The 144,179-nt window shown below is 38.1% G+C and overlaps 1 long non-coding RNA gene across 1 annotated transcript; it reads right to left on the bottom strand.

Moving 5' to 3' along the window:
* Positions 1-59,374: 59,374 nt before the first annotated feature.
* LOC128655215 (uncharacterized) lies at positions 59,375-143,525 on the bottom strand. Its single transcript, XR_008401726.1, has 3 exons — positions 143,448-143,525; positions 100,615-100,846; positions 59,375-59,484 (listed from the first exon to the last, which is right to left on the bottom strand). It is a non-coding gene; the product is annotated as an uncharacterized LOC128655215 (long non-coding RNA).
* Positions 143,526-144,179: the final 654 nt, after the last annotated feature.

Raw genomic sequence — 144,179 nt, 5'->3', positions numbered from 1 at the left:
AGGAGTGGGAAAAGCCCGGCATACCTTTTGTTCCCCCCCCTATATTTAAGAAATTATTTCCTATGGTCGACCCCAGAAAGGACTTATGGCAGACAGTCCCTAAGGTCGAGGGGGCAGTTTCTACTCTAAACAAACGCACTACTATTCCTATCGAAGATAGTTGTGCTTTCAAAGATCCTATGGATAAAAAATTGGAGGGTTTGCTTAAAAAGATTTTTGTACAGCAAGGTTACCTTCTACAACCAATTTCGTGCATTGTTCCTGTCACTACAGCAGCGTGTTTCTGGTTCGAGGAACTAGAAAAGTCGCTCAGTAGAGAGACTCCATATGAGGAGGTTATGGACAGAGTTCACGCACTTAAATTGGCTAACTCTTTTATTTTAGATGCCGCTTTGCAATTAGCTAGATTAGCGGCGAAAAATTCAGGGTTTGCTATCGTGGCGCGCAGAGCGCTTTGGCTAAAGTCTTGGTCAGCGGATGTGTCATCCAAGACAAAATTGCTTAACATCCCTTTCAAAGGTAAAACTCTATTTGGACCAGAATTGAAAGAGATTATTTCAGACATCACTGGGGGAAAGGGCCACGCCCTTCCACAAGATAGGTCTTTCAAGGCTAAAAATAAGTCTAATTTTCGTCCCTTTCGTAATTTCAGGAACGGACCAGCCTCTAATTCTGCATCCTCTAAGCAAGAGGGTAATGCCTCACAACCCAAACCAGCCTGGAAACCGATGCAAGGCTGGAACAAGGGTAAGCAGGCCAAGAAGCCTGCCACTGCTAACAAAACAGCATGAAGGAGTAGCCCCCGATCCGGGACCGGATCTAGTGGGGGGCAGACTCTCTCTCTTTGCTCAGGCTTGGGCAAGAGATGTTCAGGATCCCTGGGCGCTAGAAATAGTTTCTCAGGGTTATCTCCTGTAATTCAAGGAACTACCCCCAAGGGGAAGGTTCCACATGTCTCACTTATCCTCAAACCAAATAAAGAGACAGGCATTCTTACATTGTGTAGAAGACCTGTTAAAGATGGGCGTGATACACCCAGTTCCAATAAAGGAACAAGGAATGGGATTTTATTCCAATCTGTTCGTAGTTCCCAAAAAAGAGGGAACTTTCAGACCAATTTTGGATTTGAAGATCCTAAACAAATTTCTCAGGGTACCATCGTTCAAGATGGAAACCATTCGAACGATTCTACCCACTATCCAGGAAAGTCAATTTATGACTACCGTGGATCTAAAGGATGCGTACCTACGTATTCCTATCCACAAAGAACACCATCAGTTCCTAAGGTTCGCTTTTCTGGACAAGCATTACCAGTTTGTGGCTCTCCCATTCGGGTTAGCCACTGCTCCAAGGATTTTCACAAAGGTGCTAGGGTCCCTTCTAGCGGTTCTAAGACCGAGGGGCATTGCAGTAGTACCTTACTTGGACGACATTCTAATACAAGCGGCGTCCCTGTCAAAAGCAAAGGCTCATACGGACATCGTTCTAGCCTTTCTCAGATCACACGGATGGAAAGTGAACATAGAAAAAAGTTCTCTGTCTCCGTCGACAAGAGTTACCTTCTTGGGAACAATAATAGATTCCTTAGAAATGAGGATTTTCTGACAGAGGTCAGAAAATCAAAACTTCTAAGCTCTTGTCAAGTGCTTCATTCTGTTCCTCGTCCTTCCATAGCGCAGTGCATGGAAGTAGTAGGGTTGATGGTTGCAACAATGGACATAGTTCCTTTTGCACGAATTCATCTAAGACCATTACAACTGTGCATGCTCAAACAGTGGAATGGGGATTATACAGACTTGTCTTCAATGATTCAAGTAGATCAAAAGACCAGAGATTCACTCCGTTGGTGGCTGACCCTGGACCATCTATACAATACCAAAAGCAAAAATGAGAGGATCAGTTACAAAAACAAAGTAGATGATGCAAAGAAACTTTTTTCCTTCATGCACCGCAGCAACTTAAACTGCAGTGTACCCAGAGCAAGTGTACATTTCAATCTTTATGTAGTAGAGATAATCAGAAAGATACAGTCTCACCTCTGCTGTCTTCCACCCGGGGAGCTTTTAACTTACAGCAGGATCCTTTGCAAGTAGAGCCGGCGTCATATACACCTCCACCCTGATCTGTATCTCCGTATCTCGTCCACCGCTACCCGGCACTTTTCCAGAGGCACCGTGCTTCCGCGCCCACCAGGGGGCGTGTCCAAGTTACAACAGATGATCCTCCAACCGGATAGCTAAACAAGTACCACGTGCGCCATCACTTCAAACGCCTCCACTCGGAATCCTCCAATCCTCAGGCTGCCTTTCGTTGCGCCTCTCTATACGGACCAATACTGGGGCTCCACTGGTATTTCAGCGTTCTGTGCTCAGTGTTCAGCGTAGTGGTATTTAGTGTATGCTCTGGGGATAATTTGCAGCATACAATGCAGGGACACTAGCGCTCTCAGGGCAAGGAAATCCACCACAAAAGAAAAACATGGAGCGCTAGCGTATGTAAAACATAACCTTTATTGTGGTTATTTAAAAACAGGACATATAGTCAATCAAAAAAGACAGAGATGGGATACCTCTGGCTGGCATAGTATGCTATGATTACGGCTTTGCCGAAACGCGTAAGCCTGCCAGCCAGAGGTATCCCATCTCTGTCTTTTTTGATTGACTATATGTCCTGTTTTTAAATAACCACAATAAAGGTTATGTTTTACATACGCTAGCGCTCCATGTTTTTCTTTTGTGGTGGATTTCCTGGACCATCTATCCCAGGGAATGAGCTTCTGCAGACCAGAGTGGGTCATTGTCACGACCGACGCCAGTCTAGTGGGCTGGGGCGCGGTCTGGGAATCCCTGAAAGCTCAGGGTCTATGGTCTCGGGAAGAGTCTCTTCTCCCGATAAACATTCTGGAACTGAGAGCGATATTCAATGCTCTCAGAGCTTGGCCTCAACTAGCAAAGGCCAGATTCATAAGGTTCCACTCAGACAACATGACGACCGTTGCATATATCAATCATCAGGGGGGAACAAGGAGTTCCCTGGCGATGAAAGAAGTGACCAAAATAATTCAATGGGCGGAGGATCACTCCTGCCACCTGTCTGCGATCCATATCCCAGGAGTGGAAAACTGGGAGGCGGATTTTCTGAGTCGTCAGACATTCCATCCGGGGGAGTGGGAACTCCATCCGGAGATCTTTGCCCAAATAATTCAATTATGGGGCATTCCAGACATGGATCTGATGGCGTCTCGTCAGAACTTCAAGGTTCCTTGCTACGGGTCCAGATCCAGGGATCCCAAGGCGATTCTAGTAGATGCACTAGTAGCACCTTGGACCTTCAACCTAGCTTATGTATTTCCACCGTTTCCTCTCATTCCCAGGATGGTAGCCAGGATCAATCAGGAGAGGGCCTCTGTGATCTTGATAGCTCCTGCGTGGCCACGCAGGACTTGGTATGCAGACCTGGTGAATATGTCATCGGCTCCACCATGGAAGCTACCTTTGAGACAGGACCTACTTGTTCAGGGTCCATTCGAACATCCAAATCTGATCTCCCTCCAGCTGACGGCTTGGAGATTGAACGCTTGATTCTAACGAAGCGTGGGTTTTCAGATTCTGTGATAGATACTCTGGTTCAGGCCAGAAAACCGGTAACTAGAAAGATTTACCATAAAATATGGAAAAAATATATCTGTTGGTGTGAATCCAAAGGATTCCCATGGAATAAGATAAAAATTCCTAAGATTCTATCCTTTCTACAAGAGGGTTTGGAGAAAGGATTATCTGCAAGTTCTCTAAAGGGACAGATCTCTGCTTTATCTGTCTTACTACACAAAAGACTGGCAGCTGTGCCAGATGTTCAAGCATTTGTTCAGGCTCTGGTTAGGATCAAGCCTGTTTACAAACCTTTGACTCCTCCCTGGAGTCTAAATCTAGTTCTTTCAGTTCTTCAAGGGGTTCCGTTTGAACCTTTACATTCCATAGATATTAAGTTACTATCTTGGAAAGTTTTGTTTTTGGTTGCAATTTCTTCTGCTAGAAGAGTTTCAGAGTTATCTGCTCTGCAGTGTTCTCCGCCCTATCTGGTGTTCCATGCAGATAAGGTGGTTTTGCGTACTAAGCCTGGTTTTCTTCCTAAGGTTGTTTCTAACAAAAATATTAACCAGGAGATAGTTGTACCTTCTTTGTGTCCGAATCCAGTTTCAAAGAAGGAACGTTTGTTACACAATTTGGACGTAGTCCGTGCTCTAAAATTCTATTTAGAGGCTACTAAAGATTTCAGACAAACATCTTCCTTGTTTGTTGTTTATTCTGGTAAAAGGAGAGGTCAAAAAGCGACTTCTACCTCTCTTTCCTTTTGGCTTAAAAGCATCATCCGATTGGCTTATGAGACTGCCAGACGGCAGCCTCCTGAAAGAATCACAGCTCACTCCACTAGGGCTGTGGCTTCCACATGGGCCTTCAAGAACGAGGCTTCTGTTGACCAGATATGTAAGGCAGCGACTTGGTCTTCACTGCACACCTTTGCCAAATTTTACAAATTTGATACTTTTGCTTCTTCGGAGGCTATTTTTGGGAGAAAGGTTTTGCAAGCTGTGGTGCCTTCCGTTTAGGTGACCTGATTTGCTCCCTCCCTTCATCCGTGTCCTAAAGCTTTGGTATTGGTTCCCACAAGTAAGGATGACGCCGTGGACCGGACACACCAATGTTGGAGAAAACAGAATTTATGCTTACCTGATAAATTACTTTCTCCAACGGTGTGTCCGGTCCACGGCCCGCCCTGGTTTTTTAATCAGGTCTGATGAATTATTTTCTCTAACTACAGTCACCACGGTACCATATGGTTTCTCCTATATATATTTCCTCCTGTCCGTCGGTCGAATGACTGGGGTGGGCGGAGCCTAGGAGGGACTATATGGCCAGCTTTTCTGGGACTCTTTGCCATTTCCTGTTGGGGAAGAGAATATCCCACAAGTAAGGATGACGCCGTGGACCGGACACACCGTTGGAGAAAGTAATTTATCAGGTAAGCATAAATTCTGTTTTTAATGTCGGGTTAGTGCACTTTTTTTGCTCCATTGAGTTCTATGGGGGAATACGTGAACGAGCATGCGATAATCTAACATTGACTTTTTGCGCACACTTAGACATAGTGCTTGTGCGAAAACATTTTACTTTCAACTTGTAATACGAGTGCTAACTGATGCACGCAAAAAGCTTACTTCTAGTGGAGTTAGCGCGCTGGGGGAGCGTTCAATATTGCTCCACTTGTAATCTGGCCCTAAGTGGCAAACAATTATACAGTGCACTTTCCCTTTCACAAAGAAAGAAAGAAATAACTTTTAGCAGGATTTAAAGATACTCTTTTTATTAGACTACAAATATTGTGGCAGCTCTGTGATCCTATAATGAGGTCATTTGTTTGGTTTAACCATGATACCTTGAACACAGTGACAAATTTGTCTAATTCTTTAGGTGCTGAGCTAGGATTAAGTATACATAGACAATTAAGGCTTATACAAGCATGCTGCATCATTCTGCTTATGGATCGTGCAAAGCATTGAACATTACCCAGAGCAGATAGTAAGAATGTTATTAAAACACTGTTGACTAAAAAAAAAGAGTAGCTTTTTGTTTTTTTGTAAAATGAATGTTTCAAAAAACATGTTTGGTTCTGTGCACATGGAAGTGTATCCCAGCCCATCAATAAAGCAGTGCAATTTATACTTAATAGCCAGTGAGCAATTCTTGCAAATTAAAGGGACAGTAAACATCTTAAGATTCCAATAAAACATATTTAGTTATGCATAGTAAAACCAATTTGCAGTATAATTTCATTATATACATTGCTACCTTTTAATGTAATTTATCTCTAAAAGCTGTGAATTTTGTAATTCTTAGACCCAGACTTATGAAGGCTAACCTTGATTGATATTTTATTCTATAGTAGCACAACAGGAATGTCTAGTAATTACAAGGTGTTTACAGTACTTTTAAGCTCAAACATGCGGTTTGTTCTAATATAAGTTTAAACTGGTTTAACATTTTGTGTAAATTTTTATATTTTATTGTTGCTCCCATATTTATGGCACAGCATATTATAAAATACAATGATAATTTGTTGTTAGTCAAAACATGTTGCAGTTTACAAAGCTCTTTTTATCAAGCTATGGACCCTTCGGAACACTGTTTCTTAACCTCTCCAGCACCATTAAAATGTCCCCAGACTGATCCAAAATTGGGTAATTAACATCATTTCTCACACACAATTATTTGCAAGAGAGCAGGGTGTGTCATTGCACAAGTGTCTCCTTGTTCATTGATAAATGCAGAATGTACTCCCGGATGAAAAAGTTCTGTGGAAACTCTGTGAAGTTGCCAGAAATTAATAGAAAGCACTTATTGGAGGCCAACTGACATATTGGGGGCAGGGCTACAATGGTAGGGGTGGGGGCAGCCTACCAGGGATGGGACCACAACAGGGGGAATGGGACAAGGTGTGCCGTGGCAAGCATGGGGGTGGCTGGCTGTGACTTTGGTGGGGTGGCTGGCTGTGACATTGGTGGGGTGGCTGGCTGTGACATTGGTGGGGTGGCTGGCTGTGACATGGGTGAGGTGGCTGGGTGTGACATGGGTAGGGTGGCTGACTGTGATGGTGATGTGAAAAGCAAGGGGGGTCATAGTTGAAGGAGTACACATGTGGGGCAGCTATTAATTTGGCGGGGCTATTGTCCCAGGCATCATCACTGTGGGAATCTTGTCTGTCCAGATAATGAAAAATGTGGTCCTAGTCTATTTATCATCTGAAACAGCAAACCTTCTCTCATACTATCTCTCTCTCTTTACTTATAGACGGCTGTTAAATACTTTTCTAACATTTTGCTTCTCTGTTTTTATTTCATATAATTCACCATATCTTGACAATATGCATTTATGTTGGAATAAGATTCTTTTTCTCAAAAAAGACAGGAATAAAACTCACTACAGCGAAATGCAAGTTCCCATATCTGAAAGATATTTTGTGTTTGACTAATGATATTATATTGATGTTTGCTGTATGGTAATTACACAAAAGCTGCTACACATTTTAAGATTAGGAAATTGTTGAGCGGTATTTTGCAGAGCGTTCTGATTAATACTAACATTAAACTAGACTGACACACGTTTCCTGTTTTATCTATTTTTATTTTTTTTATGGCAGAAAATGTAACTAGTAATAGGACTATATCATGATTGACTACATAGGTCAAGGGTGCTAAATTGTGTGCTCCCAGATACATATAATTATGTTATTTGCAGCTACAGCTGCTATGTGTGTACAGATAGCATCACTATATAGAGCAGCATGACTGGTATCTGTATACAACTACTTATGCTCATTATACATTGCAGTAGTGTATGGATGCGCAGCACAATTATCCTATGCAGCTCATTATAATTCCATTTAAAAGGAAGTTGAACATAAAATTGAAATCCCTGTAAAATGTTTGGTTCTGCTCAATTATATAAAAAAAAGGAACTTTGCAAGGGAGTTTTATCATTACTGTTTTTCCTGTAATTCAGGGAAGCTCATCATCGACTCATTAACAAATGAACTTACCTAATAGTTGCCCTCATCTATCTCCTCACTAATATCATTCTCCCCTTTGCAGTCCCCACCTCCTGTTTCCCATCCTCCCACCCATCTAGATTGTAAGTTCCCCCTATATTTGTTTGTAACATTTTGTCTTTTATTGTATTGTTTCTCTGTTGTACTTTTATCCTTGTACCCATGGGCAGCACTGCAGAATCTGTTGGTGCTTTATAAATAAATAATAATAATAATAATAATTCTGAAATTTGTATTGCTTCCCCTCCCCATGGAGAGGCTTGAGTGTATTCTTGGGAATGCAGAACCCTGACTCTCCTTTGTGCTGCACAGTGATTGGTTAATATGTGCAGGAGCTAGTCTGCATATGCGCCTAATTGGTCACAGGAAGTATGATAAACAACCACCAAAAGGATTTTCAAGGGGTGTGTTCCAAGGCTGCAAAACAATGTACATTTTTCCAACAAAATCACTGCTTTAAATGCTTATAAAACATTTATTTTGCATGTAGATATTTTGCAATGCACCAAATAATTGATGGTGTATAAATTAAAAATGAGATTAATGCCATTAAACTCAAAATGCAATTACCTCTATTTTGTTTAATTATGCATATTACAATAGCAATGCAATACACTTTCATTATTTATTTTGACTGCTTTCAATTTAAGTTTGTTCTGAAAATTGTGGTTTCTATTTTTACTGACACCAAAGAAGCTGAAGTAAATCTTGCCAAATTCAGATCCTTACTTCTGCAACATACTTCAAAGTGATTACTTAATCAGCACAGAAGCTCATTTAGTTATGTTCCAAACTGGATAAAGAAATAATATAAACATTTCAATAGATAGAGAGAGAGAGGGAGAGAGAGCAAGTGAGAGGAGACAGACAGAGAGAGAGAGAGAGAGAGAGAGAGAGAGAGACAGAGAGACAGAGAGAGGAGAGAGACAGAGAGAGAAACAGGAGGGAGTGAGAGAGAGAGAGAGAGAGAGAGAGAGAGAGAGAGAGACAGAGGAGGGAGAGAGAAAAATGGAGAGGGAAAGAGAGATAGAGATAGAGATATATAGATAGAGAGAGAGAGAGAGAGAGAGAGAGAGAGAGGAGAGAGGAGAGAGAGAGGAGACAGACAGAGAGAGCAGAGAGACAGAGGAGGGAGAGAGAGAAAGAGGAAGGAGAAAGAAAAAGGGAGAGGGAAAGAGAGAGATAGAGGAGAGAGAGGAGAGAGAGAGAGAGGAGACAGACAGACAGACAGAGAGAGTAGAGAGACAGAGAGGGACAGAGGAGGGAGAGAGAGAAAGAGGAAGGAGAAAGAAAAAGGGAGATGGAAAGAGAGAGAGAGAGAGAGAGAGAGAGAGAGAGAGAGAGATAGAGAGAGACAGAGAGAGGAGAGAGACAGAGAGAGACAGGAGAGAGAAAGAAAGAGGAGGGAGAAAGAAAAAAAGACAGGGAATGAGATAGTGATAGAGATAAAAAGATAGATAGAGAGATAGTGATATAGATAGAGAGATAGAGATAGAGATATTGAGATAGAGAGAGATAGAGAGAGAGAGAGAGAGCTATATAGATAGAATTAAAAAAAAAGAAATTGAATGTCATTATACCATTTAACAGCTGCCCATTCATATTTGCATAAAAGACATTTATGCATTGAATTGCCCTACAAGAAAGAAATACACCTATCCATGGACAGTATAGAGAGGCCATATGTGTGGGAGCATGTCGGTGACAGCAATATTACTCATTCTGAGCAGAAACTGTGATTAGAAAATTGTATCTACTAAAGTTAACCAAATAAAAGTTTCAAATAGTACAGATCAAATTCCCTTGTTGAAGCTGATTTATAATAAAAATGTTCCTGGCTTATATGAGAGAAAAAAACATTTCACTGCGAGCAAATCAAACCAAAAAATTGAAACATACACTAATTTCTGGCTTTATCCCTCTAGGCTCCGCTATATTAAACACAGTATGAGGGCTCTGCTCCCTGGTTTTAATAAGCGTTAGTACAAGTTCTTAATAAACACACACAGGGGCGTTTTTTTAACTTTATAACATCAATATACATTTTGACTAAGGAAAGTAAATACTATTAAACAAATGTATGTTCTCTGTATTAGTTTTTTTTTTGTATAATAAAAAATACATAAAAATAAAATTAAAAAAGGATACAATAAATGAAAAAATATTTCCATACATAATGAAATACAAAATAGCCAGTTGTCCGGAATACAGGGAGTGCAGAATTATTAGGCAAGTTGTATTTTTGAGGATTAATTTTATTATTGAACAACAACCATGTTCTCAATGAACCCAAAAAACTCATTAATATCAAAGCTGAATAGTTTTGGAAGTAGTTTTTAGTTTGTTTTTAGTTTTAGCTATTTTACGGGGATATCTGTGTGTGCAGGTGACTATTACTGTGCATAATTATTAGGCAACTTAACAAAAAACAAATATATACCCATTTCAATTATTTATTTTTACCAGTGAAACCAATATAACATCTCAACATTCACAAATATACATTTCTGACATTCAAAAACAAAACAAAAACAAATCAGTGACCAATATAGCCACCTTTCTTTGCAAGGACACTCAAAAGCCTGCCATCCATGGATTCTGTCAGTGTTTTGATCTGTTCACCATCAACATTGCGTGCAGCAGCAACCACAGCCTCCCAGACACTGTTCAGATAGGTGTACTGTTTTCCCTCCTTGTAAATCTCACATTTGATGATGGACCACAGGTTCTCAATGGGGTTCAGATCAGGTGAACAAGGAGGCCATGTCATTAGATTTTCTTCTTTTATACCCTTTCTTGCCAGCCACGCTGTGGAGTACTTGGACGCGTGTGATGGAGCATTGTCCTGCATAAAAATCAAGTTTTTCTTGAAGGATGCAGACTTCTTCCTGTACCACTGCTTGAAGAAGGTGTCTTCCAGAAACTGGCAGTAGGACTGGGTAAGAGCTTGACTCCATCCTCAACCCGAAAAGGCCCCACAAGCTCATCTTTGATGATACCAGCCCAAACAAGTACTCCACCTCCACCTTGCTGGCGTCTGAGTCGGACTGGAGCTCTCTGCCCTTTACCAATCCAGCCACGGGCCCATCTATCTGGCCCATCAAGACTCACTCTCATTTCATCAGTCCATAAAACCTTAGAAAAATCAGTCTTGAGATATTTCTTGACCCAGTCTTGACGTTTCAGCTTGTGTGTCTTGTTCAGCGGTGGTCGTCTTTCAGCCTTTCTTACCTTGACCATGTCTCTGAGTATTGCACACCTTGTGCTTTTGGGCACTCCAGTGATGTTGCAGCTCTGAAATATGGCCAAACTGGTGGCAAGTGGCATCTTGGTAGCTGCACGCTTGACTTTTCTCAGTTCATGGGCAGTTATTTTGCGCCTTGGTTTTTCCACACGCTTCTTGCGACCCTGTTGACTATTTTGAATGAAACGCTTGATTGTTCGATGATCACGCTTCAGAAGCTTTGCAATTTTAAGAGTGCTGCATCCCTCTGCAAGATATCTCACTATTTTTGACTTTTCTGAGCCTGTCAAGTCCTTCTTTTGACCCATTTTGCCAAAGGAAAGGAAGTTGCCTAATAATTATGCACACCTGATATAGGGTGTTGATGTCATTAGACCACACCCCTTCTCATTACAGAGATGCACATCACCTAATATGCTTAATTGGTAGTAGGCTTTCGAGCCTATACAGCTTGGAGTAAGACAAAATGCATAAAGAGGATGATGTGGTCAAAATACTCATTTGCCTAATAATTCTGCACTCCCTGTAGTTTACAAATAATCTATACTATAATCACGTTTGTAACACTTCCGTCGCCGTCGCCAGTTGCGCACGCATCCTCAAAGGAATGTTGGCAGCGCGAGGCAGTCAAAAGAATGTTAGCTGTGTGCGCAGTCAAAAGAATTCACCTAGATGCAGCAAAGCTGCATCAAGGTGGATTCTGAAAATGACAGGGCGGTTAGGTTTTTTTTTTAATACTTAGTGCGGGTTTTTTTTTTTTAATACTTATTGAGTGTGTTTAGGTTGGATTCTTTCACCACCTTGCCATTTTCGGAATCCACCGGGATGCAGCGAAGGCATTACAAAAAAAAACCCAACCGCCAGCAATAAGTGTTTAAAAAAACAAACTAACCGCTTACAATAAGTATTAATTAAATAAAAACCTAAACACACTCAATAAGTATTAAAAAAAAAAACCCGCACTAAGTATTAAAAAAAAAAACTAACCGCCCGTACGAAGTATTAAGAAAAAAATAATAATAACCACCCGCACAAAGTATTAAGAAAAAAAACAGAAAACAACTATTTAATAAAATTATTAACCCCTAAATCTGCCAACCCCAACATCGCAAACTACCTAATACATATATTAACCCCTAATTTGCCATTCCCCCACATCGCAAATTAAATAATTTATTAACCCCTAAATGGCCATCCACCACCAACGCAATAAAATTAATTAACATATTAACCCCTAATCTGCCAACCACCCACAACGCCTTAAACCTAATTTACCTATTTACTCCTAAACCGCCAACCCCCACAATGCAAATAACTAATTTAATGACTAAGACCTAATAACCTAACATCCCCTAAATTATCCCCTTAATTACATAAAATAATTAAATACTACATTACAATTAAAATAAAAAATCCTAACAGTACTTTAAGAAAAAAAAAACTAAATTAAAAAATCTAACATTACAGAAAATAATTATCCAAAAAAAAATAAAATAAATAATCCCTATGAAAATAAAAAAGCCCCCCCAAAATAAAAACACCCCCTATTCTAAAAATAAGCTACCAATAGCCCTTAAAAGGGCCTTTTGTAGGGCATTGCCCTAAAGAAATCAGTTATTTTCCTTAAAAAAAAAATACTGTGTCCCCCCTCTAACAGTAAAACCCCCCACCGACCAAACCCCCCAAAATAAAAAAAAACTAACACTAAAAAACCTAAACTACCCATTGCCCCTAAAGAGGCATTTGTATGGGCATTGCCCTTAAAAGGGCATTTAGCTATATTTCACTGCCCTTAAAAGGGCATTCAGCTCTTTATCAATTGCCCAAAAAAACATAATCTAAAAAAAAAAAAAAAAAAAAAAAAAAATATAAAAAAAAGCCTATCACTAAGGTCCCAAATAGGTACTCACGTTTTCTGAAGTCCGCCAGAGAAGGTTTTCTTCCAGGTGGGCCCATCATCTTCTATCTTCATCCACAGCGAAGGCGGCACGGAGCAGAGGTGCGGAGCGGTGTTCCCAGATGTGGAGATACTCGGCGGCAGTCCTTGGTGGCATGGAGGCTCTTCTTCATGCGATCATCCGACGCGCACTGAAAAGTGAATGCAAGGTACCCCATATTTATTGGGGTACCTTGCATTCCTATTGGCTGAAATTTTTTAAATCAGCCAATAGGATGAGAGCTACCAAAATCTTATTGACTGATTTGAACAGCCAATAGGATTTCAGTAGCTCTAATTCTATTTGCTGATTTAAACATTTCAGCCAATAGGAATGCAAGGTAACCCAAATTGATTGCGGTACCTTGCATTCAATCTTCGGTTTACGACAGACATCGGATTAAGAGGAGCCTTAATGCTGCCAAGCAACGCTGCCGCTGAGGGCCGCCACCGAAAATCGCCGCCAAGGACTGCCGCCATTGAGGACCGCCGCTGAGGATCAAGGCATCGGGAAAACAGCTCCTCACCTCTGCCCCATGCCAACTTCACTCCGGATGAAAATCAAAGATGATGAATCCATCTGGAAGAAGATCTTCTCCGTAGGACTTTAGGAACAGTGAGTACCTATTTGGGACTTAGGTTTAGGTTTTTTATTTTAATTTTTGGGGTGCTTTTTTTTAGATGTGTTTTTGGTCTAGAAAAAGAGCTGCTTGCCCTTTTAATTAGTAAAAAGGTAGTTTAGTTTTTTTTAGAGTTAGTTTTTTTTATTTTGGGTTTTTTTGGGGGGGTTTGGTGGGTGGGTTTTTTTTACTGTTAGGGGGGACTTAGTATTTTTAGAGGTAAAAGAGCTGTTTAACTTAGGGCAATGCTCTACAAAAGGCCCTTTTAAGAGCTATTGGTAGTTTAGTATTAGATTAGGTGGTGTTTTTATTTTGGGGGGGATTTTTTATTTATAGGGGGTATTAGTTTAGTTTTAAATTTTTTATTTTGGATAGCTTTGTTTATTTTTTTCTGTCATTTTACTTTTTTATTTTTTGTAAATTTAGCTTGGGGGTTTGTATTTTTTCAACATAGACTGCCCTCTGGGCAGGCTTATCACCTAGTGCTATATAAAAACAAAAACCATCACCTCAGGAAATGATTCAGATAGAGCATGCAAGCAACTTTCTATTTCACTCCTATTATCAATTTGTATTCATTCTCTTGCTATCTTTATTTGAAAAAGCAGGAATGTAAACTCAGGAGCAGTTCCCATTTTTGGTTCAGAACCTGGGTAACACTTGCTGATTGGTGACTATCACCTAGATTACGAGTTTTGAGCGCTATAGGGAAAGTAAAGAACGCCACAAAAGTTGTGTTATTTAACCCCTTATAGTGCTGCCATTACAAGTTTAAAAAAAAAACGGCTTGTGCGAGCGATATGGCTGCTTTGAGCTCCATACTGCACACAAAAGCAGCAGTGTTTTGACGTGCTCGTGCACGCTTCCCCCATAGACATCATTGGGGAGAGCCGGCAAAAAAAAAGTCTAACACCTGCGATCACGGAAACAAAAGCTCGGTAACACAGCCCTATTGATGTCTATGGGGAAAAAGAAAATACAGTTTAAACCTAACATAAACCCTACGTCCAAACATCCCTAATCTGCTGCCCCCGACATCGCAGACGCCTGCCTACAGTTATTAACCCCTAATCTGCAGCTCCCTATATTGCCGCCACCTAAATAAAATAATTAACCCCTAATCTGCCGCTCCTGATATCGCCGCCAGTATACTAAAGTTATTAACCTCTATTCTGCCGCACCCCAACATTGTTGCAACTATATTAAAGTTATTAACCACTATTTCGCTGCTCCTGATATCGCCGCCACCAAAATAAAGCTATTAACCCCTAATCCTCTGGCCTCCCAAATCACTAACACTAAATAAACCTATTAACCACTAAACCGCCAGCCCCCCACATCGCAATAACCTAAATTAAACGTTAGGGTTACGTTAGGTTTAGGGGTTAATATTTAAATTTAGATATAGATAAGATACAGGAGCCAAATACACATTACGTATATACATATGCAAGATCATCTGTACTATATCAAAACTCATAGGATTACTGGGCATGTAAACCGCATATATAGGAAAAATATGTAAAAAACGCACACTCAGTTCCTTTAGGCTACAGCATGATCCGATCAACCGAATCGCAAACAAGTAATGAATAGCAGCCACGGAGTGCATCTGGAAGCACCCACATCCTACAGTCCGGTACGTGGTCACGTGCCTCCTGAAACCAATCAGGTAACGGCATCATGGTAGCCATGGTGATGTAAGTGTTGCGAGCACAGCGATGGGGACAAGAATACTGCAAAGGAATCAAACTATACACAGTCAAAGACTGTACATATTTAAGCTATCACATACCAAAATGGGGCTATCCTAAACAGTGATAAGATCCTATGGGCCAAATTAGCACATAACGCAGCAAATAGGTAAAGAGGGGCGTGTACAGTAAATGCACTACAAACAATATATATATATATACAGGGAGTGCAGAATTATTAGGCAAGTTGTATTTTTGAGGATTAATTTTTTTATTGAACAACAACCATGTTCTCAATGAACCCAAAAAACTCATTAATATCAAAGCTGAATATTTTTGGAAGTAGTTTTTAGTTTGTTTTTAGTTTTAGCTATTTTAGGAGGATATCTGTGTGTGCAGGTGACTATTACTGTGCATAATTATTAGGCAACTTAACAAAAAACAAATATATATCCATTTCAATTATTTATTTTTACCAGTGAAACCAATATAACATCTCAACATTCACAAATATACATTTCTGACATTCAAAAACAAAACAAAAACAAATCAGTGACCAATATAGCCACCTTTCTTTGCAAGGACACTCAAAAGCCTGCCATCCATGGATTCTGTCAGTATTTTTATCTGTTCACCATCAACATTGCGTGCAGCAGCAACCACAGCCTCCCAGACACTGTTCAGAGAGGTGTACTGTTTTCCCTCCTTGTAAATCTCACATTTGATGATGGACCACAGGTTCTCAATGGGGTTCAGATCAGGTGAACAAGGAGGCCATGTCATTAGATTTTCTTCTTTTATACCCTTTCTTGCCAGCCACGCTGTGGAGTACTTGGACGCGTGTGATGGAGCATTGTCCTGCATGAAAATCATGTTTTTCTTGAAGGATGCAGACTTCTTCCTGTACCACTGCTTGAAGAAGGTGTCTTCCAGAAACTGGCAGTAGGACTGAGAGTTGAGCTTGACTCCATCCTCAACCCGAAAAGGCCCCACAAGCTCATCTTTGATGATACCAGCCCAAACCAGTACTCCACCTCCACCTTGCTGGTGTCTGAGTCGGACTGGAGCTCTCTGCCCTTTACCAATCCAGCCATGGGCCCATCCATCTGGCCCATCAAGACTCACTCTCATTTCATCAGTCCATAAAACCTTAGAAAAATCAGTCTTGAGATATTTCTTGGCCCAGTCTTGACGTTTCAGCTTGTGTGTCTTGTTCAGTGGTGGTCGTCTTTCAGCCTTTCTTACCTTGGCCATGTCTCTGAGTATTGCACACCTTGTGCTTTTGGGCACCCCAGTGATGTTGCAGCTCTGAAATATGGCCAAACTGGTGGCAAGTGGCATCTTGGCAGCTGCACGCTTGACTTTTCTCAGTTCATGGGCAGTTATTTTGCCCCTTGGTTTTTCCACACGCTTCTTGCGACCCTGTTGACTATTTTGAATGAAACGCTTGATTGTTCGATGATCATGCTTCAGAAGCTTTGCAATTTTAAGAGTGCTGCATCCCTCTGCAAGATATCTCACTATTTTTGACTTTTCTGAGCCTGTCAAGTCCTTCTTTTGACCCATTTTGCCAAAGGAAAGGAAGTTGCCTAATAATTATGCACACCTGATATAGGGTGTTGATGTCATTAGACCACACCCCTTCTCATTACAGAGATGCACATCACCTAATATGCTTAATTGGTAGTAGGCTTTCGAGCCTATACAGCTTGGAGTAAGACAACATGCATAAAGAGGATGATGTGGTCAAAATACTAATTTGCCTAATAATTCTGCACTCCCTGTATATATATATATATATATATATATATATATATATATATATATATATATATATATATAATAAAAAGAAAGCAAAAAACAGCTATACCTTTAACCAGCACTAGCTCTTTAAGCAAATATAAAGTGTGGAAGGCAAAGGCCAATAAGACCGTTCCAGAGACTGAGTATAAGTTTTATAAACCTCCTTTAATTTCCAATATTCAAATTACAAAAGAAATAAAGGCACTGTACACAAACAAAATTATATTAGTAATGTATAACTTCCTCACCATTGAGGACAATGGACCAAAATAAAACCTGTGAAAAAACACACAGATAAAGTCCTGCTAAGGTAGCTACCCAAGCATGTCAGTCGAAGAGGGGTTAATCAGCTGCAGTTTTAAGCCAGACAATGTTAGCAATATATTAAGCAGGTCTTGATTAGTATGCAGGTTAATATAGCAGTCCCCAAAATAACAAGGAAAAACCTTTTCCAAATACGGCATTGATCTTAATGAAGTGACTTCCACATGATTGACGATGCTGTAACCAAATGCAGGATAATTATAAACCAGGTCAGTATACACCGGACGCTAGTGGCTAAACGGTAGTTCTTATATGAGGTTATAGTTCGTACAGAGTCGTTATGGAGGGCTGTCAGGGATACGGAATAAACTGCTGTCAGGTACCTTACTTGCGTGAGTGATGTCTCACTACCACCGCAATACCGTGTTCTCAGCCGGATTCACCTTGGTAATCTTCCAGTGTATTCACCCTCTCGACTCACGAAAATCCGTTCTGCCTTACCGAGAAGCCAAACAGCGCGTCCAAACACTTCCACACTCACGGAGCTCCAGTGGGCGTGGACAACAAAACAGCTACACATGTCTCACCCAAACTAGTGTTCTGATTGGGCTTCCTCAGGCTTGTCATGCCTTGTTACGTCAGGTTAGCCTTTTATTAAGACGGATCCCAGGTGAATTAACTCATTCAGTGCCTTAACAAATTCAGCAAAAAAGTTTTCTCTGTGGTCAACCCATATAATCTTTATTAAATGGAGGAATATTAGATAGAGTGGCGGCGATGGCAATCTAATACAAACTATTATTTAATACAGAATTGTTTTTCATACATAGTTTATCAAAGATGAGTATGAAACAATATGAAGCAGAATAACTTAATAGTTATTGTACAATATTGTGATGTCTGTTATTTTGTGATATGTATAAAGGTTCAACAAAGATTCATTTAACATAGATCATCAGCAAATCAAGCTCATTATGATTTGCACGATTCAATTCATAAAGAATTATAATAATTTTTACAGTATGCAAGAAAACATAGGACAGTATTCAATCTCAAATATCAACAGATACTTCAATTTATTCAAATGCAACATTTCCCTAAATTGGATTTGCCATTGTGTATAGGGAGCACTTGTTAAAATAATATTATACAGAGGAGGAGAGGGGAAGAAAAACATAGTTAGAAAGCAAGCGGGTACTCAAAGTAGAAATGGAGCATAATTCAGTTCTTCATTTAACCCTCCTGGCTGGACTGTGTCCAAATTGAATATCCACTTGCACTCTGCCTTTAACAACAGATTATCCCAAACCCACCTCTTTCACCAATACCAATATATTCAGCTCCTATAAATTTCAAGCATTCATCACTGCTATTATGACAATCAGCAAAATGTTGTGCTATGCCACTCGTCTTTTTTGTTAACAATGTCACGTCTATGTTCCTTTATCCTTTCCTAGAACTCTCTATAAGATTTCCCTACATACTGTTTGAGACATGAACATGACAAAACATAGACCACCCCAAAAGTTTTACAAGTAATAAAACCTTTTGTCTTGTGTATTTTGCATTTCCTATCTTCAATTATGTTACCTGTGATCATGAATTTGCACATTTTGCATTTATTGCAATTGTAACTACCATTTTTTGGCTTCATGTTCCCTAACCACATTTTAGAGTCATGATTAATATAGTGGCTATGTACTAGAATGTCTTTCAAAGACTGAGCCTTTCAGGCTGTTAATAGTGGGTAGTCCCCCACCAAGTTGTGTATGTCTCTGTCTCAGGTAATCAAATGCCAGTGTCTTGAAAGGATGGCCTTCACATCAGACCATTGATTATTATATGTGGTGATCATTCTTATCAGCTGTTCTCCACTTTTTTCATTTGGTTGATAGAGTAAGTTTTTTCTATCTGTTTGGGATGCTCTTTGAAATCCCTTTTTTTATCCAATTTTTGCTATAACCTCTCTCTAAAAATCGAGATTTTAAATCATTTGCATGTTTCTTAACAAGGGTTTCATCAGAGCAATTTCTTTTGTGTCGTAAATATTGACCTATGGGAATGCCCTTGATTTGTGTTGTGGGATGGTGACTAGTTGCCTCCAGTAGGGTATTAGCAGCTGTTGGTTTTCGATAACTTTCAGTAAAGTAAATAGTTTTTTTCTAAGACAACTTTTAACAGATTAGTTACAAAAGTGGTGTGATCCTTGTATCTGTACCCTCTCTGTTGAAGGTAGAAGTGTGAGGCCTCGATGCCCAGATCATGGGGTATTGAGGAATATAATGCCTATACATCAATGGTAACAAGTACTGTTTCATCAGAGAGGGTCAGACCATCAAGTTTGGTTAGTACATCAGTTGTATCCTTTAGATAAGAAGGTAAAGTTGTTAAAAAGGGTTGCAGGTTCCAGTCTACATATTTAGCTATATTCTCCAAGAGGCCCCCCTGACCTGATACTATGGGGTGGCCTGGTGGTAGATATTTGTTTTTATGAAGTTTGGGGATTGTGTAGAACGTTGGTATAGTGGGATATTTAACACTAAGGAATTCAAATTCCTTATTATTAATTAAACCATTTTGGAAGGCTTCCCTTAGTATAATTTCTAAGTCATCTTTGTATTGTGAAGTTGGATTTCCCTTGCCACCCTTGTCAGATGGTTTAATTGTAATAGAATGGTCCATTACAAGTTCCCTTAGTGCTTTTTGCTGTATCATAGTCATGTTTCCTGTTACCTGTGATATGTTTAAAGCTTTTAAATCATTTTCTACAACTTTTACAAAGTTAGATACATTTGAAACTGTAGATAGAGCCGGCATGTATTTGGATTTGGCTTTAATGGGGCTAAATCCTATATGAGGATTTTCAGTGACAACATCTATAGGGTCACTTTCCTGAAATAGTTCAATTAAACTTTGTAAGGTTTGTCTCTCTTGCATGTCTAAATCATTACTTGGAGGTTTGTTCATATAAGTTTTTTTTAGGATAATCTTTCGGGCAAAAAGGTTAAGATCTTTCATTATGGTGAATCTGTCCAAATTATTCGTTGGACAAAAATTAAGTCCTTTTGATAGCACCTCAATATGAGAATTATTTAAAGGTTTATTGGACAGGTTCACCACTTTGAAATCAATTTTCTCACTGACTATGTCTATGTGCTCTGTTGGCTGCTTAGTGGATAGCTTTTCTTGGTTTTGTCTTCTTATACTCAGTCTACTTATACTTATGTCTACTTATACTCAGTCTCTGGAACTGTCTTATTGGCCTTTGCCTTCCACACTTTATATTTGCTTAAAGAGCTAGTGCTGGTTAAAGGTATAGCTGTTTTTTGCTTTCTTTTTATTCTTATTTACATTTTTCTTACCTCCGTGCACCGGATGAAAGCTTTACTTTTGTTTCATCCATGCTCAGCAATTAATTACATAGTGTCAAATCTGGTATAACCCTATTACATTTAATACTAGACTTTAATGTCTTTTCTTTAATACCGTGCTTGACAGGATATAATTTGGAGACCTTGACCGGTTTTTCAGTATCAGAGACTGACTTGGGTTGTGGCGGCGATGGCAAGCTTTAGTGATAGCGAATGGGAGTATGATTTGAATGAAACATTTTCTTTGCAAACGGATACACAAATATTACTTAAAAATGACAATATTTTTCATGATTTTAAATTTTTATAAACAACAATCAATTAAACATTTGAAATTAAAATTGGAAATCAGTAGTGTACGTAGATATCTAGACAATAAAATGATTTCAAGAGGCTTACGTCTCCATAAAAAAGCAGGTACAAATCTAGTTGACCCTCTACTTCCCAATTTTAAAACTGAATGGGAAAAATGTCTGACCGACTGTTCATTTGGTTTAATGAGATTAATAATCAAAGAAAATGAACTTAGAATGGAGAATGCACAGAAGACCTTAGATGAATATACTTTAAATATTGAAAAATGGACAACACATCAGGAATTTAATAAATTAAAAGATCAAGCTAATTCTGAATTTAGGAAGTTACAGGAAGAGATACAATCTAGAAAGAGGAGAAAGTTCCTTAGGGACCATCTAGACTATATTGAGGGAAAAATCTATGATTACAAATATGATTCAGCTACATCTGATTCAGATAAAAAAAAGTCAAGATAGGGACAATACCCAACAAGGTAGATCTAGATTTAGAAGGAGAGGGTGTTTTTTAGAGAAAAAGAAGGTAGAAAAAAGCAAAGAAGAGGAGGCAGAAAACACAGAAAAGGAAGACAAAACCAAGAAAAGCTATCCACTACGCATCCAACAGAGCACCAAGACATAGTCAGTGAGAAAATTGATTTCAAAGTGGTGAACCTGTCCAATAAACCTTTAAATAATTCTCATATTGAGGTGCTATCAAAAGGACTTACTTTTTGTCCAACGAATAATTTGAACAGATTCACCATAATGAAAAATCTTAACCTTTTTGCCCAAAAAATTATCCTAAAAAACCCCATATATGAACAAACCTCCAAGTGATGATTTAGACATGCAAGAGAGACAAACCTTACAAAGTTTAATCGAACTATTTCAGGAAAGTGACCCTATAGATGTTGTCACTGAAAATCCTCATATAGGATTTAGCCCCTTTAAAGCCAAATCCAAATACATGCCGGCTCTATCTACAGTTTCAAATGTATCTAACTTATTAAAAGTTGTAGAAAATGATTTAAAATCTTTAAATATATCACAGGTAACAGGAAACATGACTATGATACAGCAAAAAGCACTAAGGGAACTTGTAATGGACCATTCTATTACAATTAAACCATCTGACAAGGGTGGCAATGTAGTGATACTTAACACTACTATGTGACAGAATGCCATAGACAACTATCTTGTAAGATTCAATATGAAAGACTTCCTGGAAATCCAACTTCACAATACAAAGAATACTTAGAAATTATACTAAGGGAAGCCTTCCAAAATGGTTTAATTAATAATAAGGAATTTGAATTCCTTAGTGTTAAATAACCCTCTATACCAACGTTCTACACAATCCCCAAACTTCATAAAAACAAATATCTACCACCAGGCCACCCCATAGTATCAGGTCAGGGGGGCCTCTTGGAGAATATAGCTAAATATGTAGACTGGAACCTGCGACCCTTTTAAACAACTTTACCTTCTTATCTAAAGGATACGACTGATGTACTAACCAAACTTGATGGTCTGACCCTCTCTGATGAAACAGTACTTGTTACCATTGATGTAGAGGCATTATATTCCTCAATACCCCATGATTTGGGCATCGAGGACTCACACTTCTACCTTCAACAGAGAGGGTACAGATACAAGGATCACACCACTTTTGTAACTAATCTGTTAAAAGTTGTCTTAGAAAAAAACTATTTTAAGTTTTATTCAAAATTTTATAGACAAATTTTGGGGACAGCCATGGGGGCAAGCTGCACCCCCACTTATGCCTGTCTCTTTGGGCAAATGGGAATTATAAAACAATTTTAAATATACCAGAGTGCTTTGAAAATATGGTACTTCTTTGGACAAGATTAATTGACGATGTCTTGATGCTCTGGGAGGGCTCGATGGATCAACTTCATGACTTTTTGAAATATTTGAATACTAATACCAAAAATTTGAAATTTACCTATGAATATAGTTTTCTTTAAATTTCCTTCCTTGATCTAAAACTGTTGAAATTAGGTAACACAATTGTTACTGAAAGTTATCGAAAACCAACAGCTGCTAATACCCTACTGGAGGCAACTAGTCACCATCCCACAACACAAATCAAGGGCATTCCCATAGGTCAATATTTACGACACAAAAGAAATTGCTCTGATGAAACCCTTTTTAAGAAACATGCAAATGATTTAAAATCTCAATTTTTAGAGAGAGGTTATAGCAAAAATTGGATAAAAAAGGGATTTCAAAGAGCATCCCAAACAGATACAAAAACCTTACTGATCTTATACTGATACTGATAAGAATGATCACCACATATAATAATCAATGGTCTGATGTGAAGGCCATCCTTTCAAGACACTGGCATTTGCTTACCTGAGACAAAGACATACACAACTTGGTGGGGGACTACCCACTATTAACAGCCAGGAAGGCTCAGTCTTTGAAAGACATTCTAGTACATAGCCACTATATTAATCATGACTAGGGAGCATGAAGCCAAAAAATGGTAGTTACCCTTGCAATAAATGCAAAATGTGCAAATTCATGATCACAGGTAACATAATTGAAGATAGGAAATGCAAAATACACAAGGCAAAAGGTTTTATTACTTGCAAAACTTTTGGGGTGGTCTATGTTTTGTCATGTTCATGTCCCAAACAGTATGTAGGGAAATCTTATAAAGAGTTCTAGGAAAGGATAAAGGAACATAGACGTGACATTGTTAACAAAAAAGACGGGTGGCATAGCACAACATTTTGCTGATTGTCATAATAGCAGTGATGAATGCTTGACATTTATAGGAGCTGAATATATTGGTATTGGTGAAAGAGGTGGGTTTGGGATAATCTGTTGTTAAAGGCAGAGTGCAAGTGGATATTCAATTTGGACACAGTCCAGCCAGGAGGGTTAAATGAAGAACTGAATCATGCTCCATTTCTACTTTGAGTACCCGCTTGCTTTCTAACTATGTTTTTCTTCCCCTCTCCTCCTCTGTATAATATTATTTTAACAAATGCTCCCTATACACAATGGCAAATCCAATTTAGGGAAAGGTTGCATTTGAATAAATTGAAGTATCTGTTGATATTTGAGATTGAATACTGTCCTATGTTTTCTTGCATACTGTAAAAATTATTATAATTCTTTATGAATTGAATCGTGCAAATCATAATGAGCTTGATTTGCTGATGATCTATGTTAAATGAATCTTTGTTGAACTTTTATACATATCACAAAATAACAGACATCACAATATTGTACAATAACTATTAAGTTATTCTGCTTCATATTGTTTCATTCTCATCTTTGATAAACTATGTATGAAAAACAATTCTGTATTAAATAATAGTTTGTATAAGATTGCCATCGCCGCCACTCTATCTAATATTCCTCCATTTAATAAAGATTATATGGGTTGACCAAAGAGAAAACTTTTTGCTGAATTTGATAAGGCACTGAATTAGTTAATTCACCTGGGATCCCTCTTAATAAAAGGCTAAACTGACATAACAAGGCATTACAAGCCTGAGGAAGCCCAATCAGAACACTAGTTTGGGTGAAACACATGTAGCTGTTTTGTTGTCCACGCCAACTGGAGCTCCGTGAGTGTGGAAGTGTTTGGACGCGCTGTTTGGCTTCTCGGTAAGGCAGAACGGATTTTCTTGAGTTGAGAGGGTGAATACAGTGGAAGATTACTAAGGTGAATCCAGCTGAGAACACGGTATTGCGGTGGTAGTGAGACGTCACTCCCGCAAGTAAGGTACCTGACAGCAGTTTATTCCGTATCCCTGACAGCCCTCCATAACGACTCTGTGCGAACTATAACATCATATAAGACCTACCGTTTAGCCACTAGCGTCTGGTGTATACCGACCTGGTTTATCATTATCCTGCATTTGGTTACAGCATCGTCAATCATGTGGAAGTCACTTCATTAACATCAATGCCATATTTGGAAAAGGTTTTTCCTTGTTATTTTGGGGACTGCTATATTAACCTGCATACTAAACAAGACCTGCTTAATATATTGCTAACATTGTCTGGCTTAAAACTGCAGCTGATTAACCCCTCTTCGACTGACATGCTTGGGTAGCTACCTTAGCAGGACTTTATCTGTGTGTTTTTTCACAGGTTTTATTTTGGTCCATTGTCCTCAATGGTGAGGAAGTTATACATTACTAATATAATTTTGTTTGTGTACAGTGCCTTTATTTCTTTTGTAATTTGAATATTGGAAATTAAAGGAGGTTTATAAAACTTATACTCAGTCTCTGGAACGGTCTTATTGGCCTTTGCCTTCCACACTTTATATTTGCTTAAAGAGCTAGTGCTGGTTAAAGGTATAGCTGTTTTTTGCTTTCTTTTTATTCTTATTTAAATTTTTCTTACCTCCGTGCACCGGATGAAAGCTTTACTTTTGTTTCGTCTGTGCTCAGCAATTAATTACATTGTGTCAAAGCTGGTATAACCCTATTATATATATATATATATATATATATATATATATATATATATATATATATATATATATATATATATATAACATGTCCCAAAAAAACTGTGCATATAGCACCTATACAACGACATAATATACAGAGTAACCAGGACATTTAGAACACGGCATGTTGTAAATATAGTGCCAATGTAGAGGTGGATTTAAACCAAAATGCAGGACACAACAGCACAAGGACCATATCTAGGAGTTCAAAAATGAGACGGTCATTATTATTGACTCTCATCTTAGGACCATTATAGTCCATTTGTGTATCAAGATATGTAGAGCCTTGTGAACAAAAACATTCTACAGGAAGCAATGCCAATCAAACATAGTATTTAATCCACTGGGCTGTAAGGTGTTGAGTCGGTGGATCCATCTCGCCTCTACCTGTAATAGTGTCCTATTTCTATCCCCACCACGTTTCAAGGGGGGGACATGATCAATCAGGACAAAGTGAAGATCATTTACACCATGTCCAGCCTCCAAAAAGTGTCTCGCCACTGGCTGGTCACTTTTTCAGTTCTTTATAGCACTCCTAATGGCAAACCTGTGATTGGCAAAGTGCACCCTGGCATCGTCTGAGGTCTTGCCCACTAGAACCAACCACACCTACAGTTCAACATAAATGCTACATGTGTGGTAGTGCAGGTCATGAAATGTCTGATAGTTCACCGGTACACAGTCACTTACATCACTATAGCTACCATGATGCCGTTACCTGACTGGTTTCAGGAGGCAAGTGACCATGATGTGTCTGTAGGATGCAGTGTCTCCCGACTGTAGGATGCAGTGTCTCCCGTTGCATGCTGCGGCTCCTATGCATTACTTGTTTGCGATTCGGTTGATCGGATCATGCTTTAGCCTTAAGGAAGTGAATGTGCGTTTCTTACATATGTTTCTTATATATGCCGCTTACATGCCCAGTCATCCTATGAGCTTTGATTATAGTACAGATGATCTTGCATATTTATATACATAATGTGTATTTGGCTCCTGTATCTTATCTATATCTGTGTTCTGTGTTATTCTCTCCTTCTTTCTTTAAATAGTCACTGTTCACAATAGATCACTGATTGATGATAGGCTCAGACAGCTCTCATTATAAATCACATGAAGGTTTTGTTTATTCTGTGACTAAGTGGTCACCATAGCGTCCGTTTGGCGGTCTTTTTGTCCAAATTGGGGGGTGGGGTTTATTTTAAGAATTGCTATAAGTTTGTATCACTTTGTGCATTCTGTGTCTGAGGAAGGGGATACTTTGTCCCTGAAACGTCACTTTTCACAGTAAAAATTTTACTTGATTGGAAAGACCAGTGAGTGCAAGTTTTTGTTTGTTGCTATAAAAATATAGATATATGTTTATATGTGTATTTATATGTGTATATATGTATTTACAGACATATATACACATAAATACATATGAACACATATATAGACATATACAGAAGTGCATTGGAGCCCTTTGCAGATAAGAAGATGAAAACATGTAAAAGCATATGTATGCAATATTCATTTTTAATAAAGTGTTATATTGTGCATTTACTGTAAACATTTTACATTCCTATGTTCTGCAGATAGCAGAATATGTTCTATGTATTTTAAAATAGATATTCCTATATATAGCTATATATAGCTGTATATATCTATACCTGTATATATTCATGTATAGATTTAGATCTAAATATATATTTGTGTGGAGGGGGGTCATATATATATATATAGAAATATGTATTTATGAATAAATAGAACATTTTTTTGCTCCATTGACTTGTATACATGAATATTCTAAGTTCAGTCTTTTTACGTTCGTTGGAGTGCAAGCGAAAACATTTTACTTTCAACTTATAATACGCGTACAACCCAGTGAGTGCAAAAAGCTTAGTTCAAGCTCAGTTAATGCTTGAGTGGGAGCGTTAAATAATAAATAATGAGACCCTTTATATGTCAGAGATTGTGGACTAATAAAAAAATAAGAAAACACAAACCAATAAACGACTCCCAAATGATCACTCAATTGAGTAGAATAATGACAACACAGCTCACATGAGTTACATAAGTGCAGTAAAGAATAAGAAGCCATAAAACTCAACATTGAAATGCTCTTGAATTTATTTTACTTTAGAAAATAAGCTTTTCTTTAGAATACACATGGTTTGAGTAAGGTCTACAGGGCATATGTACATATGCTCTGTGCACAGTAGAATCCATCACTGAATCATTCATAACTTTTATTAGAAGCATATTTCCTAATTCATATGTATTGAAATAAAAATGTTTTTATTCAAAATTGAAATGCATCCATCCATATGCATTTCAATTTTATGTCATTTTGAAGATAAATCTTTATTAGTAAATGTATTAAGATGTTATACAGAGACCAGTTTAATAAACAGCTAAGTGCAATGAAACATCTGGAGCTAGATTACAAGTGGAACGCTAAATTATTGCGCACCCGCAAAAGGGCAAATCTGCCCATTTGCGGGTGTACGATAATATTTTGCATATGGGGGATAATTAATCAGCCATTATAAGTGGCTAGTTATTGCTAAATGTGCTCCAAATAACCCCAAAATACTGTGTAGTGTATTTTATTAAAAAATAAAGATAGTAGCATCTTTATTTTTTAATAAAATAACTGCACTAGGTAGTATTTGGGGGGTAAAGTGTTATATATATATATATATATATCAGAAGAGAGAGAACTTTTGTTCTATCTCAGGACTGCTGTTCTCTCTCTTCTGATATATATTTATATATATGAATATGCTTATATACATAAGTATTAATGTGTTAATATGTGTGTATATACACATATTAATACATAGATATATATGTATATAAGCAAACACATATATATTTAAATTTGCTGCTATTGCTGCGCTACTTAACCCCTTCGCTGCGCTTAGGTTCCCTTTGGAGCCTATGGAAGCACGGTCTCGTGAGTGCAATGCTTCCCACCAATGCGAACACGAGCTTGCGTTCACATTGCTGACAACTTGTAATACATTAGCGTACGCTGGTATTCCACAGTGGAGTGCAAAGATCACTTTCATGAAAGCGATCTTTAGACCTCCACTTGTAATCTGGCCCCTAATGTTTTTATTAATCTTACAGGGATGAAGCGTCAGCTGTATCTGAAGTACTGTGCATTTCAAATACCACTGAGAACATTTTAGCACATTGGCCAAACATTACATCAGCTGCCCCCCTCTGCCAGTTCCTACGCCGGCTCTCTATACACTGTAGAATGCAATTCAAAATATTAACCCTAACCTAACAACCTCACTCCCAAATATATTTCCCCACCTCCAAAGACTCCCTGGCCCACCCTCCTCGATCAACCTCTGACCTACATCTCTGCACTCCAATTATTTCTTCCCTCTCTCACCTTCAAAACTTCTCACGTGCTGCTCCTGTCCTCTGGAACTCCCTATCCTGTCTCAAACCTTGTACAGATTCAGACAACTCTCCTAGAACTGATTTCCATCCTAACCAAAGTAAAACCTTAAAGGTCTTGCCTCGTTGCTGCAATTACAATCTAGGTGATGTTACCTCAAACCTTATGTCTCTGCTTCATCAACCTGCAGATTGTAAGCTCTTCAGAGCAGGGCCCTCTTTATCCAGTACTTGCTATGTATTTGCATCTTATCACTAATCTTTGTCATTATATACCCTACTATTGTACTGCTGAATTTTGCTGAGCGATATACATAATAATAATAGGACACTTGCATGTGCATTTGTCTTAAAGGTGCAAGAAACCTTTTTTTTCATGATTCTGATAAAGCGTACAATTTTAAACAACTTTTTAATTTACTTCTATTATCTAATTTGCTTTGTTCTATTTGTATCCTTTGTTGAAAGGCATACCTAGGTAGGCTCAAGAGCTAGATACTGATTGGTGGCTGAACATATATGCCTCTTGTCATTGGCTTACCAAAGTGTTCAGCTAGTTCCCAGTATTGCATTGTTGCCCCTTCAACTATGGATACCAAGAGAATGAAGCAAAATTGATAACAGAAGTAAATTGAAATGTTGTGTAAAATTGCTCTAGCTGATTCATGAAAGAAACAAATTGTGTTTCATGTCCCTTTTAATGAATGCTTTGGTTTCTCTGTTGATTTTACACATGATGTCAAAAGCAGTAGAAAGCAAACAAATGTAGCTGCACATGGTCAGTGACCATATTGGCAGTGGAGGATTAAAGGGACAGTAAATGGGATACTAAACCCAAATTTTATATTAAATACCTCTTTAAATATAATTTAAAACACATTATTTCAAAATTAATTTACCTCTGTATTTTCTCTATTACATCAGCCCCTGTTCCAACACCCCTCCCCCAATTGCAGAAGCTTTTCTTCATATAATCAGCAGCAAGTGGTTCAGCCAACCCAAAGACAAATATTTGCCTCAATTGGTTTCCTTAAAGGGATACTGAACCCAAATTTTTTCTTTCATGATTCGGATAGAGCATGCAATTTTAAGAAACTTTCTAATTTACTTCTGTTATCAATTTTTCTTCGTTCTCTTGATATCGTTATTTGAAAAAGAAGGCATCTAAGCTAAGGAGCCAGCAAATTTGTGGCTCAGAACCATGGACAGCATTTGTTTATTGGTGCTGTCCAATCAGCAAGGACAACCCAGGTTGTTCACCAAAAATGGGCCGGCATCAAAACTTAAATTCTTGCTTTTCAAATAAACATACCAAGAGATGAAGAAAATTTGATAATAGGAGTACATTAGAAAGTTGCTTAAAATTGCATGTTCTGGGGCGTGTCCTAGCAGCGGCCATGACAGGTCACATTATCTGAAGCTCGTTAAAGATCTGCAATAATTTGCCAAATTACATCAGCTGAGGACATAATCTACAGCACAAGCTCTTCTTAAAAGACGCATGAGCTCAGGACAAGCCGAAGAAATCTATTCTATGCTTAATTAAGTGCATCTCTACTCGATTCCGGACAACTGCGGCCTACCTGTATGAGCGTGGCACTTCCCCCCCCCGACCATCTGGGTTAAGTGGTCACTTACAGAGACTAAAAGGAAGCTTTAAGATACAATCCCATATTATTCCGCTGTCGATCTCATACTAGCCCTGAGGGACGGGTATGGAATGGGTAACTGGAGTGACATGGAGGGCCTTGGAGGAACTATTAAAGGACCATTTACGCCAGATTGGAGAACCGCATAGACTCAATAATTCGGAGTTGCAACCTCTCGGAAGGAGCGCACGTTGAGAGCTGTGGCTCTGTAGAAGCAGTCTCCCATTCTAGGGCAAACGCTTTGCTCCCCACTGATGTCACAGAGGAACGGCTGATTGTTCAGGCCATAGCGCACACTGGGCAAGCCCACAGCAAGGCGATATTCCTGTCACGCAGGGTAACTGGCGTCTCAGTTGCAGCGGGACCCGTTCAACAAGCAGAGCATCACAGATTTACAAATTGGTCGGATCAAGAGAAACCTCAGAGACCTACGACAAAAAGTGGACCCTGGGGACCGTCTATCTCTATGCTCCAGTGGCAGCTGAAGTCACTATACCCGTGGTATTTCATTGATCTGCATTGCTCACAAAATTGCATGAGGGCCCTACTCCCAAAGAGAGGTTGGATTGTTAAACTGGTCGCAGACATTGTGAAAACTGGAGTTGACTGAGTATGTGAACTGTGTGGGGGCATATATGACACACTATCAAGTGACTGTGGCTGCTCTCATATAATGTGAAATAACACAATTTATTGTGCTCCACTGTTTTTCCTTGGACTATCTCGTAGATGGACACAAAATATGTTCTCCCACTAAACATATTACACCTCGCCCTTATTCTGCTATATGGCGACTCTTTTGTCTGATGGGACATTCCCCTATGTGCTAATGAGGAAAAATTATTTACGATGTGAACCCCTGAGATTTTGACCAGCTGTTGTTTTCCCTTACCAATTATTCCCTAAAGTCTCCCAATGTTTTTTATCTTGTGTGCATCATATAGGGAAGCCAATGTATAAGTTAACTAAACATTCTAAGCTTTGGCTTACCTATTTGTATGGGGGATATATAAATATATAAATGTATATAGCGAACTGTGAACCCTATAACCTCTCGCAGTGATTCAGTGGCTTATTTATGGTGTCAGGGAAAGTAGCATAGATTAAGTTAATTCTTGGGGATTACAGTTCACAGATAAGCAGATTGCAGACACCTATATTTATGTTTACTTATTACTATTAGCCTAGAGGCACTACTGATATAAATGGTGCTTGGGGGCATTTACAGTACGTTAGTATCATTACCCACAATATGCAAGATGATACCTTATGAAGGCTTGAAAAAGTCATATATGTGTATGTACAGCATGTGCTTAAGCTAGTTCATTGCTAATTCTGTACCGAGAATTTTTGAATATTTATTTTCACTATTCATGTGCTCCCCTAGAAAACTGAGTGTGTATGTATGTGTATGTAGATCCCTTAAAGTGTCATTATATACTGAGTTCTGAACCTTATGTCTCTTAAGAGGTTACTTCCTGTAGGTGCTCTTTGGAAGCAGCTATTTCTCTAATCTAATATAAAAATAGGAGTAAATGTTTTAGAAATGGTGTTTGAGACTATAATTGGGAGACCATGTATATAGAATCTTACTAGCTACTTCTGATATGAGAATAGATAACCACTGATCCCAGTACCCTTAAAACCTCTATTATGGATCCTTTGTAAATTATCAGCCCTGGATTCGCCCCCCTCTTTCCCTCTTCACCCCCCCTCTCTCCCTCTTCCCCCCCCCTCCCCCTTCTCCCCCCTCTTTTTCCCCTCTCTCCCTCCCCCCTCTCCCTCTTCCCCCCTCTCTCTCTCTTTTCCCCTCTCCCTCTCCCCCCCTCCCCCACCTACCCCCCTCTTTCCCTCCCCCCCCCCTTTTTTTTTTTTTCTCCCCCTCTCCCCCACCTCTATCTCTTCCCCCCTCTCCCTCTTTTTTCCCCCCTCTCCCAAGTATGTGGTAAGGGATAAATATCTTATCCTCCACATTCCCATTTGGCAGAGTTGTATTGTCTCTGCCCTACCCGTGGAGCCTTGTTCGAGTGTGTCCCGGCATGATTGTAAGAATGGCTCTTCGGCAATTTACTATGGCCTAGATTTGGAGTTTTGTCGGTAACGACCCGCGTAGCTAACGCCGGCTTTTTTCTGGCCGCACCATAAAAATAACTCTGGTATTGAGAGTCCACAAAAAGGCTGCGTTAGGCTCCAAAAAAGGAGCGTAGAGCATTTTTAACGCAGCTTCAACTCTCGATACCAGAGTTGCTTACGCAAGCGGCCAGCCTCAAAAACGTGCTCGTGCACGATTCCCCCATAGGAAACAATGGGGCTGTTTGAGCTGGAAAAAAAACTAACACCTGCAAAAAAGCCGCGTTCAGCTCTTAACGCAGCCCCATTGTTTGCTATGGGGAAACACTTCCTACGTCTGCACCTAACACCCTAACATGTACCCCGAGTCTAAACACCCCTAACCTTACACTTATTAACCCCTAATCTGCCGCCCCCGCTATCGCTGACCCCTGCATATTATTTTTAACCCCTAATCTGCCGCTCCGTAAACCGCCGCTACTTACATTATCCTTATGTACCCCTAATCTGCTGCCCCTAACACCGCCGACCCCTATATTATATTTATTAACCCCTAATCTGCCCCCCACAACGTCGCCTCCACTTAACTACACTTATTAACCCCTAATCTGCCGAGCGGACCTGAGCGCTACTATAATAAATGCATTAACCCCTAAAGCTAAGTCTAACCCTAACACTAACACCCCCCTAAGTTAAATATAATTTTTATCTAATGAAATTAATTAACTCTTATTAAATAAATTATTCCTATTTAAAGCTAAATACTTACCTGTAAAATAAATCCTAATATAGCTACAATATAAATTATAATTACATTGTAGCTATTTTAGGATTAATATTTATTTTACAGGCAACTTTGTAATTATTTTAACCAGGTACAATAGCTATTAAATAGTTAAGAACTATTTAATAGTTACCTAGTTAAAATAATTACAAAATTACCTGTAAAATAAATCCTAACCTAAGTTACAATTAAACCTAACACTATACTATCATTAAATTAATTAAATAAAATACCTACAATTACCTACAATTAAACCTAACACTACACTATCAATAAATAAATGAAATACAATTCCTACAAATAACTACAATGAAATAAACTAACTAAAGTACAAAAAATAAAAAAGAACTAAGTTACAAAAAATAAAAAAATATTTACAAACATAAGAAAAATATTACAACAATTTTAAACTAATTACACCTACTCTAAGCCCCCTAATAAAATAACAAAGACCCCCAAAATAACAAAATGCCCTACCCTATTCTAAATTACTGAAGTTCAAAGCTCTTTTACCTTACCAGCCCTGAACAGGGCCCTTTGCGGGGCATGCCCCAAGAAATTCAGCTCTTTTGCCTGTAAAAAAAAACATACAATACCCCCCCCCCAACATTACAACCCACCACCCACATACCCCTAATCTAACCCAAACCCCCCTTAAATAAACCTAACACTAAGCCCCTGAAGATCTTCCTACCTTGTCTTCACCCTACCAGGTTCACCGATCCGTCCTGAAGAGCTCCTCCGATGTCCTGATCCAAGCCCAAGCGGGGGGCTGAAGAGGTCCATGATCCGGCTGAAGTCTTCATCCAAGCGGGAGCTGAAGAGGTCCATGATCCGGATGAAGTCTTCTATCAACGGCATCTTCAATCTTCTTTCTTCCGGATCCATCTTGCAGACCTCCGACGCGGAACATCCTCTTCTCCCAACGCCTACTAGCCGAATGACGGTTCCTTTAAGGGACGTCATCCAAGATGGCGTCCCTCGAATTCCGATTGGCTGATAGAATTCTATCAGCCAATCGGAATTAAGGTAGGAATATTCTGATTGGCTGATGGAATCAGCCAATCAGAATCAAGTTCAATCCGATTGGCTGATTCGATCGGCCAATCAGATTGAGCTTGCATTCTATTGGCTGTTCCGATCAGCCAATAGAATGCAAGCTCAATCTGATTGGCTGATTGGATCAGCCAATCGGATTGATCTTGATTCTGATTGGCTGATTCCATCAGCCAATCAGAATATTCCTAAATTAATTCCGGATCATGGACCTCTTCAGCTCCCGCTTGGATGAAGACTTCAGCCGGATCATGGACCTCTTCAGCCCCCCGCTTGGGCTTGGATCAGGACATCGGAGGAGCTCTTCAGGACGGATCGGTGAACCTGGTAGGGTGAAGACAAGGTAGGAAGATCTTCAGGGGCTTAGTGTTAGGTTTATTTAAGGGGGGTTTGGGTTAGATTAGGGGTATGTGGGTGGTGGGTTGTAATGTTGGGGGGGGGTATTGTATGTTTTTTTTTACAGGCAAAAGAGCTGAATTTCTTGGGGCATGCCCCGCAAAGGGCCCTGTTCAGGGCTGGTAAGGTAAAAGAGCTTTGAACTTTAGTAATTTAGAATAGGGTAGGGCATTTTGTTATTTTGGGGGGCTTTGTTATTTTATTAGGGGGCTTAGAGTAGGTGTAATTAGTTTAAAATTGTTGTAATATTTTTCTTATGTTTGTAAATATTTTTTTATTTTTTGTAACTTAGTTCTTTTTTATTTTTTGTACTTTAGTTAGTTTATTTCATTGTAGTTATTTGTAGGAATTGTATTTAATTTATTTATTGATAGTGTAGCGTTAGGTTTAATTGTAGGTAATTGTAGGTATTTTATTTAATTAATGTAATGATAGTATAGTGTTAGGTTTAATTGTAACTTAGGTTAGGATTTATTTTACAGGTAATTTTGTAATTATTTTAACTAGGTAACTATTAAATAGTTCTTAAATATTTAATAGCTATTGTACCTGGTTAAAATAATTACAAAGTTGCCTGTAAAATAAATATTAATCCTAAAATAGCTACAATGTAATTATAATTTATATTGTAGCTATATTAGGATTTATTTTACAGGTAAGTATTTAGCTTTAAATAGGAATAATTTATTTAATAAGAGTTAATTAATTTCATTAGATAAAAATTATATTTAACTTAGGGGGGTGTTAGTGTTAGGGTTAGACTTAGCTTTAGGGGTTAATACATTTATTAGAATAGCGGTGAGCTCCGGTCGGCAGATTAGGGGTTAATGTTTGAAGTTAGGTGTTGGCGATGTTAGGGAGGGCAGATTAGGGGTTAATACTATTTATTATAGGGTTAGTGAGGCGGATTAGGGGTTAATAACTTTATTATAGTAGTGGTGCGGTCCGCTCGGCAGATTAGGGGTTAATAAGTGTAGGCAGGTGGAGGCGACGTTGTGAGGGGCAGATTAGGGGTTAATAAATATAATATAGGGGTCGGCGGTGTTAGGGGCAGCAGATTAGGGGTACATAAGTATAACGTAGGTGGCGGTCGGCAGATTAGGGGTTAAAAAAATGTAATCGAGTGGCGGCGATGTGGGGGGGCCTCAGTTTAGGGGTACATAGGTAGTTTATGGGTGTTAGTGTACTTTAGAGTACAGTAGTTAAGAGCTTTATGAACCGGCGTTAGCCCAGAAAGCTCTTAACTACTGACTTTTTTCCTGCGGCTGGAGTTTTGTCGTTAGATGTCTAACGCTCACTTCAGCCACGACTCTAAATACCGGAGTTAGAAAGATCCCATTGAAAAGATAGGATACGCAATTTTAGTAAGGGGATCTGCGGTATGGAAAAGTCGCGGCTGAAAAGTGAGCGTTAGACCCTATTTTGAGTGACTCCAAATACCGGAGTTAGCCTTAAACCAGCGTTAGGAGCCTCTCACGCTGGTTTTCACGGCTAACGTCAAACTCCAAATCTAGGCCTATGTTTGTTACCCTGTGTTCAATACCTATAGACTCTTTATCACTTTCATTTTAATATAAGGGATAGCTCACTTATGTATCTAATATATGTGATAGAACTACTGGCGTGATGCAAAAGGTCTAGAGATTTTATATTTCTTGCTAGATTATAAACCTTTTTGAACCTACAACTTTTAGATTCACACTCGCATTGACCTCCTGACAGCTGTTTTAATGCGAACAGTTACACGCTTGTACCTATTAAGGTTTAAGTTTAAATATAAAACAGTCCCTGTAGTTTATTTCCCTGAAGTAGTGTAAGGTATTTGCATCTATATTGTTATTCTTAATTTTTCTTTCATCTCCTTCAAATTTATTGTTAGTTTTTTGGACCTAACCATGGTCCCAGTGGCTATAGGAAGGAGGATATATAGTGTAGGCCTTGATTGGGCCTGTATTAACCAAAAGCCCTCTGAGTAGTACATTTACTTTAATGAGGTCCAAAAGTGGCCTCGGCTACCATTGGGGGAAAAGGGGGTGATTTAAGGTTGGCTCTGTCATGTTATGTATATCCCAATCTGCGAGTTTTCTATGCTTGTTATGATACGAGATCTATTCCTGAATATGTTATTAAGCACTTGTATATGTCCACGAAACCTGTCTTGTCATATATCGTATGCCATATGTTTGTCTGAGCAAACTGATTCTTGTTTTGTTAATGTTATTCCCTCAATAAAAAAAACATATTTAAAAAAAAAAAATAAAAAAAAAATTGCATGTTCTATCTGAATCACAAAAGAAAAAATTTGGGTACAGTGTCCCTTTAATCTCAGGGATTTTCAAACCTATCCTCAGAACTCCCCAACAGATCAGATTTTCAGGATTACCTTGGGTGAGAGAATAGCAATGTTTACTAATCATCTGATTATTTCACCTGTGCTCCAGTTCAGATTAACATTCTCTCACCTAAGGTAATCCTCAAAATCTGGCTTGCTAGGGAGGCCTGAGGTTTTAAAACCCCTGGTGTAGCTAAAGTTGCTCCTGTAAGAGCTGGCAGAGCCTTCTGTGTGGCTGTACCACCTGCTTCTGATTTTATTTATTTTTTAAAAAGCGGCAATGATGAATATTTGGAGGCAAATTAAATATAAAATAACGTGATTATAAATTCTATTTTAAGAGGTATTATATATTTCATGTGCAAAATAATATATTTGAGTGAACTTGTATATACCCTTTTTAGTTTCTTAAGTTTTGCAAACTATTGCAAAATTGTAACTAAAAATATTACAAATGCACTGCTGTGCATTGCAAATAATTCTGTTATGTCCTTTTACATTTTTAAATGGAAATGGGGAAAAAAACTTTCTTAAAGGGACACTAAACCCAGAAAAAAGTTATGTTCAATAGCCATATCAGTATATGAAATATCTTTTTGTAATTAGCATTGCACTTCTTTGTTTTACCCTTTCGGAGAATTCGTCTTGTGAAAATGTATTGAGTTTCGAACTCGCCACCGACAATAATTTGGCATCCTCCAATCGAGAGTAATAACCCAGGTTATCAACATGGTGGTTTTTCGCCGCTATGAGCATGCACGATTTGCACTAATCGTCATACCATATGTCACTGAAAGTAGATCTGCAAACTCGATTGTCCTGCGCTTGCATAATACCCATACCATTGTATGGGTAAATGTGGAGTCCTTGAAATGATATGCACATGTGAGGCTAGACTAATTGTTATGGGCATGCGCATAGTAACAACATCACAAGTTAATGATATGCACTGATCGTAAATGCTATTGGTCCATTTTTTTGGAACGTGAAACTCCCATATTTGAGGGTTGGCTGATATGACGTCAACACCGAAAATAAAAATAAATTTTTCTAAAGTTCAGAAACTTTGTTGGAGACAACAAATATGTATGTGATGATATGTAAACAGGTACTATATCATATTGATGGTCAGTTGGTCTCAAAAATATGAAAGTTTTGGAATCCTTTAATTCAGATAGAGCATACAATTTTAAAAAGTTATATATACATATTAATTATACATTTTGTTTTGTTCTCATGATAGCCTCTCTTGAAGGAGCAGCGCAGCAAAGCAGTACTGGGAGTTAGCTGAACACATCAAGGACCTAATGTACGAAACCTCTCCGCTCAGGTCGGATAATCTAAAATGATCGTCCAGCACTGCCAGATCTCTAGTGACATTTTCTAAGGTCAGATTTTGCAATACTTCTCCAGGGGGAGGTCCCTGCATTGCTATATGTGAAGGAGAGACAAGCACAGTGCAGTATAACACTGTATGACATGAGTTCTGCTTTATTTTATATCTAACTAGTTCTAAAGCCCGTGTACACTGCCATTTTCTGCAGTGCAGCGGTCCCGTCCGGCCCTGGCCCTGCCCACGCCCCACACGCCTGCATCTGCCCCCGCCATGCCCGCTCCCCGCCACTCACCCAGCGGTCATTGCTGATCCTACCTTACGGCCAGGTATGTTTGTCTTGCGCTGCAGTCTCTACTGCGCATGACTGCATTGGACAAACTTACGCGCCCTTTTATATAATATGGGATGACCACTGCTTCTTATATTGCAGTAAGCAGGCTCAGTTCCGGAGAAGCTTACGCTGCTTAGTACATGGCGCCCTAAAAGTAAATTGATTTTTTTTTCTTTTTTAAATTGTAATCTCTATATGAATCATCAAAGTTTTATTGTGACTTCCAGCACAAGTGCTTAGATGAATATCAAACATACTTGACACCACAATGCTGCTAGATGTTTAGCTCTAATTATCAAAGGCATGTTTACAGATTCCTTTAAGTCACATATGTTGCTGAAGATTTCAGAAATTAGATAAATTATGCATATCAGTTAAAGGGACATGAAACCCACATTTTTTCTTTCATGATTTGGAAAGAGCATGCAATTTTAAACAACTTTCTAATTAACTTCTATTATCTAATTTGCTTCATTATCTTGATATCCTATGCTGAAAAACATATCTAGATAGGCTCAGTAGCTGCTGATTGGTGGCTGCACATAGATGTCTTGTGTGATTGGCTCACCCGTGTGCATTGCTATTTCTTCAGCAAAGGATATCTAAAGAATTAATCAAATTAAATAATAGAAGTAAACTAGAATGTTGTTTAAAATTGTATTCTCTACCTGAATCATGAAAGATATTTTCGGGGTTTAGTGTCCCTTTAAGCCAATTTTCCATGAAATACCTGAAAGTAGGTTATGAAGCATTACATAATTAACTAAACAATATATATAATTTTTATATGTATGATAAAAGAACCTATGGCATTTTGTCTAAATCCTGGTAGAAAAGACACCACATTTCCCTTGTGGATATATAACTACTGGTTTCCTTCTCACATCAGAATCATGACTAGAGCATAATTTAATATATAATGAGTCGTGACTTGAGAAAGATTTCTGACAACCTGTAAAAAAATGATAATTCAAAGTCAAATGCGCTCTCACCATTGTCAGGGTAAATGGATGATTTTCCAATGCTGATATCCTTGGACACTGCAGAACAATGTACTGAAAATAAATCACATAGACAACAGAATTTGTAGATGAAGCTGTAAAATCAAACATTTTCTTTTTTAAATATATATATATATATATATATATATTTTTTTTTTTTTTTTTTTTTTTTTTTTTTAAACATGTTCAATAATGGTACAAAACAAGTAACTGAGTGTTGGCAAAAGGCAGCCATTAAATATAATAATAATAATAATAATAATAATAATAATAATAATAAAAATAAAAAAGCATTTAAAGGGATGCTATAATGACACTTAAAAGGGACACAAGTCAAAATTAAACTTTCATGATTAAGACAGAGCAGCAATTTTAAACAACTTTCCAATTTACTTCTATTAACAAAACGTTCACAGTCTTTTTATATTTACACTTTTTGAGCTCCTACTGAGCATGTGCAAGAATAACACAGAATTTATGTTTATGCATTTGTGATTGGCTGATAGCTGTCACATGGTACAGGGGGAGTTGCACATTGTCAGAAAACAATCTACTACTCATTTGAAGTTCAGACTAAGTGGTATTGCATTGTCTTGTTATCATGCATTTTTTGATTATGCAAATCTACTGTATTTACTGGTACTTTAAATAAAAGGGACTTTAAACTCAATATGTCATTTTCCATATAACAATAATAATAATAATATAAACTTTTTATATATCAAGATGTTTTGCAATGCAGTGTTTAGTCTGATATATACTGTACATATATAAAAGAACATCTTTTTATCTATCGGTATCAGCAATTAAACGCTGCATTGAAAAATTCTGCATACAAAAACATGTTTTAAAAGTATTTAACCCTTTCCTGCCAGGGTTAAAGTGTCTACATCGGAACAACTGTTCCGATGTAGACAAATTGAAATCACACGATCGCGAGATTTCAATTATTGGATCGGGTTTGGGGGGCGTCCCTATAACCTTAGGAACCCTCCGGAGTGCAATCAAATCCAGGAAGCGCAGAAGGCTTCAGGACAGCCGTTGGCTATGACGTTATATTCTGTCACAACGGCTCTAAAGCCCAGTGTAATTATGACGGAATAGAACGGCATTAAAAGGTTAATGATATCAACATTTGCATATTTTGCTTTATTCCAGGGACACACCTTTTGAAAAGCATTTTATCTTATAAAGCCAATTAGATAGTAATAAGCTGTGTTGAATATAGCTTGCTGAACATACTTCCAGTTCTCATAGGAATCTGAGTTATATTGCAGGAAAATAAATAAATAATAAAAAAATATTGCACAAAATAATTATACATTTTTTATGGAATCCAAAATGCTTTTCAAGCCCCTCTATTAAGACATTAAACACTTCTTGCTTGTCCCCCAATACCTAGAGAGACCAAAATTCCAATTTTGGATGCTGCAAATTCTTAAAAACAGAATTTATGCTTACCTGATAAATTACTTTCTCCAACGGTGTGTCCGGTCCACGGCGTCATCCTTACTTGTGGGATATTCTCTTCCCCAACAGGAAATGGCAAAGAGCCCAGCAAAGCTGGTCACATGATCCCTCCTAGGCTCCGCCTACCCCAGTCATTCGACCGACGTACAGGAGGAAATATGCATAGGAGAAACCATATGATACCGTGGTGACTGTAGTTAGAGAAAATAATTCATCAGACCTGATTAAAAAAACCAGGGCGGGCCGTGGACCGGACACACCGTTGGAGAAAGTAATTTATCAGGTAAGCATACATTCTGTTTTCTCCAACATAGGTGTGTCCGGTCCACGGCGTCATCCTTACTTGTGGGAACCAATACCAAAGCTTTAGGACACGGATGAAGGGAGGGAGCAAATCAGGTCACCTAAATGGAAGGCACCACGGCTTGCAAAACCTTTCTCCCAAAAATAGCCTCTGAAGAAGCAAAAGTATCAAATTTGTAAAATTTGGCAAAAGTGTGCAGTGAAGACCAAGTCGCTGCCTTACATATCTGGTCAACAGAAGCCTCGTTCTTGAAGGCCCATGTGGAAGCCACAGCCCTAGTGGAATGAGCTGTGATTCTTTCAGGAGGCTGCCGTCCGGCAGTCTCATAAGCCAATTGGATAATGCTTTTAAGCCAAAAAGAAAGAGAGGTAGAAGTTGCTTTTTGACCTCTCCTTTTACCAGAATAAACAACAAACAAAGAAGATGTTTGTCTGAAATCTTTAGTGGCCTCTAAATAGAATTTTAGAGCACGGACTACGTCCAAATTGTGTAACAAACGTTCCTTCTTTGAAACTGGATTCGGACACAAAGAAGGTACAACTATCTCCTGGTTAATATTTTTGTTGGAAACCACTTTCGGAAGAAAACCAGGCTTAGTACGCAAAACCACCTTATCTGCATGGAACACCAGATAGGGCGGAGAACACTGCAGAGCAGATAACTCAGAAACTCTTCTAGCAGAAGAAATAGCAACCAAAAACAAAACTTTCCAAGATAATAACTTAATATCTACGGAATGTAAGGGTTCAAACGGAACCCCTTGAAGAACTGAAAGAACTAGATTAAGACTCCAGGGAGGAGTCAAAGGTCTGTAAACAGGCTTGATTCTAACCAGAGCCTGAACAAACGCTTGAACGTCTGGCACAGCTGCCAGCCTTTTGTGAAGTAAAACAGATAAAGCAGAGATCTGTCCCTTCAGAGAACTTGCAGATAATCCTTTCTCCAAACCTTCTTGTAGAAAGGATAGAATCTTAGGAATTAAAGGGATGCTATAATGACACTTAAAAGGGACACAAGTCAAAATTAAACTTTCATGATTAAGACAGAGCAGCAATTATAAACAACTTTCCAATTTACTTCTATTAACAAAACGTTCACAGTCTTTTTATATTTACACTTTTTGAGCTCCTACTGAGCATGTGCAAGAATAACACAGAATTTATGTTTATGCATTTGTGATTGGCTGATAGCTGTCACATGGTACAGGGGGAGTTGCACATTGTCAGAAAACAATCTACTACTCATTTGAAGTTCAGACTAAGTGGTATTGCATTGTCTTGTTATCATGCATTTTTTGATTATGCAAATCTACTGTATTTACTGGTACTTTAAATAAAAGGGACTTTAAACTCAATATGTCATTTTCCATATAACAATAATAATAATAATATAAACTTTTTATATATCAAGATGTTTTGCAATGCAGTGTTTAGTCTGATATATACTGTACATATATAAAAGAACATCTTTTTATCTATCGGTATCAGCAATTAAACGCTGCATTGAAAAATTCTGCATACAAAAACATGTTTTAAAAGTATTTAACCCTTTCCTGCCAGGGTTAAAGTGTCTACATCGGAACAACTGTTCCGATGTAGACAAATTGAAATCACACGATCGCGAGATTTCAATTATTGGATCGGGTTTGGGGGGCGTCCCTATAACCTTAGGAACCCTCCGGAGTGCAATCAAATCCAGGAAGCGCAGAAGGCTTCAGGACAGCCGTTGGCTATGACGTTATATTCTGTCACAACGGCTCTAAAGCCCAGTGTAATTATGACGGAATAGAACGGCATTAAAAGGTTAATGATATCAACATTTGCATATTTTGCTTTATTCCAGGGACACACCTTTTGAAAAGCATTTTATCTTATAAAGCCAATTAGATAGTAATAAGCTGTGTTGAATATAGCTTGCTGAACATACTTCCAGTTCTCATAGGAATCTGAGTTATATTGCAGGAAAATAAATAAATAATAAAAAAATATTGCACAAAATAATTATACATTTTTTATGGAATCCAAAATGCTTTTCAAGCCCCTCTATTAAGACATTAAACACTTCTTGCTTGTCCCCCAATACCTAGAGAGACCAAAATTCCAATTTTGGATGCTGCAAATTCTTAAAAACAGAATTTATGCTTACCTGATAAATTACTTTCTCCAACGGTGTGTCCGGTCCACGGCGTCATCCTTACTTGTGGGATATTCTCTTCCCCAACAGGAAATGGCAAAGAGCCCAGCAAAGCTGGTCACATGATCCCTCCTAGGCTCCGCCTACCCCAGTCATTCGACCGACGTACAGGAGGAAATATGCATAGGAGAAACCATATGATACCGTGGTGACTGTAGTTAGAGAAAATAATTCATCAGACCTGATTAAAAAAACCAGGGCGGGCCGTGGACCGGACACACCGTTGGAGAAAGTAATTTATCAGGTAAGCATACATTCTGTTTTCTCCAACATAGGTGTGTCCGGTCCACGGCGTCATCCTTACTTGTGGGAACCAATACCAAAGCTTTAGGACACGGATGAAGGGAGGGAGCAAATCAGGTCACCTAAATGGAAGGCACCACGGCTTGCAAAACCTTTCTCCCAAAAATAGCCTCTGAAGAAGCAAAAGTATCAAATTTGTAAAATTTGGCAAAAGTGTGCAGTGAAGACCAAGTCGCTGCCTTACATATCTGGTCAACAGAAGCCTCGTTCTTGAAGGCCCATGTGGAAGCCACAGCCCTAGTGGAATGAGCTGTGATTCTTTCAGGAGGCTGCCGTCCGGCAGTCTCATAAGCCAATTGGATAATGCTTTTAAGCCAAAAAGAAAGAGAGGTAGAAGTTGCTTTTTGACCTCTCCTTTTACCAGAATAAACAACAAACAAAGAAGATGTTTGTCTGAAATCTTTAGTGGCCTCTAAATAGAATTTTAGAGCACGGACTACGTCCAAATTGTGTAACAAACGTTCCTTCTTTGAAACTGGATTCGGACACAAAGAAGGTACAACTATCTCCTGGTTAATATTTTTGTTGGAAACCACTTTCGGAAGAAAACCAGGCTTAGTACGCAAAACCACCTTATCTGCATGGAACACCAGATAGGGCGGAGAACACTGCAGAGCAGATAACTCAGAAACTCTTCTAGCAGAAGAAATAGCAACCAAAAACAAAACTTTCCAAGATAATAACTTAATATCTACGGAATGTAAGGGTTCAAACGGAACCCCTTGAAGAACTGAAAGAACTAGATTAAGACTCCAGGGAGGAGTCAAAGGTCTGTAAACAGGCTTGATTCTAACCAGAGCCTGAACAAACGCTTGAACGTCTGGCACAGCTGCCAGCCTTTTGTGAAGTAAAACAGATAAAGCAGAGATCTGTCCCTTCAGAGAACTTGCAGATAATCCTTTCTCCAAACCTTCTTGTAGAAAGGATAGAATCTTAGGAATTTTTATCTTGTTCCATGGGAATCCTTTAGATTCACACCAACAGATATATTTTTTCCATATCTTATGGTAAATCTTTCTAGTTACAGGCTTTCTAGCCTGAATAAGAGTATCTATTACGGAATCTGAAAACCCACGCTTTGATAAAATCAAGCGTTCAATCTCCAAGCAGTCAGTTGGAGGGAAACCAGATTCGGATGTTCGAATGGACCTTGAACAAGAAGGTCCTGTCTCAAAGGTAGCTTCCATGGTGGAGCCGATGACATATTCACCAGGTCTGCATACCAAGTCCTGCGTGGCCACGCAGGAGCTATCAAGATCACCGAAGCCCTCTCCTGATTGATCCTGGCTACCAGCCTGGGAATGAGAGGAAACGGTGGGAATACATAAGCTAGGTTGAAGGTCCAAGTTGCTACTAGTGCATCTACTAGAGTCGCCTTGGGATCCCTGGATCTGGACCCGTAACAAGGAACCTTGAAGTTCTGACGAGAGGCCATCAGATCCATGTCTGGAATGCCCCATAATCGAGTTATTTGGGCAAAGATTTCCGGATGGAGTTCCCACTCCCCCGGATGGAATGTCTGACGACTCAGAAAATCCGCTTCCCAATTTTCCACTCTGGGATGTGGATTGCAGACAAGTGGCAGGAGTGATCCTCCGCCCATTGAATTATCTTGGTCACTTCCTCCATCGCCAGGGAACTCCTTGTTCCCCCCTGATGGTTGATATATGCAACTGTCGTCATGTTGTCTGATTGAAACCTTATGAATTTGGCCTTTGCTAGATGAGGCCAAGCTTTGAGAGCATTGAATATCGCTCTCAGTTCCAGAATGTTTATCGGGAGAAGAGATTCTTCCCGAGACCATAGACCCTGAGCTTTCAGGGGTTCCCAGACCGCGCCCCAGCCCACCAGACTGGCGTCGGTCGTGACAATGACCCACTCTGGTCTGCGGAAGCTCATTCCCTGTGACAGGTTGTCCAGGATCAGCCACCAACGGAGTGAATCTCTGGTCCTTTGATCTACTTGAATCGTCGGAGACAAGTCTGTATAATCCCCATTCCACTGTCTGAGCATGCACAGTTGTAATGGTCTTAGATGAATTCGTGCAAAAGGAACTATGTCCATTGCTGCAACCATCAATCCTATTACTTCCATGCACTGCGCTATGGAAGGACGAAGAACAGAATGAAGTACTTGACAAGAGCTTAGAAGTTTTGATTTTCTGACCTCTGTCAGAAAAATCCTCATTTCTAAGGAGTCTATTATTGTTCCCAAGAAGGGAACTCTTGTTGACGGGGACAGAGAACTTTTTTCTATGTTCACTTTCCATCCGTGAGATCTGAGAAAGGCTAGGACGATGTCCGTATGAGCCTTTGCTTTTGACAGAGACGACGCTTGAATCAGGATGTCGTCCAAGTACGGTACTACTGCAATGCCCCTTGGTATTAGAACCGCTAGAAGGGACCCTAGTACCTTTGTGAAAATTCTCGGAGCAGTGGCTAATCCGAATGGAAGTGCCACAAACTGGTAATGCTTGTCCAGAAAAGCGAACCTTAGGAACTGATGATGTTCCTTGTGGATAGGAATATGTAGGTACGCATCCTTTAAATCCACCGTGGTCATAAATTGACCTTCCTGGATGGTAGGAAGGATCGTTCGAATGGTTTCCATTTTGAACGATGGAACCCTGAGAAATTTGTTTAGGATCTTGAGATCTAAAATTGGTCTGAATGTTCCCTCTTTTTTGGGAACTATGAACAGGTTGGAGTAAAACCCCATCCCTTGTTCTCCTATAGGAACTGGATGAATTACTCCCATCTTTAACAGGTCTTCTACACAATGTAAGAATGCCTGTCTTTTTATTTGGTTTGAAGATAATTGAGACCTGTGGAACCTTCCCCTTGGGGGTAGTTCCTTGAATTCCAGGAGATAACCCTGAGAAACTATTTCTAGTGCCCAAGGATCCTGAACATCTCTTGCCCAGGCCTGAGCAAAGAGAGAAAGTCTGCCCCCCACCAGATCCGGTCCCGGATCGGGGGCCATCCCTTCATGCTGTTTTGGTAGCAGTGGCAGGCTTCTTGGCCTGCTTACCCTTGTTCCAGCCTTGCATCGGTCTCCAGGCTGGTTTGGGTTGAGAAGTATTACCCTCTTGCTTAGAGGATGTAGAATTAGAGGCTGGTCCGTTTCTGCGAAAGGGACGAAAATTAGGCTTATTTTTAGCCTTAAAAGACCTATCCTGAGGAAGGGCGTGGCCCTTTCCCCCGGTGATGTCTGAAATAATCTCTTTCAAATCAGGACCAAACAATGTTTTACCCTTGAAAGGGATGTTAAGCAATTTTGTCTTGGAAGACACATCCGCTGACCAAGACTTTAGCCAAAGCGCTCTGCGCGCCACGATAGCAAACCCTGAATTTTTCGCCGCTAATCTAGCTAATTGCAAAGCGGCATCTAAAATAAAAGAGTTAGCCAATTTAAGTGCTTGAACTCTGTCCATAACCTCCTCATACGAAGATTCTTTATTGAGCGACTTTTCTAGTTCTTCGAACCAGAAACACGCTGCCGTAGTGACAGGAACAATGCATGAAATTGGTTGTAGAAGGTAACCTTGCTGAACAAACATCTTTTTAAGCAAACCCTCTAATTTTTTATCCATAGGATCTTTGAAAGCACAACTATCTTCTATGGGAATAGTAGTGCGTTTGTTTAGAGTAGAGACCGCCCCCTCGACCTTGGGGACTGTCTGCCATAAGTCCTTTCTGGGGTCGACTATAGGAAATAATTTCTTAAATATAGGGGGAGGAACAAAAGGTATGCCGGGCCTTTCCCACTCCTTATTTACTATGTCCGCCACCCGCTTGGGTATAGGAAAAGCATTGGGGGGCACCGGAACCTCTAGGAACTTGTCCATCTTACATAATTTCTCTGGAATGACCAAATTGTCACAATCATCCAGAGTAGATAATACCTCCTTAAGCAGTGCGCGGAGATGTTCTAATTTAAATTTAAATGTTACAACATCAGATTCAGCTTGTTGAGAAATTTTTCCTGAATCTGAAATTTCTCCCTCAGACAAAACCTCCCTCCTGGCCCCTTCAGATTGGTGTGAGGGTATGTCAGAACCGTTATCATCAGCGTCCTCTTGCTCTTCAGTGTTTAAAACAGAGCAATCGCGCTTTCTCTGATAAGTAGGCATTTTAGATAAAATGTTTGCAATAGAATTATCCATAACAGCCGTTAATTGTTGCATGGTAATAAGTATTGGCGCACTAGATGTACTAGGGGCCTCTTGTGTGGGCAAAACTGGTGTAGACACAGAAGGGGATGATGCAGTACCATGCTTACTCCCCTCATTTGAGGAATCATCTTGGGCAATATTATTATCTGTGGCATCATTGTCCCTACTTTGTTTGGACACTATGTCACAATTATCACATATATTTAAATGGGGAGAAACCTTGGCTTTCATACATATAGAACATCGCTTATCTGATGGTTCAGACATGTTAAACAGGCTTAAACTTGTCAACAAAGCACAAAAAACGTTTTAAAATAAAACCGTTACTGTCACTTTAAATTTTAAACAGAACACACTTTATTACTGAATATGCGAAAAAGCATGAAGGAATTGTTCAAAATTCACCAAAATTTCACCACAGTGTCTTAAAGCCTTAAAAGTATTGCACACCAAATTTGAAAGCTTTAACCCTTAAAATAACGGAACCGGAGCCGTTTTTACATTTAACCCCTATACAGTCCCAGGTATCTGCTTTGCTGAGACCCAACCAAGCCCAGAGGGGAATACGATACCAAATGACGCCTTCTATAAGCTTTTTCAGTGGTTCTTAGCTCCTCACACATGCATCTGCATGCCTTGCTTTCCAAAAACAACTGCGCATTAGTGGCGCGAAAATGAGGCTCTGCCTATGACTAGAAAAGGCCCCCATCTAAAAAAGGTGTCCATACAGTGCCTGCCGTTTTTTAACAACAATCCCCAAGATTATAATAACTATTAAGAGTTATAATCTGCCAAATATGCTTAGCAAAGTAATCGTTTTAGCCCAGAAAAATGTCTACCAGTTTTTTAAGCCCTTATAAAGCCCTTTATTCTTTTACTTAATCTAAGAAAATGGCTTACCGGTCCCCATAGGGGAAATGACAGCCTTCCAGCATTACAAAGTCTTGTTAGAAATGTGGCCAGTCATACCTCAGGCAGAAAAGTCTGCCAACTGCTTCCCCCAACAGAAGTTACTTCATCTCAACAGTCCTGTGTGGAAACAGCAATCGATTTTAGTAACGTTTGCTAAAATCATCTTCCACTTACAAACAGAATTCTTCATCTCTTTTCTGTTTCAGAGTAAATAGTACATACCAGCACTATTTTAAAATAACAAACACTTGATTGAAGGATAAAAACTACATTTAAACACCAAAAAACTCTTAGCCATCTCCGTGGAGATGTTGCCTGTGCAACGGCAAAGAGAATGACTGGGGTAGGCGGAGCCTAGGAGGGATCATGTGACCAGCTTTGCTGGGCTCTTTGCCATTTCCTGTTGGGGAAGAGAATATCCCACAAGTAAGGATGACGCCGTGGACCGGACACACCTATGTTGGAGAAATCAAATATCTGGTTTAGCAATTTGCAGCACTTTAAAAGCCTAGATTACAGAATTTGCTTTATGGCATCTCCAGGGAATGTGGCAAAAAGAACATTTATTTTTTTACATTAAAACAAGGGGTGTTCATCAATATCCCTTTAATATTTCTGTAACATTTTCTCAGCAATTTAGTGTATTCCGTATGTTCAATAGATGCAAAAGTCCCTATGTTATAAACTTGATTTTAAAGACGGTTATTTTTTGAGGATAATTGCTGGAGGCAGCTGTGCTTTTCACAAGAGTAAGTAAAACAGCCTGTTCTGAAAAAAAAGTAATGATCTTTAAATGCCAGTTTAATAATATGGGACTTTTCGACTCCATTAACAAACATACACTTCGTGTATGTAGCTACACTTTCAGCTGGGATTGCCAGGTGTCCAATATTCATCTGGACAGTCAAGTATATCAGTTCAGTAAAATATATGCAAAAATACTGGTCACTTAAAGGGACAATAAAGTTAAAAAAAAAAAACTTTCATGATTTAAATAGGATATGCCATTTTACACAACTTTCCAATTTACTTTTATCACCAATTTTGCTTTGTTCTCTTGGCATTCTTAGTTGACAGCTAAACCTAGGAGGTTCATATGCTAATATTTTAGACCTTGAAGACCAACTAGAGGGTGTTAGTTCATGTGTTTCATATAGATAACATTGAGCTCACGCACGTGAAGCTCCTAGGAGTGAGCACTGATTGGCTAAAATGCAAGTCTGTAAAAAAAAAAAACTGAAATAAGGGGGCAGTTTGCAGAGGCATAGATGCAAGGTAATTAAAGAGGTAAAATGTGTATTATTATAACTGTTGGTTATGCAAAACTGGGAAATTGGTAATTAAGGGATTATCTACCTTTTTAAACAACAAAAATTCTGGTGTTGACTGTCCTTTTAAAGGGATACTAAACCCATTTTTTTTCTTCCACGATTCAGATAGAGCCTGCAGTTTTAAGCAACTTTCTAATTTACTCCTATTATCAATTTTCTTCGTTCTCTTGCTATCTTTATTTGAAAAAGCAGGAATGCAAAGTTAGAAGCAGGGCCATTTTTGGTTCAGCACCTGGGTATGCTTGCTGATTGGTTACTAAACTTAGCCAACAATCAGCAAGCGCTTCCTAGGTGCTGAACCAAAAATGGGCTGGCTCTTAAGCTTACATTCCTGCTTTTTCAAATGAAGATCGCAATACAATGAAGAATAATTGATAATAGGAGTAAATTAGAAAGTTGTTTAAAATTGCATGCTCTATCTGAATCATGAAAGAAAAAAAATGGGTTTAGTATCCCTTTAACTATCCAGATTTCCACAGTTCCCTGAGCGGCTGCTAAATTTTCAAGCCACTTTTGCCTCTATATGCATTGAAAACATGACCCAAAAGGAAGTATCACTGCGCATGCAATACTTTGTGTTACTGGAAGTTATGAGGTTGTTTATAAAATTCTACACTGTGTGTTGTATGTAGCTAGTGAGGTAACACTTCTGCTTTTTCTATGCTACACAGGCAATCAAGGAAAGGTGAGATCACTGCTGTGTGTGTTACTGGCAGTAAACGAAGTAAAATGATTGATTTATATGTTACCGACATTCAAGGGGATAACATCATTGTTTAATTGTGAAGAATATGTATAGGTGGGTCAAGGGTGTGGAGTAAAGTAGAACTAGCAACTGTATTTTCAGCTGTTTAATTAAACGATAGCAACATAATGACCCTTGCACTCTATGGCAGGTTTTGCAGTGATAGGTAGGTATGAGGGTGTGCATAAAAATGTTACCCCAAAGTCATATATCAGGTGTGAAAGGTGGTACCAGTGATTATTTGTGTGTATGGAGCAGAGGAGTGCAATTTTTTTATTACATATTGTTGTTTTGGTTATTAAAATTTCATTTATTTTCTTCCCTTGCTACCTCTCTTACTGTACTGAGAAGAGCACAGGACATGTAAAATATATGTCATTACAAGATTGTCCTGCTAAATGTGGGACAGATAGGACATGTGTTTCCTTCCCCCCTTACCAAAGGTATTTGCAAAGAAAAATGATGGAAAGTAAGTCAAAGCAAAACTATTTAGAGTACGAGTGGCGTGTTAATTGTAGTGTGCGAGCAATATGGCTCATTGTGAGCGACGGAAATAGCATGCGTATTATGAGTTGAAAGTAAAGGCGTTCTCTCAAGCACAATCAAATTTAATGCACCGTGGGTTAGCACAACTTTAGAGCTCTGGGTAACTGTTCCATGAGACAAAACAATTGCACAAAACACACCTAAAACAAAATGTATGCTTACCTGATAAATGTCTTTCTTTCCAGAGATGGAGAGTCCACAACGTCATTCAATTACTAGTGGGAATATCATTCCTGGCCAGCAGGAGGAGGCAAAGAGCACCACAGCAAAGCTACTAAGTGTCACTCCCCTGCCCATAATCCCCAGTCATTCGACCGAAGGGAAATGGAAAATGAATAACACAAAGGTGTAGAGGTGCCTGAGGTTTAGTATAAAATCAATGACTTAAAGGGACAGTTTACTCAAAATTTTTCTCCCCTTTAATTTGTTCCCAATGATCATCTTTACCTGCTGGAGTGTATTAAATTGTTTACAAGTATTTCCATAACCCTTATATTGGAATTTGAAATAGTTTATTTAGCCTGAGGTATCCCCACCCATCCTTAAAATGTCTGGACTTGAGGCCAAGATGTGTTAACACAGCCAGTAGAAGAAATTACACTCCCAGTGGGTTATAGAATAGATAAGGTAATACAATGTTCATTTTTAATTGTTTTCTCTAAGTATTGGTGATTGGTTCATGGATAGATATAAGATGAGGAAGCAGGTATATGTACACAATGTGATATAGTAATGACATCTCATTATACCTACAAGCTCAACCCATTTTATTAGGTTGTGACTTCAAAACACAAAATCAGCTAATTCATATAAACAAATAAGCCTTTAAAAAGCAAATCTGGTAAAAAAAGGGAAAACATTTTTAAAGTATACTGTCCCTTTAATAAAGGGTGTGGTTGTGCACTCTCCATATCCCTAAAGAAAGAAATGTATCAGGTAAGCATAAATATTGTTTTCTTTCCTAAGATATGGAGAGTCCACATCATCATTCAATTACTAGTGGGAACCAACACCCAAGCTAGAGGACACAGAATGAACAGGGAGGGAGAACAAGACAGGCAGACCTAAACAGAAGGCACCACCGCTTGAAGAACCTTTCTCCCAAAAGAGGCCTCAGCTGAGGCAAAAGTATCAAATTTGGAAAATTTGGAAAAAGTATGCAGAGAGGACTAAATTGCAGCCTTGCAAATCTGTTCCTCAGAAGCTTCATTTTTGAAAGCCCAAGAAGAGGAGACAGCCCTAGTGGAATGAGCTGTAATTCTCTCAGGAGGTTGCTGTCTAGCAGTCTCATAGGCAAAACGAATTATACTTCTCAACCAGAGGGAAAGAGAAGTAGCAGTAGCCTTTTGACCCTTATGCTTTCCTGAGAAACTAACAAACAGGGCAGAAGACTGGCAAAAATCATTAGTCGTCTGTAGATAGAATTTTAGAGCATGCACAACATCCAAGTTGTGCAGCAGACGTTCTTTATGAGAAGAAGGATTGGGACAGAGAGAAGGAACAACAATTTCCTAATTAGTATTTCTATCCAAAACCACGAAGAACCGCCCTATCCGCATGAAAGTCTAGGTAAGGCGAATCACACTGCGAAGCCGAGAGTTCCGAAACTCTTCGAGCAGAAGAGATAGCAATAAGAAACAAAACCTTCCAAGACAGCAACTTAATATCTATGGAATGCATAGGCTGAAACGGAGCCTGCTGCAAAACTTTAAGAACAAGATTAAGGTTCAGGAGGAGCAACAGGTTTTGTGTAGCAAAATAGATAATGCAGAAATCTGACCTTTCAGAGAACTGACTGACAACCCTTTCTCAAGACCTTCCTGGAGAAAAGACAAAATTCTAGGAATCCTGACCCTACTCCAAAAGTAGCCCTTAGATTCACACCAATAAAGGTATTTATGCCATACTGTATGGTAAATGTTAAGAGTAACAGGCTTGTGAGCCTGGATCATGGTCTCAATGACAGGACTCAGAAAATCCACACTTAGACAGAACTAAGCATTCAATCTCCAAGCAGTCAGCTTCAGAGAAAAGAGATTTGAATGGAGGAATGGACCCTGAATTAGAAGGTCCTCCTTAAGAAGAAACCTCCAAGGTGGCCGAGATGACATCTTCACTAGGTCTGCATACCAGATCCTGCAAGGCAATGCAGGAGCTATAAGAATTATCGACACTGTCTCTTGTTTCATACGAGCAATAACATGGAAGGAGTGCAAATGGAGGAAACAGTTATGCTAAGTCAAAATCCCAAAGAACCGCCAGAGATTTTTATCAGAGTGGCCTTAGGATCTCTTGACCTTGAACCGCACCTTGGAAGCTTGGCATTCTGCCGAGACGCCATCAGATCCAACTCCGGCAACCCCCATTTGAGGGTTAACCTGGAGAACACCTCCGGATGGAGAGCCCACTCCCCGGGATGAAATGTCTGTCTGCTCAGGAAATCCGCTTGCCAGTTGTCTACTCCAGGAATGTGGATGGCAGATAGACAACAATTGTGAGCTTCAGCCCACGGAATAATCTGTGTCACCTCCTTCATGGCTAAGGAACTCCGAGTTCCTCCCTGGTGGTTGATGTAAGCCACTGAGGTGATGTTGTCTGACTGAAACCTGATAATCCAGGCTAAGGACAATTGTGGCCAAGCCATCAGAGCAGACTCCTCCCTAGTCCATAGTCCCTGCACCTTTAATGATTCCCAGACTGCTCCCCAGCCTAGCAGGCTGGCGGCCGTGGTCACCATCACCCAGGAAGGTCTCCGGAAGCATGTGTCCTGAGACAAATGGTCCTGAGAAAGCCACCACGGGAGTGAGTCTCTTGTCGACTGGTCTAGATCTATCCTCTGAGACAGATCTGAATGGTCTCCGTTCCATTGTCTGAGCATGCATAATTGCAGAGCTCTCAAATGGAATTGAGCAAAGGGAATGATGTCCATGGAAGCAACCATCAGACCAATTACCTCCATACATTGAGCCACTGATGGCCGAACGGTAGACTGTAGAGAGAGACAATACGAGAGAATTCTGGATTTTCTGACCTCTGTCAGAAAAAAATTCATGGATAGGGAATCTAGTATGGTCCCTAAGAAAACCACCCTTGTAGCTGGAAAAAGGAAGCTCTTTTCCAGATTCACTTTCCAGCCATGGGAATGTAGAAAAGACAACAAGATCTCTGTATGAGAGTTTGCTTGTTGAAAAGATGGCACCTGAACCAATATGTCATCCAGATAGGGCGCCACTGCAATTCCCCGAGACCTGATCACTGCCAAAAGAGCCCCCAGAACCTGAAAGTGTTTGTCTAGAAAGGCGAATCTCAGGAATTTGCGATGATCCCTGTGGATAGAAACATGAAGATACACGTCCTTCAGGTCTATGGTTGTCATGAACTGACACTCTTGGACCAAAGGAAGAATGGAATGAATGGTTTCCATTTTAAAGGACGGTACCCTGAGAAACTTGTTGAGGCACTTTAGGTCTAAAATACTTTAGGTCTAAAATGGGTCGAAATGTTCCCTCTTTTTTGGGCACCACGAACAGATTTGAATAGAATCCTAGACCCTGTTCCCTTACTGGAAATGGAACAATCACTCCCAGGGAGGAAAGGTCCTGAACGCAGTTCAAGAATGTCTCTCTTTTTACCTGGTCTGCAGATAATCTTGAGAGGTGGAATCTGCCCCTGGGAGGGAAAGTCTTGAATTCTATTTTGTAACCCTTAGATACTATGTCTACAGCCCAAGGATCTGGGACATCTTGTCTCCACGCTTGACAAAACCCACTTGATCCGGCGCCGACCCTTTATGCTGACTTAGACTCAGCTGAGTGTTTCTTTGATTGCTGCCCCTTATTCCAAGACTGATTGGGCTTCCAAGAAGACTTGGACTGCTCCTGCTTGGAAGAGGAAGACTTTTGACCTTTGAAGTTACGAAAGGAACACAAACTACTTTGACATCCTTTGAGTCTGTTCTTCTTGTATTGCGGTATAGACCCTTTTCCACCCATAATATCAGAAATTATTTCTGCCAGACCAGGTCTAAACAAGGTCTTACCCTTGAAAAAAAGCACAATAAGCTTGGACTTAGAGGTAACATCATCTGACCAAGATTTTAGCCACAATGCCCTGCAGGCTAGGACAGTGAAGCCAGACATCTTGGCTCCCAGTCTAATAACTTGCATGTTAGCATCAAACATAAAGGAATTGGCTAGTTTAAGAGCCTTAATCCTATCTTGTATCTCCTCCAATGGAGTTTCTACTAAAATTGATTCAGACAATGCGTTGCACCAATAAGATTCTGCACTTGCTACTGTGGCAATACAAACTTCAGGTTTCCATTGAAGACCTTGATGAACATACATCTTCTTCAAACAAACTTCCAGCTTTTTGTTCATAGGATCCTTAAATGAGCAACTATCCTCTATAGGGATTGCAGTTCTCTTAGCCAGAGTAGAAATAGCCCCTTTTACTTTAGGCACCGTGGCCAAGAATCTTTAATAGAGTCAGGAATAGGAAACATCTTTTTAAATACGGGAGACAAAGAGAAAGGAATCTCTGGCTTCTCCCATTCCTGTGAAATAATCTCTGTCACATGGTATGGGACAGGAAAAACTTCCACAGAGGAAGGAACATCATAGTATTTATAAAGTTTACTAGACTTATTAGGGTTGACAACGACAGAAGTATCAAAATCGTCCAAAGTAACCAATACCTCCTTTAACAGTACACAAAGGTGTTCAAGCTTAAATCTCTTTACTTCTTCAGTATCAGATGAAGGAATAATACCGTCCAAATCTGAGATTTCACTCTCAGAGTCTACTGCTGTATCCTCCTCATCAGAAACCTTACTATCTGAATGTCTAATTTTCTTCTTGTGTTTTCCCAGCATAATAAAAGCAGATAATGCAGCAGATACCACAAAATATACCTGTGCAGCAAAATCTGTAGGCAAACAAACTCCTCCAGGAGACTGAGAGGAACAGCAGGACACTGTTTGTGATGCCATAGAAGCTTGGGATGTTTGAGGAGAAAGCTATGGCATTGCCTGAACAGCATAATCCTGAGAGACATTGGGCTCAGCGGGCAACAATTTATCTTTAAATTGAAGTGTTCTAGCTAAGCATGCAGCACAGAATTGCATAGGCAAAACAATTTGTGCCTCTAGGCATAACAAGCATTTTTTAAAAGACACTTGTCCATAATCCTAAATAAAACTTCCCCAAATTGTAGAAATTTTTTAAATACACTGTCACTTTATGAATTTTTAATACCACAGCCACTTAACGTTATGCAAACATTCTTTAAAACAATAAACCAATGAGGCCCCCTACACCTTAGAAAGGCTGAGGTGCCTTACCGTAACACTTATACACAATTTGGCTGCCAGAAGTCTCTAAGACGATTGTATAGTAGATCGACGCTGAAGAAACTGAAATTCAATGACGCCGCTCTGCTCCGTTATTATCCAACAGCAGAGAGAAGTCACATGACTGGCAGAGAGAGGAAACTACGCAGCAAGTAAAAGGCACTCATATCCCTCTGCCAACAACACCGGAGCTACATTTACACAAACGCTCAAGCAGTCTGTCAGTTAGCCTGTTCTAGCTAAGCAAGCAAAGCCAAATGTTAAGTTTATACATAAATCCCTGTATAAAACATAAGCCCCACACACTTACTAATAAAGTATTTCAACAAAATTAGCCCAAAGAGGAAACACGTCCCAATAAAAGGAAGATTAACCCCTAGTCTCAACATACATAATGTGCCTGTCCACTGCCAAAGAGAATCCTGTATAAAAGAATTTTAAAAATGTCCCCATCTATTGCATATGAAATATTCTTCTGAAATGCAAGTCTCCAAGACCTAGAAGACAAAAACACTTATCTGCAGTCTAGCTGTCCGGCCGGAAGACAGCTCACAAGGCGTGAAAGGACACATACTCCTTACAGAGACCTGTAGAAAAAGAAAGGTCAGAGTAACCAATTCTGGCTTTCTGTACCATGGGCAGCAATGTGTTAGGAAACAAAGCAAGGACTACCTCACAACTTCCTAACTGCTTAAAAGCCACCACTACTCTACTGAAAACATTGACGTGGACTCAGCTAAACCCAAACCCTTGCTTGCAGGGAAAAGTACCCGAAAAAGGAATTCATTTCTTCAGACACCAAACTTCACCTCCTCCATTGACAGAGGCAAATAGAATGACTGTGGATTATGGGTAGGGGAGTGACACTTAACAGCTTTGCTGTGGTGCTCTTTGCCTCCTCCTGCTGGCCAGTAGTGATATTCCCACTAGTAATTGAATGATGTTGTGGACTCTCCATATCATAGGAAAGTAATACATTTTACAGTAAGTACAATTACACTCATGATAACACTGTCTGATATATATATTTTTTTTTTGGTTATAAGAGCTCAAAGATATGATGTCTCATGTGTTACAAAAAAATGGGCAAAGGGTTTTAACATAGAGATACATACACACACACACACACACACATATATATATATATATATATATATATATATATATATATATATATATATACATACATACATACATACATACATATATAAATAAATATGTGTGTGTGTACATATGTATTTATGTGTTTGTATATGTATTTACAGACATACAGTATATACATATTAACACATACATACATATGTACACACATATATATTTGAAAACAATAGCTGAAAATATGAAAAAAATCATATGTATGCAGTATTCATATTTAATAAAGTGTTTAACTGTGTATGTACTGTAAATATTTCACATTCCAATGTTCTTCATATAGTTTCTAATTATTTTTAAATATATATTCCTATATATATCTGTATATATCTATTCCTATTTATAATTTTATATAGATATATATTTTACCAAAAAAAAAACAACCTAATAGAATATAAATATTCCTTTAACAATAAGTAGAACATATTCTTCTTTGTTAAGAACATTGTAATGTGAAATAGATATATTTCATGCCAGATTTAGCACACTTGAATAAAAGCAGTCGGGTTAGCGAGTGACTATGGGTGTTAGTTTTTTTTTGCGCTCCATTGAAGTCTATGGTAGAATACAATAGCGCTTTCTCAATATTCAAAGTTCAACATTTTGCATGCGTCAGGTTTCTGCTTGTGCTCACATTTTTTACTTTCAACATGTAATACGAGCGTAACCCGGGGAAAAAAGCCTCCGTCTAGAGATGTTAAAGCGCAAGCTCGTAATCTAGCCTATTATGTGGTATAAAGAAAGATAAAGTACACTGAAATCTTTAAATACAAGTGAGGGGGTGGTGTAGCTCCAGGAAAACTACTGTAGATCAAAGTATGCGACTGGTCACAAACAACATATTAAAGCAACTCCAAGAGATCCACAAGTGAAGACGTGAGGTGCAGGCCAAGAAAAAGGACTGAGTGTGTCCCAAATCTAAGCAGCAAAAGGCATGTCCTACACGCCCCATTTTTCCTCATGTACGTGTGTTTGTGTATTTTTTTTGTGAACGCTGGAATAAATTTCCGTTTTTTTTGGATATTGTGTGTGCTGCCTTTCTTTTGCTACACTGAAATCTTCTGTAAATGGAAATAAATTGAGCACCCCCTCTAATGCCTCTAAACATAATTATACTGGTTCTGTCTGTAAAATTTTGTAAATGTCTCACTCACCTGACCAGGCTTTGCTTTAAAGTTTTCTTTAATCATTCGAAGTTCAATTACGTCACATGGGTGATGTATCACTGAGGTAATTGTAACTGGTTTCCTGCTCCTTAACAGTCGGTATAATCTCTCAGCACAATATAAGCACAATGGACCAGAAACCCAAAGCCAAGTCTGTAATTATAAAAAAAAAAATTGTTGAGAGTTGATAAACTGCAGTGACCATCCTGTGACCAGGTAACTATAGTTTAAACTATGGTAATTGGATTAATGCTTAAGGGCTGAGACAATTACACAAAGCAGCTGTAAATATAAAGGTTTCCCCACAACCTTAAGAATAGCTAGGTAAGGATAATTACAATGTCTGCAGGATACTCCAGAGTAGTAATTTTAATGCAGTTGCGCTGACCAAAAGTAGCTTAATGTGTAAACAAATGGCTCATTTAAAAACCTCTATATAGGATGGAAGTATATAAAAACTTAATTTATTTTACAAAGTGTGTACAATCGAATAAAATTTGAAACAATAAAGTATAAAATGCTAAATTACAAAATACTGTGCACAGTATAAACACTGTCTAGTGATTAGGGATGGGTGAATGTTTTGCAACATTCGAAAAACGGCACAAATTTTAACACATTTGTTTTTTCGAATCAAATTTCGAATGTATACATAACATTCTAACATTCGATTTTTGAATGTTCGGTTTTCAAATTTTATGATTACATTCGAAAATATTCTTTTCGAAAAATTAGAATTTAGATTTGTAATAGTATTTCTAATGCTTTCTTTAAATGTAATATTCGAATTATGCAATATTCGAATTTGAAAAATTCGAATTTATATGTTTGTAATAGTATTTCTAATGCTTTCTTTAAATGTAATATTCGAATTATGCAATATTCTATATAGAAACATTTGAAATGATATATTTGTATCTATTATGTATCAATTTACTAGATTCCCTCCCTACCACATGAACTATTGAACTTCTGAATAGTATTTGTTAAATAGAATGTTAAATTCAAAATTTCGAATGTGGACATTTGATATAATTATAAACATTCGAATTCGAAAGTGACATTCGAAAACTGTAAATAGTATTCGATTATAGAATTTTTAAGAACATTCGTTCTTATCAACATTTGGATTTATAATTCGAATTTCGGTAATAACATTCGTTCTAACATCCGAAATTCGAAAATTTACACATTAGCCCATCCCTACTAGTGATCACATCAATATCACAAAGTTAAAAACATCAAGCATAAACCCATATCTATCTGGGCATTAAATGAAATTAGTGTAGTATCAATTAAAAACAGAAATAAAAATCCAATTGTTGAAAAGCACAAAAGCACAAAAGAGCAGTCTTTAGTTGATTAATTGTGCAACAGTCTTTGCTGATATTTACCAGACTTGTCTTTTGAAAGAAATATGCAGTAGTTATATGAAGCTGTAAAGCAGGCTTGTCTTTGGCAAACAATTTGCAGTGGTTAGTAGAAGCTGTAAAAGCTGCAACACATGGGGTAAAAGAAGGACAGGGATATCCTTTCCATTGAGCATCATGATAAAGAAAGAAACAAAGATCTTCCAGTCCCTAAGCATTTTGCAATATGCAATAATGCAAATCTTAAAAATTTCAATTTTATGGGAATAGCTAAGATCTCAAATCACTAGAGGGGAGGTGACCCACATATTGAAATATTGAAAGAGAAGGAAAATGGATTTTCCAACTAGGTACCCTGACCCCCCGAGGCCTTAATCTGGAATTAGATTTAAACTGTCATTTAAAATGAAATGATACTACCATACTATGTCCGAAATATCATTGTACATAGTTAGAATAGGGTTAAAGTTGAATCCCATAGGTACTGATTCAATAGAAGAAATAATCCCCCACTTATTATCTTCATGGTTCTAAAACATAATCATATTAAAATATGGGTAATTGCCTTTAACAAACTTAGGTTATACTCAAAATGGTCTAAAGATTTTTTTTTGAAGATCTATTTTACAGAATTCAAAATTTTGGATTCTGAATTTTGGAATTTTAAAGTTTTGGAATTTAAAAATTTTGAAATTCTGAGATTTCAAGATTGTAATCAAAATTAAAATTAAAATTCATATCTATAAGGTTATGCTTAAATATCCTCTCCAAGATCTGTAGAAATAAGACGAAAAATAAGACTAAAAAAAAAAAAAGCCTATCAATTGATCCTTATAATTGTAGGAATTAATTGAGTGTATATAAATATAATTATACTTAGATGAGAGTAAATATAAATAAATATAAATAAAAATAAATCAAATTAAATTCATTGAATCCTTGCATCCACAAACTCTGAAATTTCATGAATTATTCCTCAATAGAATTATGGAGATTCCCCTTCAAGTACAAATTATTTTGGCTTTTAAATACAAAAAATGTATATATAAAAAAACATTTATGTACAAAGGCTTATGTATTTATTTATTTATAAAATATCACAAAACATTGCATTGATACAATAGGGTACAATAAAATACAAAAACAATAATAAAAATACACATTATATGCAAACATTTAACATAGAGCAGGTATGAAATATTTAATCAACCATGACAGGAGCATTCTGTTTTGAGATATGTATAGAGGGATCTCTTAAAGGATTTTAGGCTTGGGGAAGTTTTTAAAGTGTGAGGGAGGTCATTCCATAATTGTGGCGCTCTGTAGGAAAAGGAGGATCGAGCTGCTTTTTGTATTGAGGCAAGCTAAATAATGTGCTGTTATTGGATCGGAGGTTATAGGAGGTGGGAATAGCAGGGGAGAGCATTCTGCTCAGGTAGGGTGGGAGCTTCCCAGAAAGGCTCTTAAAGACAAGGCAGGAAAGATGGAGGGTGTGTCTGGATTCCAGCGACAACCAGTTTAGTTCTTTTAGCATGTCACAATGGTGGGTCCTGTAGTTACATTGTAGCACAAAGCGGCAGAGCGAGTTATATAACGTATTTAGTTTATTAAGGTGAGTTTGCGGAGCAGGTGCATATACTATGTCCCCATAATCCAAGATAGGCATCAGCATTTGCTGTACAATCTTTTCCTTTACTGTAGGGCTGAGGTAAGATTTGTTTCTGTACAGGGCACCTAGTTTTGGATAAAGTTTAGAGGTAACTTTTTCTATGTGGAGTCCAAAAGATAGATTGGGGGCTAACAACATACCTAAGTATTTAAAAGAGTGGACTGCGGTCAGCGTGCAATTGGATTTTGTTTTGATGCGAAGATGGGAATTTTGTAATTAATGTATTTTAGGTCCCGTTCCAAAGATCATTGTGACCGTTTTGTCAGTGTTTAGGAAGAGTTTGTTTTTTGAGATCCACTTTTCTACCTCTGTGAACTGGTCTTGGAGCACTGTTTCAAGCTGCAGCAGATCAGATTTGTTTGCATAGATTACCGTGTCGTCTGCGTACATGTGTACAGTTGAGGATTTGCAGACATTAGGCAAATCATTTATAAATAATGTGAATAGTAGGGGGCCGAGAATGGAACCTTGGGGAACACCACACGTGACTGGGAGAGGGATGGAGTCACTGTTAGAGACAGAGACATATTGTGATCGATCCAATACATATGATTTAAACCAGGTTAACGGGTGATCAGCAATACCAGAGTTTTTTAGTTTGAGAAGTAGTAGGTCATGGTCCACTGTGTCAAAAGCCTTTGCAAAATCAAGGAAAATAGCTCCAGTTAGGTCTCCTTGTTCCATGGCAGTTTGGATGTCGTTGCAAACTTTTAGGAGGGCAGTTGTAGTGGAGTGATTTGGTCTGAAACCTGATTGATCAGGGGTCAGATAGTTAGAAAGTTGATAATACTCGCATAATTGCGTATGGACGCATTTTTCTAGGATTTTTGACAATACAGGGAGCAGTGATATAGGACGATAGTTAGAAACCAAGGTTAACTCCCCACTTTTATGAATAGGCACTACTCTTGCAGTTTTCCAGAGTTTGGGTATGTATCCAGACACCAAGGATTCGTTAATTAGGGTTGCAACAGGCTTAGCAATTGCCGGCGCACTGAGCTTCAACAGCATTGCTGGGATTTGATCAGGTCCTGACTGGTTTTTCATTTTTAGATTATCGAGGTGTTTCTTAATGACATTGAAGGGTACAGGTCTAAAATTGAACTTTCTATATTGGGTCTTTGCTGTTTTAGTGGGGCCTGATCCACATTTGTAGCTTCAGGATGTGTGCCATTTATTAGTTTGTCAATCAGGGTGGTGGAGCATCCTACAAAATAATTGTTAAAGGCATTTGCTACTTCTAAGGGGAGTTGCAAGTTTTGGTTATCCACATTTACAGTGGAGGGTTGGGAGTGGATTGGTGGATTTTGTAAGTTATTTATGAGTTTCCAAAACTTTCTAGGGTTACATATATAATTGTTCAGATTTTCACAGAAATATTGCGCCTTAGCCAATTTTGTTTGTTTAGTACATATATTTCGCCAATTTATATATACACAGTGATCATTCATAGAGCCAGTATGCTTGAACTTTGACCACAATGAATCCCGAAATTGGTACATTTGAATGAGGTCAGCTGTGATCCAATTCAAGTGTGCTCCTTTTACTCTCACCTTACGCAGCGGTGCATGTAAATTCCAAACTTGTAGGAGTTCAGACTGAAAGAATTCAACTGCAGAGTCTAGATCTGGGATTAGGTTTAATCTGTGCCAGGGGAGGTTCTTGATGTATTGGCTCTATATATTATATATTATACATATTAGGAGTGAATACTATTTATTGATTGTGATGGATTCACATATCAGGTTTGAATACATAGAAAGATTAGATCTGGTTCTATTATTATGCATCTATTTACTATAAAGTCTGTCTTCAAATGTGTATGCCGCTTTAAATCTGAGGTATATAAGCACAGTCTTTACACAACATCTACATTCAGCTTGACAAAGGCTGTGTTACAGCCGAAATGCGTTGCTCTATTTTTGAGATACTTGGGCTTCCGTAGGTGTAGCACATTGATGCTGTGAGAGTTCATTGAACTCACTTGTGAAGCGGCACCATTTGAAAGAAAGCTTCAAGCATAAGAAGGAAGATTTGGAGGTCCGGTTTAACCCCCAGGAGAACAGCAAACGGCAATCGGTGTAAGTATAAATGTGCACCTTGCCATTTTAAAATATATATGCCTATAAGGATATCCCTTTCCTTCTTTTCGCCCATGTGTTGCAGCTTTTACAGCTTCTACTAACCACTGCAAATTGTTTGCCAAAGACAAGCCTGCTTTACAGCTTCATCTAACTACTGCATATTTCTTTCAAAAGACACGTCTGGTAAATATCAGCAAAGACTGTTGCACAATTAATCAACTAAAGACTGCTCTTTTGTGCTTTTCAACAAATGGATTTTTATTTCTGTTTTTAATTGATGTTACACTAATTTTATTTAATGCCCAGATAGATATGGGTTTATGATTGATGTTTTTAACTTTGTGATATTGATGTGATCACTAGACAGTTTTTATACTGTGCACAGTATTTTGTAATTTAGCATTTTATACTTGTATTATTGTTTCAAATTTTATTTGATTGTACACACTTTGTAGAATAAATTAAGTTTTTATATACTTCCTATATAGAGGTTTTTACATAAGACATTTGTTTACACATTAAGCTACTTTTGGTCAGCACAACTATATTAAAATTACTAGTCTGGAGTATCCTGCAGACATTGTAATTATCCTTACCTAACTATAGTTTAAACACCTTGAGATTTTAATATAAAATGTTCAGTCATGCATAATGAAACAACGTTGCAATTTCTTGCTACCATTTTGTGTAATTTGCTTACTTCCCAAGGCTAAACTTTATTACATATATTTCCATAATTGGTTTTAAAGGGATACTAAACCCAAATTTTTGTCTTTCATGATTCAGATAGAGCGTGCAATTTTAAGCAACTTTCTAATTTACTCCTATTATCAATTTCTCTTCGCTCTCTTGTTATCTTTATTTGAAAAAGAAGGCATCTAAGCTAAGGAGCCAGCCATTTTTTGTTTCAGAACACTGGATAGCACTTGTTTATTGGTGTGTGCATTTATCCACCAATCAGCAAGCACAAGGTTGTGAACCAAAAATGGGTCGGCTTCTAAACTTACATTATTGCTTTTCAAATAAAGATAGCAAGAGAATTAAGAAAAATTGATAATAGGAGTAAATTAAAAAGCTGCTTAAAATTGGATGCTCTATCTAAATCATTAAAGAAAAAAATGGGGTTCAGTGTCCCTTTCAAAGAAGACAACTGCAAAACAATCCACTTTATACTAACAATATAACTGTGCCTAGTCTTGTCTGTAGACTCAGGCCTGGATAGGCCCCTCCAAAGAAGGCAAGTAGTGGGTAATATCTTGTAATATCAGCATAAATAAAAATTATCGCAAATGACCAGGAAAACCCTTGCAAAATTGTTTGTGCTCCACTTGTAATCTAGCCCAAAATGTGTATGCAAGTTATACAGGAATAAATCACATTAAATATGCGCATTATAAATTGAAATTCAAGTACACTGGATGTGCAAAAAATACAAATAAATGTAACTTATAGGTACAAAATACAAAGCGTAATTTGTTTTTTCCTAAAATGGGCTAAACACGGGTGTATATGAAATTGTCTCTCAAATACCTGTGTAATTCTGTAAACATTTTCGCCCTACAGATCTCAATTTTTTGCCCTTGCAAATTAAAAGGTGACGAAGTTGCAACAAAATACTCAAAAAGCGTAATGTGATTTATATTAGGTGTAATGTTAACAATGTTAAACAATTTTAAAGTTTAAACATATGCTGGGTTTTCCCTGTTTACTTCATCCTCCATTGCAAACTTTTTCCTAGCTGAGAACTCTCATTATTTTTATGGGTTACATCTTGCCACTCGCAGGAACATCCCCCCTTTTGTATACAGTTCCATAAGGGGTTCCCCAGCAAGTGCCAGTGTGGAATATCCTGTCTAGATTGGCAAATTTATTATAATCGGCTGCAAGGTGTTTACCTTGTTAGTTTATGTGAATGATCAATAATAAGCCTGATTTAACCCCTTAAGGACCAGGCATTTAAAGGGACAGTACACTGTAAAATTGTTTTTCCATAAATGTATTTTAAATGACTTGTTATACCAAATGCAGAGTATAAAATATTTGAGAAATTGCATTTTCGGGTTTATTTGTGTATCTGAAGTAGCTGGTTTTGTGCTTTGAAACCACAGCCTATTACAATGGGTTGAGCTTCAGGTAATATCAGATTTCATTATGTTATCACTTTCATGTACACAGACTTGCTTCCTTATCTTATATTTGTCTGGAACACCAAAGCTCAATACATAGAGAGAACAATGGAAAATTATCATTTTATTACTTAACTATCATGCCCCCACTGAGGGTGTAATCTCTTCTGCTGGCTGTGTTTACTTAGGCTTGTCAATAGCATATACGCCAGTATCAAAACTTTGAGTATAGGTTGGGAAACCACAAGCTAAATCAGCTATTTCAAATGCTGAAATATGAGTAAAGGAGCTACTTGCAACCAATTTAATACACTTTAGCAGGTAAAAAGGATCATTGGGAATAATTTAAAGGGGAGAAAGTTTTTGGGTGAACTGTCCCTTTAAGACAAAAACTTACCCAAAAGACCAGAGCATTTTTAGCATTTTTGCCATCACTACATTTAAACAGAAATAGAGCCTTTTTTATATTTACCTATCAAAACTATATATATATATATATTTTTAGTAGACAACCTAAAGTATTGATCTAGGCCCATTTTGATATCTTTCATGTGACCATTTCACTGCCAAATGCGATCAAATAATAAAAAAAATTGTTAATTTTTTCCACAAACTTTAGCTTTCTTACTGAAATTATTTACAAATATATTGTGCAATCATGGCACAAATGGTTGCAAAAGCTTCTCTGGGATCCTGTTTGTTCAGAAATAGCTTTGCCATTGCTTTTTGGTATTAGAAGGCTATTAATTGAAGCTGTGCACTACACATTTATTATTCCCAGCAGTGAAGGGGTTAATCAGGTAACTTGTAAGGTTAATTTTAGTTTTAATGTAGAGATTACCCTCCCACCTGAAACTTCCCACCCCCTGATCCCTACCAGACCCCTCTCAAACATCTCTCTTCCCTCCCCCACCCCCAAATGGTAACCTCCATTTTAAGTACGGGCACAAAATCTGCTAATATGAAAATATTAGGCTTTTTTTTAATAAAATATATATTTTTTCTATTTTCTGGAGTGTAGGGTCCCCCCTTACCCCCCAACCTCACTGATCCCCCCAAACAGCCCTCTAAACCTCCCTCCTCTAGCTATTAGACGCCATCCAGCGGTCTGCAAGTACCCAGTTTGCTATAATTTTTATTTCTTTTTTTTTTTTTTAAACTTTTTTTTCTGTAGTGTAGCTGACCCCCCTCTTTACTCTAACCCCTCCCAGATCACTTTCCCACCCTCGTATCCACTTTTCCAATATAGAAGACCCCTCTCCCTCCTCCCTCCTTCCCACTCACTGCGTCAGAACTTTTTTTCCATAGCAGCATAGCTGGCCCACCTGCTACCGCCCACTTCCTGTTCCCTCCAGCAATGGGCTGCCCATCCACATTCCTCCTTACCCCACCCACCAAAGATTGGCACCACCACTGTCCAATGGTGGCATCAGTAACTCTGTCTGTCTATTTCTGCACTGTCACACTCATGGGGCATGCAGAAATAGCACAACCGACCTACTTTTAGCAAGATCGCGGCAGAGAGAGGCACAGGACAGCAGCGGCGTACAAGGTACAACACTGTTTCTTAAGGGCATAACGATCAGCGTCGTAATGGGTACGCCGCTGGTCGTTAAGGGGTTAAAGGGATAGAAAGGTAAAAAATTAAATTGCATGGGTGCATTTCAGTGTGAAATAGAAGCATTTTTGCAATATACTTTCATTAGCAAAAAATGCTTCTAGTAAAATGTATTACTTGAGGCATATGCACATATTCTGTGAGGGTCCGTGCACCAGTACTGAAGACATAATTTGTGTCATACAAGCCACTGCAGTCTCTCTAAACAGGCATTGAATACTGGTGTACAGGCGCTCACAGGATATGCGAGTATGCCTCAGAAAAAAAACAGCAATAACTTTTACTAGACGCATTTTTGTACATGAAAATGTACCCATGCACATTTATTGTTTGACCTTTCAATCCCCTTTAATAGTATGACATTGTATTTCTATAGATTTTAAGCAGACCTGCTGGAGGAATAAAAAAAACACACATTTCTCTATATTCTTTGCATTTATTTCAAAACAAAAAACAAGTGGTCCCCTTAACAAATAAACAAAGAAAGGAACCAATGATAGTGAAGTAAAAAAAAATCAGCTCCTTCAATCATGCCATTAAAAGTATTAATATAAGGGTGAGAAAGGCTACTCTGCTTTACATGATTCAGGTGGGAAAGGTTTCAGAAGTTCAAATTTGCACTATTCAAAAATAAATACATTTAAAACATTGCTCTTTCTTGTGCAGGTTTGTTTAAACTGCTGTTCAGTTTCCCCAAAAGACATTACCATAGGAAATAAAGGGTTAACGCATTAACGTCAACAAACAAATAATATTGTCAAAATCCATATTAATTGAATGAGCCACTTGAACTAGTTTTGGACAAAACACTTTTTTTTCATGTTGAATGATTTATCCTAAACAAAAAATATTTGACTGTCAACATGTCTAATAGTAAGTTCTATTAAAATATTAAAATGTATTTATGTGTATGTTACAAAAAATAGATCATGCGTTATCTTTTTTTACCTAATATCATTATAAACTCTAGGGGCGAGATTACAAATGCGGCGTAGGTTTCAGCGTAACTGCTAAACCTGCGTCGCCCGTAAGTTCACTTCACACATCGGGTGAATCACATATACGGCGCCGTCAGATGATAAACTGCCATAAGTCGGATAAACTGCCGATGTTCAGAAATGTGCGGAAATAGACTTTTCTGGAGTCGCCAGTGATTTACGGCAGTATATAATCTGCCGACCCCTAAGTAATAAAACAAATAAAGTTAAAATCGCCCGTAAAAGTCTAACCCGTCTTCCAAAAATAAACCTGACACGTCAAAACCCCTATATCCGCCATCCCCCCACATCGCAACTAATAATAAAGTGTATTAACCTCTAAAACCTCATCCACCCATATCGCAACTACTAACAAAAGTATTAATTAACCCCTAATCTGCCAACCCCCCACATCGCAATCTACCTCATACAGTTATTAACCATTAAACCAATCTACCTAATAAATTGATTAACCCCTAATCCCCCATTCACCGACAACGCAAATAAGATAATTAAAATATTAACCCCTAAACCCCCAACAACGCCAACTACCTAATTACACTATTAACCCCTAAACAGCTAACCCCCACAACACAAAATATCACTCTTATCACTAAGCCCCCTAACCTAACACCCCCTAATTTAGGTAGATTGCAATGTGAATGGCGGATTAGGGGTTAATCACAATCACCTAGATTACGAGTTTTGTGTTGCGGCTCGTAATGCTGAAAATATGGCATTTTCAACGTTAAAACAGCACTGCAGCCATTACAAGTCTTGTCGGTATAGCTGTACCACACACCTTTTAGCCTGTAACGCAACATCAGTACCGCACTCGAAAAAATGACGTTTTATCATGGGAGATTCCCATAGCGCCGGTATTACAAGTTTTGCGTTCTGGCTAAAAAGCGAGTGTTACAGCCTAAAATGACAAGATCTGTAACGCCATCTATAGTCAGCAGTTATGAGTTTTACGCTACAAAGCTGTAGCATAAAACTCCTAACTAAAGTGATAAAAAGTACACTAACACCCATAAACTACCTATTAACCCCTAAACCGAGGCCCTCCCGGCATTGCAAACACTATAATACATTTATTAACCCTAATCTGCTGCTCCCAACATCACCGCCACTAATAAAATGTATTAACCCCTATTCCCCCACTCCCCGACATCATCGCCACTATAATAAACCTATTAACCCCTAAACCGCTGCCCTCCTGCATCGCAAACACTATCTAAATATTATTAACCCCTAAGCTGCCGTCCGCCCACACTGCCGCTATAATAAACCTATTAACCCCTAAACCGCAAGCCCCCCACAATGAAATAAACTAAAATAAACTATTAACCCCTAAACTGAAAGCCCCCACAACGGAATATACTAAAATGAACTATTACCCCTAAACCTAACAACCCCCTAACTTTATATTAAAATTACAATTTCCCTATCTTAAATTAAATTAAAACTTGTCTGTAAAATTTTAAAAAAAAATTAAACCAGCAATTAAACTATTATAATTATTAAACTAAAATTAAACTAACTACCAATTAAATAAAACTAAACTACACATTAACAAATCCTAACACTACTCCCCCCCCCAAATATAAAAAAAACCCCTAGCCTACAATAAACTACCAATGGCCCTTAAAAGGGCCTTTTGTGGGGCATTGCCCCAAAGATATCAGCTCTTTTACATGTAAAAAAAATACAAACACCCCCCAACAGTAAAACCCACGACCCAACCAACCCTCCTAAATAAAAAATGTATCTAAAATAACCTAAGCTAACCATTGCCCTGAAAAGGGCATTTGTATGGGCATTGCACTTAAAAGGGCATTTAGTTCTTTTACATTGCCCAAACCCTAATCTAAAAAAAACCACCCAAAAAATACTTAAAAAAACCTAACACTAACCCCCGACGATCCACTTATTATTATTATTATTCTTTATTTATAAAGCGCCAACATATTCCACAGCGCTGTCCATGGGTAACAAAGGTAAAAGGACAGTACAATATGAAACACTAGACAAAATTTAACAAACAAATACAGGGGGAATTGGGAGCCCTGTTCCCATGTGAACTTACAATCTAAATGGGTAGGAGGGTGAGAAACAGGAGATGGGGACAGCAAAGGTGGGAATGATGTTAGTGTGGAGTTAGATGAGGGCAACTATTAAGCAAGTGGAATTCATTAGTTGCTGATTTGGTGACAGGCCTGAACAAGAAGGTCTTTAGGGAGCGTTTAAAGGAGGAGAGGTTGGAGGAAAGTCTGACAGCTCGAGGAAGTGCGTTCCAGAGGGTTGGTGCCGCACTAGAGAAGTCCTGTAGTCTAGCATGAGAGGATGTGATGATAGAAGAGGCAAGGAGTAGATCGTTGTTGGATCTTAGGGGTCGGGCTGGAGTATATTTCTTGATGAGTGAGGACAGGTATGGGGGGGTCTGCATTGGTAAGGGCTTTGTAGGTCAGAGTCAGAATTTTGAATTTAATTCTGCTGTGAATCGGGAGCCAGTGACAGGACTCACAGATTGGTGCAGCGGATACAGAGCGTTGGGAGAGGTGGATTAGCCTAGCAGAGGCATTTAGGATAATTTGAAGGGGGGGGGCGGGAGAGAGGAAGGCCAGTTAGTAGGTTGTTACAGTAGTTAAGCCGGGAAATTACTAGGGAATTGATTAGCTATTTAGTAGTTTCAGCACTCAGAAAAGGAAGAATTTTGGAGATATTGTGTAGGTGGCTGTGACATGATGAAGAGAGCGATTGGATGTGGGGTATGAAGGACAGATTGGAGTCAAGTGTAACTCCTAGGAAGCAGACTTGGGGTGATGGGGAGATAGTGGTGTCGCCAACAGTGATAGTAAAGTTAGAAACTGGAGTAGAATTAGATGGGGGGATTAGAAGAAGCTCAGTCTTGGACATGTTGATTTTTAGGTGGTGAGAGGCCAGATAAGCAGTCCCTGATGTGGGAAAGGACAGAAGGAGAGAGTGCAGGGGTGGATAGGTAGATCTGAGTATCATCAGCATAGAGGTGATAGTTGAAGCCATAGCTACTGATAAGTTTACCCAGTGAGGAAGTATAAATAGAGAAGAGTAGAGGGCCTAGAACAGAGTCTTGAGGTACTTCAACAGACAGAGGCAATAGAGAGGAGGAGTCGCCAGCAAATGAGACAGAAAAGGACCTATTAGAGAGATAAGAGTGGATCCAGGAGAGGGAAATGCCACAGAGTCCAAGGGAGCTGAGAGTCCGTAGGAGGAGGGGATGGTCAACAGTGTCAAATGCAGCAGACAGGTCAAGTAAGATAAGTATAGAATAGTGGCCATTGTTTTTAGCAGAAAGAAGATCGTTAGTAACCTTGGTGAGTGCAAGAAACTAAACAGCTAATCCATTCTCTAGTAATTTCCCGGGTTGACTACTGTAATAACCTACTAACTGGCCTTCCTCTCTCCCGCCTCTCCCCCCTTTAATCCATCCTAAATGCCTCTGCTAGACAAATCCACCTCTCCCGACGCTCTGTATCTGCTGCACCCCTCTGTGAGTCCCTTCACTGGCTCCTCATTCACAGCAGAATTACATTTAAAATTCTTACTTTGACCTACAAAGCCCTTACCAATGCAGCCCCCCCTGCCTGTCCTCACTTATCAACAAATATACTCCAGCCCATCCCCTGGACAGCGCTGAAGAATCTGTTGGCACTTTATAAATAAAGAATAATAATAAAAATAACTGTATTAATAAATAAACTGATTTTCTGTCAAGGTGAAAGTTCCTGAACAAAATATATTATTAATATCAGTTGCCATGGATTATTATATATTTGGGGGAGGTAATTGCATCAGTCTATAATATCCATTAGTAATGCAACAGTCACTACAACACTGTTATACATTCACAGCAATATATACGGGATACTCTCAGATGTACTGTGTCAAGAATATAAAGAAAACACGACTGCATATTAAGGAGAATTGCATCACTATAGCAAAAACAAAATGGGAACCAGAACATTAAAATAAAAAATAAAGTATTGAAATGGCATAACAGTAGCTGCATTAAAATAAAGAAATGTATAGCAACATGACACCAAGCAAACTAAATGCTGCAGAAAACAAACATTTTCTACAAAATAGAAAACCTCAAAAGACGCAACCCCAAATGTCTCAAATCAATACACGCTGAGGCAGCTGGTTAGCTGTTCAAAATTAGTCCATTCAATGGTTACTCTAAATCCCATTGCAGGACCCAAATCAACCTGCTTCACTGTCACTCATTTCTTTCTGCTCCATATTAAGAACGATTGAGGCTTGGGAAGGCTTTTACATTTAACTAACACCCATGGGCTTTAAAATTTTTTTTAAAAAAAATGGAAATTTAAAGGGACATGAAACCCAAAATTTTCTTTCATGATTTAGGTAGAAAATACAATTTTAAACAACTTCCCAGTTTATCAAATTTGCTTCATTCTCTTGGTATCATTTGTTGAATGATCACTATTGGTTGATAACTGAAAACAATGGTAAGCCCATGACAATCTATATATATATATATATATATATATATATATATATATATATATATATATACAGCCACCAATCAGCAGCTAGCACCCAAGTGATTTGCTGCTCCTGAGCTTGCCTAGATAAACCCTTTAACAAAGGATAACATGAGAAGGAAGCAAATTAAATAATAGAAGTAAAATGGAAAGTTATTTAAAATCACTTCCTCTGTCTGAATCATGAATGTCTAATTATGATTTTACTGTCCCTTTAAGTGTCCAGTATCCTTGTGAAGATTTTCCTGGACAGCCGACTAAAACTCTTGACTGTTCGGTTCAATACTGAACACCTGGCAACCCTAGTAACAATAGGAAAGAGGGAAAGCTGTTACAGTCTGGTCTACAATGGCTACCTAGCTGACAGAGGTCTAACTGATACTCAGGTAGACCTTGGTGTTTAAACAATGCTCAATTGGTACTAAGGGCCCCAAAGTATGCCAAGAAAATATCCCCCACACTATTAGACCACCACCACCAGCTTGAACCGTTGATATAAGGCAGGATGGATCAATGCTTTCATGTTGTTTACTCCAAATTCTGACCCTACCATCTGAATGCCGCAGCTGAAATCGAGACTCATCAGACCAGGTAACATTTTTGCAATCTTCTATTGTCCAATTTTGGTGAGCCTGTGTGAATTGTAGCCTCAGTTTCCTGTTTTTAGCTGACAGGATTGGCACCCGGTGTGGTCTTCTGCTGCTCTAGCCTATCTGCTTCAAGGTTCAACGTGTTGTGCATTCAGAGATAGTATTCTGCATACCTCGGTTGTAACGAGTGGTTATTTGAGTTTCTGTTGCCTTTCTATCTTCTCGAACCAGTCTGCCCATTCTCCTCTGACCTCTGACATTAACAAGGCATTGTCTTCTACACAACTGCCATTTACTGGATATTTTCTCTTTTTCGGACCATTCTCTGTAAACCCTAAATATGGTTGTGCGTGAACATCTTAGTAGATCAGCAGTTTTTAAAATACAGCCCGTCAGGCACCAACAACCATGCCAAAGTCACTTAAAGCCCTTTTCTTCCCCATTCTGATGCTTGGTTTGAACTTCAGTTTGAACTTCAAATCACATGGCAGCAAGTTACTGCCATGTGATTGGCTGATTTGCAATTTGTGTTACCAAGCAATTGAAAAGGTGTACCTAATAAAGTGGCTGGTGAGTGTATATATACATAGAAATACATCTTTAGCAATGTATATGTATGTGTCTTAATGTTTTTAGAAATATTTATTAAGTTTGAAGACTTGTTTTAAACATACGGGCTGCATTACCTACAGGAGGAGCAGTGTTATATTACAGCTACCTTCCGTATGAAGATGTTAATGAATACTATGGCCCCAAGTCATCAAGGTCTGTCGGACCTGATCTGACAGTGCGGATCAGGTCCGATAGACCTCGCTGAATACGGCGAGCAATACGCTTGCCGTATTCAGCATTGCACCAGCAGCTCATAAGAGCTGCTGGTGCAACGCCGCCCCCTGCAGACTCGCAGCCAATAGGCCGCCAGCAGGGGGGTGTCAATCAACCCGATCGTACTCGATCGGGTTGATTTCCGGCGATGTCTGTCCGCCTGCTCAGAGCAGGCGGACAGGTTATGGAGCAGCGGTCTTTGTGACCGCTGCTTCATAACTGCTGTTTCTGGCGAGCCTGCAGGCTCGCCATAAACACAGGGCATCAAGCTCCATTCGGAGCTTGATAAATATGCCCCTATGTGTTTTTAAGCTTACCTTATTATGCATTGAGGTTTAAATTTGTAAGTTCACATTTGTCACTTAATAAACCCCAATCAGTATATACAGTATCACGCTACGTGATTTTTTGTTTTCTGCTTACATTTGACCTAATTTCTAGAAATATTGCGAGGAATCCATTTGATTTAATCTCTACAGGACAATTCTGCACACATAAGGAAAGGTGGATACAGATTCCTCTCCCTGGACGTAGAGCCTTACTCTTACCTCATAAGATTGAGGTGATATCTGGTAAGCAGGTTTTTATATATTTAGTTGCCACTCTGCACTTGGAATTTGGTGAAAGGGGTGTCCTCCATACAAGATTGCACCATTTTGGATATCTATATTCATTCTATTGAGAAACTGTATCCGTGCACTGAATTAGTTTTTTTTCTCTTTAATTTATAATTTTACTCAACAGTGTAAGGGGTACATTGTATCATATGTTTAGCGGCACAACTTCCTATTTCCTTCAATAGCTAATTTCTAATATTTGTTTTTGAATATATATTTTTATTTATGCAAATGTACCTAACTATTTAGGACATATTTGTACCTTCCTAAACTTAACTAGAGGAAGTTTGGTATTTATATTGGACTTTAGCGCTGGTGATTTTCCTTTGTTACTATATATATATATATATATATATATATATATATATATATATATATATATTGTACCAAAATACGATCAGGTATACAGTATATAGAAATATGTATTTATGAATAAATAAAACATATTCTACTATGTGAAGAACATTGGAATGTGCAATATTCATATTTTCATATCCGTTTTTCGCACATGAGAATATGCGATCAAGTTAGCGCGCAAGTAGGATGTTGGGTTTTCCCACTTTTTTGCTTCATTGACTTCTTTGGAGGAATACGTGAATGTGAACACAATTTTCTAACTTCATTTTTTTTTTTTGTACTCGTCGGGTTCTCGCGACAACGAAAACAGTTTATTTTCAACTCATAATACGAGAGCAAACTGACATGTGCAAAAAGTCTAACTTCTAGCGCAGCTAACGCCCTAGCGGGAGCGTTAATTAGCGCTCCACTTGTAATCTAGCCCATAGTCAGCAGTATTTTCAAATTCCAATGTCATATATAAGAAGAATTTACTCACTTTTGCCCAGTAATACATAGAATACGTCTTTACCCACTTTGAGTAATTAACATAGAAACAAAATTGTCATTATGCCAGTACGACAACGAGCAAGACTTTAACCTCCTTTGGGGTAATATATGTGGCCAATTTACTCATTTGCACCAGTAATACAGAGATGATGTTTTGTCTGTAGGTGGTAGTTCTTAAAGTGATATGAAACCCATTTTTTTCATGATTCAAATAAAGCATGGGATTTTAAACAGCTTTTTAATTTCCTTCTAGTATCCATTTCCTTTGTTCTCTTTGTATCTTTGGTTTAAAAGCAGTGACGTATGATTAGGAGCCAGACAATTTCTGGAGCACTACATGCCAGCAGTTTTGAAAGAGCACTAGATGGCAACACTATTTCCTGCCACTTACTGCTCCAGATGCCTACCTAGGTATCTCTTCAGCACAGAATATTATGGGAATGAAGCAAATTTGATAAAAGAAGTAAACTGTAAACTTTTTGTAAACTGTATGCTCTGTCTGAATCTGCTTTGTCTGAATCACAAAATAATTTTTTGGGTTTCATATTCCTTAAATGGTTCTTCCCAGCTTAATTGTCCTTGCTGTTGTTTATGTAGTGTATTCTTTTCGAACATTGGGCTACTGTTCCTAAAGTTGAATACAGATAAAGTTCACATTACTGCAGTGTAAGGATATTGCTCTATATTATTTTGAGTTTGCACATGCCCGATTTGTGTCATTTACAGGACATTTTGTGAACTATTGAGACATTTGCAGAAAGCATACCAAAGTGACTGTCATGCAATCATCAAACACTTGATGAAAAAAATTAACTCTATAACAAAAATCCATAAGGATATGGTTGACACATTAGGATATTCTTCTTCATTGTTACAAAGTGGTGTTGGCTGTTTTAAAGTTAAGTCCATCCACTGTGGTGTAACAAAGAGCCCTGTATAGTTAGTTTTAGTGGATGATTTGAACATGTGAAAATCTTCAGCTACCAACAATGTTGACTGCAAGCTAGAGGATACTTCTGACAAGACACCAAAGGAATTCTGCTCATTTCTATAGGTAATTTAGCACTATGGATTGTCTACTTCAATTCTCAGACAAGAGCAGTGAAGCAACATGTTTCTCTGTCACCTCAGAAATGTTGCATCCAAGCATGGGCTGGCAAGGTTATGACATCCATGTTTCTGCAGCATAGGCAGACGATGATTGACATTCTGCAGCATAGGAAGACCATAACTGGTGCCTACTAAGCAAACCTGATTGGAAAAAGTACAGAAAGAAATGAAAGAGAAGAGATGTGGCAATATGAGTCAGAAAGAACTGTTCCACCAAGACAATGTCCCTTGCACTTATTTGTCATGTCTGCTAAAGCAATGACAGCTGTTCATAAGTGACTGGACAGCAAAGAACAAACATTTTTTTTATTTTCAAGGCATCAAAACAATTTTCAGCATCGTTTGCAAAAGTGAGTTGAGCAGAAACAGTATTTCATGTATCTAAGCATTTTCTTTCTATGACAGAATTAAGACTTATTGATTTACCCTCATAATACTGCATGTGCACAGCATCATCACACATGGGTATTGTAACTTCTTTATGGTATTAACCATGTTGGAAAGGTCATCTACATATTTATGGTGTAATGATCCATCAGAGGCCTTTAAAGCTTAATTGTCATTCAGAGATTTTACTTATTCATGCACTGATACACATTCAGGGCTTTAAAAGAGTATTAAACAGCTCTTGCTTTTTTTGTGCAAAAATCATGCTCTCTCACACTTCCTGAGGAAGCCAAAAGGCAAATTCTGTAACCATAAAATGCTGCAAATCAAATAGTTGGTTTAGGGAATTTGAAGCATTTTGAAAGACATAGGCATCAATTATGAAGCCATCATTACTATGTTCTACTACTTAATCAGGGAGAGGTCACTTGTTTTAATAGGTTATTAATACAAAAACAACTAAGGTAAAGCTCTTGCTGTCAACACAACCAAATCCAGCTCTGAACCACCAAGGATAACATCAAATGACTGAACTTATTTTCCATGTTGGAACCTAAGTTTCACTACATCTATCTTAAAGGGACAGTAAAGTCATAATAAGACATTTATGATTTAGACAGAGCACACAATTTTACTTCTATTATTTAATTTGCTTCCTTCTCTTGTTATCCTTTGCTGAAAGGTTTATCTAGGTAGGCTCAAGAGCAGCAAAGAATCTAGGTTCTAGCTGCTGGTTGGTGGCTGCATATATATATATATATATATATATATATATACCGATTGTCATTGGCTCACCCATGTGCTCAGTTAAAAACCGGTAGTGCATTGATCCTACTTCAACAAATGATACCAAGAGAATGAAGCAAATTTGATAATAGAAGTAAAATTGGAAAGTTGTTTAAATTGTATGTTTTACCTAAATCATGAAAGAAACATTTTGGGTTTAATGTCCCTTTAAGGAGAGATGCAGCACAAGTGCAGTTATGTCAGCACTGGAATGCAGTGATAACCATGACTAGAGGGAGGCAGGGGATACCCTCAATACCCTCAATTCTAAGTTTTTAAAATGTATTTAGTGTTTAATGTTCCTTTATTTATAACACCAAAAAAGTGTATGATACAGAAGTTTTTTTTCTGCATAAATCATACATTTTAAATCGATAGATAATCCCTATATTACCTATTCCCCAGTTTTGCACAGAAAAATATGGCCTAGATTTGGAGTTTGGTGTTAGCCGTGAAAAGCAGCGTTTAACGGCTCCTAACGCTGGTTTTAGGCTACCGCCGGTATTTGGAGTCACTCAAAATAGGGTCTAACGCTCACTTTTCAGCCGCGACTTTTCCATACCGCAGATCCCCTTACGTAAATTGCGTATCCTATCTTTTCAATGGGATCTTTCTAACTCCGGTATTTAGAGTCGTGTCTGAAGTGAGCGTTAGACATCTAACGACAAAACTCCAGCCGCAGGAAAAAAGTCAGTAGTTAAGAGCTTTCTGGGCTAACGCCGGTTTATAAAGCTCTTAACTACTGTGCTCTAAAGTACACTAACACCCATAAACTACCTATGTACCCCTAAACCGAGGTCCCCCCACATCGCCGCAACTCGATTACATTTTTTTAAACCCTAATCTGCCGACCGCCACCTACGTTATACTTATGTACCCCTAATCTGCTGCCCCTAACACCGCCGACCCCTGTATTATATTTATTAACCCCTAACCTGCCCCCCACAACGTCGCCTCCACCTACCTACACTTATTAAACCCTAATCTGCTGACCGCAAAGCGCCGCCACCTACGTTATCCTTATGTACCCCTAATCTGCTGCCCCTAACACCGCCGACCCCTATATTATATTTATTAACCCCTAATCTGCCCCCCACAACGTAATTATATTTATTAACCCCTAATCTGCCGACCGGAGCTCACCGCTATTCTAATAAATGTATTAACCCCTAAAGCTAAGTCTAACCCTAACACTAACGCCCCCCTAAGTTAAATATAATTTACATCTAATGAAATTAATTAACTCTTATTAAATAAATTATTCCTATTTAAAGATAAATACTTACCTGTAAAATAAATCCTAATATAGCTACAATATAAATTATAATTATATTATAGCTATTTTAGGATTTATATTTATTTTACAGGTAACTTTGTATTTATTTTAACCAGGTACAATAGCTATTAAATAGTTAAGAACTATTTAATAGCTACCTAGTTAAAATAATTACAAAATTACCTGTAAAATAAATCCTAACCTAAGTTACAATTAAACCTAACACTACACTATCAATAAATTAATTAAATAAACTACCTACAATTACCTACAATTAACCTAACACTACACTATCAATAAATTAATTAAATACAATTCCTACAAATAAATACAATTAAATAAACTAGCTAAAGTACAAAAAATAAAAAAAAACTAAGTTACAAAAAATAAAAAAATATTTACAAACATAATAAAAATATTACAATTTTAAACTAATTACACCTACTCTAAGCCCCCTAATAAAATAACAAAGCCCCCCAAAATAAAAAAATGCCCTACCCTATTCTAAATTACTAAAGTTCAAAGCTCTTTTACCTTACCAGCCCTGAACAGGGCCCTTTGCGGGGCATGCCCCAAAGAATTCAGCTCTTTTGCCTGTAAAAAAAAACATACAATACCCCCCCCCCAACATTACAACCCACCACCCACATACCCCTAATCTAACCCAAACCCCCCTTAAATAAACCTAACACTAAGCCCCTGAAGATCTTCCTACCTTATCTTCACCCTGCCAGGTTCACCGATCCGTCCTGAAGAGCTCCTCCGATGTCCTGATCCAAGCCCAAGCGGGGGGCTGAAGAGGTCCATGATCCGGCTGAAGTCTTCATCCAAGCGGGAGCTGAAGAGGTCCATGATTCGGATGAAGTCTTCATCCAAGCGGGAGCTGAAGAGGTCCATGATCCGGATGAAGTCTTCTATCAACGGCATCTTCAATCTTCTTTCTTCCAGATCCATCTTGCAGACCTCCGACGCGGAACATCCTCTTCTCCCGACGCCTACTAGCCGAATGACGGTTCCTTTAAGGGACGTCATCCAAGATGGCGTCCCTCGAATTCCGATTGGCTGATAGGATTCTATCAGCCAATCGGAATTAAGGTAGGAATATTCTGATTGGCTGATGGAATCAGCCAATCAGAATCAAGTTCAATCCGATTGGCTGATCCAATCAGCCAATCAGACTGAGCTCGCATTCTATTGGCTGATCGGAACAGTCAATAGAATGCGAGCTCAATCTGATTGGCTGGTTGGATCAGCCAATCGGATTGAACTTGATTCTGATTGGCTGATTCCATCAGCCAATCAGAATATTCCTACCTTAATTCCGATTGCAAAACAACAGAGAGGGTTGGCGCACATCTAAATACTTGAATCCACATGTTTATAACATTTACAAGCAAAATTATATTTAATTTTTGCTGCAAGACTTTAAGTCTATATATCTTTAAATAAAGTTGGGATCTTAGTCACACAATATGGCCATATTCTGCTAAGCCAGTCTACCACTTACAAGGTGTCCCAAGGTCAGACTGGTCCTAACACTAGTCTGTTTAGCTTTGCTGGGCTGAGTCATTCGATTCTAATATTAAATACAGAATTCCAAAATTGCAGTGCTATGCCTCAAATCATGACTGCACAGAATGAAACTCCCTAGCTTTATATGTATATATATATACCATAGTCACATTATACTAGTCAGTTTACCTTTGCTGGGCTGAGTCATTCGATTCTAATATTAAATACAGAATTCCAACTTTGCAGTGCTATGCCTCAAATCATGACTGCACAGAATGAAACTCCCTAGCTGAGTATATATATATATATCAAGATCACATTATATGGAATACACCTGGGCTCCTGGGCTGGGTGGTGTGCATTAACCAAAGGGATTTGGTCAACTCCCTATTATAGAATCAAACACAAGGGGGGGTTGGTTAAGCACACCACAAAAAAACCATTTTAAAGTTTTTAAAATACTAGCACACATATTGTGGGAGTGCTGCCAAAAAGACCAAAACAATAACAAAACAACAGAGAGGGTTGGCGCACATCTAAATACTTGAATCCACATGTTTATAACATTTACAAGCAAAATTATATTTAATTTTTGCTGCAAGACTTTAAGTCTATATATCTTTAAATAAAGTTGGGATCTTAGTCACACAATATGGCCATATTCTGCTAAGCCAGTCTACCACTTACAAGGTGTCCCAAGGTCAGACTGGTCCTAACACTAGTCTGTTTAGCTTTGCTGGGCTGAGTCATTCGATTCTAATATTAAATACAGAATTCCAAAATTGCAGTGCTATGCCTCAAATCATGACTGCACAGAATGAAACTCCCTAGCTTTATATGTATATATATATACCATAGTCACATTATACTAGTCAGTTTACCTTTGCTGGGCTGAGTCATTCGATTCTAATATTAAATACAGAATTCCAACTTTGCAGTGCTATGCCTCAAATCATGACTGCACAGAATGAAACTCCCTAGCTGAGTATATATATATATATCAAGATCACATTATATGGAATACACCTGGGCTCCTGGGCTGGGTGGTGTGCATTAACCAAAGGGATTTGGTCAACTCCCTATTATAGAATCAAACACAAGGGGGGGTTGGTTAAGCACACCACAAAAAAAACCATTTTAAAGTTTTTAAAATACTAGCACACATATTGTGGGAGTGCTGCCAAAAAGACCAAAACAATAACAAAACAACAGAGAGGGTTGGCGCACATCTAAATACTTGAATCCACATGTTTATAACATTTACAAGCAAAATTATATTTAATTTTTGCTGCAAGACTTTAAGTCTATATATCTTTAAATAAAGTTGGGATCTTAGTCACACAATATGGCCATATTCTGCTAAGCCAGTCTACCACTTACAAGGTGTCCCAAGGTCAGACTGGTCCTAACACTAGTCTGTTTAGCTTTGCTGGGCTGAGTCATTCGATTCTAATATTAAATACAGAATTCCAAAATTGCAGTGCTATGCCTCAAATCATGACTGCACAGAATGAAACTCCCTAGCTTTATATGTATATATATATACCATAGTCACATTATACTAGTCAGTTTACCTTTGCTGGGCTGAGTCATTCGACACACAATATGGCCACCACCCAGCCCAGGAGCCCAGGTGTATTCCATATAATGTGATCTTGATATATATATATATACTCAGCTAGGGAGTTTCATTCTGTGCAGTCATGATTTGAGGCATAGCACTGCAAAGTTGGAATTCTGTATTTAATATTAGAATCGAATGACTCAGCCCAGCAAAGGTAAACTGACTAGTATAATGTGACTATGGTATATATATATACATATAAAGCTAGGGAGTTTCATTCTGTGCAGTCATGATTTGAGGCATAGCACTGCAATTTTGGAATTCTGTATTTAATATTAGAATCGAATGACTCAGCCCAGCAAAGCTAAACAGACTAGTGTTAGGACCAGTCTGACCTTGGGACACCTTGTAAGTGGTAGACTGGCTTAGCAGAATATGGCCATATTGTGTGACTAAGATCCCAACTTTATTTAAAGATATATAGACTTAAAGTCTTGCAGCAAAAATTAAATATAATTTTGCTTGTAAATGTTATAAACATGTGGATTCAAGTATTTAGATGTGCGCCAACCCTCTCTGTTGTTTTGTTATTGTTTTGGTCTTTTTGGCAGCACTCCCACAATATGTGTGCTAGTATTTTAAAAACTTTAAAATGGTTTTTTTGTGGTGTGCTTAACCAACCCCCCCTTGTGTTTGATTCTATAATAGGGAGTTGACCAAATCCCTTTGGTTAATGCACACCACCCAGCCCAGGAGCCCAGGTGTATTCCATATAATGTGATCTTGATATATATATATATACTCAGCTAGGGAGTTTCATTCTGTGCAGTCATGATTTGAGGCATAGCACTGCAAAGTTGGAATTCTGTATTTAATATTAGAATCGAATGACTCAGCCCAGCAAAGGTAAACTGACTAGTATAATGTGACTATGGTATATATATATACATATAAAGCTAGGGAGTTTCATTCTGTGCAGTCATGATTTGAGGCATAGCACTGCAATTTTGGAATTCTGTATTTAATATTAGAATCGAATGACTCAGCCCAGCAAAGCTAAACAGACTAGTGTTAGGACCAGTCTGACCTTGGGACACCTTGTAAGTGGTAGACTGGCTTAGCAGAATATGGCCATATTGTGTGACTAAGATCCCAACTTTATTTAAAGATATATAGACTTAAAGTCTTGCAGCAAAAATTAAATATAATTTTGCTTGTAAATGTTATAAACATGTGGATTCAAGTATTTAGATGTGCGCCAACCCTCTCTGTTGTTTTGTTATTGTTTTGGTCTTTTTGGCAGCACTCCCACAATATGTGTGCTAGTATTTTAAAAACTTTAAAATGGTTTTTTTGTGGTGTGCTTAACCAACCCCCCCTTGTGTTTGATTCTATAATAGGGAGTTGACCAAATCCCTTTGGTTAATGCACACCACCCAGCCCAGGAGCCCAGGTGTATTCCATATAATGTGATCTTGATATATATATATATACTCAGCTAGGGAGTTTCATTCTGTGCAGTCATGATTTGAGGCATAGCACTGCAAAGTTGGAATTCTGTATTTAATATTAGAATCGAATGACTCAGCCCAGCAAAGGTAAACTGACTAGTATAATGTGACTATGGTATATATATATACATATAAAGCTAGGGAGTTTCATTCTGTGCAGTCATGATTTGAGGCATAGCACTGCAATTTTGGAATTCTGTATTTAATATTAGAATCGAATGACTCAGCCCAGCAAAGCTAAACAGACTAGTGTTAGGACCAGTCTGACCTTGGGACACCTTGTAAGTGGTAGACTGGCTTAGCAGAATATGGCCATATTGTGTGACTAAGATCCCAACTTTATTTAAAGATATATAGACTTAAAGTCTTGCAGCAAAAATTAAATATAATTTTGCTTGTAAATGTTATAAACATGTGGATTCAAGTATTTAGATGTGCGCCAACCCTCTCTGTTGTTTTGTTATTGTTTTGGTCTTTTTGGCAGCACTCCCACAATATGTGTGCTAGTATTTTAAAAACTTTAAAATGGTTTTTTTTGTGGTGTGCTTAACCAACCCCCCCTTGTGTTTGATTCTATAATAGGGAGTTGACCAAATCCCTTTGGTTAATGCACACCACCCAGCCCAGGAGCCCAGGTGTATTCCATATAATGTGATCTTGATATATATATATATACTCAGCTAGGGAGTTTCATTCTGTGCAGTCATGATTTGAGGCATAGCACTGCAAAGTTGGAATTCTGTATTTAATATTAGAATCGAATGACTCAGCCCAGCAAAGGTAAACTGACTAGTATAATGTGACTATGGTATATATATATACATATAAAGCTAGGGAGTTTCATTCTGTGCAGTCATGATTTGAGGCATAGCACTGCAATTTTGGAATTCTGTATTTAATATTAGAATCGAATGACTCAGCCCAGCAAAGCTAAACAGACTAGTGTTAGGACCAGTCTGACCTTGGGACACCTTGTAAGTGGTAGACTGGCTTAGCAGAATATGGCCATATTGTGTGACTAAGATCCCAACTTTATTTAAAGATATATAGACTTAAAGTCTTGCAGCAAAAATTAAATATAATTTTGCTTGTAAATGTTATAAACATGTGGATTCAAGTATTTAGATGTGCGCCAACCCTCTCTGTTGTTTTGTTATTGTTTTGGTCTTTTTGGCAGCACTCCCACAATATGTGTGCTAGTATTTTAAAAACTTTAAAATGGTTTTTTTGTGGTGTGCTTAACCAACCCCCCCTTGTGTTTGATTCTATAATAGGGAGTTGACCAAATCCCTTTGGTTAATGCACACCACCCAGCCCAGGAGCCCAGGTGTATTCCATATAATGTGATCTTGATATATATATATATACTCAGCTAGGGAGTTTCATTCTGTGCAGTCATGATTTGAGGCATAGCACTGCAAAGTTGGAATTCTGTATTTAATATTAGAATCGAATGACTCAGCCCAGCAAAGGTAAACTGACTAGTATAATGTGACTATGGTATATATATATACATATAAAGCTAGGGAGTTTCATTCTGTGCAGTCATGATTTGAGGCATAGCACTGCAATTTTGGAATTCTGTATTTAATATTAGAATCGAATGACTCAGCCCAGCAAAGCTAAACAGACTAGTGTTAGGACCAGTCTGACCTTGGGACACCTTGTAAGTGGTAGACTGGCTTAGCAGAATATGGCCATATTGTGTGACTAAGATCCCAACTTTATTTAAAGATATATAGACTTAAAGTCTTGCAGCAAAAATTAAATATAATTTTGCTTGTAAATGTTATAAACATGTGGATTCAAGTATTTAGATGTGCGCCAACCCTCTCTGTTGTTTTGTTATTGTTTTGGTCTTTTTGGCAGCACTCCCACAATATGTGTGCTAGTATTTTAAAAACTTTAAAATGGTTTTTTTGTGGTGTGCTTAACCAACCCCCCCTTGTGTTTGATTCTATAATAGGGAGTTGACCAAATCCCTTTGGTTAATGCACACCACCCAGCCCAGGAGCCCAGGTGTATTCCATATAATGTGATCTTGATATATATATATATACTCAGCTAGGGAGTTTCATTCTGTGCAGTCATGATTTGAGGCATAGCACTGCAAAGTTGGAATTCTGTATTTAATATTAGAATCGAATGACTCAGCCCAGCAAAGGTAAACTGACTAGTATAATGTGACTATGGTATATATATATACATATAAAGCTAGGGAGTTTCATTCTGTGCAGTCATGATTTGAGGCATAGCACTGCAATTTTGGAATTCTGTATTTAATATTAGAATCGAATGACTCAGCCCAGCAAAGCTAAACAGACTAGTGTTAGGACCAGTCTGACCTTGGGACACCTTGTAAGTGGTAGACTGGCTTAGCAGAATATGGCCATATTGTGTGACTAAGATCCCAACTTTATTTAAAGATATATAGACTTAAAGTCTTGCAGCAAAAATTAAATATAATTTTGCTTGTAAATGTTATAAACATGTGGATTCAAGTATTTAGATGTGCGCCAACCCTCTCTGTTGTTTTGTTATTGTTTTGGTCTTTTTGGCAGCACTCCCACAATATGTGTGCTAGTATTTTAAAAACTTTAAAATGGTTTTTTTGTGGTGTGCTTAACCAACCCCCCCTTGTGTTTGATTCTATAATAGGGAGTTGACCAAATCCCTTTGGTTAATGCACACCACCCAGCCCAGGAGCCCAGGTGTATTCCATATAATGTGATCTTGATATATATATATATACTCAGCTAGGGAGTTTCATTCTGTGCAGTCATGATTTGAGGCATAGCACTGCAAAGTTGGAATTCTGTATTTAATATTAGAATCGAATGACTCAGCCCAGCAAAGGTAAACTGACTAGTATAATGTGACTATGGTATATATATATACATATAAAGCTAGGGAGTTTCATTCTGTGCAGTCATGATTTGAGGCATAGCACTGCAATTTTGGAATTCTGTATTTAATATTAGAATCGAATGACTCAGCCCAGCAAAGCTAAACAGACTAGTGTTAGGACCAGTCTGACCTTGGGACACCTTGTAAGTGGTAGACTGGCTTAGCAGAATATGGCCATATTGTGTGACTAAGATCCCAACTTTATTTAAAGATATATAGACTTAAAGTCTTGCAGCAAAAATTAAATATAATTTTGCTTGTAAATGTTATAAACATGTGGATTCAAGTATTTAGATGTGCGCCAACCCTCTCTGTTGTTTTGTTATTGTTTTGGTCTTTTTGGCAGCACTCCCACAATATGTGTGCTAGTATTTTAAAAACTTTAAAATGGTTTTTTTGTGGTGTGCTTAACCAACCCCCCCTTGTGTTTGATTCCTTAATTCCGATTGGCTGATAGAATCCTATCAGCCAATCGGAATTCGAGGGACGCCATCTTGGATGACGTCCCTTAAAGGAACCGTCATTCGGCTAGTAGGCGTCGGGAGAAGAGGATGTTCCGCGTCGGAGGTCTGCAAGATGGATCCGGAAGAAAGAAGATTGAAGATGCCGTTGATAGAAGACTTCATCCGGATCATGGACCTCTTCAGCTCCCGCTTGGATGAAGACTTCATCTGGATCATGGACCTCTTCAGCTCCCGCTTGGATGAAGACTTCAGCCGGATCATGGACCTCTTCAGCCCCCCGCTTGGGCTTGGATCAGGACATCGGAGGAGCTCTTCAGGACAGATCGGTGAACCTGGCAGGGTGAAGATAAGGTAGGAAGATCTTCAGGGGCTTAGTGTTAGGTTTATTTAAGGGGGGTTTGGGTTAGATTAGGGGTATGTGGGTGGTGGGTTGTAATGTTGGGGGGGGGGGGTATTGTATGTTTTTTTTTACAGGCAAAATAGCTGAATTCTTTGGGGCATGCCCCGCAAAGGGCCCTGTTCAGGGCTGGTAAGGTAAAAGAGCTTTGAACTTTAGCAATATAGAATAGGGTAGGGCATTTTTTTATTTTGGGGGGCTTTGTTATTTTATTAGGGGGCTTAGAGTAGGTGTAATTAGTTTAAAATTGTTGTAATATATTTCTAATGTTTGTAAATATTTTTTTATTTTTTGTAACTTAGTTCTTTTTTATTTTTTGTACTTTAGCTAGTTCATTTAATTGTATTTATTTGTAGGAATTGTATTTAATTAATTTATTGATAGTGTAGTGTTAGGTTAATTGTAGGTAATTGTAGGTAGTTTATTTAATTAATTTATTGATAGTGTAGTGTTAGGTTTAATTGTAACTTAGGTTAGGATTTATTTTACAGGTAATTTTGTAATTATTTTAACTATTTTAGCTATTAAATAGTTCTTAACTATTTAATAGCTATTGTACCTGGTTAAAATAAATACAAAGTTACCTGTAAAATAAATATAAATCCTAAAATAGCTATAATATAATTATTGTAGCTATATTAGGATTTATTTTACAGGTAAGTATTTATCTTTAAATAGGAATAATTTATTTAATAAGAGTTAATTAATTTCGTTAGATGTAAATTATATTTAACTTAGGGGGGTGTTAGTGTTAGGGTTAGACTTAGCTTTAAGGGTTAATACATTTATTAGAATAGCGGTGAGCTCCAGTCGGCAGATTAGGGGTTAATAATTGAAGTTAGGTGTTGGCGATGTTAGGGAGGGCAGATTAGGGGTTAATACTATTTATTATAGGGTTAGTGAGGCGGATTAGGGGTTAATAACTTTATTATAGTAGCGCTCAGGTCCGGTCGGCAGATTAGGGGTTAATAAGTGTAGGCAGGTGGAGGCGACGTTGTGGGGGGCAGATTAGGGGTTAATAAATATAATATAGGGGTCGGCGATGTTAGGGCAGCAGATTAGGGGTACATAGGGATAATGTAAGTAGCGGCGGTTTACGGAGCGGCAGATTAGGGGTTAATAATAATATGCAGGGGTCAGCGATAGCGTGGGCGGCAGATTAGGGGTTAATAAGTGTAAGGTTAGGGGTGTTTAGACTCGGGGTACATGTTAGGGTGTTAGGTGCAGACGTAGGAAGTGTTTCCGCATAGCAAACAATGGGGCTGCGTTAGGAGCTGAACGCGGCTTTTTTGCAGGTGTTAGGTTTTTTTTTCAGCTCAAACAGCCCCATTGTTTCATATGGGAGAATCGTGCACGAGCACGTTTTTGAGGCTGGCCGCTTGCGTAAGCAACTCTGGTATCGAGAGTTGAAGCTGCGTTAAAAATGCTCTACGCTCCTTTTTTGGAGCCTAACGCAGCCTTTATGTGGACTCTCAATACCAGAGTTATTTTTATGGTGCGGCCAGAAAAAAGCCGGCGTTAGTTTTTCGGGTCGTTACCGACAAAACTCCAAATCTAGCCGTATGTGTTTTACCTCTGTGATTAGCTTGTATCTAAGCATCTTCTGACATCCCCCTGATCACATGACTTTTTATTTATTATCTATTGACTTGCATTTAAGCTAATTGGTGCTGTGTTGTGCACAACCCACGGGCGTGAGCACAATGTTATCTATATGGCTCACGTGAACTAGCACTCCCCAGTTGTGAAAAGCTAATAAAAAAGCATGTGATCAGGGGGCTGTCTTTAGTGACTTAGAAACAGACAGACATTTAGAGGTTTAAAGGTTATAAAGTATGTTAATATAACAATGTTGGTTGTGCAAAGCTGGGGAATGGGTAGTAAAGGCGTTATCTATCATTTTAAACAATAACAAATGTTGTGTAGGCTGTCTCTATAAGTATTTACTGCCAGACTGTACATAAAAATATAAATTCTATGTATACATTCTATCTTCATTTAATTATATAATGAATTTATTTTTCTATCCTTATACTGCTGTTTTCATAGCAAAATTATTTTGTTTACAACATGTTGGTTTGAAATCACTGGGGACTATTTCCTACAAATGAAACCTGTTCATTTGTAGATTTTAATTTAAGCATCACACTCTTTGGATTTCTAAAATCCTTTCACTGGAACAATTGTATTAAAAGAAATATAAGTTGTTGTTTTTTATTTTCACATTATTATGTTGCAATCTACATTTGTCTGATTGAAATTTCCCTGAAGTATTTTTTCAATTTTCATCTTAGTTTTACTTTTTCAAAATAATCAAATCCACAACAGCTTAAAATAATGTGCATATCTCAAGAGTCCTGCCCTGTCTACCTGTGAATGATCTGGACTGGACACACTGCTATGGGACTATATTTTACTGCTCTGTCTGCCTGTGAATGAGCTGGAATGGACACTTACTGCTATGGGATTATATTTTTCTTGGACCCAATATGAGAGGAAGAATAAGCATCAAAAAAAGCATAAATATTGGGGGAAAAGTTTAGACGCAGTCTAAATAAATATAATTAAAATAAGAGAAAAAATAATGAGCGAATACCATGTCATAAATAGAAGGAAGAGGGCAAAAACCGAAGCGATAGAACAGGCAAAGATTTGGTGATGCAAGTTTTACATGGCTTAATTGCAAAAGCAAAATTCACAAATCATTATTTTCTAGTCATGTGATGTGTGACCATATATGACATCATTTGTTACATGGTTAATCACAAATAAAAAGAGAGAAGCGTTCAACCTGAGAACGAACAATAGCATAATAGTTTGTTCTATGGCTAGTTACCACCCAAGAAGCAGCCTCTTTTTGCTCAACATGTGACTTTCACAGAGAATAACTTTCCTGTAGCATATCAGTCTGATCCAGACTTAACAGTGCAGTCCAGCCCTGAAATACCAGGCGATCCCTCTCTGAATGAGAGAAAAGAAAATGTATGCTTACCTGATAAATTTGTTTCTTTTTTGACACGATGAGTCCACAGATCATCTTAATTACTAATGGGATATTCACCTCCTGGTCAGCAGGAGGAGGCAAAGAGCCCCACAGCAGAGCTGTTAAATAGCTCCTCCCTTCCCTCCCACTCCAGTCATTTGACCGAAGTTAGGAAGAGAAAGGAAAAGCCAAGGTGCAGAGGTGTCTGAAGTTTACAATAACCCACAACCTGTCTACAAGAACAGGGCGGGCGGTGGACTCATCGTGTCAAAAAAGAAACAAATTTATCAGGTAAGCATAAATTTTCTTTTCTTTTTTAAGACATCATGAGTCCACGGATCATCTTAATTACTAATGGGATTCAATACCCAAGCTAGAGTACACAGATGATACTGGAGGGACAAGACAGGGAACCTAAACGGAAGGCACCACTGCTTGAAGAACCTTTTTCCCAAAAGCGGCCTCAGCCGAGGCAAAAGTGTCAAATTTGTAGAACTTTGAAAAAGTGTGAAGAGAGGACATAGTTGCAAATCTGTTCCACAGAAGATTCATTTTTGACCGCCCATGAGGAAGCAACAGCCCTCGTGGAATGAGCCGTAACTCTCCCGGGAGGCTGCTGTCCAGCAGTCTCATATGCAAAACGTATGATACTCTTCAGCCAAAAAGAAAGAGAAAACCATCAACAAAGAAGAAGACTGACGACAGTCCTTAGTCGCCTGCAGGAAAAACTTTAAAGCACGGACCACTTCCAAATTGTTCTGAAAAGAAGGATTAGGACACAAGAAAAAAACAACAATCTCCTGATTAATGTTCCAATCAGAAACAACCTTAGGAAGAAATCCTAATTTAGTACGTAAAAATACCTTATCTGAATGGAAAATAAGATAAGGAGACTCATACTGTAATGCCGAGAGCTCTGACACTCTCTGAGCATAAGAAATAGCAACAAGAAACTAAAACTTTCCAAGATAACAACTTAATATCTAAGGAATGCATAGGCTCAAACGGAGCCCCTTGAAGAACTCTGAGAACTAAATTCAGACTCCATGGAGGAGTAACTGATTTGAACACAGGCCTCATCCTGACCAAGGCCTGATAAAATGATTGTACATCTGTGACATCTGCCAGACCTTTGTGTAACAAAATAGATAAAGACAGAGATTTGACCCTTTAGGGAAAACTTGACGATAAACCTTTCTCCAAACCCTCTTGGAGAAAAGACAAAATTCTAGGAATCCTACTCTACTCCATGAGTAGCCCATGTATTCACACCAATAGAGATATCTACGCCATATCCCATGATAAATTTTTCTAGTGAGAGGCTTACGAGCTTGAATCATGGTCTCAATGACCGAGTCAGAAAAACCCCGCTTGGATAATATTAAGTGTTCAATCTCCAAGCAGTCAGTTTGCAGACCATGCGCATCTGCACCGCTCCTAATAACGCCTCACTCTCTCGATGTAGGCAGAGTATCTACCCGACTGCTGCGCAATGACAATGGCGTGAGTCGGAAGCTCTGCCCATCGTGGGCGTGAAGATAAAAACAACTGCCACACTAACGTCCTTAACTGAAAATAAGAGGACGATAATAGTGAATAAAGTTAAAAAATAACCATCTGAGCCAAAGTAATTGAAATGCAAAGGCCTGTCCCCAGTCCCTGTACTTGCACCTATGCTGTCAATTAATTCTCCGGAACTAGGAGAGATGAAAATTATGTTAGTTAGGGAAATAAAGTGCTAGCCCTTTCCTGGATCCCCCCAGAAATAAATAAGCAGCACTTACCTTAATGTCTGCCATACAGCTAGGCAGATCACAGGTTTAAGAGGTCCTCTCCCTCCTATTGACCTGTTGGAAAAAAAAAGGCATGCTGAGTAATCCATTACCTCAGACTAAGGCACACAATATATGGGAGGCACAATGAGAATTATGTCCCACAAGTTCCCATTACTCTAAAGCCACCAAAAGCTCTACTGAGACTGATATGGACTACGGCTACACCCTAGAACAAAGCAGCACAATCTTGCACTACTTTTAAAATAATAAACTCTTGATTGAAGAATCTAATCCTAACACCGCAATTTGCTTCTTCCTATCACTAACGTAGGCAAAGAGAATGACTGGAGTGGGAAGGAAGGGAGGAGCTATTTAACAGCTCTGCTGTGGTGCTCTTTGCCTCCTCATGCTAACCAGGAGGTAAATATCCCATTAGTAATTAAGATGATCCGTGGACTCATCATGTCTTAAAAAAGAAACGGCAAAACCCCAGACGTACATTTCGGCCTAGTATGGGCCTCATCAGTGAGGTGCAGCCATACGCCTCTAGGTACACTGAGCAACGGGTTCACGTTTGGATTCCCGCATCACACTTAGGGAGACTTCCCTAAGAGTCATTATTTATGTTAATCACATAATATATTACATAAACGTGTCCAGTGTTTTTGTGGAAGTTTTAACTGTTTTGATGTGCATCACTAGCTGTTCTTGTCATGCACAACGTGGCCTATGTGCTCATGATGAGTTACTCAAGGAATGCTTTCTAAAAAAAAAAAAAAACAAGGGGCTGTTCCTGCAAATTGCAAGATGCCTCCCATAGAAAGTAATTGAGCTAGCTGGAAAGGCAAACCTCACTGGCGAGAGCAGCGTTAGAAGAGAACAGGGGGAACGCTTTAAAAATTAAATCCTGCAGTCAATACAAGTCAGAGACTGTTTTCAGCGTGTAGCATCTTAAATTCACATACATGTGTTTTATATTCAGATAAAAGGTGTTTTAAATATTTCGACTTAATCTTGCCACCTTTTTGTTAATGAGATAAAACTGTGAGTTCTGAATTAGGAAACTGTTAAGAGAATATTCAAGACCTTGCAGAGAACAGTCCCATTGAACGTTATTTTACAATACGGAAAACAACACACTGAATTTAGTCTAATAAGTATCAGTTTTATGGTGTGCTGTCTTTATGAATTTTCCAGTGTAATTTCAATACGAAATTTTATTTTTCACTAAAATTACAATTTTTTGCAAATTATTTTGTTAAGAATTTAAATGTAATATAATCATACAATTTTTGATGTGCTTTTTTTATTTAGTTTTTATTCAATATTGCATTTATTTGTTTTATATTATTTTTTAAAGCTCTATTCTAATGTATGCATCTCATTCACATACTTAAATTCAGGGAGTACCTATTTGCCAGACACACTGGTTTTAATATAAAAACTGTCTTTAGATAATTCTAGTGGTTATTTCATAGTATTGGCAAGATTTCTTACAAAATCTCATAAGCCCAGAGTCCTTTATATAATCAGGATCTTAGAGAGGTGTTTCCAGGATGCCAGTTAAAGGGACAGTCTAGGCCAAAATAAACTTTCATGATTCAGATACAGCATGTCATTTTAAACAATTTTCCAATTTACTTTTATCACCAATTTTGCTTTGTTCTCTTGGTATTCTTAGTTGAAAGCTTAACCTAGGAGGTTCATATGCAAATTTCTTAGACCTTGAAGGCCACCTATTTTCAGAATGCATTTTAACAGTTTTTCACCACTAGAGGGAGTTAGTTCACGTATTTCATATAGATAACACTGTGCTCGTGCACGAGAAGTTATCTGGGAGCAGGCACTGATTGGCTAGACTGCAAGTCTGTCAAAAGAACTGAAAAAAGGGGCAGTTTGCAGAGGCTTAGATACAAGATAATCACAGAGGTTAAAAGTATATTAATATAACTGTGTTGGTTATGCAAACCTGGGAAATGGGTAATAAAGGGATTATCTATCTTTTAAAACAATAAAAATTCTGGTGTAGACTGTCCCTTTAATTTGTTAAATTCCTTAAAGTCATGGTAAACTTAAGTTATCTGCACAACAGATTATAAATATTTGACTTTTTATGTATAAATGTATAACTGGCTGCCCATTTCGATCATCTCTTTTTTTCTTCAGGGCGGAGAATATCTGGCAAAATTGTGTATTTTCAATCTGATTGATGAATGAAAAATTTTGGGTTTCATGTCCCTTTAAATAATAATTTAAAAATAATTTCTTATAGTGTGGTTTGATTCAGCTTAGTATGTAGTTTACAATTGTACTTTCTATTACGTTTTACTATGACTTTAATGATAGATCAGGTTTATTAAGATTTACTTCTGAATGGCATTCCAACAGGGTTATTTGTTTTTACATGATTTTTATATTCCATAAATGTTATTTATAACTATTTCTATAATTGTGTGTTAAAAGATTTGAAAATGTTATGTCCTGAATCACAAAAGGAAATTTTAGGGACTCATGTCCCTTTTAATTTTATCAGTTAATTAATATAACACATACAGGGCCGCCATCAGGGGGTGACAGGGGTGACTCCTGTCAGGGGCCCAATGGGCCAGGGGGGCCCCATGAGTCAAGAACTAAAAAAAAAAAAAAAAAAAAAAAAATTTTTTTTTTTTTAAATTTTGGCAGCCACCAGTGGGTACTACAGCAGAGTGCTAATTGAGTATGGGAAATGTTATTACAAGGAGTAAAGTATTAGCATTTGAGAGGATTTCTGAGTGTGCACTAAACCACTATGCACAGTGTGAGACAGACTTGGCGCTTTGTTTGTACAGTGTGTGCCTGAGTCAGACGGCAGATCATTTTCATTTGCAGAGAAGGTAGGACTTAATTCAGAGTGACAACTTCAGTGTGGTAGTATTTGTTTGGTTGGGCCAGGGGTCCATAAATTTTTTTTTTTTTTAGCAGCAGTGTATTTATGATTATTTGACAATGCTGTAGAAATTCTATATTTAAAACCATGCAGAAATGTTTCCTCCTCAATACACAAATGGTAGGTGCCCTTTTGGCAGATTCCAGTTTACTGCCCCTTTATGCAATGACTTTCCAGATGCAAGGAGGCATTTTATCTAAGATTTTTACATCTGCATAAAATGTTATACTCTCAGACTAAGATTGCTCAGTGTTTGAAATGAGACAGGTTAACTTAAAACTGTTCAGTTTACACTACAGCTGACTTAATTTTGAAATACATACCAACAAGCCTATATCCTGCATTTAACCAGATCTAATGGTATGAGTACCACAGCTTATGGTTTCACCAAGACCATATAGAGTACAGCATTTTCAAAATCCATAAATACAGCTGACAGATCATGGGAACATTTGTACACTATATTTGAAGTGGTGCTCTTGGTTGGGGAAAATGGGGAAAAAACAAACAAACATATGTCAACCTTTTAAAAGTACTTTTCTTCATCTAGCTATCTACTCAGATCATTAATGTACAATTTTGAATTCACAGAATTATTCTTGTTTACACATTTACAAATATGGTTCTTTAAAAAGTGATCTCTTAATTTCTTCAATTTTTTGTATCATGCATGTCACACACTGTTGATTTAGGGGATGCAAGGTGCATAAATGTTTCCTCCTGTGAGTGTTTCTGTGAGTGTCTGTGTTTATGTCTTTGTGCTTTGGTTTGTGTCTCTATGAGTGTGTATGTATTTTTTTTCTGTGGGTCTCTCTGTGAGGGTGGGTGTGTATGTCTTTGTGCATTTTCTGTGAATGTCTGTGAGGGTGTGTGCATATGTCTTTGAGCTTTTTCTATGGGTGTCTCTGTGAGGGTATGTTTGTATTTGTGTATTTTCTCTGGATCCCTCTGTGAGGGTGGGTGTGTATGTCTGTGTTTTCTGTGGATGTCTCTGTGAGGGGGTGTGTGTGTATGTATGTCTGTGTTTTCTGTGGATATCTCTGTGAGGGTGTGTGTTTTCTGTGTGTATGTCTTTGTGTGTTTTCTGTCAGTGTCTCTGTGTGTGTGTATGTCTTTGTGTGTTTTCTGAGGCTGTCTCTGTCGGTGTTTCCTTGGGTGTATGTGCAAGTTTGTGTTTGTGTGTGTGTGTCTATTGTCTGTTCCTTTTTAGGAAATTTTGACCTTACTACTGATTATTCACATCTTTCTACAGACTTTGAGACTAATGAGATCTTTATGGAAGTCACCAATCCACCATTTAACCTTTAAATTATTGTTTAGGCAGTTCAGGGCACTTCCTTTCAGCCACTGCATGCTGTTGTCATCATTTAGTTGGCATCTTCCTTTACAAAAAGATAATCAGAACTCCATATTTTGTTTTCTAAATCTCCTTTTTTTAAAAAAACTGTAGTCTACCTCATTACTTGTCAGGTCAATGTAAACAAGGGCTGAGTGTATGTTTGGGTGTCTGTGTCTGAGTGTGTTTCTTTCCGTGTCTGCTAGAGTGTCTATATGTGAATCCTTATGTGTGAGTGTGTGTTTCAATGTATGAGTGTGTCTGTGTGTTTGTATGTTACTACCTTTACAACATTTTCAAGTTTAAATAGACACTTAAAAAGTGCATATATGTTTTAGTCACTTGGTCAAAAATTGCACATGTCAAGGTGGGGGGGCCCTGATCAATGGTTAAGTCAGGGGCCCCAAAATTTCTAGTGGCGGCCCTGAACACATATCTGCAAAAAATTAAGGGCTAGATTACAAGTGGAGCGCTATTTTAACGTGAGCCCGTAAAGGGGCAAATTTGCTCATCTACAAGCGCATGTTTAATAATTAGCCATTACAAGTGGCTGGTTAATTCTACCACGAGCTTGAGGTAGCTAGAATTCATTAACCAGAGTGCAGATCTCTGGTTAATGACAAAAATGTCCCCAATTGCCGCCAAAATAAAGTGTACAGTTCATTTATTAATAAAAAAGTATGAGCATCTTTTTTTAAAAAATTTAAAATAACTGCACAAAGCAGTTATAAGGGTTTAAAGTGAGGGGATGTGCCTTTACACAGTGGTCTGAGTGGTCTATGGGGACTGTTTTATACTGCAAATTTATATGTAAACTCTGATATACATGTATATTTATGTGTTAATATACTGTATGTATATAGACATATAAACACATAAATATATACAGTATGTGTATATCCATACACATATATATTTTAAATTTGCTGCCCAACGCTGCATGTCTTACTCCCTGCACTGCGCTAGGTTCTTTTATGTGTCTGACGGCATCAGAACGAGGCCTTGAGTACAAAGCTTCAAGGCAAAGCGAAAGCGAGGTGGCGTTTGCATTGCGCTCAACTTGTAATACCAGTGCACATTTGCTTGCGCCAGTATTACTGAGTGTTTTAAAATCAACATTTATATTTTATGACATCTTATTACAATTAAATATTTGACTGTTACATAAAACATTAATATCTTAGCATTTATAGGACTATTCTAATGATATGTCAAGACCTATACAATTTAACCATATGAATTTTTGAAACATATACAGTTCCCATAGATTTTGATAACATTCTGAGGTTGCCGAGGGGCCTTGTTTTAAAGATTATTTTAAGCTTCATCTATCTTTTCCAGCATTTAGTTTGTGGGCTTTCCTGCCATTAACACCTACAGTGTGTGAAGTACCTAATTCATGATATTTCATACATAAAACAAAAAATTCTAGCAATGCAGAAAAACACAAAAATACAACCGGAAAAACTAGGAAACACACTTGCAAAATTGGTTATGTCAATGTTTGTAGTTGTAGAATATTGGTAAAATAAAGGTGTCTCCATTGGCTGGCTGTGGGTGTTCTATAGTCTTTGTAAGGACTTTAAATACCTGTATAATAAATTATTATCGATTACCAACCTTAAAGGGATATGCAACCCATTTTTTTTCTTGTATCTTGGTATCTTTTGTTGAAATACAATGACGTATGCTTAGGAGCCGGCCCATTTCTGGAGCACTATACGGCAGCAGTTTGCAAGAGTGTTATCCCTTTGCAATAACACTAGAGGGCAGCACTATTTCCTGTCATGTAGCGCTCCAGATGCCTACCTAGGTATTTCTTCAACACAGACTATCAGAGGAACAAAGCAAATTTGATCATAGAAGTAATTCGGAAACTTTTTTTAAACATGGTATGCTCTGTCTGAATCACACAATAAACTTTTTGGGTTTCATATTCTTTTAATCAGTGCTAAGCCACCTCCAGGAAATAGTAGAGGACAGGGCTACCCCAATCTATTTCTGTACATAAGAAAACAAGAATTCACAGAGAAATCAGTGAAAAGAAGAAAAAAAAAAAGAAAACAATATACTCTTCTTAGACCATAGAGCTCCATAATGAATTGCAAAACTCTTCTCAGACATGATGGTACATTATCACACAGCTTTCTATTTACGACTAAAATCCCTTTAAATTAAATCTGTTTAATATTAAAGGGATACTGAACCCAAATATTTTCTGTCATGATTCAGACAGAGCATGCAATTTTAAGCAACTTTTTAATTTACTTCTAATATCAATTTGTCTTTGTTCTCTTGTTATCTTTATTTGAAAAAGCAGGAATGTAAGCTTATGAGACGGCCCGTCTTTGGTTCAGAACCTGGGTAGCGCTTGCTGATTGGTAGCTAAAATGTAATAACCAATTGCCCGGCGCTATCTAGGGAGTTGAACCAAAAATAGGCCAGCTCATAAACTTACATTTCTGCTTTTTCAAATAAAGATACCAAGAGAATGAAGAAAATTGGTAATGGGAGTAAATTAGAAAGTTGCTTAAAATTGCATGCTCTGTCTGAATCATGAAAAAAAAATGGCTTTAGTATCCCTTTAAATTGAAACTTATACAGCTTTATAGTTGTATTCTATTGTTAACTCTTACTGGATGATGAGGGCAACTCATAGAGCTCTGTTGGACTAAAACTATGTATTTATTATTTTAAAGGGACACTCAATCAAAATTAAACGTTCATTATTCAGATAGAGCATGCCATTTTAAACAGCTTTCCAATTTACTTCCATTAACTAAATGTGCACAGTCTTTTTATATTTACACTTTTTGAGTCACCAGCTCCTACTGAGCATGTGCAAGAATAAGTGTGTATGCATTTGTGAATGGCTAATGGCTGTCACATAGTACGTGTATGCATTTGTGATTGTCAGAAAACAAATCTACTACTCATTTGAAGTTCAGACAAAGTGCTATTGCATTGTCTTGTTATCTTGCATTTGTTGATTATGCAAATCTACTGTGTTGACTGGTCCTTTAATATTTATTTTAGATATTCTTACAGATGCATCAAAGAAAAAAGGTGTTACATACCTCTGGGAAGTGAGGCTGAAACTCTGGTTCTTCGGTGCATAATTTTTCGGAATTATTCCCAATTAATTCTCCTTGATTCTCAGAAAAGTTCCCTGGAGTCGTAGCCGGCATGCTCTTAGAAAATGATTCCCCATCAACCACACTGAGTACAGAATAATCCTTTATGGTTTTGTTTGGATTGAGACAGCCAGGAGGGTGCTTCTCTAAATTACTTTGATATTTTAGAACACCTCTAGAAAATAAATTGCATGAGATAAGTACTAGCCTCAGTGTACTGAAGTGTCAATTACTTTCAATTCAAGAGAATTTGAAGTGCTGGTAACTTGAATTATTAAAGAACAAGTGCCTGAGTTTTGAACATCTTAAAAAAACAGTTCAGTAAGCATTTGACAAGTGAAGATACAGTTCCCCTTATGTATCATTATGTACTAGTAAACCCTTGGCTTTGTTGCAGCCCTGTTTTGGCAGCCAATGGGTGAAAGAACATACTGAGTACGCTTGAGTTACGTGCAGCTTAAAGGTGCACTGTATTTTTCTGTATATGTGACAGAGCAGAATGTAAACCTGTTATTTTTTTGCCTTGAAAAAAATTGAGGTTAAAATGTGGTTTATCTTTTAACTAATAGATCTGTATCAGTTAGTTGATAAGTTGATAAGTAATTCCTGATTATACATTTTGTCAGTTATTGGTACATATCTGATAAAACTGTATTAGTTTCAAATGAGCTTTAACCATATATTTCTTTATTTGTGCAGAAATATAATTTAATGCTACTCTTTCATATGAAAAAACAAAAACAAAAACAAAATAAGTACAGTGTCCTTTTAAATAATAGCAACAAAATTCAACCATAATTAGGGTTGCTGGCTGACCTGCAAACAATTGCTCCTCCGCAAACCTTTACCTTAGCCCCCACCTTTACCTATTTGATTGTTAATAAAACACACAGCAGTCACTTGACTCCACAATTGAAAGTAAAAAAACAAAGAGCAGAGATTTTACCCCAGAGGCTAAATTGAAGACACAGAGAAAAATATTTTAGCACCCCCCCAAGGACTGACACTAACACATAAGATGGTAATTTTTGTACCCTCCTTGGAGGCTTGTAACAGACAGAGTAGTACAGGGCTCACAACATTTGCTGAATACATCTTTAGGGAGATACGTGGGACAAATCTCACCAGTAGTTGATAGGCAGATCTGTGATGGAAGGGTTGGTGCCTTAGCTGTGCTATTGGCAGGGTGTTTTGTGGCCAAGGTTGTGTGGAGTTGGGAGTCTTGTGGATGAAGAAAGAGCAATCCTTGAAATCAGGACATTTGCCCTGACAGGGGAATCTGCAGACATGAAATTAGACAAAGCTACTAAGCAGTGGAAATCCTACAGGATCCAGAACATTTGGGCGGTATTGCAGAGTTACTAAGGGAACATTAAAATGGACAATGTTAAGTATTTTTGTAAAGATTTTACTGGGCAGACTTGAAATACTGGACTTTCTAGTTGAACACTGGACACTTGAGACCCTATTTATAATAAGATAGTATGTAGTAATGTAGAGCTCCCCACCATCCTGTATTTTACAGGATTCTCATGTTAGGGAGTTATGCATTGCTGTCCTTTTTGCAGCTTCCCTAGGGCAAATATCTCTGTTTCCAGAGCAAAGCCAGGGACTGCCCAAGCTAAGCCATAGTCTTTCCCGACTCACCCATGACCTGCCTAACCTCTCTCATGGCATAAGTCATTGCTTTACCCCTCCAGTCATGGCTCTACCCACAAAATTAATCTCCATTGCCTTCCAATCCCTGGAAGTCTCATAGAATTGTTAGGAGCTATGGTTATATATATATATATATATATATATATATATATATATATATATATATATACTGTATATATTATAGCTTCGTATTAAGTTAAAAGGACATTCTAGTGAAATACTAAAATGTTATGATTTGTTAAATAACTTTGAGCTAGATTACAAGAGGCACCCTAACATTAAAATATTGTGCCCTAATTAACTTGTGCGGGTATTAAAAATTAAAAGTAAACGCGAACGCACAATCACAAACTAAATTTGTGCTCATAGGGTTAGCGACTGAAGACCTTGTGTAAAAGATTAGGGCTAACATTAAAGTTGCATTAAACACAACATAAATACAATAAAATTAATAGTTACACTTATATATACACTAGCTAATAAAAAATATTCACATACATATTAAAATCATGTCCGCTGTTGGTAACACTTTATTGGATTGTTATGGACCAACAGATCCCTTAGGTAGGCAGCACATTTGTATATCACCCGTGGTGGTTCCACACCTGAGAAAGGGAGCACCCTATCCATTTTGACAATTTACCAATGTTTATTAATTGAGTATTTGACCACACAATTAAAAGGTGTGCAAGTAGTTATGAAGTTTAACCTTTTAGATCCATCCAACTTCCTTGATTTGGTAAGTAACGATAATTGATTCTCATATTGTAATCTTTTAATGGTCATATCAATGCCCTTTGTTCGGTACCCTCATGTTAACAATTTCTGTTTCAACTAAGCCAGCATAATCAAGTGTTTATGCTTGTTGATGCTGGGGGTGAAAGCTACTAGCTAGCAGCCAAGAGTTGTGATCTGTGGATTTAGTATATATCAAAATCCAACTCTATGCCTGTCATTCTCTTAAACCTTAAAATATTTAAATCAAAGAAATTGATAATTTCAATATTATATTCAAATTAAACTTAATTGGATAAGCCAATTGATTGAGTGATTGTATCCATTACTTTAGCATGTCCTCAGAGCCTCCCAGACCAACATCACATTATCAATGTACCTTGTGAAATATTTAATATTTGCATGTGTGTGAGGTTGTATGATATTATATTCATACCACAGCATAAAAAGGTTGGCAAAGTTGTTAAAGGATAGGGTGATCTCTTTCACAGGTGTGGAACAAATAAGAGTGGTATACAAACATGCTACCAACCTGTTGGTCCATAACAATCCACTAAAGTGTTACCAACAAAAGATATGGTTGGATGATCACAAAAAGTTGGAATGTTATAAATGTTGCAACTGTACAACATGCAACAACATGTTAACTGATTCATTTTTCCATCATCCCCATCAAGGGATAAAATATATGATGCGTAAATTGCCTTACGTGCACCAGTGATCATATGATCTATCTATTAATGTGTCCAATGTGTTTAAGTTTGCAAAGGCATTAAACATATAAAAATGTGCTCCCAGGAGCAATTCATTGGTACTACTGAGGAGTGCACAGCAGATGAGCTAATCAGGAACACACAGGTATAGGCCAATGAGCATTAACAGGAACTGCCAACAAGTTACATTTTTCTCATGAAAAAAACAAACAAAAAACAATTATAGTACAACGTTAATATATGTTTTCTCTGATGTGTCAAGAGGCATGCATTTATAGCATGTACACACACATAGGCTAGCGTCATATCAGAAGTGGGGCTTGTGTACTTTAAAATCATTCTAGCTGTAATATCTTTAACAGAAGCATTTTACTAAAATATTGTTTATTTCTAATTGTATTTAAAAGCACGGAGGTGCATTTCAAATATTTTAGGTCATATTAAGTAGATCTAATATTATACTCAGAAAAAAAACTAATTACTGTAAAAGTACTATTTCATATCAAGTTAATTTCCAGCAAATACAATATCACAAAATTTCCATTAGGATAGAAAAAAATACATTTTAAAAATATGATCTCATTAAAGTTAGTATAATTCATTTTAAAATATTGTTTTGTTAATTAGTTTTTTTTTTTTCCTTGTAAACAAATTGTTATTTTAATTGACTTGTCTATAGCGCAAATATGATTTATTACTTTTAAAATACTGTCATTACAAACAAAAAAAAAGTTTATTCTATTAAAAATAAAATGCTGGAGGGATGGAGACGTCTGGAGACCAACATGGCTGCATTTTAATAGAGCTCCGTACACAGTCGTCCTGTAGGGCTTAACAGCGGGGGAAATCCGACAACAAAGTGAACCAAATTGGGGTGCATTTACTCCTCTTAGCTTACTGCCTTGAGTGAGAGGCTTTGAAACACAATCGGATGCCGACAACTCTGACCACGCGGCGGAAAGCTGATCCCAGGCCTCACACACAATGAACTGCACAGCACACACTAGCTGAAGTTGCGTGGCGGGTACAGACGGCTGAGATGCGGCAACAGAGGAGGTAAAAGCTACACAAAGTTGCATACCAACCAAACTGAAAACCACCAAAATAACCCAAAATAAAAGAAACACATAGTGGGGGAAACAGGGCACAAAACAGTGAAAAGTGGAACTTTACATTAACTACAAGGAACACACTGGGGACGAATAAAAGCAAACAGTGAAAGCACAGTGTAGTGGGACTGCTGAAAGAAACTGGCAATCATGAAGGGCCAGATACCAGGAGAACTTTATATATGAACTTTACAACACAAATAAAAGCTGGTTCTCGGCCCTAGCTCTTATCAAAACCCAATTGCAGTGAATCTACAACGCATCCCTGCAATTAACACCACAACACTAAGCTAACAGATGGCTTCCAAGACCCAAGCCAGAACAGACAGATCAGGTAAAAGTACAGCTCAGAGCACAACTCAGAGTGGAGGGAAGATGTATATATACTTCAAACCCTTTGAAACCCTGAACTCTCCTGAAACGGATTCAATAACAGTAGAGACTGCAGACAGCACAGAGCAAACTGCACCATCACAACACAGGGATAATACACCTATAACCAGAGCCAATATAGACGCCTTTCCCACAAAGGCTGACATTCCTTCCTTCATGACCCAAGTCAATAAATTAATTAAGGACGGCTTGGCAGAAGTTAAAAGAGACTTAAATGATTTAGGTAACAGATTGTTCCAACTTGAGGAGCATGCAGAAGAAACTTCTAGTTCTTTGGATGCTATGTCCATAGCACTCCACCAACAGAATCAAACAATAATACAACTACAATCTCAAGTGGAGGACTTTGATAACAGAGGCTGCCGCTAAAATCTAAGAATTTGTGGCATCGTAGAAAAAAATCCTCCAAACACAACTGCTATCATATTTGCAGAACCTGTTCAAATATCTTTTAAAGGACGACCCAGATGGAAAAGTGAGCCTAGACAGAGCACATAGGGCCTTAAGGCCTAGGCCACCTACTTCAGCACCTCCTAGGGACATAATCCTCTGTTGTCATAAATATACAGTTTAGGAACGGATAATACAAGCTGACATTAAAAAATCTACAGTGTATTTTGGAGAAGACTCCCTCCAGATCTACACAGATCTCAGCCCTATCACTTTGGCAAAACGCAGGGAGGCCCACTACCTTACTCAACATCTAATGAAACTGGAAATTCCCTATAGATGGGATTCCCATTCTCGATAAAAATTATCAAAGAGGATAAGACCATTATCTACAAGGACCCGGAAGACTTAGATCACTTCTGCAAGCAACTGAATATCGCACAACCATCGTTGCAATCGTTGTCCAACAAGCCCAAACAGAAAAATCAAGCGCCCAAACCACAGCGCCAAGAGTGGATCACAATGGTGAAAAAGAAGAAGAACTCACGAACCCCAAAGAGACAATACAAATGAGATGACAATCATCCCTTCAAGAGGTTATAACATCCCTCACTTGTTTAATCTTAATGAGAGCCATAAGAGATCCTAAAAAAAGACTTTTGCCTTACCATAATAACAAAGTTTTTGAAATTCCATTAAATATGAATACTTGTTTCCCCCCTTTTCCCCTCCCTAATGCTCATTTATAATGTAACTGCCCAACAGGACTGACCCGACAGATAGATCTGTCTGGACGATAGAAATCTCATTATATTCTACCTACCCTGTTATTTCTGATGTGTGTGTTGTAATATGTATGGACTATAATTTTTATTTTTTTTATTTTAAATGTATATTTTATCTTCATTATGTCTGTCCATTATGTTAAAAGTTAGTTAAACTAACTCAGGCCCATATATCTTTCTTGTTCTTGTAATTTTGAACTTTCCCTGTGTTTTTGCCTGAATTGCCTGAATGACCCTTAGCTCAAATGCCCATATATATCCCCTACTCATTCCTTAACTTTTTTTGAAGACCCATCTGAAGCTAATATATCTTTCTCACTCAGCCTGATTTTAAAGTATATCTGCCCCAGTCTTGCAAGCAATACACAGACCTGCTTTTCAGCTGTCCCACTGCTCTGCAAACAGGTAGCCTCTGGAACATAGTGCTTAGTGTACTGCGTGCGCAAAATAAAGGCAACTAAATCCTCTCTCAAGGTTAAAATCACCAGGTCCTTCAAAAAAAATGTAATCTTCAATAATTTCTAAATGACATCAAGAACCTCCCCTGGCACAGATTAAACCTAATCCCAGATTTAGAGGCCCATTTATCAAGCTTCAAATGGAGCATGAGGGCCCATGTTTCTGGCGAGTCTTTAGACTCGCAAGAAACAGCAGTTATGAAGCAGCGGTCTAAAGACCGCTGCTCCATAACCCTGTCCGCCTGCTCTAATGAGGCGGACAGGAATTGCCACAATTCAACCCGATCGAGTATGATTGGGTTGATTGACACGGCACTGCTGGCGGCCCATTGGCCGCAAGTCTGCAGGGGGCGGTGTTGCACCAGCAGCTCTTGTGAGCTGCTGATGCAATGCTGTATACGGAGAGCGTATTGCACTCCGCATTCAGCGGTGTCTGTCGGACCTGATCCGGATAATTCGGCCCTCTTAGACTCTGCAGTTGAATTCTTTCAGTCCAAAATCCTACAAGTTTGGAATTTGCATGCCCCGCTGCATAAAGTGAGAGTAAAAGGAGCACATTTGAATTGGATCACAGCTGACCTCATTCAAATGTACCAGTTTTGGGATTCATTGTGGTCAAGTTCAAGCATACTGGGTCTATGAATGATCACTGTGTATATAGACAATGGCGAAATATATGCACTAAACAAACAAAATTGGCCAAGGCCCAATATTTCTGTGAAAAAAATGGCCAAGGCCCAATATTTCTGTGAAAATCTGAACAATAACATATCAAACCCTAGAAAGTTTTGGAAAGTCATAAATAACTTACAAACTCCACCAATTCACACCCAACCCTCCACTGTCAATGTGGACAACCAAACCCTGCAACTCCCCTTAGAAGTAGCAAATGCCTTTGTCGGATGCTTCACGACCCTGATTGACAAACTAATAAATGACACCCATTCTGAAACTACAAATGTGGATCAGGCCCCACTAAATCAGCTAAGACCCAATATAGAGAAGTTCAATTTTAGACCTGTACCCATCAATGTCATTAAGAAACACCTTAATAATCTAAAAGTGAAAAACCAGTCTGGACCCGATCAAATCCCAGCAATTCTGTTGAATCTCAGTGCGCCAGCAATTGCTAAACCTGTCACAACCCTAATTAACGAATCCTTGGTGTCTGGATACATACCCAAACTTTGGAAGACTGCAAGAGTAGTGCCTATCCATAAAAGTGGGAAGATAACCTTGGTTTCTAACTATTGCCCAATATCATTGCTCCCAGTATTGTAAAAAAATCTTAGAAAAATGCGTCCATATGCAGTTATGCGAGTATTACCAACAATCTAACTATCTGACCCCTGATGTATCAGGTTTTTCCCAGAAGCACTCCACTACAACTGCCCTACTAAAAGTTTGCAATGACATCCAAACTGGCATGGAACAAGGAGACCTAACTGGAGATATTTTCCTTGAATTTGCAAAGGCCTTTGACACAGTAGACCACGACATACTACTGCTCAAACTAAAAAACTCAGGTATTGGTGATCGTCCGCTAACCTGGTATTGATCATATGTATCAGATCAATCACAATATGTCTCCATTTCTGACAGCGACTCCTTCCCTCTCCCAGTCCATGTGTGGTGTTTCCCAAGGTTCCATTATCGGTCCCCTACTATTCACATTATTTATAAATGATCTGCCTAATGTCTGCAAATCCTCAACTCCAAGTTCACAGAGGTTGAAAAGTTGATCTCAAAAAACAAACTCTTTCTTTAACACTGATAAAACTGTCACAATGGACCTAAATTACACAAACTACAAAATTCCCATCTATGCATCGAAACAAAATCAAATTGCACACTGACCACAGTCCACTCTTTAAATACTTGGGAATATTGTTAGACCCCAATCTATCTTTTGGTCTCCACATAGAAAAACTTGCATCTAAACTTTATCCAAAACTAGGTGCCCTGTACAGAAACAAATCCTGCCTCAGCCCTACAGTAAAGGAAAAGATTGTACAGCAAATGCTGATGCCAATCATGGATTATGGCGATGTAGTATATGCACTTGTACCGCTAACTCACCTTAATAAACTTTATACATTGTATAACTCGTTCCGCCACTTTGTGCTATAATGTAACTACAGGACCGACCATTGTGACATGCTAAAAGAACTAAACTGGCTGTCACTGGAATCCAGACGCACCCTCCAACTTTCCTGCCTTGTGTTTAAGATCTTTTCTGGGAAGCTCCTAACCTACCTGAGCAGAATGCTCTCCCTAGCTATTCCCACCTCCTATAACCTCCGATCCAGTACCAGTACATTATTTAGCTTGCCTCAATACAAAAAGAAAGCGTCTTGATCCTCCTTTTCCTACAGAGCACCACAATTGAACAACCTCTTGCACACTTTCAAACCTTCCCCAAGCCTAATATCCTTTAAGAGATCCCTCTCTACATGTCTCAAAACAGAATTCACCTGTCATGGTTGATTATATATTTCCCACCTGTTCTATGTTACATTTTGCATATATTGTGTATTATTATTGTTTTTGTATTTTATTGTACCCTATTGTATCAATGAAATGTTTTGTGGACCCAGGACATACTTGAAAATGAGAGAAATCTCAATGTATCCTTCCTGGTAAAATATTTTATAAATAAATAATAAATAAATAATCCCCCCTCCTATAACAATATGAAAAGCTGTAATAAGACGGCCTATCTACATTGTTTAAAAATTGTTGTTGAAAAAGTTTTATGTTATCAATGTTTATTCCACTGTAAGTTTAGATACAGTTGTTCAGATTGTAACTCTATTTTTGTGCTCGCTGAATCTAGTACCCTCAGAATGGGACTCTCCCCGCTCTTCATCCTAGGAGAACTATACAGATCACCGTTCAAGTTTTTTTGTTGCATTGCTGATGACGCTCAGGGCTGTAGCTGACTCAGGCGGAGCAGGTAAGACTTTTTTCATACATGGGACTGAGCACCCACATACACACACATGACGAAACCCAATATAATAATTTTGTCCCAAAATACTAAGGGACTTAATTCACCAACCAAGAGATCAGTTGTGATGAGAAGCGTAGCAAAACACAAAAATTCTATTGTATTCCTTCATGAAACAAATTTTATTTCTGGTTCAGAACCGAAATTCTCCTCCAAAGACTTCTCAATTGGTTTCTTCAATTCTTATAATGTTAAAAAGAAAAGAAATGCTGATCTAGACCCCAAATTAGATGCCTCTTCTGGATCTACGCAAACTCAGGCCAGACCACCTGATACAGTCTTTAAGTGTTTAGACTCTTTGGGCTTACTTGATACCTGGCGAATTCAACACCCAACGCAACACAATTTCACCTTTTACTCTCACCCATGGGCAGTATACATAAGACTAGATTATATATTTATAGATCGGAACCACTTATCATTAGTGAAAGCAACAGACATTCAACCGACTGCCTGGTCAGCTCATTCACTGGCATATCTTCAAGTAGACTGGCCAGACCACCCAATTACTCCTTATATGTGGAGATTGGATAACTCACTCACTGCATTACTCTCTCACATCAGAAGCCCTCTTTAAATCCTTTACAGAGTATTTTAATCATAACACCTCAACAGATATCACGCCCAACACTCTCTGCAAGCCTCTTAAGGCTGTAATGAGGGGTGAATGCATTAAGCTCAACACTCATAGGGAAAAAAACATATAATAACCACTATAAACACACTGACAACGTATCTAAGACATCTAGAACTACTGCACAAAAACAACCCGAAAGACTGCACCACACTTATATTCCTCACCAAAACAAGACAGGAAATTAATGTAATCTTGACAAAAGAAGCCCAAATAAAAGCCCTATCCCTCAAAAAAACATTCTTCTATGAAGGGAACAAAGCAGGTCCACTACTAGCTAAATTATTAAAAGTTCAGTCCCTCAACACCCAAATTCATAACCTCATAAGCCCTGAAAATAAACCAATTTATGATAGTCAAGAAATTGCGAATCACTTCAGCAAATTCTACTCTAAACTCTATAATTTGCCCTCAAGAGATTCCACGGAACATATAACACAAATCTTGCAATAAATCAGAGATGCCAAATTAACTACAATACAATGCTCCAAAAGAGAAGCATTAGATTCCCCTATAAGTTTGCAAGAGATACTTACGGCAATCTCTGACCTCCCAGTTAGAAAAACCCCAGGCCCAGATGGCTTTACCAATTTATACTATGTCATTTAAATCCATTCTAGCCCCCCATTTGCCTAACCTATTTCATTCAATAGATGAAGGCCAAACCTATCTGTATGATAAGCTAAACACACACATTTCAATAGTTCCAAAACCTAATAAGCCTCCTACAAATCAGAGTAGCTATAGACCTATCTCCCTCCTTAACATGGACATAAAAATACTGGGAAAAATCTTAGCAAATTGACTCAACACGATACTGCACAACATAATTCACACCGACCAAGTAGGATTTGTCCCCAAACAGGGAGGCAAGACATAATACTATTAGGGCATTGACACTTATATCATACACAAAAACACAATAATAACCAGCTGTTTCGCTTTCTACAGATGCCGAGAAAGCATTTGATCGCATAAATTGGCACTTCCTAGAAGAAACCCTGAAAGCGGAGGGGACTAAGCCCTAAAATGCTTTTGCGGATACTAAGCCTTTACAACTGCCCCACAGCTAAAGTAAAGCTAACGGAATGCTTTCAAATACATTAAAGGGACCAGTCAACACAGTAGATTTGCATAATCAACAAATGCATGATAACAAGACAATGCAATAGCACTTAGAGGCCTATTTATCAAAGCGTCAACTATGTTGCATTTGCGGGCGTCAATACGCTCGCCAAACATCGCCAAACATTGCGGCATGGATCTGAATACAATCTCCTTATTTATCAAAAAAGCCGTCAAAAACACGCACGTCAAGTACGGTGCGAAGAGCATCGAACTGGTGGTAACTAACAGTCATCGCTGTCGCGGCTATTCGGGCTTTTCCCAACTTTATTTATACCATTTTCAATACTGTCCACAAACAAGCACATTTCTCTTTAGCACATTATTGTATATATTATTGTATATAGTATAAATGTATTCTTTTTCAGAGCAGGACTGTGTGTGTGTGTTATGTCAGAAATCCTTTTACAAAAATATTTACATGTCCCGAAGTTCCTTTTTTTGCTCTAAACAATATTGTCTGTCATATATCTGTGTTTATTTATACCACTATATGTAATAATTTTGAATATAACATGTAATCAGAGTATCATATGTATTCATTTGAAATCTAGGCTATTTTAAAGGGATAGGAAAGTGAAAATTTAAGTTGCACTAGTTTGAGCTAGCTGCTAATTGGTGCCTGCACACATTTGTCTCTTGTGATTGGCTAAATAGATGTTTTCAGCTAGCTGCCATAAGTGCAATGCTGTTCCTTCAGCAAAGGATAACAAGAGAATGAAGCAAATTTGATAATAGAAGTAAATTGGAAAGTTGTTTAAAATTGTATGTTCTATCCAAATCTTGAAATAATATTTTGGGGGTTCCTGCCCCTTTAAGAGCTGGGACCAGGTTTCTCTCTGCACATGTCTTACCCCTCCTGATTGCAATCTATTTTTAAAAACACCCTTCACAGGTGTTATAAAATGGCCTGGCATATAAGATGACATTTCTTACTGAAAAATAAATTCAAGAGAAGGAAGAAATACACTGAACATATCATGACAGTAAAAAGGTGAATTTAATTTCTGCTGGTATCTAAATCATGACAATTTAAAGTTAGGTGATCTATCCCTTTGAGCTATCAGCGTAAGATTTTATTGAAACAAACATCAATTCGAATTTTTAAAATCCTTGTCTAAAATATTACACTGTTTGTCCTAATGTCAGCATCAATGTTTATCGTTAATACTAATTTCCCATATACATACTTTCAAAGTATAATACACAATGTAACAAAATGGCACTTACAAGTTCTGATATGTGATCATCAATGACAGAAGTATTGAGCAATTTGATTCGTTAGTGATAGTTTATAATGTATATTTAAATCAGATTGGCTGATGTCATAAATCATGTGATTATGCATATTCCAATCAAAAGTGGTGGAAAAATTCACTTGTGTGTGGGTTATTTAGGAGTTTGCGTCATAATGGTGCGAAAAGTGTTGCATCAAATATGGCGCGAAGTGGAGAGTGGACATTGTAATTACATGGCTTAAACGTGGTGCACATATATTTTTCAAAAAAATAAAAAGGAAGTTAGCTATATTATGTTGTGTATTTATTTCATTTTTATCTCTATATCTATTAGTGCGGACAAGTTTGGGCAAAACTTTGCACCAAATATGTAGAAATAATATTGTCCCCTTGCTTTGTAATGAGAGACAAAGTTGTAGCATAATCCATCAGTAGTAATTTATTTTTTCATTTGTATCCCTATATCTACTAGTGCACCAAATCTGGAGCAATAAATTGTTTGATTAAAAAGGGTATACAATTTTAATAAAGTTTCTAATTTACTTTTATTTTGTAATATACTTCATTCTCTTGCAGCATCAAACATAAGCTTTCTGTGTTTTCAGACTTCCATTGAGTTCCTATGGCATCCGCGACCTGAAGGGTGGCGGATTGAAAACCAGGTACGCTGAGTCGGAAAAGACACGAGCGTAACTGTAGAAATGTTATAACTTTGTGAGAGCTTCAAATAGTGATGAATAGGAGGGCGAATGAACACGATTCCGCTCGAATTCCACGGGTTTTCAACTCACAATGATGTGCATCGGATTGAGATTGTGTAATCGTATGTTACGTCCCAAATTTCAACATTTGCCCAATCTTGACGCTTTGATAACTACGACGGATCAATCTCGCGACAATTACGATGCGGAATTCCAGCGTATTTTCAGTTGACGCTTTGATAAATAGGCCTCTTAGTCTGAACTTCAAAATGAGTAGTAGATTTTTTTCTCACAATTTTTAAAGTTATGTCTATCTTCCACTCCCCCTGGTACCATGTGACAGCCATCAGCCAACCACAAATGCATACAAGTAAAATGTGACAGCCATCAGCCAATCACAAATGTATACACATTTATTCTGTAAATTATTGCACATGCTCAGTAGGAGCTGGTGACTCAAAAAGTTTAAATATAAGGACTGTGCACATTTTGTTAATGGAATTAAATTGGAAAGTTGTTTAAAATTGCATGCTCTATCTTGAATAATGAAAGTTTAATTTTGACTTGAGTGTCCCTTTAACAATACAAAACGGCACAAGACAAGGATTTCCCCTATCATTAATCTTGTTCATACTAACAATCACCTAGAATACTAGTTTTGCGTTGCGGCTTTTAACGCTACAAAATGGCAATTTCAGCATTAAAAGCAGTAACGTTACTATTGGGAGTCGTGTCGGTATAGCTATACCGCAAGCATTTTAGCCTGTAATGGGACATCAATCCCGCACTCCAAAAAATGACGTTTTTTGCGTGGGATTTTCATAGCGCTGCTATTACAGGGTGGTGTGGGTGAGGCTAAAAAGCTTGCGTTACAGCCTATACCGACATGATCCATACCGCCATCTGAGAGCAGTAGTTATGGATTTTGTGTAACAAAAATGTTTTACAAAACTCCATAACTAAAGTGTTACAGAGTACACTAACACCCATTAACTACCTATTAACACCTAAACCGCCACCCCTCCCACATCGTAAACACTATATTAAACCTATTAACCCCTAATCTGATGCCCACCCACATTGTGACTATTCAATAAAGTTATTAAACCCTAATGTGCCGCCCATCCACATCGCCAACACTATTTAAATATATTAACCCCTTTTTAAAGTTTAAGTTTTTATTTATTTAAATAGAGTTAAATTATAATTTTAATTTATTGTTAGGGCAGTGTTAGGTTTAGGGGGTTAATAGTTTAATTTAGTGTTTTGCGATGGGGGGCGGCAGTTTAGGGGGTTAATAGGTTTATTTAGTGGCAGAGATGTGGGAGGCCGGAGGTTTAGGGGTTAATAACTTTATTTAATGGCGGCGATGTCAGGGAGCGGTGGAATAGATGTTAATAACTTTTATTAGTGGCGGTGATGTCGGGAGCGGCAGATTAGGGGTTAATAACTTTATTTAGGTGTTGGCGACTGCCGCAGATTAGGGGTGTTTAGACCTTGGGGTTTATGTAAGGGTGATAGGTTTAAACATAACTTTTTTCCCCATAGACCATCAATGGGGTTGCGTTACGGAAATTTTTTCCTTCTTCCCATTGATGTGTTGTGGGGGGAAAACGTGTACAAGCACGTCAAAACAGCCCTTGGCTTTTGTGCGGTATGGAGTTTAACACCACCATATCGCACGCACAAGGAAACTTTTTAGTAACTCGTAATGGCAGCAATATGGTGGGTAAAATAACGCAACTTTTGTTGCGTTCGTTTTGCACCCTTTTAAAACTCGTAATCTAGGTGAATGAAAGTTCTAGCTGCGGCAGAACCCAAGTGATAAAAGGTATTGAAATAGGACCACTTGATTTTAAGATAGCATTAATATGCTGATGATGTACTCTTTACAATATCTTTGCCATCCCAAAAATACTATCTGAAATCACTAATTTGGCCAAAAATTTAATTTTGCGGGTAAACTCACAAAAACATAATTTATGCTTACCTGATAAATTTATTTCTCTTGTAGTGTATCCAGTCCACGGATCATCCATTACTTGTGGGATATTCTCCTTCCCAACAGGAAGTTGCAAGAGGATCACCCACAGCAGAGCTGCTATATAGCTCCTCCCCTCACTGCCATATCCAGTCATTCGACCGAAACAAGACGAGAAAGGAGAAACCATAGGGTGCAGTGGTGACTGTAGTTTAATTAAAATTTAGACCTGCCTTAAAAGGACAGGGCGGGCCGTGGACTGGATACACTACAAGAGAAATAAATTTATCAGGTAAGCATAAATTATTTTTTATCTTGTTAAGTGTATCCAGTCCACGGATCATCCAATACTTGTTGGATACCAATACCAAAGCTAAAGTACACAGATGATGGGAGGGACAAGGCAGGAACTTAAACGTAAGGAACCACTGCCTGTAGAACCTTTCTCCCAAAAACAGCCTCTGAAGAAGCAAAAGTGTCAAATTTGTAAAATTTTGAAAAGGTGTGAAGCGAAGACCAAGTCGCAGCCTTGCAAATCTGTTCAACAGAGGCCTCATTTTTAAAGGCCCAGGTGGAAGCCACAGCTCTAGTAGAATGAGCTGTAATTCTTTCAGGGGGCTGCTGTCCAGCAGTCTCATAGGCTAAGCGTATTATGCTCCGAAGCCAAAAGGAGAGAGAGGTTGCCGAAGCTTTTTGACTCTCCTCTGTCCAGAGTAAACGACAAACAGGGCAGATGTTTGACGAAAATTCTTTAGTAGCCTGTAAGTAAAACTTCAAGGCATGGACTACGTCCAGATTATGCAAAAGACGTTCCTTCTTTGAAGAAGGATTAGGACACAATGATGGAACAACAATCTCTTGATTGATATTCCTGTTAGAAACCACCTTAGGTAAAAACCCAGGTTTGGTACGCAGAACTACCTTGTCTGAATGAAAAATCAGATAAGGAGAATCACAATGTAAGGCAGATAACTCAGAGACTCTTCGAGCCGAGGAAATAGCCATCAAAAACAGAACTTTCCAAGATAAAAGTTTAATATCAATGGAATGAAGGGGTTCAAACGGAACTCCCTGAAGAACTTTAAGAACCAAGTTTAAGCTCCACGGGGGAGCAACAGTTTTAAAACACAGGCTTAATCCTAACCAAAGCCTGACAAAATGCCTGGACGTCTGGAACTTCTGCCAGAGCTTGTGCAAAAGAATAGACAGAGCAGAGATCTGTCCTTTAAAGAACTAGCTGATAAGCCTTTGTCCAAACCCTCTTGGAGAAAGGACAATATCCTAGGAATCCTAACCTTACTCCATGAGTAACTCTTGGATTCACACCAATAAAGATATTTACGCCATATCTTATGGTAGATTTTCCTGGTGACAGGCTTCCGAGCCTGTATTAAGGTATCAATGACTGACTCGGAGAAGCCACGCCCTTGATAGAATCAAGCATTCAATCTCCATGCAGTCAGTCTCAGAGAAATTAGATTTTTATGATTGAAAGGACCTTGTATTAGAAGGTCCTGCCTCAGAGGCAGAGTCCATGGTGGAAGAAATTACATGTCCACTAGGTCTGCATACCAGGTCCTGCGTGGCCACGCAGGCGCTATCAGAATCACTGATGCTCTCTCCTGTTTGATTTTGGCAATCAGTCGAGGGAGCAGAGGAAACGGTGGAAACACATAGGCCAGGTTGAAGAACCAAGGAGCTGCTAGAGCATCTATCAGCGTTGCTCCCGGGTCCCTGGACCTGGATCCGTAACAAGGAAGCTTGGCGTTCTGGCGAGACGCCATGAGATCCAGTTCTGGTTTGCCCCAACGATGGACCAGTTGAGCAAACACCTCCGGATGGAGTTCCCACTCCCCGGATGAAAAGTCTGACGACTTAGAAAATCCGCCTCCCAGTTCTCTACGCCTGGATGTGGATCGCTGACAGGTGGCAAGAGTGAGATTCTGCCCAGCGAATTATCTTTGAGACTTCTAACATCGCTAGGGAACTCCTGGTTCCCCCTTGATGGTTGATGTAAGCCACAGTCGTGATGTTGTCCGACTGAAATCTGATGAACCTCAGTGTTGCTGAGGCCAAGCTAGAAGAGCTTTGAATATTGCTCTTAACTCCAGAATATTTATTGGGAGGAGTTTCTCCTCCTGAGTCCACGATCCCTGAGCCTTCAGGGAGTTCCAGACTGCGCCCCCAACCTAGAAGGCTGGCATCTGTTGTTACAATCGTCCAATCTGGCCTGCGAAAGGTCATACCCTTGGACAGATGGACCCGAGAAAGCCACCAGAGAAGAGAATCTCTGGTCTCTTGATCCAGATTTAGTAGAGGGGACAAATCTGAGTAATCCCCATTCCACTGACTTAGCATGCATAATTGCAGCGGTCTGAGATGCAGGCACGCAAATGGCACTATGTCCATTGCCGCTACCATTAAGCCGATTACTTTCATGCACTGAGCCACTGACGGGCGTGGAATGGAATGAAGGACACGGCAAGCATTTAGAAGTTTTGATAACCTGGACTCCGTCAGGTAAATTTTCATCTCTACAGAATCTATAAGAGTCCCTAGGAAGGAGACTCTTGTGAGTAGTGATAGAGAACTCTTTTCCATGTTCCTTTCCACCCATGCGACCTCAGAAATGCCAAGACTATCTCTGTATGAGACTTGGCAATTTGAAAGCTTGACGCCTGTATCAGGATGTCGTCTAGATATGGAGCCACCGCTATGCCTCGCGGTCTTAGAACCGCCCAGAAGTGAGCCCAGAACCTTTGTAAAAATTCTCGGGGCAGTGGCCAACCCGAAGGGAAGAGCTACAAATTGGTAATGCCTGTCTAGAAAGGCAAACCTTAGGAACCGATGATGATCCTTTGTGAATCGTATGTGAAGGTAGGCATCCTTTAAGTCCACTGTGGTCATGTACTGACCCTCTTGGATCATGGGTAGGATGGTCCGAATAGTTTCCATTTTGAATGATGGAACTCTGAGGAATTTGTTTAAGATCTTTAGATCCAAGATTGGTCTGAAGGTTCCCTCTTTCTTGGGAACCACAAACAGATTTGAATAAAATCCCTGTCCTTGTTCCGTCCGCGGAACTGGATGGATCACTCCCATTACTAGGAGGTCTTGCACACAGCTTAGGAATGCCTCTTTCTTTATCTGGTTTGCTGATAACCTTGAAAGATGAAATCTCCCTTGTGGAGGAGAAGCTTTGAAGTCCAGAAGATATCCCTGAGATATGATCTCCAACGCCCAGGGATCCTGAACATCTCTTGCCCACGCCTGGGCGAAGAGAGAAAGTGTCTGCCCCCCACTAGATCTGTTTCCGGGTAGGGGGCCGTTCCTTCATGCTGTCTTGGGGGCAGCAGCAGGGCTTTCTGGCCTGCTTGCCCTTGTTCCAGGACTGGTTAGGTTTCCAGGCCTGTCTGAATGAGCAACAGTTCCCTCTTGTTTTGAAGCGGAGGAAGTTGATGCTGCTCCTGCCTTGAAATTTCGAAAGGCACGAAAATTAGACTGTTTGGCCTTTGATTTGGCCATGTCCTGAGGAAGGGTATGACACTTGCCTCCAGTAATGTCAGCAATTAATATCCTTCAAGCCAGGCCCGAATAAGGTCTGCCCCTTGAAAGGAACGTTGAGTAATTTAGACTTTGAAGTCACGTCAGCTGACCAGGATTTAAGCCATAGCGCCCTACGCGCCTGGATGGCGAATCCGGAATTCTTAGCCGTTAGTTTAGTCAAATGAACAATGGCATCAGAAACAAATGAGTTAGCTAGCCTAAGCGTTCTAAGCTTGTCAATAATTTTCATTCAATGGAGCTGTCTGGATGGCCTCTTCCAGGGCCTCAAACCAGAATGCCGCCGCAGGCAATGACAGGCACAATGCATGCAAGGGGCTGTAAAATAAAACCTTGTTGAATAAACATTTTCTTAAGGTAACCCTCCAATTTTTTATCCATTGGATCTGAAAAAGCACAACTGTCCTCAACCGGGATAGTGTATGCTTTGCTAAAGTAGAAACTGCTCCCTCCACCTTAGGGGACCGTCTGCCATAAGTCCCGTGTAGTGGCGTCTATTGGAAACATTTTTCTAAATATAGGAGGTGGGGAAAAGGGCACACCGGGTCTATCCCACTCCTTGCTAATAATTTCTGTAAGCCTTTTAGGTATAGGAAAAACGTCAGTACACACCGGCACCGCATAGTATCTATCCAGCCTACACAATTTCTCTGGAATTGCAACTGTGTTACAGTCATTCAGAGCAGCTAATACCTCCCAAGCAATACACGGAGGTTCTCAAGCTTAATTTAAAATTAGGAAATCTCTGAATCAGGGTTTCCCCGAGTCAGAGATGTCACCCCCACAGACTGAAGCTCTCCGTCCTCATGTTCTGCATACTGTGACGCAGTATCAGACATGGCTCTAACAGCATTTGCGCGCTCTGTATCTCCTCCTAACCCCAAGAGCTATCCGCGCTTGACTCTTAATTCAGGCAATCAAGATAATACCTCTGACAGGGTATTATTCATGATTGCAGCCATGTCCTGCAAGGTAATCGCTAATGGGCGTCCCAGATGTAATTGGCGCCATATTAGCGTGCGTCCCCTGAGCGGGAGGCGAAGGGTCTGACACGTGGGGAGAGTTAGTCGGCATATCTTCCCCCCTCGACTCAACCCTCTGGTGATAAATTCTTTTATAGATAAAGACTGATCTTTACTGTTTAAGGTGAAATCAATACATTTAGTACACATTCTCCAATGGGGGCTCCACCATGGCTTTCAAACATAATGAACAAGTAGGTTCCTCTGTGTCAGACATGTTTAAACAGACTAGCAATGAGACTAGCAAGCTTGGAAAACACTTTAAAACAAGTTTACAAGCAATATAAAAAACGTTACTGCGCCTTTAAGAAACACAAATTTCCCCAAATTTTGAAAATAACAGTGAAAAAATGCAGTTACACTAACGAAATTTTTACAGTGTATGTAATAAGTTAGCAGAGCATTGCACCCACTTGCAAATGGATGATTAACCCCTTAATACCAAAAACGGAATAACAAATGACAAAAACGTTTTTTTAAACAGTCACAACAACTGCCACAGCTCTACTGTGGCTTTTTACCTCCCTCAATACGACTTTTGAAGCCTTTTGAGCCCTTCAGAGAAGTCCTGGATCATGCAGGAAGAAGCTGGATGGTCTGTGTCTGTAATTTTTTGCTGTGCAAAAAAACGCCAAAATAGACCCCTCCCACTCATATTACAACAGTGGGAAGCCTCAGCCATGTGGAAAAAAACTAGGCCCCAATAAGTTTTATCACCAAACATATGTAAAAAAACGATTAAACATGCCAGCAAACATTTTAAAAATACACTTTTATAAGAGTATGTATCTCTATTAATAAGCCTGATACCACTGCATTTAAGGCTTTACTTACATTACTTCGGTATCAGCAGCATTTTCTAGCAAATTCCATCCCTAGAAAAATATTTTAACTGCACATACCTTATTACGGGAAAACTTGCACGCTATTCCCCCTCTGAAGTTACCTCACTCCTCAGAATATGTGAGAACAGCAAAGGATCTTAGTTACTTCTGCTAAGATCATAGAAAACGCAGGCAGATTCTTCTTCTATATTACTGCCTGAGATAAACAGTACACTCCGGGTACCATTTAAAAATAACAAACTTTTGATTGAAGAAATAAACTAAGTATAAAAAACCACAGTTCTCTTACGACCTCCATCTTAGTTGAGAGTTGCAAGAGAATGACTGGATATGGCCGTGAGGGGGAGGAGCTATATAGCAGCTCAGCTGTGGGTGATCCTCTTGCAACTTCCTGTTGGGAAGGAGAATACCCCACAAGTAATGGATGATCCGTGGACTGGATACACTTAACAAGAGAAAGTTAGACCTTCTCACATCGCTATGCCTTTAAAAGTCTTCAAGAACTATCATCTATATGTCCCCTGAACCTTCAGACCAAGACTTGAGATACCTCGGTATCAACCTTTCGCCAATTCCCACAACTTTATTTGATAGTAATTACCTTGCCCTTTTACATAATATACAACAAGACTTGCGTCTATGATTAATAAAACATATATCTTGGTGGGGCAGAACACAAATGTATAATCAATTCCTTTATTTGGGGAGAGAGTAAACCTAGGATCAATAGGACTAATATGTACAGACCCTACTGTAAACGGGGGGCTGGGACTTCCGAACGTCAGTACCTATTACGAAGCCATGACCCTACAAAGGATTCTAGACTGGCATACAGCCCGCACTACTAAAGCTTGGGTAGACATTGACTCTCACATCCTAAAAAGTACCCTCTGTTGAAGCTTTGTGTTGGGTCCCCCACAATGCACAGAAATAAACATTTACAAACACATATTTGACTCATGGGACACAATTCTGTCACAGAAACCTTAAATTTAAGGAAACAGATTGCCTCTTTTCCCAGTTCCTTTGAACGCAGAACTAAAAGGAGGACTAGATAAAGGACAACAAAGATTAACAGAATGGCGATATACAATCCCACTTAAACACTTTATTAAAGAGGGCAGACTACAAAATATAGAAACCTCACAGAAATAGCAGGAGGTAGATATTCTACCTTGCTTAAGCACTCCCAACTTTCTCATTTCATAAATACCTCCCCTCATAGAGCTGATTTCCTAAGAGATCTCACACCTTTTGAGAAGTTGTGTACGGGAAGTGAAGCAATAAAGCAGTCTCTCTCTATATCTAGACGAATTATAACAAGCAACCCACACTAATCATCTTCCAACATACACCTCAGATGGCATGAAGACATATAGGGAGTGCAGAATTATTAGGCAAATGAGTATTTTGACCACATCATCCTCTTTATGCATGTTGGTGTCTTACTCCAAGCTGTATAGGCTCGAAAGCCTACTACCAATTAAGCATATTAGGTGATGTGCATCTCTGTAATGAGAAGGGGTGTGGTCTAATGACATCAACCACCCTATATCAGGTGTGCATAATTATTAGGCAACTTCCTTTCCTTTGGCAAAATGGGTCAAAAGAAGGACTTGACAGGCTCAGAAAAGTCAAAAATAGTGAGATATCTTGCAGAGGGATGCAGCACTCTTAAAATTGCAAAGCTTCTGAAGCGTGATCATCGAACAATCAAGCGTTTCATTCAAAATAGTCAACAGGGTCGCAAGAAGCGTGTGGAAAAACCAAGGCGCAAAATAACGCCCATGAACTGAGAAAAGTCAAGCGTGCAGCTGCCAAGATGCCACTTGCCACCAGTTTGGCCATATTTCAGAGCTGCAACATCACTGGAGTGCCCAAAGCACAAGGTGTGCAATACTCAGAGACATGGCCAAGGTAAGAAAGGCTGAAAGATGACCACCACTGAACAAGACACACAAGCTGAAACGTCAAGACTGGGCCAAGAAATATCTCAAGACTGATTTTTTCAAGGTTTTATGGACTGATGAAAATGAGAGTGAGTCTTGATGGGCCAGATGGATGGGCCCGTGGCTGGATTGGTAAAGGGCAGAGAGCTCCAGTCCGACTCAGACGCCCAGCAAGGTGGAGGTGGAGTACTGGTTTGGGCTGGTATCATCAAAGATGAGCTTGTGGGGCCTTTTCGGGTTGAGGATGGAGTCAAGCTCAACTCCCAGTCCTACTGCCAGTTTCTGGAAGACACCTTCTTCAAGCAGTGGTACAGGAAGAAGGTGTGCATCCTTCAAGAAAAACATGATTTTCATGCAGGACAATGCTCCATCACACGCGTCCAAGTACTCCACAGCGTGGCTGGCAAGAAAGGTATAAAAGAAGAAAAATCTAATGACATGGCCTCCTTGTTCACCTGATCTGAACCCCATTGAGAACCTGTGGTCCATCATCAAATGTGAGATTTACAAGGAGGTAAAACAGTACACCCTCTCTGAACAGTGTCTGGGGAGGCTGTGGTTGCTGCTGCACGCAATGTTGATGGTGAACAGATCAAAACACTGACAGAATCCATGGATGGCAGGCTTTTGAGTGTCTTTGCAAAGAAAGTGGCTATATTGGTCACTGATTTGTTTTTTGTTTTGTTTTTGAATGTCAGAAATGTATATTTGTGAATGTTAAGATGTTATATTGGGTTTCACTGGTAAAATAAATAATTGAAATGGGTTATATATTTGTTTTTTGTTAAGTTGCCTAATAATTATGCACAGTAATAGTCACCTGCACACACAGATATCCCCCTAAATAGCTAAAACTAAAACAAACTAAAAACTACTTCCAAAAAATATTCAGCTTTGATATTAATGAGTTTTTTTGGGTTCATTGAGAACATGGTTGTTGTTCAATAATAAAATTAATCCTCAAAAATACAACTTGCCTAATAATTCTGCACCCTCCCTGTAGAGGAGACTCTAGATGAGGAAGGTTGGGGAAGAATATTTAGGCACACTAAGAGTTCATCCACTTCACCACAGATTTTAGAATTAAATTACAAGGTTTAATGCTTACACTCAATCTATCCAGATGCCAGTGACAAATGTTGGAGGGATGCCAATACTAGGGGAAGGCAATAAACATATGTGGTGGGAGTGCGGAAAACTGAAACCGCTGTGGGCAAGCAATAGAACTCCAATTTCAAAACATCTTAACCACGGACCTCACGCTGACATTTAGGACAGCAATACTTAAAGGGATAGGAAAGTCAAAATTAAACTTGCATGATTCCGATAGAGTATGTCATTTTAAGACACTTTAAATTTACTTCTATTTTTCAAATGTGCTTCGTTCTCTTAGTATCCCTTGTTAAAAAATGAATACGCACATATCATACACTAGTGGGAGCTGTTGCTAATGGTGCCTGCACATATTTGTCTCTTGTGATTGGCTAAATAGATATTTTCAACTTCCTGTTAGTAGTGCAATGTTGTCCCTTCAGCAATGGATAACAAGAGAATGACAAAATGTGGGTCGACAAGTGACAGATCTGCTGACATTAGAAGAATATGGTTATCTTAAATGAAAGAATTTAAATAGGATACTAGACATAAAATTTTTGTGGAAGACTCCATACAAACATCCACAGATACGGAGACTAGAGAGAGACAGACAGAATGAGAGAACACTTTGATGCAGAGAGACCTGGACAAACCGATGGTAGGCTGCAGCCCTGAGAAGTCTATAAGCAACTTTTTACCTACTTTGCACCTATTACGTTTATCTATACCAGTACTGTTAAGAATTATATCTGTTACATACAGGATAGACTCTCTCTTATACATAAAACCTTAAAGTTTAGCACCAGCTATCTCAAGAGTGTTCCCATGGAAACAGGAAAAGCTAATGATATCCTAGGATTTTTTTTTCAATTTGGCAATTGGAACTATTTAATTTGAGGAGCGAGCACATACTAATATTATTTATTGTTTAAACCAACATTTTACTTGTTTCTGTTGATAGTTATAAAAATCTCACATTCAAAGCCCTATCAGACAAGGTAATACCTTTCTCATTTTCTTTTTTTTATTCTCAACATTGTATATTTACGTCTGTAATGTTGCATATCTTTTAAGTAAAGTGACAAAAAAAAAAAAAAATGCTGAACATAAATTATGCAAGCTATTTATTGATAAAATAAGTTATTTCTTTATTTTTATTTTTTTAAAGTATACCAGCATCTAATACAATTTCGTACCTTAAATACAAAAATTCCAAATAGGTAATGAATAATATTGTAGAGCCGTAGCTTTACCCCCAATTTTCAATGTCACTATCAGGGGTGAAAAAAATTGGATTGCAAAGTTCTGAGACCAAGAAACTGAAGAATGTGTCAAGGATGCCAGTGGACTAAGTCAATGGGTTCTGTGGGTGGGTGGAAGCAGGATCATGGGTACAGTATGACTGAGCAGGACATGCTGTGGATGGAGTTGGTAATTACAGGGTTATGGTTAATGGGAATAGACCGGGGGGCAAGGGATAATTCTTACAAGGGGTGCAGCATTAACCCCTAAACCACCATCCCCACATGGCAAACTACCTAAATAAACTATTAACCCTCTAAACCGCCATCCCGCAACAAGGCAAACTACCCAAATAAACTATAACCCCTTAACTACCATCCCCCACAACACAAACTACCTAAACACACTATTAACCCCTAAGCCCCCATCCCCCCACAACGCAAACTACCTAAATAAACTATTAACTCCTAAACTGCCACCACCACAACAAAAACTATATAAACACACTATTAACCCCTAAACCGCCATTCCCCCACAATGCTAAACTACCTAATTGTGGATTAGGGGTTAATAGTTTTTTTAGGTAGTTGTTGATGTGGGGGGATGGCGGTTTAGGGGTGATTTGTATAGTTCAGTGTAACTTTTATCTAGACAAACTCTTTACACAACCTTTAAGATCCTGTAAAAATATTGAGCTGTAAATGTGATTGCGCGTTGCACGATCGCATTTACTTTTAACTTGCGCAAAGTTGCTTTTTACGCTCCCCATAGAAAATGCAGAATTTTTATAGCTCTCCACTTGCAATCATCTAGCCCTCAATATTTTTTTTATCCCATTGCATACTTAAAAATCACCACTGGCCATTCTTGCTCTTCTGGGTCAGACAGGGGCATGTTGGTGGGTTCTCAGGGCTCTAGGTGGCTAGCTGGCTTAGTGTTGTGCACAACATTTGAGCTCTCCTATGTTGGCACCACTCTGCAATATCCCAAAAGGAAAGTTTAGGGATGTTGAGCAGATACCACCCAGTGCCCTAAAAAAACTCTAGACACCAATGACCCCCTCATTTCCAAACTTTAGGCTTGTGGATTTGGAATTTTGTTCCTTAAAAAATGGATGCTATGGGGCAGCGGCCCATCAGCTTTGAAGCTTTAGCCTGACAAAATTGTATCTCTCAGATGTCATCCACATTGAGACTTGCATATTACAAGATTGCTAATAATTCTCTACCTGATGAACCTAATATTACTGAGTCAGCAAACGAGCTCCGGAGCCGATTTCTGAGGCTGCCGCGCCTGCCCACCAACCCCCCGGTAGAGCTCCTTTGATTCTAAGCCCCGTATCCCAACACCAAATGTGCGTTGTAACACTTTCCTAATATCGCAACTTGTTATGGTTATAATTTAGTTATGGAGGAGCTCTGCAGTTTGATTAAGGCCCTGCTGGAAGATTTTAGAAGACAAATTCTGTGAGAGGATGCTTATTGCATCTACGCAGCTGGGAGGAATCCTAACACATGGCTCTAAGCTAGTGTATGGTGCTTAAAAAAGAGGGTAACAGCTATACATAATGATCCATGCCTGTACACAGCTCACATTCCTACCCTGTTGCCTTCAAGATCCCCCACTTGTGACTAGATCAGAGGAAACAGTGAGGGGGGAACAAGCACTAAAGACGTCTCTCCTTGACTTACCTACTCCCGTCTCGCAATGTGAATTGGAGACTCATGGATCGCCTGTGAATCTGTGCATGGATGGTCTTTCAGCCATCTGTCATTTGGTGGGCGTGTGGACTCTTGCCTCCGTAGTCCTGCGGGCATACTAATTCAGACAGCATCCAGCTCCCACATCATAGTTTTGATGCCCATGGGACCTTGTTGGAGAGTTATCTCAGGCTGTGCACCCTCCATTTTTTTTAAACTGGTGGATATGCTATATTGGAGAACAGGCGTAGGATAAAGGTGCAGCTACTTGGATGGGACTTGGAAGATAAGTGTCACTACTCGCTCAGTTCCTGTAAGGTTGGAAGCTTATGGATTTTTCATTCTTCAGGCAAGAATGACTGGACTTAATGGTAGTGATATACTGGATGCTTAGGTCTGTTACTATATGCCTTTATGTTAGTTATGTGTCATGAACCAATAATGTACCTTGCTGTGCCCCCTTTGCCAGATGCTCAGGGAATATACTTCTGTGGTTACAAACAGCAGTGTCACTTATATTGCTTACATGCTGCAGGCTATCCTCTATTGTATTATATCTGTGGGAAACTCTTGTCCCCTTGTAATCTTCACAGTTATTTGGACCTGATAATGGGTGCTCAATTTCCAAGCTTTATGGCTTTTGTTAGTATTTGTTAATTTGGACTATATTTATGAGTCTCTCTAGCTTTATTTAGTCTTGTATTTCATGTTTATCTGTGCATGCTCCTATAGTTTAAAAGAAGGTTTGCACTTGATAGTAAAAATGAGTTTACCACATACTTAATTTAGGGTTTGATGATGTAAGCTCTTATTACTAGTTGTATTGAATATTAAAATATCTTCTTAAGCTAATCTATATAGCCCTTGATATTTAGTAGTAGAAGAGTCATACTGACTAATAGTTTTGATCAAGATTGCTAGAGCTAGCCTATACTTTTCAGCGATATATCTGGTTAGGTGTTATTCCAGAATCTGTTGATATCATTATATTCTTTAGAGCCCTAAAGCGTGATGATTCTAGTCTTTTCCCCCTAGTTTATATACACATTGCTAACATTATACTCAGAGGCTTTTTATACTTTTGTCATCTGTGAGCGATTAACTGTTTTAATACAAATGAGATACTATTAGGTTCAGTAGGGGGGCAATTTTTTAATGTTATCCTTATTAGAAACAGTACGTATTTATATAATGGTCAATCATATATTTTTTGATTATTGTTTATACTGAAAGTACCTCATAATATTTCTGATTTCAGTATGGGTTATTGTATTAGCATCTCACTTTAGTATTCTAGCTTTGCTCTACCAGCGGCCGAGGCAGAGTAATATGCTTAGATCATTTCTATTTCCTTATGAGTTACTGGAAACCATATTTAAAAGCATATCTCTCTATACTGATGCTACTATGTAGTACTCTTTAGATGGAATTACTAGTAGCTATAGAAAATAGGTAACTAATGTAAATTAGCTTATTAACAGAACTTTCCCCAAGCTGGTTTAATATAAACAAATGTCAATAGTGTTTCTTTTTTGCTATATACTCTAGTCCTACAAGTGATACAGTAATATAATCTGGGAACCTTGTAAGGGCATATGTCATTAGTTATTCTGTTGTATGAGTAAATATCTTTAGTTTATCTGCTACATAAAAAAGGTCTACAAGTTGTGTTTCCAATAATATCATAAATAAAGAAAAGTAAAATGAGGTGTCAGCATTTGAGATCCAAGAGTGGACTCCTTTACTTGAGATTCCCTTCTGTAGTAAACATATATTTAATTTTACTAAAGAGGTCCAAAAGTGGTCCTCATGTGTGGTTATTTTAGAGGGCATATATACTGACAGGCATGTAACATATATACGGTTATTATTGAATTTCATTGTATAGGCATATATTGTATTTTTTATCCATATTGTTTGTAGGCCTTTAACTGAAACTTAATAAAAAAATATTTTACGAGTTAATAGGTAAATTAGGATTAATGCGTTGTGGGGGGTTGGCGGATTAGGGGTTAATAGATGTATTAGGTAGTTTGCAATGTGGTTGGTGGATTTAGGGGTTAAATCATTTTATTGGGGGGGGGGTTTCTTAATACTTGCGGGCAGTTCGTTAATTTTTTTATTACTTATTGCGGACAGTTAGGGTTTTTTTAAATATTATTGCGGGTGGTGAAAGAATTCCATTGAGAATGCGGTGCGCAACTTGCGACCCTGACGGACGTGTTGCAAACGCGATTATAATATAGATGAGAGAGAACAAGAGAGAGGAAGAGAGATAGGAAGAGAGAGAGGAAGGAAGAGAGAGCGAGAGGAGAGCGAAAGAGGAGAGAGAAAGAGACATTTATATGTATGTATCTCTATGTTAAGCCCTTTGTATGCTTTTTTTTCTCTAACACCTGAGACCTCATATCTTTGACACCCTTATAACTTGTAATAGACGCGCTACCTCCGACGCAGGCAAACTCGGCAAAAAACCCACTTATCGATCGTGCGCAACGGTTAGCGTGCCAATCGTAATCAAGCCGATTTTTTTGTAGCAAAATTCAACATTGAGATAAAATTACTTCTGCATTCTTTTGTCATGCACGCGCAGCCGACATCACATTTGCAAATAGCTAGCTCGCTCTCTCAGGGTTATTTTTAGTGTATTTTAATCAAAATCTGTTTGGAACAATTTGCTCTACAAAATCATTTGGTAAAATGAATGAGAAGACCTTATGATTTTATATAGGTCACTAAAATACCTATTTATCATTAATATGTGTAATTATATGAAGATACTACATATATCCTGAAATCACTACTTATAACGTCCAACATATTTCTATATATTATAAAAATGAATCAACTCCAATTAATAGTGGCCCTATAGTTAATTTAAGTAACCTTTATTATTAACTGCTCTACACAACAACCATCAGATTTTCTACCGTCTCAATTCTCTTATAAAATAACCCTGATAGAGCAGACTAGCTGTTTGCAAATATGATGTCTGCTGCTAGCGCATGTGCAGTTTGCATGTTTAGATAAAAAAGATGAGGAATGCAGGAGTCATTTTTTCTCACCATCAAATTTTGCTACCCGACAATGTGTGCATGAGCACACACGTCAGTGCATCCCACACATTTTTACGCATGTTTATGCATGTGCAGTAGGAAAATTGGACAGGTAGGAAAATCAACAGAACACCGGCTTTATAACAGCTGCATTGCGCACTTCAGGTTAGCATGTGTTATATATAGCTTTACATTTTTAGCACTCGGTTGCATAGCGCTATATTATTTTTGTGGCCTTTTTATATTTGTTTTTAAACGTTGTATAAAAATTGCAAACCTCCCACTCTGTATTGTGTGCTAAACTAAAGTGCACAATAAAGCTGTGAAAACGCCAGCAACATCACCGTATTTGCGAAGCTTCACCAACCGGCTAAGTAAAAGGTAAAATAATAAAAGGGGCTCTGTAAAGGAGCAAAACCAATAACATGTTCAGTAGGTCACCATTCTGATTAAATTGTGTTCAGCAGCTTAAAGGGACATAAAAACCATTTTTTTTTCTTTCATAGTTATGATAGAACATACAATTTTTAACAACTTTCCAATTTACTTCTATTATAAAAATTTTCTTTTGTTTTCTTGTTATACTTTGTTGAAAAGCAGGAAGGCAGGCTCAGGAGTGTGCATATGTCTGCAGCAGTTTTTCAACAATTAAAGTAGTGCTGCCACCAGGTGGCAGCACTACTTCCTGTCATGTAGTGCTGAAGACATGTGCATGTCACTTATCAAAATATCTCTTCAACAAAGAATAACATGAGAATGAAGCAAATTTGATCATAGAAGTAAATCTGAAACTATTTTTATTACAATAAATATACCGAATATCACAAAGAAAAAAATGTGAAATAAATGTGATAACAAAAATCATAAAAGGAAAAACCAAATAAAGTTCTGAATAAAGGATATGTCTGTGTCCTCTGGATGAGTTTTTCAGCTTGTTAGCATTCCTCAGTGAGATCCCATAAAAAAGGAAACAGAAAATTGCAACATAGTGTGAATCTGTAATGGCACTTTGAGGAAGTAGTTGTTTTGTAACAAATGACTACTCACATTTGTTGGAGCTTTCCACTAAGCTCAAGGATATGCGCACTCCCACTTTATACTGATGGGAAAACAGTACACTAGGCAAAACTTGGATACAAATTTATTTTAAAATATATAAAAGCGTCACATAAGCCTTGATAACACCACAATGTAAGGGTACAAAAGCAGATATGCTGTAACAAATGCTTAAAATCGCCAAACTTGCAAAGAGGTAAATGGATCAGCAGGAGTGTGACCGCTGAAACCAAAACCTTTTTAGTAGCAAGACAATAGCGCTAAGCCCCCAGGTGTCCTGGCTAGTGTAGAGACGCAATAAAACTCAATATAGAACAGTTCAGTTCCGACGTACGTTTCGCTGGTATGCTTTGTCAAGGAATGTTAGTGCGCATGTCCAAGAGTCCTTTTAAACAATCCATTGATGAGTTTCTGCCAGGTTTGTGGTTACATCCTCCATTTTGGAAGTTGGCATTTAGGTCATTTGTCATTAAACAACTAGTATGTTTTTCAAATTCTTTCAGTTTTATACATTTTGTTGATATATGCATAGATGTTAAGATGGATAACCAGAATTGGTAAATTATGCATTATAATGTTATATCATTATACATATATGCAAAACTTCAAAAAGCATAATCACATTGTGCCTGCAATCAGTGTCTATACTGATGACAGTTGACATATGTAGGTATTTGTTTTCTTTAACCCCTTAATGTGAAGGTATTAGTTATATTTTTTTTTTTTTTTTTTTGTATGTTACTGACTATATGTCCTACGGACCATAGTTAAACTACTAGCCTTATCATAAACCTAGTTGTGTCGCAATGTTTTTAAAAATAGATTTTATTTGTTAGCATGTAACATGTTTAAAAACATATATTGTACTTTTGTGTGTTTGCGCTGAAAAGTTATGATAGGATGTTGAGGTTACTGTTTCTAACTATGTGTTTAATTTTACATTTGGGGTTCCATATATTGAAAATAAGTTCGTGAAACATTCTAAAACTATTTAGCACTGATAATATAAGTGTGGACAAAAAAAAAAAAAAAAAAATTAAGAAAAATTAAAAAAAAAAAATTAAAAAAATTTAAAAAAATTAATTAAAAAAAAAAAAAAAAAAAAAATTAAAAAAGACATATATAGATTTTATAGCCTTCGTAGCTGTACTTATAAATAACTTTCACAAAAAGTGATGGATTTCAAAATCTTTATTAAGACCATTGGGTATGAAGCTATCCATAATATGGATCCACTTCATTTCCAATTGTCCCAATCTATTCTGTGTGTCTCCTCCCTTCCAATTCTGTTCTAATTTCCTAATGCCCAGAAATTCCAAATCCTTTACATTTCTATTGTGCTTTTTATCAAAGTGATTTTTAGAAGTCTAGAGGTACGCCCTATATAGATTAAATTGCATGAGCATCGTAACATGTAAATTACGTTTTTGCTATTGCAAGTAATAAATTGATCTATACTGTACTCCCTTTTATTATCTCCAGAAAAATTTTTTTACAGAATTTTGGAGTTTTTTTCATAAATTTGCAAGCATTGCAGAATTGACACTTTCTAAAACCCATTTCAGATGGTAGCAACCAATTTTTTACTTTGTTGTTGTCTACTTCTTTAATACATTGGGATAGTTGAAACTTAAGATTGGGAACCTTTCTAAAAATTATGTTAGGTCCATCGCCTAAAAATTCATTTAATGCTGCATCTCTTGTGAGAATTCCCCAGTGTTTTTGTATGATGTTCCTAAGTTCTCCACTCTGCGTGCTATGTTGGAAGATAAGTCTATTTGCTAGTTTATCATCAGTGAATTTCTTATTTTTGATTTTATATTTTAATAAATCTGACCTGTCCATGTTGGTTACTTCTTCTATTTTTTCATCTAGAAAATTAGCTGGATAATTTTTCTCTAAAAAACGTTTTTTTAGGATTTGAGATTGAACCTTATACATATCTTGTTCTTTACAATTACGTCTCAGTCGAACGAATTGACCTTTGGGGACATTTTTAAGCCAATGTTTTTGATGACAACTTTCGAGGCTTATGTAATTGTTTACGTCTATGCTTTTAAAAAAGTTTTTCGACTTCAACATTTCATTCTCAATGTATATTTCAAGGTCTAAAAATTCTACCTTGGTTTGACTATAATTCCAAGTTAGAGCTACTTTGAACTCATTTGTTTTCAAATATTCCATGAATTCAAGTAATTGGTTCTCACTTCCTGACCATATGAAGAAAAGGTCATCTATGTAGCGATGATAAGACACCAGATATTGCGCCCAGCTAGAGTTGTAAATATATTGATTTTCCCAATTGGCCATATATAAATTGGCATAGCTGGGCGCAAATCTGGTGCCCATCGCTGTGCCTCCTACTTGCAAATAGTATTGGTGGTTGAACCAAAAGTAGTTGGTTTCTAGAATTATAGCTATGCTGTCTAATATAAACTCAAGTTGTTTTTTATCCAAAGAGTCATCTTTTTCTAGGATGTTTTTTACTGAAGCTATGCCAAGATTTTTGTCTATTATGGTATAAAGTGATGTGACATCACTAGTCACCAACCACCAATTTGGATTCCACTCGAGTTTTTCTAAATGGTTAAGGATACTTAAGGTATCTTTCAGATATGATTTTGTCTTTACGACATAAGTCTGTAAAAATTGGTCTATATATGCCGATAATTGCTTGTGAGGGAATTAACCCCTGACACTATGGGTCTACCCGGGGGGTTAGATGGATCCTTGTGTATTTTCGGCAGTATATAAAAAGTGGGAGTTTTTGGAAATTGGTTGTAGATATATTGATATTCTTTTTTATTCACAATGCCTGTTTTTAAGCCTTTTTCCAAGTGAAGTTCAAGTCTTTTTTTAAATTTTATTATTGGATTACTATCAAGTTCGATATATACCTCAGTGTTTTTAAGTTGTCTAAGACATTCCTCATTGTATTTAGTTTTATCCATGATAACTGTCCCTCCGCCCTTGTCCGCGGGCTTTATGACTATCTTATCATTCATTTTTAAATCTGCCAAGGCTGTTTGTTCTAGTTTAGTGAGATTGGAACCATAATTAATTTTCATATTTTTAATATCCCTATGTACTAGTTCTAAGAATGTCTCCATAGGTGCTGATTTGCACTGTGTGGGATTAAAGGAGGACTTTTTATGTACCTCTATATGTTTATATTTATTTATTTATTTCTATAGAACTGTTACTGATTATGGGATTGTTAGTAAAAAACTTTTTTATGCATAGATTTCTAATAAACTTCTGAATTCCTATAAAGGCTTCAAATTTATTCATTCTGTAACTGGGAGCAAAATTTAGCCCTTTGTTTAAGACAGAGGTTTGGGCTTCTGATAGTGTGGTACTCGACAGATTGAAAATACCATTATCTTTTTTATTTATTTGTTTATTATTGTGTTTATTACTTAGTAATCCGTTCTGTCCATGTTTTTGCGTCTTTTGTTGAACAGCTCTGAATCCGTTCTTGTGTATTTTCTTTTTCCAGCCTCTATAAAAACCTCCTCCTCTTCTGAGTTATATCTTGCTAAAGCTCCAAATCTATTATGGGTGGTGGTTTCTTTTGGATATTGTTCTTTATGATTTTTAAAAGGATTTCTAGGTTGTTGCCAATTATTTTCTTCTCTTTCCCACTGTTCAGATCTATCCTGATTTTTTAATTTTTTTTTTTTTTTTTTTAATTTTTCTTAATTTTTTTTTTTTTTGTTGTCCACACATATTATCAGTGCTAAATAGTTTTAGAATGTTTCACGAACTTATTTTCAATATATGGAACCCCAAATGTAAAATTAAACACATAGTTAGAAACAGTAACCTCAACATCCTATCATAACTTTTCAGCGCAAACACACAAAAGTACAATATATGTTTTTAAACATGTTACATGCTAACAAATAAAATCTATTTTTAAAAACATTGCGACACAACTAGGTTTATGATAAGGCTAGTAGTTTAACTATGGTCCGTAGGACATATAGTCAGTAACATCACAAAAAAAAAAAAAAATATAACTAATACCTTCACATTAAGGGGTTAAAGAAAACAAATACCTACATATGTCATCTGTCATCAGTATAGACACTGATTGCAGGCACAATGTGATTATGCTTTTTGAAGTTTTGCATATATGTATAATGATATAACATTATAATGCATAATTTACCAATTCTGGTTATCCATCTTAACATCTATGCATATATCAACAAAATGTATAAAACTGAAAGAATTTGAAAAACATACTAGTTGTTTAATGACAAATTACCTAAATGCCAACTTCCAAAATGGAGGATGTAACCACAAACCTGGCAGAAACTCATCAATGGATTGTTTAAAAGGACTCTTGGACATGCGCACTAACATTCCTTGACAAAGCATACCAGCGAAACGTACGTCGGAACTGAACTGTTCTATATTGAGTTTTATTGCGTCTCTACACTAGCCTGGACACCTGGGGGCTTAGCGCTATTGTCTTGCTACTAAAAAGGTTTTGGTTTCAGCGGTCACACTCCTGCTGATCCATTTACCTCTTTGCAAGTTTGGCGATTTGAAGCATTTGTTACAGCATATCTGCTTTTGTACCCTTACATTGTGGTGTTATCAAGGCTTAAGTGACGCTTTTATATATTTTAAAATAAATTTGTATCCAAGTTTTGCCTAGTGTACTGTTTTCCCATCAGTATAAAGTGGGAGTGCGCATATCCTTGAGCTTAGTGGAAAGCTCCAACAAATGTGAGTAGTCATTTGTTACAAAACAACTACTTCCTCAAAGTGCCATTACAGATTCACACTATGTTGCAATTTTCTGTTTCCTTTTTTATGGGATCTCACTGAGGAATGCTAACAAGCTGAAAAACTCATCCAGAGGACACAGACATATCCTTGATTCAGAACTTTATTTGGTTTTCCTGAAACTATTTTATAATCGTATACTCTATCTGAAATTTAAAGAAACTATTTAAGATTCAAGTCCCTTTAATGTCCCTTTAAACTGTTTAAAACCATATACTTCACACTGTATATTTACAATGCAGTGCTTAATGAATTATATTTACTATTCATATATAATGAAATACTTTAATATTCCTTTAAATCAAACTTTCCAAATACAAAGTAAACAGAACACCAAATGTACATTATGAGAATGTTGACCCATGTGGTGTACAAAAGAAACAAATTACACACATCCACGAAAATCCATTTATTAGACTTGCTATTACTACAGGGATCAGGGCGACTGCATTACTTCCTCTAGATATCATTAGGATTCCTACCTATTGATATTATAGTTTGCAACAATTTATAAAAGCATCTTCTCAATTGAATGCTCTAATCCCTGCAGGATTCTCTCCTCTGAGCAGTGTATGTTTTAACAAGCGCAGCATGTGTGACATTGATTGCCTTTGACCCTAAAGCACTTTTCACTGTAGTCTAAATTGTAAAGAAACAATGAAAGGTTGATGATACTCCTACTAATGTACAATTAAAAAAACATCATCTTTAATCTTTAAATATGTGCCAGGTCATTTCTTTAAATATAATTTATATATTAGTTGTAAATTCACTCCAGGATATAGAGAAGCCCTGTAAGCCTGAATTAAAGATGATTTAGATTACAAAACAAAGTATTGCAGAAGGTAGTACAAAATACTTTATCCAAACTGCTTGGGACCAGAAAAGGTTTAGATTTCGGACTAGTTTGTATTTTTTAATAATTGTATATTTGTATCTGCAAAATGGGTCTGGTTGGAGATGGAGTGGAACAAGGTCTAAACAACAATATATTATGTAATTTACACAATATTTACGTCATAATACAGCTCATGCATGCAACCTAAAGGTACTTTTATATCATTTTAATATATTTGTATACATAGTACCTTCAGAAATAAAGGACAGTAGTGTAATCAGAAAGATAATAGTTATTTTACATAAATATAGACTAGCATTTGCATTTAAAGTGATGGTAAACTCTCCCCTTTTTAAAATCAGATCTGGAATGTAAGTGCTATTTTAGATGGGAGTTTTATTCATCATGTGCAATGTAGATGCGCTATAACTTAGTTATTAATATAGATATGAAATTCAAATACCCCACGTTACACCACCCACTTCAAATGTCAATTTTCCTGTCAGCTAAATGATTGAATTACTCTCCAATCAATGCTCTAGCTACAACAAAAGTGCCATATGGGGAGAGTGCTGATTGGACAACAATTCAATCTGTTAGCTCACAGAAAATTTTACTTTTGAAGTGGGCAGAGGAGCATGCAGTATTTGAATTTCATATCTATACTAAAAAGCATGTTATACTGCATCTTCATTACAGCTAATGAATTAAACTCCATCTAAAATAGCGCTTACATTCCAGATCTGATTTTAAAAAGGGGAGAGTTTACCATCACTTTAACATATTTGCCAAGTCTTAATATTTTTAAAACAAAAATGTATTGCAAATCATAGAGCAAGATTTATCAAGAGCTTGGAGAATTCTCCTTTCTATTCTTCTATGCATTCGCCTTTGGGGAGGCGCACCAGTGCACTCAAATTTATCATACAAATTGTAGTATTTTTTCACGCTTTTTCAAAGGCGAGCTGAGGCAAATTAATGATAAATCTCACCTGTCTCGAAGAATAAAATGTGCTTAATTTATAGTTGAAATAAGTTTAGTTAGCTATAGAAGCACCCATATAAATAAAAAAAACATAATTTATGTAAGAACTTACCTGATAAATTCATTTATTTCATATTGGCAAGAGTTCATGAGCTAGTGACATATGGGATATACATTCCTACCAGGAGGGGCAAAGTTTCCCAAACCTCAAAATGCCTATAAATACACCTCCCACCACACCCACAACTCAGTTTAACGAATAGCCAAGTAGTAAGGTGATAAAATAAGGAGTAAAAAAGCATACAAAAAGAGGAACTGGAAATATAATTGTGCTTTTATACAAAAATCATAACCAGGGAAAAGGGTGGGCCTCATGGACTCTTACCAATATGAAAGAAATTAATTTCTGAGGTAAGTTCTTACATAAATTATGTTTTCTTTCATGTAATTGGCAAGAGTCCATGAGCTAGTGACGTATGGGATAGAAATACCCAAGATGTGGAAGTCCACAGAAGAGTCACTAGAGAGGGAGAGATAAAATAAAAACAACTATTTCTGCTGAAAAAATTAAATCCACACAAAAAAATAAGTCTTTCTCATAAATTTATAAAAAAAAACTTAAAGGGACACTGAACCCAAATTTTTTCTATCGTGATTCAGATAGAGCATGCAATTTTAAGCAACTTTCTAATTTACTCCTATTATCAAATTATTTTCATTATCTTGGTATCTTTATTTGAAATGCAAGAATGTAAGTTTAGATGCCGGCCCATTTTTGGTGAACACACTGTGTTGTTATTGCCAATTGGTGGGTAAATTCACCTACCAATAAACAAGTGCTTTCCATGGTCCTAAACCAAAAAAATAGCTTAGATGCCTTCTTTTTCAAATAAAGAAAGCAAGAGAACGAAGAAAAATTGTTAATAGGAGTAAATTAGAAAGTTGATTAAAATTGCATGCTCTATCTGAATCACAAAAGAAAAAAATTGTGTTCATTGTCCCTTTAAATCATAAGCAGAAGAATCAAACTGAGACAGCTGCCTGAAGAACTTTTCTACCAAAGACTGCTTCAGAAGAAGCAAATACATCAAAATGGTAAAATTTTGTAAATGTATGCAAAGAAGACCAAGTTGCTGCTTTGCAAATCTGATCAACTGAAGCTTCATTCTTAAAAGCCCAAGAAGTGGCGACTGATCTAGTAGAATGAGCAGTAATTTTCTGAGGCGGAGACTGTCCCACCTCCAAATCAGCCTTGTGAATCAAAAGCTTTAACCAAGATATCGTCCAAATAAAGGAAACACCGCAATACCCTGATCTCTGATTACAGATAGAAGGGCACCGAGAACCTTCGAAAATATTCTTGGAGCTGTCGCTAGGCCAAATGGAAGTAGCCAAAGACATATTTTTAACATCAATCTTGATAATATCAAAAATAGCATCACAGATCAATATGATTAGCATATTGAAGCAAACGAACAATGCTAGACAAATCAGAATCTTTTTCCTGTTGTGCTAAGCTATCCAACCAAAAAGTCGAAGCAGCCGCAACATCAGTGATAGCAATGGCAGGTCTGAGAATATAGCCAAAATGTAATTAAGCTTTCCTTAGATAAGATTCAATTTTCCTATCTAAAGGATTCTTAAAATAAGTACTATCTTCCATAGGAATAGTAGTACGCTTGGAAAGAGTAGAAATAGCCCCATCAACCTTAGGGACTTTTTCCCAAAAATCTAAATTAGCCACTGGCAAAGGGTACAACCTTTTAAACATAGAAGAAGGAAAAAAAGAAGTACCAGGCTTAGACCATTCCTTAGCAATCACATCAGAAATAGCATCAGGAACAGGGAAAACCTCAGGAGTAAACACAGGAGGTTTATAAACAGAATTTAAACATTTACTGGATTTGTTATTAAGAGGACTAGACTCCTCAATATCCAAAGTAACCAATACTTCTTTCAACAAAGAACAATTATACTCAATCTTAAAAAGATAAGTTGATTTATCAATGTCAATATCTGAAGCAGGATCTTCTGAGTCAGAGAGATCCTCATCAGAAGTGGATATATCAGAATGTTGTCGGTCATTACAAAATTTATCAGTATCATGAGAAGTTTTAAAAGACCTTTTACGTTTATTAGAAGGCAGAATAGCAGACATAGCCTTCTGTATCGCATCAGGAATAAAAAATTTCATATCAACAGGGGTATCATGTACATTAGATGTTGAAGGAACAAAAGATACTCTACTAGTTCTAACATTTTTGGCATCCAAAAGCTTATCATGACAACCGTTACATACTACAGCGGAGATATAGAGGCCTATTTAAGAAAGGTCTTGCGGACCTGATCTGATAGTGCGGATCAGGTCCGCAAGACCTCGCTGAATGCGGAGAGCAATACGCTCTCTGTATTTAGCATTGCACCAGCAGCTCACAAGAGCTGCTGGTGCAACGCCGCCCCCTGCTGACTCGCGGCCAATCAGCCGCCAGCAGGGAGGTGTCAATCAACCCGATCGTATTCGATCGTGTTTAATTGCGGCGATTCCTGTCCGCCTCATCAGAGCAGGCGGACAGGGTTATGGAGCAGCGGTCTTTAGACTCCATATCTTGTGTTTCTAGCGAGTCTGAAGACTCGCCAGAAACACGGGCCGTCAAGCTCTGCTATCTTACAACAGATACACTTAGTTTTGGTAGAACTGTGTTCAGGCAGCTAGGTTCCTACAGCAGCTTCTGAGACAGGATCAGATTGACAGATCTTGTTATATGTAAAAGAAAAAATAACATTTAAACAAAAATATCTTATTTCCTCATATAGCAGTTTCAGGAATGGGAAAAAATGCAAATGCTAAAATAGGCAAAAAAACAAGTAGCATAGCCCTCTGAGCATAAAGAAGGCAAGGAGCATATAGGAATTGGGGTAAAATAAAACCACATTTTTTTGGCACCAAGTATGACGCACAACGCAAAAGGAAGTATAAAAATTGTTTGGCGTCAAAAACATCCGGAAATGACCCAACTCGCGTCATAACAGACACAACTTCACGCCAAACAACCTGGAGTCAACTAAGACGCAGGAAATTATGAACTTGCATCATCATTCACGCGAAAAAAAATTCTCGCGCCGAGAATGACGCAATAAATTTTGCGCCCTCACAAGCATAGATTTGCCTGCACATTTTTAAGGAGAAACAGTCAATTAGGAAAAAAAGACTAAACCCCAGGTAAGAAAATATTGAAAAAATAATTTCCTAAAACATGATTCCCATACTGAAACTGCTAAACTGCAAAGGGAAATATACATAGACCTGACTCATGGCAAATATAAGTAAACACATATATTTAGAACTTTATAAAAATACATAAAGCACCAACCATAGCTGAGAGTGTCTTAAATAATGATACATACTTACTGAAAGACACCAATCCACATATAGCAGATAGCCAAACCAGTACTGAAAACTATCAGCAGAGGTAATGGTATAAGAATATATCGTCAATCTGAAAAGGTGAATCCCTACGACCAATAACAGAGAACCCTTGAAAAGATTTCCCGTGAGAGAAACCATAAAAATCAATAGGCGATACTCTCTTCACATTCCTCTGATAAACACTGTACTCTGAGAGGAATTGGGCTTCAGAATGCTTAGAAGCGCTTATCATAGAAGAAAACATAAAAATCAAGCACAAACTTACTTCACCACCTCCATAGGAGGCAAAGTTTGTAAAACTGAGTTGTGGTTGTGGTGGGAGGTGTATTTATAGGCATTTTGAGGTTTGGGAAACTTTGCCCCTCCTGGTAGGATTGTATATCCCATACGTCACTAGCTCATAGACTCTTGCTAAAAAACATAAAAGAAAAAAAGGTAATTTGGTACTTTTTTTTTTGCACCTTTTTTGGGCACATATTTTTCAATATTAGTGTACTAATGTGTAAAAAGACAATTTAAAGTAAACTCCCCTTCAGTAAACTTCCACTATCTTCAGAATGGCATTTGTTTCAAAGGGACAGTCTAATTTTAAATTTGCATTGTTTTAAAAGATAGCTAATCCCTTTATTACCCATCCCTCATCCGCATAGGCAACACTGTTATGTTAATATACTTTTTTACCACTGTGATTACCATAGATATTTCTGCTAAAATCAAAAAGTACTTCATGGAGATAGATGTGTACAAGAGCTGAAAGAGAAATTATTTTTAATGTTGTGCGTCACAGTATGGAGAACTCCAGTGCACATATTTGTAGGAGAACTTTGTGTTCTCCAAAGGCGCAATAAAATTATGAATAAGTAACTGATAAGGTAGAATATAGAAAATACAACTGCAACAATAAAATGTAACTCTTTTTTGGGGCACCTGTGCACCTAGATGAACATGAAATGAGTAGGAGAGTCAGGCTTGCCTGGTTTTTGGGCGCATTTTTAAATGATAAAGGGATTATTTTGCATGCACAAATATTGGAGAACATAAATGATAAATATTGCTCCTAGTGTTTTTGAATAGCTTGTATTTACCAGTGCTCTAAATAAAGGGGACTTTCAGTCATGAAGTATAAAAAAAACTTAATGCTGAAAGTTCCTTTATTTGCCTGTTAGTTTATCCCAAGCAAAGCACCTCTGGCTCAGGCTGAGAGTTTCTCTGTGCTGTTACCTGCACTAGTTGTGCTCTGAAGCTCCACTTACCTACCAGCTGCAGGCAGTTACCTCATCAGCAATGTTATAAAAGGCAGCCTCACAGACCACTCCCTGCCCTGACATTGTGGTTCTACCAGTCTGTTAGTGCTTCTGACCTTGCCTGAGTTCCTGTTTGGTTTTTCCTCTGGTTCTTGAATTCATGATCATGTCCCTTTCATTTTCTTTAACACATATCATATTCTTTAACACAAGTCAGTGACATGAAAGTAACACTGAATAGTTAATGTCTAAGAAGCACTGTGCAGCTAACTAAAAATGGAAGACTTTAAGGCAATGGATAATGGTGGGGAAGTAATACACACAAATCTTTACATACAATAGAGAAAAAGCCAGAAATCTACCAAATAATAAAGTTGTGCAGCACCAAAAAATTTGGTTTTTCTGAATCTTTTGGAACGAATATTCTGAAAAAATTAGTTTTTCTAAATATTTGTCTGCTGCCCCTATAGTTTTAAATTAAACAAATACTGAATATTCGTAAAACATTTACATTTGTTTTCGCTAAACAAATGTATATGTTCCTTTGCTACAAGTGAACAAGTTCATCTAGAGTGTTATACTTACCTCTGGAGAGCCGCACTTATCCTGACCCTTCTTCAAAGAGCACCGAGCTGCTATAATAGGAGGCTTAGTGATGCGGATCCCAAGGATCTTATCCTTTAACACAGGGTCTTGGATCCACCATGCTAAACCTAAAACTAGCACGGCCCAGGGCTCTGTGCAGAAGTGTCAGGATTAGCGCGGCTCTCCAATGCACTATAGGTAAATATTTAACTCCTAAACGTAATTTAAAGAAAACAAATGGATACTGACAAATTTAGTTTGTGCAAAAAGAATAAATGCACAAGCCCATAAAATAATAATTACAAAATATATAATATAGTATAATAATGACAAAATTATTTGTACAGTTATAAACATGACCAATGGTTTGGTAATATAAAACAAAAACAATGTATAGGAAGCAATAAAGATATATAGCTGCATTTATTGAGACTTACCCAGTAGCATGAATCAGCAGCAGTATGTAGAAGATAAAGAAAAGGTTGTGAGTGTGCAAAAAGATGTCATAATTAGTGGCCCTGGAAAGAAAATGTCCTAATTACTACACAGATAATGCAAATGCATTCAATTAATTTACAAATGTTAATAAATATTTTTGGCTTGAATCTGGGCTTTCTCAAAGCACATAATTTAATTATAATACACTTGGGGCCAGATTACAATCTGCACATTTTTTTCACTCGAGTGTTAGCTGTGCTTATAGTAAAAAAAATGGCAGCATTAGCATGCGTATTGCAAATTGAAAGCAAAAAGTTAGCACAAGAGCGAAAGACTCAAGTGCGCTAACTTCAGAACTTCACATATCACAACCAAGCAAATTCCTTCTACCAATACACTTCTAAGAGGCACACTGAAGAAATGCCTATAAGTTATCACTTGCGTGGTAAACCAACAGTGCGTGAGATCAACTGTGCTAAAATCAAAGGTGCTTTAGGAATACTTTAATTTCCTATGTTCTACACAGAGAGGAAAATGTTTTTATTTTTAAATAGATATTACTATATTTACAGTATATTAATTTTTTTTGTAAAATATATATCTATACAGATATAAATAGATATTTTATATGCAGACATATAGTAATATCTATTTTAAAATAAAAACAATAATCAAAACACATTAAAACATATTTCAAAATGAATAAAAATGATATTGCATATTTCAAGGTA

The sequence above is a fragment of the Bombina bombina genome, chromosome 4 (assembly GCF_027579735.1).
Source record: "Bombina bombina isolate aBomBom1 chromosome 4, aBomBom1.pri, whole genome shotgun sequence".
In the NCBI taxonomy this organism is placed as follows: domain Eukaryota; kingdom Metazoa; phylum Chordata; class Amphibia; order Anura; family Bombinatoridae; genus Bombina; species Bombina bombina.
The sequence above is the reverse complement of the archived record's forward strand: the minus strand, read 5'-3'. Positions and strand labels throughout refer to the sequence as shown.